This window comes from Pogoniulus pusillus, chromosome 16, assembly GCF_015220805.1.
Source record: "Pogoniulus pusillus isolate bPogPus1 chromosome 16, bPogPus1.pri, whole genome shotgun sequence".
NCBI classification, from domain to species: Eukaryota; Metazoa; Chordata; class Aves; order Piciformes; family Lybiidae; genus Pogoniulus; species Pogoniulus pusillus.
In genome coordinates this window covers 7345415-7467310 of record NC_087279.1, presented here as the reverse complement: position 1 = coordinate 7467310, position 121896 = coordinate 7345415, and the positions used below count along the sequence as shown (strand labels likewise).

General features: G+C 50.0%; 2 protein-coding genes and 3 long non-coding RNA genes across 8 annotated transcripts in view; 2 read left to right on the top strand and 3 right to left on the bottom strand.

Annotated features, from left to right (window-relative positions):
- Positions 1 to 16863: 16863 nt before the first annotated feature.
- On the bottom strand, positions 16864 to 28917 carry LOC135182321 (uncharacterized). The gene is made up of 4 exons (XR_010305168.1): positions 28730 to 28917; positions 20354 to 20409; positions 19349 to 19456; positions 16864 to 18259 (listed from the first exon to the last, which is right to left on the bottom strand). It is a non-coding gene; the product is annotated as an uncharacterized LOC135182321 (long non-coding RNA).
- Positions 28918 to 44499: 15582 nt separating this feature from the next.
- PTPDC1 (protein tyrosine phosphatase domain containing 1) lies at positions 44500 to 69884 on the bottom strand. Of its 4 annotated transcripts, none has more exons than XM_064156300.1 (10): positions 69861 to 69884; positions 61099 to 61191; positions 57248 to 57419; positions 55573 to 55653; positions 54782 to 54900; positions 53252 to 53389; positions 49449 to 50656; positions 48243 to 48428; positions 46976 to 47086; positions 44500 to 45107 (listed from the first exon to the last, which is right to left on the bottom strand). In XM_064156300.1, the coding sequence occupies exons 2-10, from the start codon at positions 61181 to 61183 to the stop codon at positions 44991 to 44993; spliced, it is 2217 nt and encodes a 738-aa protein (XP_064012370.1). In that variant the 5' UTR covers positions 61184 to 61191; positions 69861 to 69884; the 3' UTR covers positions 44500 to 44990. The 4 variants fall into 4 exon arrangements, 3 of the variants coding, with proteins under 3 accessions (XP_064012370.1, XP_064012369.1, XP_064012368.1); XM_064156299.1 differs by lacking the exon at positions 69861 to 69884 and adding an exon at positions 64870 to 64974; XM_064156298.1 differs by lacking the exons at positions 61099 to 61191; positions 69861 to 69884 and adding an exon at positions 59301 to 59639.
- Positions 69885 to 88376: 18492 nt separating this feature from the next.
- On the top strand, positions 88377 to 92180 carry BARX1 (BARX homeobox 1). Its single transcript, XM_064156037.1, has 4 exons — positions 88377 to 88794; positions 90523 to 90811; positions 90973 to 91057; positions 91424 to 92180. Exons 1-4 carry the CDS (start codon positions 88590 to 88592, stop codon positions 91586 to 91588), a joined length of 744 nt encoding a protein of 247 aa, XP_064012107.1. The 5' UTR covers positions 88377 to 88589; the 3' UTR covers positions 91589 to 92180.
- Positions 92181 to 102860: 10680 nt separating this feature from the next.
- LOC135182202 (uncharacterized) lies at positions 102861 to 104768 on the bottom strand. Its single transcript, XR_010305095.1, has 2 exons — positions 104695 to 104768; positions 102861 to 103352 (listed from the first exon to the last, which is right to left on the bottom strand). It is a non-coding gene; the product is annotated as an uncharacterized LOC135182202 (long non-coding RNA).
- Positions 104769 to 116013: 11245 nt separating this feature from the next.
- Positions 116014 to 121896, top strand: part of LOC135182201 (uncharacterized) — a 7096-nt gene continuing 1213 nt past the window's right edge. The window contains exons 1-2 of the long non-coding RNA XR_010305094.1: positions 116014 to 116050; positions 121185 to 121260. This is a non-coding gene — a long non-coding RNA (uncharacterized LOC135182201). The remainder of the gene's footprint in view (positions 116051 to 121184; positions 121261 to 121896) is intronic.

Sequence of the window (121896 nt, the reverse complement as noted above, 5' to 3'; positions counted from 1 at the left end):
TGAGATCATCAAGTCCAACTGCTCACCTAGAGCTCACAAGCCCACTGCTACCCCTAAACAACATCCCTCAGCATCATCTCCCTGGGCAGCCTACTCCAGTGCCTGAGAATCCTTTCTGGGAATAAATTGTTCCTAATAGCCAACCTGAACCTCCCCTGGTGCAACCTGAGGCCATCTCCTCTTGTTCTGTTGCTTGTTGCATGTGAGAAGAGACCAAGCCTCACTTTACTCCAACCTCCTTTGAGGTATTTGGTCTTCCCTCAGCCTTCTCTTTCCCAGACTAAACAAACCCCTCAACCATTCCTCACAAGACTGCTGTTCAAGACCCTTCAACAGCTTCATTGCTCTTCTCTGCATGCACTCCAGTACCTCAATGTCCTTCTTGGAGTGAGGGCCCCAAAACTGAACCCAGTACTCAAGATGTGACCTCACAAGTCCTGAGCAGATGGAGACAATTACATCCCTAGACCTGCTGTCTGCAGCATTCCTGATGCAAGCCAGGATGCCATTGGCCTTCTTGGCTACCTGAGAACACTGTTGCCTGAGAAACTTCTCAGGAGCCAGCAGTGCCCTCAAGCAGCCCAGAAGGCAGCCAAGTGCTGGGCTGCATCCAGAGGAGTGTGGCCAACAGGGTAGGAGAGACAGTTTTGCCCCTTGACTATGCTTTGATGAGACCTCACCTCCAATCTTGCCTCCAGTTCTGCTGTCCCCAGCAGAAGAAGGACACAGAACTGTTGGAGTGAGTCCAGAGGAGGCCACAAAGATGTTGCAAGGGCTTGAGCACCTCTGCTGTGAGGACAGGCTGAGGGAGCTGTGGGTGTTCAGCCTGGAGAAGAGAAGACACCAGGGGTCCTTAGAGCTGCCTTCCAGTACCAGAAGGGATCCTACAGGAATACTGCAGAGGGACTTTTCCTGAGGGTGTCTAGAGACAGGACAAGGAGGGATGGTTTTAAGCTGAGGGAGAGTAGGGTTAGACTGGATGTGAGGAAGAAGTTCTTCAGTATGGAGAGTAGGGTTAGACTGGATGTGAGGAAGAAGTTCTTCAGTATGAGGGTGGTGAGACTCTGGAACAGGCTGTGGATGTCTCCTCCCTGGAGATGTTTAAGGCCACGTTGGTTGAGATGTGGGGCAGCTGAGTCTACTTGTGAGGTGTCCCTGCCCATGGCAGGAGAGTTGGAGTGGATGATCTCTGATGTCCCTTCCAGCCTAAGCCATTCTGTGATTAGAACCTTACTTCACAGATATTAATCATTAGCTCCTTCTCCGGTATGTGCAGTAAGGGCAAGGTCCAAACTCAGGGATGGTACCCAGATGAAGCTGCAAGGAATTAACTCTAAGGTCCATCTGCCTGGCTTGGATGGGCTCCATCTGGAGCACACCTCAGTGGCACCTTGGGATCTGAGCTTCTCTCTCAAAGGGTGCAAACCTTCTCAGGATGTCCTGACCCTGCCAGGCAGGTGCTGCTTATCCAGGCTTGTTCTGGCTTTTTGCTTAATTTTTGCTTGTTTGTTTGTATTTATGTTGGGGTTTTTTGTTTGGTTTTGGTGGGGTTTAGGCTGATTTGGGTTTTTTTTTGTTTATGGAGAGTTTTGGGTTGGTTTGGTTTTGATGTGGTGGGCTTTTTTCCCCCCTGCACAAGCTCCCTTGGGAGACTTTTCTGATTCCATCCCATCACAAGTCCCTTTGCTCTGCGTTCCATGGGTGTGAAGTGTCACAAACACTCTGGGGAATAAACTGCCTTGCCAAAACCTGATATTCCTCAGCTATCCCAACGTGCACTTAGGCAAATCCTATTTTTGCCTTTTTAAAAAAGCACCAAACCCCTGACATTTCCTTTACACATTTGTTAACAGACACAGAGGTGAAGAGATGAACTGTCAAGGCAGATTATTTGTTGCCAAAGAAAGGTCTTAAACACCATGGATTGGATCCAGCAAACATGACACAGTCTTCCAGGCAGTGTAAGAGCCAGAGAGCAACAGATGCTGTTACAAGAAGGTACTTCCAAAGCTATCAGATTCTCCCCAAGCCTACAGAAACATCACAGAATAGGTTTGGTTGGGAGACCTCCAAGTTCATCCAGTCCAACCTTCAACCCAGCATGGAAGGGTCAGCACTGAACCATGTCCCTAAGCACCACCTTCACAGGCTGCTTAAACACCCTCAGGGATGGTGACTCCAGCACTGCCCTGGGCAGCCTGTTCCAATCTTTGAGAACCCTTCCAGTGCAGAAATACTTCCTAGCATCCAGCCTGAACCTGCCCTGGTGCAGCTTGGAACCATTTCCTCTGCTCCTGTGCTTGCCACCAAGAAGCAGAGGCTGCCCTCTCCTCACTCCAATCTCCCTTCAGGGAGAGGCAGCAACAGCCTGCGTGGAGAGAAGAGAGTTGGGTTGCAAAGCTGGTTGTGAAAGATGCATCTCTGCTAGCTGTGGCCCCTTTGGATGGAGAAGTCCTGCTGGTGCATCTTCTGGTGGCCAAGCCTGCTGGGTACGAGTGATGAACACAGTGAACTTTGGCAGCTGCTGACGGCAGCAGGGCAGTGAGTGAGGAGAAGGATGGAGCAGGACCATGCCTGGCACCAGGCGCTGCAGCTCTTTGCTGGCCAAAAGTGACTGTGAGCGTGGCGATGTCTAGGGCAGATAGTGTGTGAGGCTGGGTGGGGAGTGTGGACAACAAGGGTGTTGTCAACTCCCTGGCCGTGTGCAGGGCGGAGTCACAGCACTGTGTGTGGGAAGGGGTAACAAATAGCATGAGGAAATCATGTGGAGATCAGGGGAAGCAAGCTCGTGTTCACGGCAGGAAGGAGAGAAAGGGTGGAGAAAGTGGAATGATGGGGAGGAAGGCACAGGAAGAGACACAGGTCTACTTTTTGTCCTGGTGAGGATTGACCTTGGCCTGACAGATATTTACAAGCCTGATAATTAGCAGAAGGCATTTGGGGACTGCTACTGCTGCTGGTATTGACATCACTGCAGTTATAGCTGTAGTTAACAGGAGAGAACTCGGAACCTGCCTTTGCCCAAACGGAAGCTTCCCTTTCCCCCCCTCTTCTGCTCAGAGATTTGAGATGTGATTTTACAAGGCCGGTGTCAAGGTGTCACCAGAAATGCACGAGGCCACAGTGATGTCATGGGGAGAGAGAAAGAGAGAGAGCTGTGGGCCAGGCACATCAGCTTTATGCGATGTTGTCCTGTAGTTGGTTTTTTCCTTTCTGTTGGAGCCGTTGCCTGAACCATCCCCATAAAACTGGGCTGAAAATAGCACTGCAGCTTAAAAAAAAAAACAGCAAAAAAGGGAAAAGTACTGAACTCCACTTTCATTTTCCAGCCAGGTTTGTTCCATCAGCCTTTGCTAACAGGAGAGCTTTGGGGGCAGTCTCTGAGGGGGCTCTGCTGCAGGTATCAGGGCTCTTATCAATCACTACCTACCTCCATGTAAAGCCAGGAGCCTTCCCTGCTCTACCTACACAAAGATGTATTTTCATAGAACCACAGAATCAGTCAGGGTTGGAAGGGACCACAAGGATCATCTAGTTCCAACCCCTCTGCCTTGGGCAAGGACGCTTCACACTAGATCAGGATGTCTATAGCCTCATCCAGCCTGGCCTTAAACACCTCCAGGGATAAGGCTTCCACCACCTCCCTGGGAAACCTGTTCCAGGGTCTCACCACCCTCTTGGTGAAGAACTTCTTCCTAATATCCAGTCTGAACCTACCCATTTCTAGCTTTGTTCCATTCCCCCCTAGTCCTATCACTACCTGACATCCTAAAAAGTCCCTCCCCAGCTTTCTCGTGTCAAGGTTTATGGCAAAATAGGTTTGCATTCAACACTTGGTTTTGAGTTATGAAAATGAATGATAATTGATCTGTCAAAAACATGTTGATGGCAAACAGTTGACTGAACTAACTGTAGTGGTGTAAGGCCCTTGCTTGTGGAAGGGCTGCTTGTGCAGACACTGCAAGCCTGTTTGCCATGGTGATGTCTTCAGAGAGAGCCTTCCAGTGACACCTTCACAAACAGTAATGAACTGGGGAAGCCCAGAACTGGATACAGCAACCCAATGGATCACTGAGGTAAGCTGGCTGCTCTTAGAAACCCTCTGCAGAGAAACTGCTAGAGAATTCATCCCAGTTTGAAGGAGAGGCTTCAGCAGATGGGCAGCAGGTGAGAGCTGGCAGTTTCATGGAGACACTGGCAGGACACTTGCTTCAGCCAGGAAAAACCTGAGTTAAAAGTGGCTCTAAATAAAAGATGACTTTACAGAAATATCTTTATTTTGATTGTTTGGGGTTTTTTTGGTAGGAGGGGAAGCTCTAGAGCTCTTGGCAGTTGTCCAGCAGAAGCAACAAGTGCCTGTAGAAGACAAGGTCTTGGGTTCAGGCCCTCCTGATTTGTGGACTCACTTTCTCCCTGCACTACACAACACCTGCCCAAAATTTGCCTCTCTTACTAGAACAGGCTGAAGGGGTCAGGGGTTAGTTTTGTTCAGTCTGGAGAAGAGAAGGCTCTGGAGAGACCTTAGAGCAGCCTTCAGGACCTGAAGGGGGCTGCAGGAGAGCTGTGGAGGGACTTTTGACAAGGGCTGGGAGTGACAGGACAAGGGACAATGGCTTTGAGCTGGAACAGGGGAGATTGAGACTGAAAATTAGGAAGAAGTTCTTTCCAGAAAGGATGGTGAGACACTGAAACAACTTGTCCAGGGAGGTTGTGAATACTTCATCCCTGGAAGTGGTTAAGACTGGGTTGGATGAGGGCTTGAGCAATCTGGGCTAGTGGGAGGTGTCCCTGCCCATGGCAGGGGGGCTGGAACTGGGTGATCTGTAAGGTCCTTTCCAACCCAGCCCAGACTATGACTCTGTGAAAACAGGAGACATCCCTGCACGGGGGATGCATTTTGTTTGTGCAGAGAGTTTGGAGGTGTTTTTTTCTGCCAGGGGGTGTGGGGGTCAGGGATTGTCTGTCACATGGAAATGAGATGATAGGAGAAAAGAGACCAAGACCTATTCAAGGCTGGTGAAGAAGACTACTTAGTGATAGAAGTCAGAGGATGAGTGGCACTGCATCCAAAGACAAGATCTCAATAAGACTCTGGTCAACAGTGCTGAAAGCAAATGAAGGAAGATAAAAGAAAGTATCTGCCTGAAATCTTGGTAAGAAGATGTGAGAGACATCAACCAGAGACAGGTGTGAGGGGCAGAAACAGTTGGGGGAACACTAGGATACTGTAAACAGCAATGTGATTCCTTGTCTGCAAGGACAGGATGGAAATCAAGGAGCTTTTGGGTTGAAAGGAGGTGCTAAAGGATATTAGTGAAGAGGAAACTGCAGAATTCAAGGTTAAATGAGGACAGTTAGGGAAAAACAGAACTGAAAGGGATGAAAGAAATGGAGGTAGCATGGAGATGCCATTGAAACAAACCGGTGCCCTACCACAGAGATGACAAAGATCAACCAGCTCATATTTCCTGGGAGGACAGGGGACACAGGAGAAGAAGAGTGGTTGAGGAGTGAGGAGTTGCATCAGGTACACTCCTTGAGGTTCAGCTGGATATTACAGCTGGATATTACAGCTGCCTACTTGGGCAGGTGATGGTAAGGAGAGATGGAGAAAATGAATTTGCTGCTGTGCTGGGAGCCTCATGTGGGGGGTGTGGGGGGAGTGAAATAAAGCCAGTAGGGCAGCCTCTGGGAAGACAGTCTGGACTGGGCTGAAATGAAGCCTGAGAGCAAATGAACAATTTTCAGATTGGGAAAAAGACAGGGAGGAGAGGCCTGCAAACAGAGAAGGAAAGGAAAACTATTGGAATTATCTGGATGACCAGGGAGGGAATTTGTGCAGTGGAGAGGAGAGGAAGAGCAGTGCTAGGTGGAAAACAGCAGGTTAACCATTTCGGAGTGACTGTGAGAGCCAAATGAGCTGCAGATCAACTGAAGGCACAAGGTTACAGAGAAGCCAATGTAAGGAACTGGTTGGGTTGTCACACCAGAACCCAACATCCACCAGCAATGGATGTGGGAATCTGGAGGAGGAGAAAGAGTTATGAATTGAGAATGGAGGAGAAGGATAGAGAGAGGCTGGGCAAGATAAAGGCTTTCAAGCAGCAGGGACAGGAAGGAGCTCCAATCATTTGTACCATGTCTGCTCCTAATCCAGGAAGTTTAGAGATAGAAAGATCCCCAGAAGAGGGAAAGAGCACAGGTGAAGTCCTGTAAGCTGACAGAGCTTTGGGTACCTGAAGTGAGCATGCAGAGCCCAGAAACAACTGGAAAGGGAAAGAAGTGCCCTGAAATTGCACCAGGGGAGGTTTAGGCTGGAGAGCAGGAAAAGTTCCTTTGCTGCAAGAGTGGTCAGGGATTGCAACAGGCTGCCCAGGGAGGTGGTGGAGTCACCATGCCTGGAGGTGTTCAAGAAACGTGTGGACATGGCATCTGGGGACACGGTTTAGTGGTGTTGGGTCAGTGGCTGGACTCAGTGGTCTTAGAGGGCTTTTCCCACCCCAACAATTCTACGTTTCTAAATGCAGTGGTGGCACTGAAAAGCAGGTGGAGGTGAGGGGTCAGTGTAGTTGGGTGAAGAGGGCGGTGTGCCAGGAGATTCATAGCTGTCAAAGGAAGGGATGAGGAGCATGGTGGGAAGAGGATAGGCTTGGCATGGAAAATGGGAGGGCACAAGGAAGATAAGAGGGCCAGAGGCTGCTCCGAACAAAGGGTGAGGTCAGAGCAGTGGCTGGTGGCAGACGGAGGCACGTACAAAAGCAGAAAACAAGAGGCAGCTCCCGCCTGCGGTTTCTAGGTAGGGTGTTTGGCTGCCTGCAATCAGCAGTGATTGATTACAGAATTAGGCTGCTGCTATTTCTGCCCTGTGACTTCAGCCACTGTCATGCCAGCCCAGCCTGCTTCTCCTTGCAGCAAGGGTAAGGCCGCAGGAGCAGGGATGCTTTTTGGGGGAGCCGGGGCGGGGAGGCTCCGGGCAGCGCCGCTTGTGCCACTCCTCTCATCCATCACCCGGGCGGCACAGGGCTGGCAGCGCGCTTCCTGCTGCAGGCTTGTGCGCTTCCAAAGGCAAAGTGCACCATTGTTTAATAGCCAATTATTCACTGGCATTGATAAACAGGCTCTGCTCGCCATTACCGCCGCAATTACTCACCCTCCTAATTTAGACAGGAGGAAAAATTAATTGGAGCTTCCAGTTGATCATTTGTATCTCTGGCTGCTGCACCGCGCAGCACGGCCAGCTGAAAACAACCGCAGCGCAGAGGAAACTGACCTGTGCGAATTGATAGCGTGTCCTGCCGCCGAGGGAGGCACAGGGGAGCCCGGGCTGAAGGTGGGGACGGCAAAAGATCAAAATCGTTTTGTTCGGCCTTAAACTAAAACCAGAGGGGAGGGACGTTCCGCTGCTCAGAAGGGAACTCCCTGTCAGCTAAACGAGCAAAGAGAGCGGGAGGATGTTTTAGTTTGACCTCACCTTCTCCCCTAGATCACCCCGGTGCAGCCATGGCTCCCCCACTCCTGACCCCCTCCCCAGTTCCAGGTGTCCCCTAGCACCAGCCCAAACCCTCCAGCAATGCTATCTAGAAACCAACAGAGTTGGTTCCCCTGTACTCAGCACTGGTCAGGCCACACCTTGAGTGCTGTGTCCAGTTCTGGGCACCTCAATTCAAGAGAGATGCTGAGGTCCTGGAAGGTGTCCAGAGAAGGGCAATGAAGCTGGTGAGGGGCCTGGAGCACAGCCCTGTGAGGAGAGGCTGAGGGAGCTGGGGGTGTGCAGCCTGCAGAAGAGGAGGCTCAGGGCAGAGCTCTTTGCTGTCTACAACTATCTGAAGGGAGGCTGTAGCCAGGTGAGGGTTGGTCTCTTTTCTCAGGCAACCAGCAACAGCACAAGGGGACACAGTCTCAAGTTGTGCCGAGGGAGGTCTAGGCTGGATGTTAGGAAGAAGTTCTTCCAGAGAGTGATTGGCATTGGAATGGGCTGCCCAGGGAGGTGGTGGAGTCACTGTCCCTGGAGGTGTTCAAGCAAAGCCTGGATGAGGCACTTTGTGCCATGGTCTGGTTGACTGGACAGGGCTGGGTGCTAGGTTGGGCTGGATGAACTTGGAGGTCTCTTCCAATCTGTCTGATTCTGTGATTCTATGATTCTATGATTCCCAGGCTGAGGGACCCTGCTCCAAACAACAGATATGCAGGACCTTCAGGGAAGCCTTTCAGGAGGCAGTGAGGGGATGCTGGCTACCTAGCTCTGGGGGAAGTAGCCACAGAATCATCTAAAGCTGTTAACAGTTGTAGTGATGGCAAAGCTGCAGCCATCATGTTTGCATTGCCCATCACTCAGGAGCAGTGAGATAGAAAGGCACCCACAAACACACAGAACTGTAGAATTGTTCAGGTGGGAAAAGCTCTCTAAGATCACTGAGTCCAGCCACTGACACACCACCACTATGGCCACTAAACCATGTCCCCGAGTGCCATGTCCATACATTTCTTGAACACCTCCAGGGATGGTGATCCCTGGGCAGCCTGTTCCAATTCCTGAACACCTGAAATTTTCCCCTGATGCCCAGGCTAATCCACCTTTGGCACAACTTGAGGCCATTTCCTCTCCTTCTGTCACCTGATACCAGGGAGAAGAGACCAATCTCTAGTTCACTGCAACCTCCTTTCAGGGAGCTGTAGAGAGCAATGAGGTCTCCCCTCAGCCTTCTCCAGACTAAACACCCCCAGCTCCCTCAGATGCTTCTTCCCAGCCCTGTTCCCCAGACCATTCCCCAGCTTTGATATCCTCTCTGGACCTGCCCAGCCCCTCACAATGTCCTTCTTACAGTGAGGACTCAAAGCCAAGCCCAATGCTCAATATGTGGCCTCACCAGCGCCCAGTACAGGGGCACGATCACTTTCCTGGTGCTGCTGGCCACACCAATCCTGGTCTACATGACACCAGAGCAGGAAATGCTTTTATTGGTTTATGATTATTACACAAACTGCAAAGGCCACACAGGTGTTTTGGTAACTGTCAGCTCCAGCCCTCTGTATCTAAGTGAGGAAGCAGCCCCTGAGAAGCACCTTCCCCACGTTGCCTTCTCCCTGGGTGCTGTGGTTTCACTTTCTGTGGTTCTGGGTGTCTGCTGCTGGCAGCTGCTCAGCAGGGCTGGGAGAGGAGCGGGAGGAGGAGCAGGAGGAGCCTTCCCCCAGCGAGCAGCACGTTCCTCATGTGCACAGGTTGCGTGCGAGGTGGAAGCTCTGCTGCGCCTGCTGAGGAACGTGCACGGGCAGATGTGGCCTCACACTGCCTGCAGCAGCTTTTGCCTTTGGAGCCCTGCAGGGATTGCCCCACGTTTCACCTGCCAGATTCTGGTTTATTTACCTCAGATGATGGCACTGCAGCAGGTATTTCTGGTCAGGTGCAGCAGAGAGCTGAAGTGACCCCAGGTGGGTTTTGCAACCCAGCTCTGGCCCTGCCAAGCAGCCACCAGGCATCTTTCTGGCTCCCTACAACTGCCTGTAAGGAGGTTGGAGCCAGGTGGGGGTTGGTCTCTTCTCCCAAGGAACAAATACTGGGACAGGGGAACAGAGACAGAAATGGGTAGATTCAGACTGGATGTTAGGAAGAAGTTCTTCACCAGGAGGGTGGTGAGACCCTGGAATGGGTTGCCCAGGGAGGTGGTGGAAGCCTCATCCCAGGAGGTGTTCAAGGCCAGGCTGGATGAGGCTATAGATAGCCTGATCTAGTGTGAAGTGTCCTTGCCCATGGCAGGGGGGTTGGAACTAGATGATCCTTGTGGTCCCTTCCAACCCTGACTGATTCTGTGATTCTATGACAAGAGGAAATGGCCTCAAGTTGCCCCAGGGGAGTTTTAGCTTGGATATTAGGAAAATCTCCTTCCACAAAAGGATTGTTAAGGCCTGCAACAGGCTGTCAGGGCACTGGTGGAGTCGCCATTCCTGAAGGGTTTGAAGGCCATAGAGATGTGGTGCTGAGGGACATGGTTTAGTGGGTGTCTCACAGTTGGTAGTTGGACTCAATGATCTTGAAGGTCTTTTCCAACCCAAGTGATTCCATGATGCTATGATCTGTGCCAGTCAGCATTTGCAGATGTAAAGTCACCACTTTCTCCAGCCCTGGAGGTGGATGACGGTGAAGCAAAGGCCAGGCTGTGGCAGCTCTGATCCTCCAAGCTAAGTGCTTGAAAAACTGAAAGGCAACAAAATATTTCCTTCTCTCAAAGGTTCTCCTCCTCATCTACTCTGCCCTGGTTTCATCTGGAGAACTGTATTCAGTTCTGGGCTCCCTAGTTCAAGAAGGACCTCAGAGAACTTTTTGAGAGGGTACAGCAAAGGGCTACAAAGATGCTGGAGGGACTGGAACATCTCTCTTATGAAGAAAGGCTGAGGGACTTTGGGTGCCCCTGCTTTAGCAGCAGGGTTGGACTGGATGATCCTCAGAGGTCCCTTCCAACCCACACTATTCTGTGTTTTCCTGCAGGCAGAGCCTATACCAACATCTTCAATGCCCCTATGCCAAAGCCGAGCAGCAAGGTGGGCACATCAGCTGGTTTGCAAAGCTGTGCCTGCATATCACTGCTGTGTCTGCTGGAGCCGTGGGCAGTGCACAGCAGGGCCTGCAGTACCCTGGGGGTGGTGGCTGAGGTGTCTGCTGCAGGTGTGGAGCAGTGGCCAAGCACTGTGTTATCAGGGGGCTGATCGGAGCAGACAGCAAGGGGACTATTGCTTGGAGTTCCTCTTATCTGAGGCTGTCATGCATGCTCAGGAACTGTGTGATTCAGTTGCCCTGCTTGGCCAAAAGCTGAAGAGCTTCTAAAGTTTATTTCCTGCCTTTATAGCAACTGTCTGCCCCTTTATTTATTTTCCCTGAAAGCTGCTGCCCTGCTAAAAATAACTTTCGGGAGCAATTCTCGTGTGAGCTCACACAAGAATGGCAGGCTGGGGTCAGAGCCACCGGGAAGAGAAGGATGCCTGCTTGGCCTCTCTCTTCTTCTGGCCCTCCCTCAATGATTTCTCTGCGTGGCTGTGCTGTGCTGCAGCCTCCCGTCCCCCACTACCCGGCAGAGCTGGTGGCCCACGCTGCTGTCACCTTGAGAGGGCAGTTATCACGCTGCATCCACCCTCCAAGGTTTTTCCTCAGGATAATGATTGTCGCGGTGATTCATCTTGCAGACCCTGCCCTTCCTTGCTCGCACAGAATATCCTCCTGCCTGCACTGTTCCTGGGTCAGGCTCGTGCCACACATGTGATTTCCTGCTGGGCAGGCAGACAAGGCAGGATGGCAAAGGTCAAGCCGTGGCTGGGCCGGCCCAGCTCAGCGTGCGGGGCAGGCGGCTCCGCATCACACCTGCGGGGTGGCCCCAGGTGGGCGAAGGTTGGCTGGGTGGCAGGGTGCTGAGCCAGAGCTGATTTGTGCCTCATTCCTGGGGGGAATGGTGCCTCTGGTGTTGTGCTGGAAAATTTCAGTGCTCCTGTCTTCAGTGGAAAACATTATCACCAGCACATCCTGGCCTGCCATTGGACTCCATTTGTTATTGTCTAGCGCTGGCTTCGTGCTTATGGTGCATTTCTGAGCTGCTTAGAGAGGGTTGTGGTTTTTCAAGGAAACATAACTCATGGGGGACAGGGGAGGGAGAATCCTGAAAATTTTTGGCACCAATTGAGTCAAATTGTACTGAACATGAAAAATAGAACCCGTGCAGGCTTTGACATGAGTTGTGCGTGGCCTGCAGCTCCCAAACCATCACACCAGGGAAGGGAATATGCCCAGCAGGCAGGATTACCACTCAGGAGACCTGGCCCTGCTCTTCCTGCCAACCTGCTTGTCAGGGGCTGTTTGTACATCCTGTGCTTCCCACTCTGGGTGAATACCACCACATTCTGTAGCAGGCAGATGTTACTCAACACATGAAGTTGTCTAATACCAGGTTCCTTCTCAACATACAGCAGCCAGAAGAATCAGTCATAGAATGCTTTGGGTTGGAAGGGACCTTAAAGATTTACAACCCCCTGCCACAGGCAGGGACGCCTCCTATCAGATCAGGTTGGTCAAGGGTCCATCCAACCTGGCTCTGAACATCTGAAGGCTCCACAACTTCTCTGGGCAACCTGTTCCAGAGCCTCACCACCCTCACGGGTTCTCTTCCCACCCCTCAGTGCACAGCATTGTTCCATCTAAAGCAAATTAGCTGCAGTATTCTGGTGGGGTTTATTCTCCTGTCTCCCTGAGAAAGTTAACAAGGACCACAGTGATCTGGTTTGAAAATTGTGCCCCAAGCCTACCCTTCCATTCAGTTTCTCTGAATGTGTAACACTAATGGTTCAAAAGATACTGAGGTGCTGGAGTCTTGTGTCCAGTGAAGAACCTAAAACTCTGAGGGAAGGGAACTGGGAGCAGTTTATCACTCTTGCTTAGGCTCAGGCACCTGAGAACACAGAGTTTTGCTTGGTCTGCTTGGTCCCTCCTCTCATGGTAGGTAACACTTTGTAAAACACTTACTTGGAATCAACAAAGTTTTGATTAATCTCTCAAAGATGCCCAAAAGAAGCAGCCAGCTCTCAATTCTGGGGTCAGCTAGAGCCCTTTGAAAGCATTGTGTGCAACCCCTGCATGACTTCAGGGTGCCAATCCCTCCTGGGATTGTCACTGCAGTCCGTAAGCAGGAAGGTGGAATCTCAGTGAAGCACCTCTGGAAAATGGCATTTGTCTGTTTTATTGCCAGGGAACTAAAAATAGAGCTGTGCCTGTTTGTTTTGCTTTATGAAGTGGCCACCTGCAACACTCCCTCACCAACCCTGAGAAAGAATTTACATCAAAGATAGTGACGCAGAACCTTATCTCATCAGGCTGTCGCATGAGGTCACCCAGGGTGGTGAAGACATAGAACATTTGTCTTGTCCCCACCTTCCTGCATCAGGAACCAGTTTGAGGAAATATTTAGATTGAAAAACACTGAACTGTTGAAGCAGGTCCAGAGGAGGCCATGAAGATGACCAGAGGGCAGGAGCCCTTCGGGGACGAGTTGAGAGACTTGGGGCTGTTCAGCCCGGAGAAGAGAAGGCTCAGGGCAGACCTTCCAGAACATTCCAGCACCTGAAAGGGCTACAGGAGAGCTGAGGAGGGACTTTCAGAAAGGGCTGGGAGTGACAGGATGACAGATGATGGCTATGAGCTGGAAGAGGAGAGACTGAGACTGGAGATGAGGAAGGAATTCTTTAGAGTGAGGGTGGGGAGACACTGGCACAGGTTGCCCAGGGAGGTTGTGGATGCTCCCTCCCTGGAGGTGTCCAAGGCCAGGCTGCACAGAGTCACAGAATCATAGAATGGTTTAGGTTGGAAGGGACCTCAAAGATCATCCAGTTCCAGCCCCCTGCCATAGGCAGGGACATCTTCCACTAGAACAGGTCACTCAAGGCCTCATCCAACCTGGCCTTGAACACCTCCCTGTTGGACTTGGTGGTGTCAGTTTAACAGCTGGAGATCTTTCCAACTTGAGCAATTCTATGGTTATTTTCTGTTGCCAACTTTGATGGAGGAAGCTGTGGATTGAAGAATGATCAACCCAACACTGCTATCCACCAAGAGAAACACTCTGCTCTCTATTCATTTTTCTGAGCAGCACTTTAGACTCTTTAGTTCTTTTCATCAGTCAGCTGCTGAGCCCTGAGTCAGTCTAAGACTAATAAACACTACCCAAAAGCAGATGAGATTTGGCTGCTGGCACAGCTCCGTATCAATGCAGGCTTCAAATTCCTGGGACACCCATCCATGAGTCAGCAGGGAAGGTGGAAAGCTTTGTGTGCAGCTGTACCACACATGGATCCAGACCATGGGACCATGTTGCTGGTCCACAAGCTGCAGAAAGAGGGCATGGGAAGGGGATTTTAGCTTCTGTACTTTAAGGGAAGCTGACAGGCAAAGGCCAGCTCTGCCCCTGCTCAAAGTACCCCACTCTGCAGTCACTGGGGGAGATCTGAAGGGCAAGCAAGGCAGCAGAGATTTTTCCTGGTAGTCTCTGGAAGGAACTTGTTGGCTGGCTTCCAGAATTTCTGAAGCACAATGGAGTGTGCTGAGTCATGGCAGTCCAGCAGGGACACGACTCCAGCCAGGCTTGTGGATCAAATCAGAAACCAAGGATTTGAGCATGTCTTTGAGAATTTCAGATGGTCTGGTTCACTTCAGGAGGCACAGACTTGGAGGGAAGGAATCCCTCCAGAGATGGGCAGGCTGCAGAGGCTTCTAATGGGCAGGATTCTAATGCATCCTGGAAGGCGAGTGGCAAGGAGGTCGAGAGAGGTTCTCCTGCCCCTCTACTCTGCCCTGGTGAGGACACATCTGGAATATTGTGTCCAGTTCTGGGCACCTCAGGTCAAGGACCACAGGGAACTGCTTCATAGAGCCCAGCACAGAGCCGCCAAGCTGCTGCAGGCAGTGGAACTTCTTCCTGTGAGGACAGGCTGAGAGAGCTGGGGCTTGGAGCAGAGGAGCCTGAGGGCTGCCCTCATTGCTGCTGATAAATATGTTCAGGGCAGTGTCAGGAGGATGGAGTCAGGCTCTGCTCAGGGATGTCCAAGGACAGGACAAAGGGTCACAAAAGACAGCAAAAAGAGCTTTTTTGGCATTTTAAATGACCTCAGCATTGCCTCTGTGGGATGTTTAGGTTGGAGATTGGGAAAATTTTCTTTGCTGCGAGAGTGATCAGGGACTGGAACAGGCTTCCCAGGGAATTGGTGGAGTCACCATCCCTGGAGGTGTTCCAGAAGCATGGAGATGTGGAACTTCATGATACAGTTCAGTGGTCATGCAAGCTGGGTTATGGCTGGACTCAATGCTCTCAAAGGTATTTTCCAGCCTTCATCATTCTATCACTATGATCTAGAAACATGGCATGGAAATGTCCAGGTGCAGGCCGGTAACATCTCTCTATATACCTGACAGCTAAAGGTTAATTTCCTTGCATCTGTTCTCACAGGTTGGAAGGAGGTTGCATAGTAAAGCACAGAGTAAAACTAACGGTTAAGAATGCAAATCCTCCAACCAACCTGGGAACCTCCATCAGGAAAACAGGATTCAGAACCAGAGGAAAGCTCTGCTCTGGGCACTGATGCTGCCAGCTGCTCTCCAGGAGCTGCTAGCCCCTAACAGCAGCGACTCTTGACTGCCACAGTCACAGTCGCTGTCCCTTCCTTCCGGACCCCCAGCCCTCAAATATTGACAGACATTGATCAGATCCCCTCTCAGCCTTTTCCTCTCCAGACAACAGCCCCAGGCCTTGCTGTCAGCACAAGGCAGAGAAAGAAGCTAGAGGTTCCTACCCCATGAAGGTGGCACAAGCACCCCGAGCCCCTGCAGCAGCCTGGTTGCCAGTGGTGTTGTCTCTCACAGGAAAAGCTGAGCAGCTCTCGGGTTTCACACCACCAGGATGATTTCAGAGCACACCTTCCTGCATGGAAGGGCAGCAAACAGTAATAGTTCTCTTGGGATGTGGATCTGCAATGAAGCTTTACTCTATTTTTGGAGCTCTGCTGGAAAGTTTCCAAGACCACCATGACACAGTCAGTTCAGCATGGGTGGTAAACATGTCTCTACTGTTACTGTGAGCCTCTCTGCACTGTTTTCTGTGCACTCTTTAACCACTGCTGCTTTATTGGAAGGATTCTTGCTGTGCTGTCACCTCATCTTTAGACCCCTCTCTGAGTATACACCTGGGGGAAAAAAAAAGGAAACAAATCCAGCTTTGCTGAGCTGATACCACTTACTAGGAGAAGGCCACAGGTAGGGCAAGAAATGATCTGCCAAGGTCAGACTGCTGAACCGCAGCCCAATTCCTTATTGTTTGAGCAAGCTGTTGCCAATTAAAATCAGACCAATGCCTATACCTGAGAGAAGGAGAAGAATCAGAAGCAGAAAGATGGGTGTCAGTTGGATAAATCAACTGTTTCCAAACATTAACTCAGCAGCACTTCCTGCCTCAGTGCAGACCTCAGCAAGGCCACTTACAGATCGCAGAAGGGCTGGATCTGTTTTATCTACAGCAAAGGCAGAACCCCTACTGTAGGAGCTCTCTGCAATGATCACAACATGCTCAAAGTACTTGAGGACAGCAATCCTGCCAGAGCAGGGAAGGTTGAGAGAGCATCTACTAACCTTGCACTTCTCAGTTTTCCACCAAAACTCTTTAAGTCATTTAAGGATAGAATAATTTGGAATGAACACTGGAGGAACTGTTAACACTCAATGTAGTGAACACTGTGTTCGTACATTGGTCCCACTCTTGTAAGACCACACCAGGGTCCTGTGCCTAGCTCTGGAGCCCCCAACGCAAGGACACTGAAGTGTTAAGAGCATGGACACAAGCCTCACAAAAATCTGGAGGACCTCTCCTGAGAACAGCGTGAGAGATGGGGTTGTTGACTCAAAAAGGCACTGGGGAGACCTTAGAGCAGCCTTCCAGGATTTGAAGGGCCCTCCCAGAGATTTGGAGAGGGACTCCTGACAAAGGCATGGAGTGACAGGGCAAAGGGTAATGGCTTCAAACTGGAAGAAGCTGAATTGAGACTGGACATTAGGAAGCAATTCTTTCCCAAGAGGGTGACAAGGCACTGAAAAGCATTGTCCAGAGAAGCTGTGGATGCTTCAAGCCTGGAAGTGTTCAAAGCCACGTTGGATGGCATCTTAAGCAGCCTGGTCTAGTGCAGTGTGTCCCTGCTCAGGGCAGAAGGGTTGGAACTGGATGCTCTTTAAGGTGCCTTCCAACCCAAACCAGTCTGTGACTTTCTGACTTTACTCCAGGAACTCAGGCATTTTTTCTTTGAAACCCACTTCATTTGGAGAAAACAAAGAGCCACCCACTGCTGGAGTTGCACAAAATGCTCTGCTTTATTACCTAAAGCAAAGGTGTACAATGCAGCTCACAGGATGTTCAATACAAGCACACTTCAACACGCTCATGATTCTGTTTTGCTGTCCACAGTGTCAACAGTGGTTTGTGCAGGCACACAGATTAATGCTACAAGATGCTCAGCAGCTCAAGTCTGCATCCCACAGCACAGGATGTGCAGCTGAAGCGTGGCCACAACTACTGCTGCAGTGCACACAAGAAATCAGCCCACTATTTAACATTCACTTCCAAGAGAATATTAAAACATGCAATCATTCATTTTAAGGGAGTGAAAACTCCCTCCTGCAAATAACCCAGGGCTGAGAGCTGGTTTCAGTAGGAGTGCCTCTACCTGCTGAGAACACACCAGCTTTCAGGAGAGCTGCAAGTTGAGCCTTCTGGAGAAAAAATAACTTCAGTTTTTCCATTTGAAATGCATAAAGTCAAAGGAAGAGATGTTTCAGCTATCTGCTGAAGTACTCAGCACTTTGGCTGAACACTGCAAGTGCATCCTAATCACAGGGAACTCAACCTCACCCCTTGAGAAGTTGCCTTCCAAATGCAGCCTCTCACTTATCTCAAGCCAACACCACCAAAACAGCCAAGTGCCCCCTCAAATGCCACATTTCACCACCCTGAGTCCCAGCCCTAGGCTGGAGTTTGGTACCAAGCTTGCAGAGCCCCTGAGCGTGCTGAGGCAGAGCTTGTCACTTCTCTTCATGCCCCAGAGCTGCGGAGGTTAGGCTGGAGCCCAAACGGTGCCGGTGTCATAATAAAGCCCTAAGAAAGGCAGCAGGTTGTATAGTTACCTCCTTGTGAGCAAAATCCCTGCCCTAAAACTATGCAACCTACTACCTCTTCCTAGGAGCCCAACACTTCCTTTCTGCAGTTCTTCTCACTTAGCAGCTGCTCTGTGGAGTCAAGTTTAGCTTACAGCTGCTTTGGGTCTTCTTAGGCTTGGGCACATACTGCAAGCCTGCAGCTAGCACTGCTTGGTAAAGTGGTGGTCAACCAGCTTCAGTGTTCTGGCCTTAAATACTCACAAAATGGCTCCATTTTCACTCTGACCTACTCTGCTAAACTTTCAGTCCCAAAAAGCATTTTTGTTTGGTTACTTCAGTGAGCTGTTAGCTGGTCAGGCTAGTGCAGAAGTTGTTAAACTGGGTACACCTAGGATGTCAGGAGGGGAAAAAAAAGAATGCAGCAAGCTTCAAATGGCTTGTTGTGAAAACAGTTACCCATCTCAGGAGAAAAATTACAGTTATGAGTCTTGGATACTCAAAGTTCACAGCTTGATGTTTCCCAAAAAAAGGTGAGGAGTCACTTGTGGCTACTCAACAGATTAGTTTAGCATTAAGGCTCATGTGCTAGAAGAGCTGGGAGAAAAATAAACAGACTTATTAATAAAGTTTCATTTCCATTTTCCCTCCAATTTCTACTAAGCAGATGGAGTCATGGAATTTTAATACATCCAAAAAATCAGGGTCTCAGAGCAGTCTGAAGTCACAATGGACAAGCTTGAGCTACCTGGATTTTTACACTCAACCTCCACTCTGTGGAGCATTTCACTGTATCTAGGAACACAGAGATTTTCCAGCTCCAGCCACCACTGTGCCACTCACCTTGGAAGAGAAGTCACCAAAGTCACACAGATCATCTGAGGGTTGCACCACTCACACTGTCAGTCCCTGATGACTCTACTCTCACACATGCCAAGCCTGCCCCTGTACCAGGTCTGTTGGTGCTCAGTGCAGACAAGGCTGACTGCAGAGGCCCGCAGTTTAATTTACTCCTCAGGGAAGGCAATAGATTGTATAGTTATCTCCTGAACAGGGTAAAATAACTACCCTACAACTATACAATCTACTACCTCACTCTGACAGAGAAGCATATACTTCAGCAAAGAGCTTAAGGAGCTAACCACAGTTTCATTCTAAAGGATGTTTGGTACTTCAGTTAGCAATGGAACATCAGTAATCTGCATTTGATTACCAAACAGGAATCAATCTGGTTTTCACTTGTTAGAGGAGAAAAATGTATGCAGAATCACAGCCTAGGTTTGCCAAAGACCAGAAACATCTCATTACCATTACCCATAGGTGTCACAGAAACACTTCCTCCTGTGATGAGCATCACAAATACAGAAGTTCAGCAGAGTCTGACATTGAGCTTAAACCGAAGTTTTCCACTGCAGATCTGCTGCTGCTTTAGGAAAGACAGTAGATTGTATAGTTATCTCCCAGTTGTGGGTATGACCCTAAAACTATACAACCTACTACCTCATCCCACAGCGCAGCCATCTTCAGAGCTGATGGAGAAAGTGTCCACAAGCTGAGGCTAGCTGCAGAGCATAAACCCATGAGCACAGTAAAAACACTCTCCTTACTCCCCCCACCCCCGACTGCGCCCCAAGCATGCAATACAGTTACTTTACAGATCAAATACCCCCATTTCAGAGTCTTTACCAACTGCCTGGGTCTTTCTTTCACCTTTAGATGGTTAGTAAGTTGGTGTAGTCCTGGCAACTACAATCATGAAACTTCTCTGAAGGGACCTAGGTGTGGACCTCTCATCTGTAAGAAGAAAAGTCTGTCAGAAATATGCAGATGGGGATTTCTCTTTACACTTTAAAAGCTATAAACTCCAGAACCATAAATATGCAACTGACTGACATGGCTTGGCATAGGGCCCTAATATTTGTTAAGTCTGATGGGATAAATATTCCACAGAGTGACCTTTTTTTTTTCAGCCATCCTAACAGTTAATAGCTCAAAAAATGTCATGTCCTGTCAAATGGAGTATTTTGTGCTGCTTCCATGAGCCTCAAATTGGAATGGGCTGCCCAGAGAGGTGGTGGAGTCACCATCCCTGGAGGTGTTCAAAAAAGGACTGGATGAGGCACTTAGTGCCATGGTCTAGTTGATTGGACAGGGCTAGGTGCTAGGCTGGACTAGATGAGCTTGGAGGTCTCTTCCAATCTAGTTGATTCTATGATTGAAATTATAGCAAGTCCCACAAAGAAGGATTCTTTGATTACAAACAAAATTAAGTGAGGTCACCACCCATACTCTGACATTTGTTAAACTGCCTTAAAAAAGGCCCCTGAGAATAGACATTTAAGAGTTAAATTGCCTTTAAAAGGTCATTTAAAACGGACATTTCATAAACTGCCTTAAAAAGGCCACTTAAAACAGACATTTAAGAGTCACATTGCCTTAAAAAAGGCCACTTGAATTCTGCATTAGAAATCTACATTAATAAACCACCTTACCAAAAGGCCGCTTAAAATGGGACATTCTAAAGAGTTAAACTGCCTAAAAAAGGCCACTTAAAATACAGTTTTCAGACCAGAAACAAGCAAGTTACTCTAACTGCTCCTGATAGAACCTTAAAGCCCATTTCTATATTAACACAGCTCAACATGATCTTGAAGTTAAAAAGCCTAAGCATAGTGAAATCAAAATACTTGCCAGTTAGATGTATGCCTTGGAATCTCCTTCTCACCAAGCACATCTTGAGAACAAAGCTGGAAAGAGAAACCCATTGGTTTGTCAATGGAACTTTGGAGACAGCTGAAAATGCTTACAGAAACACTGGTCTGAAAACATTCAGCACTTCAGCCCAGTTGGGAGCTGCCAGCCCAATCCTGAGCTGCCATTTTTTCAGACCACACTCCAGACAAAGCCTTGACAGAACAAGCGTGTCCTAAGGCATGTTCCTGTCCTTGCCAAAACCCTCCTGCTGCACTGATGCACAAAGTGCTGACACGATTCCCTCAGAACACAACAAACTCCAAAGTACTTTCCAACCCCCTCCATGCTTTACTCCAGATTCACATTGGTGAATCAATGACAGGACAAGGGACAGCAGGTGCAAGCTGGAGCAGGAGGTTTCACATGAACACAAGGAAAAACTTTCATTGTGAGGGTGCTGGAGCTCTGGAACAGGATGCCAGAAGAGATTGTGGAGTCTCTTTCTCTGGAGACTTTCAAATCTGCCTGGATGCATTCCCATGTGACCTGTTCTGGGGGATTTTGCCCTGGCATAGGGGTTGGACTGGATGATCTTTTGAGGTCACTTCCAACCCCAAACATCCTGCGATTCTGTGATCACTCTGCCAGCAGAGATGGATATGAGCAGTTGGTCCTGCCCAAACCAGAAATCGACTCCAAGAGGAGCACTGGCACAACGTCAAACCATTAGGAAGCACTGGCACATGGCACATCCTTCTGAATGAGCTCAAGTAGAAGTCCTGTTGTGAAATGGTTATTTGGTAGGGAAGATGAAGGTCCTTCCAGCTCCCTGCTTCTGCAGCCAAACCTTCAGCAGCTGAGCTGAAGCAGGGACAAGCCCCATTTGTTAAGTGCAAGTCAGCTGCAGAGAGCCAGTTCAGTCCATTTGGTTGGTGAAATGGTGACTCCATGAAGTTCCTGATGTTCAGTTTCAGTAGAACTTCAGTGTGAAGCTGGCAATTCTGTCACATACTGAAAATGTCCCAAGCTTTATGAGCAGCTGGATAGGTACCACCATGCAAAAGCTTCTTGCAAAATTCAAAAGGTATAAAGCATTTAAGGCAACACAGAGAAACAACCACAGAATCATTTGGGTTGGGAAAGACCTACCATGATTATCCAGCCCAATCATTCTCCAAGGCTGGGGCTCAACCCTCAGCACCACAGCTCTGCCTCTTTGAAAAACCTCCAGGGATGGGGATTCAACCACCTCCATTGGCAGCATCTGCCTGTGCCTCTCACGAAAGAAGTTTCTTCTGACGTCCAACCTAAATCCCCCCTGGTGCAGCTTGAGGCCATATCCTCTCATCACCTATCACGAGCAAGAAGAGACCAATTCCCATCTCATTCCAAACTCCTGTCATGTAGTTTTAGATTGAGGTCCTCCCTCAGTCTCCTTTTCTCCAGAGATACTTCTGGATTTCCTTTCAAATGAAGCCTGAAGAACACAAGAGGTGTAATAAATCTAGAAACTGATCTGTTGCATCTCACCACCTTCAGGAAAAAGTTAGTTGAGATGTCTCAGGCAGCTCTTATTCCTATTTCCAAGCAGCCAGACTTCCCAGTCAAATTCTTTCTTTGGAAATTCTGCATAATTCTCTACTGCCACCACTAGAGATGGTCCTGGTCAGTACCTGCAGCTCTTCAATCCAAGGCAATTTGCCTCCTTTCACTCTCCTGACAAGAGCCTTTTATCTCATACATCTCTGCCTACAACTTTGTCCATCTAATACAGGACTTAAGGTTAAAAAATGACCTTGAAAGGACTTTGTTACTTCCATTTTTTGTAACTATTGGTTACACACAGTACTCTGGCTTGAGATCAAGTGCACAAAGTACATCAAGAAAACCTCATTCTGTACCAAAAACCCCTTATTGAAGACCAGCAGTTATGCTGTCTTCTATGTGCTGCAGAGATTTTATTGATGTTGCATCAGTCACTGCTCATTTCTTGTTCAGTTTAATAAGAGAGTGGTAGAGAATTAAAGTTCTTGTCAAACTTTTTGGAGGAAGTTCAGGTTCCCTTCTGCTTTTCTGTGGGTTTGGGTGTGTGCATCCATGCAAAGTCTGGCTAATCACTGTTCTATCATCTACTGATCACAGAATTTGCCTGGAAAATGCCTTTAAGATAATCAATATTTAATATCAACTGATCCTGCAGTTCAGGGAGTTCACAGAGAGGTTCAGGTTGGAAGGGACTTTAAATATCATCTAATTCCACCTCCTGCCTGCCATGGGCAGGGACACCTCTCACTAGACCAGGTTGTCCAAGGTCCTGTCCATCCTGGCATTGAACAGTTCCATGAAGGGGCCATCCACAATCTGTTCCAGTGTCTCACCATCCTCACTGGAAAGAATTTCTTCCTTATGTCCAGTCTTAGTCTCCCCTCTTTCAGCTCAAAGCCAGTACCCCTTGTCCTAGCATTGCAACCCCTTGCCAAAAGTCTCTTCTCAGCACTTCTGTAGCCCCTTCACATCCTAGAGGCCTGCTCTTAAGGTCTCCCTGGAGCCTTCTCCAGCCTACACAGCCTCAACTCTCTCACCCTTTCCCCATAAGGGAGGCACTCCAGCCCTCCAATCATCATGTTTTCCAATCTAATTTGTGTGCTATTTCAAATAGCTTTTAAAGTTGCAACATCTTTTTCCATAAGGAGCTCTGCCAGGTCTCCTCTGACAGCATACAAGAAGCATTTCTGACACACACAGAAGCAGAGCAGCACAATGGACAGCATGCCTGATAAATGACACTGCTGGTACAGCTTCCACTCATTTGCTATGTTCTCATCTTCAGGCAAATCCCTCCACTGATGATATCATGCCTTGGTACAGCACAAGAGTTTCAGGGCTCACTACCTGCAAATCCTCTCCTTTGGCAATGAACTCTTAGACTATGACCTGACTTTCAGATAAACACTGTTCTTTTGCCTTCCTTGCTGCAGTCTGAGCTCCAAGTGCTATTTTCTAGCTGCTGTGGGGTTTTCCTGTAAAAGCCCCAAAGCAACAGCAGGCAGAAAGCCAGGCTGCAATCATAGAGCTGTTTAAGGTACAGATGAAGGTGCTGAAACTGCCCATTAAGAGGCAGGGGCTGACTCTGCAGCCGGACCCCGCCATCACCACACGGTGGCGCTCCAGAGCTTGCAGCGCCAGCACCAGCACCGTGCCTCAGCGCAGAGATCCCAGAACGGGTTAGGTTGGAAGGGATCTTGACGATCCTTTCTCCCAATCCCTTGCCATGGGCAGACACACCTCCACCGAGCCCAGGTTGCTCAAAGCCTCGTCTAACCTGGCCTTGAACATCTCTGGTGAAGGGCAGCCACAAGCTCACTGGGCAAGCTATTCCGGTCTTCCCACCCTCACTGGAAAGAACTTCATCTCCAGTCTCAATCTGCCCTCTTCCAGCTCAAAGCCATTGTCCCTCCTCCTATCACAACAGGTCCTTGTCAAAGGTCCCTCCCCAGCTCTCCTGCTACTGGAAGACTCCTCTAAAGTCTCCCTGGAGCCTTTTCTCCTCCAAGATGAACAGCCCCAACTCTCCCAGCCCGGCCTCCTCTGTGCCCACTCCAGCAGCAATATGTCCCTCTCATGCTGCAGGCACCAGAACTGGATGCAGTGCTGCAGGTGGGGTCTAAACAGAGCAGTTCTAGCCCATGAATTCAGCTTGGAGCCACATTTCCCTACTCCCCCAGGTTTTCAGTGAGTGAACTCTGGCCATCTAATCTAGCCACGCTGCAGTACCTACACAGCCATGCAGACTTACAAACTCAAGTGGGTTTTTGGCAGGGACTGGTCAGGGTGAAATGGCTTCATTATCCTTCGCATTGCCTCCCTCCATTCACTCAGCTACCCCTGCACTGCCTGGCAGCACATGCCCTGGACACAACTCAACACCTCTTTCAGAAAAGCTCAGAAAAATCAAGAGTTTTATAGTGTGATTCAAAATGCTTTCCTCTTCTATACTCAGAGCGCTGGGTTCTACCTTCCTTGCTATGAATAATGCCTTCCTCCTCATTTGGGCCCAAGATAAGTGCCAGTGGTAGAATCTAAATGGGCTCTGGCCCACTGGGTTCCTTGAGCTACCTCCAAGTTTAAAAGCACTGCATAGGATGTCTCAAAGATTTAGATACTGAGTAGCAGTGGAACATAAGCACTCCTGTCTAACCTCTGAAAGGGAAAAAATAGCTCAAGTGAGTTAGGATTTTTATTCCTTCTCTGCTAAGGGCACAAAACGTTCTGCAGAAATAATACACAAGTTCTGTTTCCTCTTGGTGGGATCCCAAAAGACAAATGCTTTATCCTTCCAGTTTTGTACACTTTGCAACAGAGAAGAAATTACTTAGAGCTGAAAGTGAGTTTGTAGATGAAGCAGTTTCTGCTACACTCAACTGACACCTACTACAACCAACACTGGAACAGGCTGCCCAGGAATCCAGGAATGCTGTGGATGTCCTCTCCCTGGAGATGTTCAAGGACAGGTTGGATGAGGCCTTAAGCAACCTGGTCTAAAAGGTGTCCTGCCCATGGCAAGCAGTTGGAACTGGATGATCCTGAAGGTCCCTTCCAACCCAATCCACTCTATGATCCCATATGCAGCATGGAAATAAACAGATCACAGAATGACAATATTGTCACAGCAGGAAGAGACCTCAAGAATCATTCAGCTCTAACCCCTCTGCAATGGGCAGGAACATTCCCACTAGATCAGGCCACCCAGAGCCACATCCAGCCTGGCCTTAAAAACATCCAGGGATGAGGCTTCCACCACCTCCCTGGACAACCTGTTCCAGGGTCTTACCATAGTTACAATTAAATTCTTCCTAACATCCAAACTAAATCTGCCCTCCTCTAGCTTGGATCAATCCCCCGCAGTCTGATCACTACCTGACACCCTAAAAGATCCCTCACCAGCATTTTTTTCAGACTCCTTTCAGATACTGGATGCATTAACTCGAGGTAGGCAATGTTGTAGCACACCCTTCTGCCAAAATATCATCTGGCAATTGTAAGCAACCTGCTCCCTGAAAAGCCTGTTTCATTCTGCTGCTGCAAGTCAGCTTTACAAATTCAGTGGATCAAATCCAGGTTGGATCAGGCCTGGAGCAACCTGGGCTAGTGGGAGGTGTCCCTTCTTATGGCATGGGAGTTGGAGTATATAATCTCTGAGGTCCCTTCCAAACTGAGCCATTCTGTGATTCTACGAATACCTGTTTGAACTGGCAGGTTTGACAAGGAGAACAGGACTAAAGCAGCTCTAGCACACAACGGTATGCAAGTTTATTGATGTGCTTTAACTCTCAGCATGAGCAGTTACTGAAGTCCATACACCTGGAAAGAGATGTGTCCACTATGGTGTTTCTTGGATTTGATTCAGCCACTAGTCTCAGATTAAGAACACTGATGGTCACCAGTAATGTCTTTTTCTGGTGTCTCATATGGAAATGCCACTTTTTGGTTCAATTTTCAAAATCTTTTATCCTATTGAATTCCTTCAACACAAAGCAATTCTGCTATTACAAAACTGTAAGCTGCAATGCTGACTGTTTTGTCAGATTCTCAATTCATGTGCTTGATTTGGGCTTATTTTTCTAGCTGGAACACAAATAGTCAGAAACCGTGTCTTGAAAGAAATTCTAAGTCACTACTGCTCCCTCATGCACTGAGTGAAGCTTATCTCATGCAGGAGGAGCGTAAGATGATAATTAAAAATTTCTAATATAAACAAAGATCCTAATGTCACACAAATCTTCCTATCTTCCAGTGCAAAATCTACACATTAGTATTAAAACACCAAGTGTGTAAGTGGTGCACGTGGTGGTGCTGAGGCCAAAACCTCAGTGAAGCTAGGGAAGGAAAATGACTGCACTAAAATCTTAGCAGTTTTTCCTCAAATCCTTCTCAAATGTGCATCTGTCAATAGATTTAAGAGCACACCTGGGTTTAGCTTCAAACAAGTGCAAAGGTCTCAGTAAGCTCCTCAAAAGAAGCAACCAGCATTTTGGTTATTTGTTCCTCCTTCAAACTTACTTCTAAATATACAAATGTGTATTTCCTTAGCAGATTTGTCACTTGGGACATGCTACTGGTAAGCAGAGTCACTTTTTTTCTGCACAAAGTTTGCATGCTAACGTAACAAATTCAGCCAACAATGAAGTTGGTGCACAGGAATGTTTCCCAGAATGCTACATTATGATATTAACTGGCAGCACAGTTACACATCTTTTGCCCCTTTGGGAGTTCTAGGGAGCCTTTCCCTCTTTTGAAAATGAGGTGATGTTTTTTGTTGTTAAAAACAGGGGAAATATAGAAAGCAATTATCAAAAGGAAAGTGAAATAAGGGTATAGCTTGTTAGCAATAGCAGAAAAAACAAACCAAGTGCTTTGATGTTGTATCCAAGCTTCTTTTTGCCAAGCCTGAAGTCTTGCAATGCAAAATTACCTCCTAGGATGACGTGAGGTCACACTCTGTAAATGCCTCAATGGCATTTAGATCAGAAATGTCACTGAGGTGGCATTTAAGATACAAACAGTACATCTTGGTGAAAAGCCCAGCCAAAGAAAAATTTACAACTGACTGTTTTATATTTAAAATATCACAATGCACCTACTTAGTAATCTCCTCTTCAAGATCTAGCTATTATAGGGTAAAAAAATCCCATTATCGTCTGTTATATATGTTAAATCTATTCTAGTGTGTTGACCACACTGGAAAGACTACATCAAGTCTGAACAGACACTATAAAGTACTTCTTAGGTAGGTTCAGGCTGTTTAACACCTGGGTGTTGCTGTGAACAGAACATAGCAGGAGCCATGCCAGTAAATATCTCTTTTGGTAAAGCCCCCTGGCAGCTAAAGATGCTTACTTGTTGGAAAAATTAGGAAAAGGATACCCTCTTCCTTAAAGATGGCTTAAGGTAAAGAAACAGGATTGCTTTGGAAGGGAAATAGACTTTTTTTGTCCAAAATTCTGCCACAATGGATTTGGGCCCTTGTTACGATTAAGCATCATTCTGCAAGATTTTGACACGTTTTTAATGCAATCAGTTTTTTTCATGCCAGTTAAGACTTGCATGCCAGTCAGAGAGGTATCTGAACAATGCAGTACAGTCAAAGAGGCGCACACACAACGCAGAAATGGCAGATCCCTAAGTAAGGATTATGATAACCTTGAGCGTCTGGTTCAGTTTTCACTCCCACAAGAAATAAGTCATAAAAATATAATTTGCATACTGTCTTTGTCTAAGGCTGACTACTGTGCCGTGCCAGAATGAATTCACCAGAGTATGTTACTGTTACTCCACACCGTCCTAACAACAACGCTGAAATATAACGAGCTGTTTCGATGAGCACAGCATAAACAGAAGCGTAAAGTTTAGCTTTGTACAATCCCAGCCCTCGCCCTGCGCTTCACTGACAGCACGCTCCTGTGTCGAAGGAGGCACGTTTCAAACGCTATTTTCTTCAACTTCTGTCCCCTTGTGTTTTGAATTTAACTCTTCCTACGCCGTACTGCGTTCTGCCGGCTCATCCCATCTCCAATGCCCTCTTCCCCTTCCCGCAGCTGCCTGCGGCCCTGCCCGCCGTCTCTACCTGCTCTGCCCCGCCACAAGTTCCTCCGGCCACCGCTCCCCGCCGCAGATCAGCGCTCCCCGGTGCCCATGGTGTGGGCAAGCCCGGGGAGACCCGAGCAGGGAGCCGCAGTGGTCCCCCGGAGCCCCGTGTCGGGGAGCAGGGACGAAGGGGGGGACCCCTCTGCGGCCAAGGTCTCCCCTGCCCACACACTAAGCAGCGGAAGTGACGTAGCCAGGCGCTGACGGCATCTGCGGCCTATCCCCGGCTGGCGCCGCGGCCAAGCCGCCACTGCGGAGCGCCCGGGGGCGGCACTTCCGGGCCTGCAAGTCAGCCTGGAAGAGAGACGGGGGGCGGGGGGCGGCAAGGGGGTAAAAAGGCCTCAGTGGCAAAAAAAGCCAGGATTAGGGCACCTCAGCCACGCGGGAGCAGCGGAGAGGCCCACCCGTCAACGGCCACTGCACTCCACCTTCTCACCGGAACATGCAGCCGCACTCATAGCCTTCGCCCGCGGCCCGGGCCGCTCCCCGCTGCCAGAGACAACCCCCGTTCCTTGGAGCGGCGGCGCCGGCCACAGGGGCCGGACGCAAGTCTGCGCGCCCGCCCGCGGCTAGAAAAGGGCCGGGCCCGCCCGCCGCCCCGCCCGCGCCTCGACTCCTGCTCCCAGGCCCCGCTAACCGCTTCCCGCGGGCTAGCCTTAGCTCGCCGCCCACCGCGCAGCCGACAGAAGAACTCTGCGGGGACCGCGCCCGCTGCCGCGGCCCCATTACCTGCCGCAGGGTGACCCGGAGCCGCGCCGGGACCCGGATGGAGTCGCGGCCGCTCCTGCCGCCGCTCGCCGCGGGGCACCACGGGAAGGCGCGACGCGCCCCGCGGGTCTCTTCCCATTGGCCGACAGGCGCCAAGCCCAGCCCCTTGGGGCGGCCCGAAGGAGAGGGGGCATCTGTCTATCATCCGGCATGGCTCGCTCCCATTGGGCTTGGTGCCGAGCGGCACCGCCTCCACGGGGGTCTCTCCCGCCTGATTGGATGGCGCCGAGAAGGTCTCCGCCCCCCTCCGCCATTTATTTCGGGCGCCTGCAGGAACTGAGCTCCCGAAATGGCGCCCCCGGTGGCGGCCTGCTACTGCGCCGCGCCCGCTCCCGGCGCCGCCTCCCTGTGGCGGGGCCCAAAAGGCCCTTGTCTTGCACTAGCCTTGACCTCGCCTTGACCTCTCCCTGCGATGATCTCATCTTTAGCTAGGGCACCTCACAGGTTGCTTTACTCTGCTGAGAGATGTTTTACCGAAGGTAGCTGCTGTCCGGCCCCGGCAGTCTGTAATGGTGCACTGCACCCCTTGAATAAACCAACAGCAATCTGGTGCAGGCTTCTGAGGACGTAAAGGGCAGAGACGTGGAGTTGGGGCCAGAGCCCAGAAAGAAGCAGAGTGAGGCAGTGTGCATATGAGCTTGCAAAACCCGTGCTGTGGTTGCAAATAACAAGTGATGAACCAAGGAACAAAGAAAGCTCTGGCTGCAAGGAGACTCTGCATACTCTGCCTGTTGTATGTTTGGCTATGAGCCACCCCTTTGATCCTGTCAGTATGGCAGCCTGAGTCAGTCGTCTTGGACCTTCACCTGCATTGATCTGCCCTTGAGCTGGGACACCTCACAGGGCTGCTCCCAGAGGCTGAGAGGTAGCTCCTGGGGCAATTTGTTTCACCAGTGACAGATACTTGACTGAGTTTAATTTTGATCTTCCTGAACTGCAGCTGCACTGCATGGTGAATGACTTTTCCCTTGAGCAGGGAGATTGCTTACTTGAGGCAGAGAGACCATTCATTCAAAACAGAACTGTGATAAGTGGCTGGTAGCATGCTGAGATAATACCAATGATATCCCTGTAGCTAATTTATGACCATGAGACCATTTAGTTTTGTCCAAGTCTGAGACTAAAATTTTCAAGGGATCATAGAATCATAGAATCAACCAGGTTGATTCTCCAAGATCATCCAGGCCAACCTAGCACCCAGCCCTATCCAGTCAACCAGACCATGGCACCAAGTGCCTCATCCAGTCTCTTCTTGAAGACCTCAAGGGACGGTGCCTCCACCACCTCCCTGGGCAGCCCATTCCAATGCCAATCACTCTCTCTGTGAAGAATTTCCTCCTAACAATCCAGCCTATACTTTCTCCAGCACAACTTGAGACTGTGTCCCCTTGTTCTTTTGCTGGTTGCCTGGGAGAAGAGGCCACCCCCCACCCGGCTCCAGTGTCCTCTCCCCAGAGACGTTCAAGGTCAGACTTGATGTGTCCCTGGGCAGCCTGCTCTAGTTGGAGGTGTCCCTGCTGACTGCAGAGGAGTTGGACAAGATTACCATTTCCAACCCAATGCAATCTGTGAATCTGTGGACCTAGCTGCCCCTAATGCCCCTCAGATTTCAGAAAGCAAGGAGGGCAACTCTGAAGCTCATGACTCAGTAAGAAGGTTGTCCTTATCCTTTTGTGTCTCTGTAAGTCAACTCTTGCTCAATTCTGACTTGATTTTCCTTTGCATGTTTCTTCCATGTAGTAAGACATAGAGCGAACCCTGCCACTGAGCTTTGTTGAGTTGCACTTTGACAACAGCATATTAAAATCATGGTGACCATTTGCAGCAGCCTTGTGTTGGCTGCCTGGTGTGTGTGTGTCCTCCAGCCCATGGTCACTCTGGCATTGCTCTCTAGTCTTCAGACCAGGAGTGGCTTTGGTTTGCAGGACAGTCACTAACCCTGGTTCTCATTAGCACTGCTATGTGACTTGGGGGCTTTGGATCCCCTTTGGCCAACCACCCTCCTGGCTGCTGCCTGTTGTTTTCCCTAAGCCCTCTGAGATTGGAAATCGGTCAAAAGGTTTGAGACTAGTGATAATGCAAACAAAGAGTGGTCAGCCAACCTGCTGCAATGGTGCCAACTAGTGTGACACAGAGTCCCTCAGCACCAGCTGCAGCCATAATAGGACCAGTATGATCAACTGCAATCTTTAGCAAGCTCTTCTGAGGGATGAAGAGTAACAGCTCCAGATAAATACAGCATGGCTACCTGCACTTTCTCTCCAGTGCCCTTGGCAGCCTGTCAGCAGGGCAGCTACTGCTTTGCTCCTGGGTGTTGATAGCTTTTGGTTGATTGTGTTTTTGTAGTCTGTTTACATAGATGGTTGACTGAGCAATCATCTGGAGTTTAATCTGCTTTGCTGACAGCATTCTGCAAATGCTTTCTGAAACTCTTATTTCCTTAAGGACTGACCAGTAAAGCACTTTCTCTTCTTTATTCCTCCCGTGCAATCCTGATAAGTAATGAGTCTGTGCTGTTCCTTGCTGGAAAGAACAGTCTCTTTTCTACCAGAGTATCCTTGCCAGTCAGTCTTTCTTTGTAAATGTTTTTTTCTTTGCTTCTTTTGAGAAATTTTAGCAATAGTAAAATGTTGGTGAGTTTTTAACACATTTAAAATAAGTTTATAGAGTTTGAACAATGAGGTTCTTAGGTGTGTGGTGCTCTTGTCTTACTTTACAAGGAATGATTTTTATCCCAAAGGTGAGAAGGGAACATGGAGCCTTGGGTTTTTTGATGAGAGCAAAAAACTAGTTGAACAGTGAGCTGACACCTGTCTGGATAAGGCAGACTTTCTGCACAATCATGATGCCCCAGAAGCTCAAAGGTGAACCCAAATGCAAATGCAGTTTTCATCCTTGTGCAAGCAAAACTTTGCTAAATCAATTCAGCCGGCTGCTAAATTACTCTTTCCTCTTCACTTTGCGATGTAATTTGACTCATTTGACTCATTCTGATGAATACAGAAGCTACAGCCCGTGTCAGGCTGAGAAAGTGTTGTTGGGTGTCTGCCAGGTACAACTGAGAAGTGCTTCGGTAGCTGCTGCACTGCCGCTGTAGGTCAGCAGATGGGGTGGGAATACTTCAAAACTGCCTGAGCAATGCACTCTGCAGTGAAACTCCACTAACGCTTGAAGGCACACACGGATAATTTACTAGAAGTAGTAATTGTTCAGAAGACATTCGCAATGTTGTAAGTGATCTCTGCACTTTCAAGTAGACGTTTAATGATGATAGCTGGCGGGCTGGGTTTGCCAGAGGAGCAGAGCACTGTGCAGTCTCAGCTAACAAACAAGGAGCTATCCGAGAATCCCAGCAGGGTGGGGTTGGAAGGGACTTTTAGGCTAGGATCATCCAGTCCAACTCCCCTGCTAAAGCAGGGGCACTCACAGCAGTTTGCCTGGGATCACAGTGGCGAGCTGGGTTTGGAATCTCTCCAACTTCACAACTTCTCTGGGCAGGCTGCTCCAGGGTTCCAGCATTCTCTCACCAAGGAAGTTTTCAACAAAGGATTTGCTAGCTGCCAGGTTTATGCCCAGAGCAGAAAGCACTGGGTGCCAGTGCTGTCTTCAGCCTGTGCTTTCCCATTCACCTGCTGATGAATTGGTGGCCGTTGCTCATTTCAGCCATGACTGGGAGATGACACTGTTTTTCTCTGAGAGAACACAGTGTGTGCAGTCAGGCACCAGGAAGATATTTGTGTTACCAGTTCACACAGTCATGGAAATACAGAATGGTAAGGCTTGGAAGGGATCTCCAGAGTTAATCTTTATCAAATGAATCATTTCACAAAGAGGTACTGGAGCTTCTCTCCTATGAGAGCAGCCCAAGAGTTTGGGATTAGCAGGAGCCAGGTGAAAAGCAGCAGCAGCTTGGGCAACTCAATGCTGTAGTTAAATTAGACATTACTAAAGCTAATGAAATCACAGCAGTGTTCTGACTGACACTTCAGCCAAAAACCTCCATCAGCAGCTGAGGCTTCACTGCTCCTCTCCCCACGGGCAAGCAACAGCCTATGAAGCTGCTCAGCACAGGATGAGAGCCAGAAGCTGCTTCTTGCACGCCAGCAGCCAGAGCCAACACCAGGAGCTGCTGCCCCAGTCCTGCAAGAGATTTGGCCCTCCACATCAGCCCTGTGCCCACTGCTGCCATGCAGCCACTTCAGTGCTGCCTCCTCCCAGATTCTGAAACCAGCTGAAGCCCTGCTGGCACTGAGTGCTGCCCAAAGGGATGTGATCCCCTTCCCAGGAGAGCAGCTCCACAGGCTGGGCTCCACTGGCTCTGCTGAGATGAGCCCAGAGAGCTGCCCCCACTCAGCATTGCTCTGGCGGTGAGGTCACAGCTGTAGCTCTGACATCACAAGCACCACAGTACCTTGCTGGCCTTAACCAGCACTCACTCAGCCCCCAGGCTACTCTGCAGCAGCAGAAGCAGCGGCAGTGACCACGGTGGTGCGAGAGCAGGAGCCATGGTCCTCATCTGCCACTTCCTCCTCCTCCTCCTCTTCCTGGCCCTCCAAGCCAGGCCTCTCCACGCTGCTCCACTGCGAGCGTGGGGAACAGGTAAGCAAGCAGCACTGCTGCAGCCTTTCATGGCCAGCAGGCTCTGCTCCCCGAGAAGCCTGGGCTGGAGGCCTTTGCTCCCCTGCTTCAGCCAGGGTTTCTCCTCTGTGCCTGAGAGCTCTCCCAGGAAGAAGGTCCCTAGAGCCCATCTCTTGGGCCATCCACTGGCCCCCTACAGCTTTGGCAACCTCCACCTTCCTCTGGCTGACACCAGTGCCTGCTGTCCACTGAGGCAGGAGTGGATCCCCACATGCAATGAAACCTTTCTCATCTCTGCTTCCTTCTAGAGGAGAGTTGCAGATTCCCTGATCATCCCCCTTACCCACTGGGTTTTGGAGTGGAGGCACAGCCTTTGGGGCACCCTAAACTAGTTCCTTGAAAGGATAAACTCTGGCAACGTATCAAGAGCTTATTCATCTGCATTTGCCTTAAAATCCTCTCATGGTTGCTTCTCAACCTCTCAGCCTGTTCTTGCCCTCGAGTGAAGAACAGCCCCACAGGACAAATCCTTGGCAGGAAGGAGCATTTAGCTTTTCACCTTCTCTCCACATGGAATGCAGCTGCTCCTTCCATGGCTGCTTCCACGGCTGTGCCTTGAGAAGCTCTTGGTGGCCCCTTGGAGCAGCTGCTGCTGCTGGTGCTGGCAGGAGGCTTGTTGGGGCTGAGCTCAGAGCTTTGTTTGGTGCCAGCACGGTGCCACTGCAGGCAGGCTGTAACTCTTTGCAGCCTGCTCCTGATCGAGGGTGCCCGGCTCTGAGTGCCCCTCAGTGCCACTGCCCTCTGCAGAAGTGCCTGCAGCTGTGCCACTGCAGCTCTTCTCTCCTGTGCTTCTTTGCAGGCCTGCCTGTAGGCCAAGACGACTCAGCTTCCCTGCTGGCTTCCAGCACCGAAGCTCCGGCAGATGGCACAGGTAGGTCATGGCTTCATCATCCTGCCTTTGGCAGCTGCCAGCTCCAAGCCCAAGGGACACCCAGCTGGGCACCTCAGCAGGGTGTACATGCAGACCTGCCTGTGGTGCCCCCTGCTTGGGTGAGCCCCCGATGGGGGCTCCTCCTGTGGTTCAGTTGTGCCCAGGAGCTGACTGGAGCTTCTCTGGGTATTTAGTTTCATATGTGTCCCTTGAATGGACTTCTCCAGCTCAACATCTAGCCCCAGGGACATATGTGTGTCTAATTGCAGCAAGTCACTGACCATCTCCACCTCTATTTCTAGCTTATCCCCTGTATCGTCCAGTGTAGCCCAGCTGGCATGGCAGGGGTGAGTCAAGCACTGCTTTTCTGTGTTTTATTTGTGAGAATCTCACCTAAAACCTTTCTGTTTAGGTACTCCAACAGGTGAATACCCAGCTGAAGGAGCAAAGAAGTCTCCAGAGTCATTGGAAACCTTACAGAGAATGCTGGAAGAACTGGAGAGAGGCCAGGGTGGGTGCCCTTCACTCTGTCTTAGCAGTGAGCCTTGGCAGTGGCCAGGCTGCAGGCACAGGTCTACCCACACTGTGGCCTGCACAGGGGCAAGTGCTTGATGCCAACCTCCAGTAGCCATGCTGGGTTTCAGGCCTTGCTGCCTGGTTGCTGTCTCAAGCAGATGCTGTGTGATTGGCACGGCAGCAGTCCTGGGTTCTCTGCCACTGGCAAACGAGGGAGAGAAGGAGGGAGACGGAGGTGGCAGTCCCTGCTGCAGCCAGGCTTTGTGCCCATGTGCCCTGAACTATTCAAGCAGCTGAGCTCTGCCCTATCCTCTTCTTCTGGCTGCCTGAGTTTTGTTAGGTGGAATAGCCTGTCCCAGAGGCTGGGAGAGTGCTTGCAGGCACCAACACTGTGGGGGAAAGAGAACTTCCTGGCCACAGCAAACCTGCTGCAGTCTTGCCAGTGGTGCCCATCAGAGACTAATGTTGCCATTGCTCCTACAGATGTTGCATATGAGACAGCCACAAGCGATCCCAGCAGCCAGAGCACCGACAGTGACAAGTGTCCTCCCGACTACCGAGCCGCCTGCATGATTGCCATAGTCGTCATCCTGCTTGCACTGTTTTTCCTAGTGTTCTGTGTCTGTTACCCATGTTACTCACGTCTGAAGTTCTTATGGTAAGTCAGTGCTTTTTTCTCCTCCCCTGATTCCTTCTATGGCTGATCAAAGCTATAAAGCGTTTCTAGTCAGGATGCTGTGAAGCCGTGGGGTAGTGCTTGCCCCAAACCTGGCATTTGCAGCTGGGGCCTCAGTAGTCTCCTCTCTCCACAGGAAAGGACGATCCCTGCTAGCAAGTGCAGCTCAGGCGGGAGCCACTGGCGATGTGACGAAGCTGCTCAGGGCAAAGAATGCCAGCACCTTGATCAGCTTGTTTTCCTAGGCTTTAATAAAGCTGGTGGCAGCCTCCTTGTCACTCAGGCATGTTCGTTTTGCTGGAACAAACTGCCTGGACAGGGCTGATCACAGAATCACAGAACTGTCAGGGCTGGAAGACCAGATCATTCAGTTCCAATGCCCTGCTGTGGGCAGGGACACCTCACACTGGGCCAGACTGCCCAGAGCCTGATCCAACTGGACCTTAAAAACCTCCAGGGATGGAGCTTCCATCACCTCCCTGGGCAACCTGTTCCACTGTCTCACCACCATCATGGTAAAGAACTTCTTCCTAACATCCAGTTTAAATCTGCCCTCCCCTAGCTTGGATCCATTCTCCCCAGTCTTACCACTACCTGACACCCTAAAAAGTCTCTCACCAACTTTCTTGTAGGCCCTCTTCAGATACTGGGAGACCACAATAAGCTCACCTCGGAGCCTTCTTTCCTCCAAACCGAACACCCCCAACTCTCTCAGCCTGTCCTCATAGTACAGATGGGCTTTAATCACCATTTGGGAATGCTGTAATGTATCTCCACATCTGGGCACTGAGTGTCTTGAGGCTTTTACTGCCTTTGGAGTAACAAAGTGGTGACCACCTGTGGCAGGTGTTCTAACACTAGTAAAGGCTGAAACTTCTCAACCATTGGAAGGAAATGTTCAAACTGGAAGCTGCAGCTTGAGGATTGAGCCACCCAGCCACATGGTGACTGTGTCACCCATACCCTTCAGTCAGTGATGACCTTCACATACACTCCTTGGTGGAAGGATAGGAAAATCAACACCCTTTGGTTGACCGACAAGGCCCTTAGCCAATGCAACACCTCAAGCAAGAGAAGTTTCTAGGCCACTGGCCACAGATACCCACAGATCAGATTCAATAAAGTTATAAATGGAGCCCCACTGAAGGGCAAATGGAGTCAGTCCTCCTTGGAGCAGTGAGCCTGTGGTTGGGCAGTGTTCCCTTGGGCTGCTACACTGTGTAAGGAAACTCCCCAGGACTGAAAGCTTTAGCCAAGTGATTTGTGAGGCTTGGGTTACTGTTCACAGGATCACAGGATATTAGGGTTTTAAAGGTACCCAAGGAGATCATCGAGTCCAACCCCCCTGCCAGAGTAGACAATCCTATCTAACACAGATCACAGAGGAACACATCCAGACAGGCCTTGAAAGTCTCCAGAGGAGGAGACTCCACAACCTCTCTGGGCAGCCTGTTCCAGTGCTCTGGGACCCTTACAGTCGCAGAGCACTGGAATACTGTTCCTAAAGCTGAAGAATTCTTAGTTTGTTGTGCAGTAATTAACTCCCCTTCCCCCTGAACTGTGCTTTGCCAATGCTGTCGGAGTTCTAAAAGGCTGATAAAACATAACCCTTTGTACATGTTTCCCCCTGTCTCACTTGGTTGTGTCTGCCTGACTGACAGCACCCCAGGGTCTCAGAAGCCTCCTGCAAGGCTGGCTGAAGTGTCCCAAAAAGCTCAGCTGTGCCATTCAGGGAGTGCCACTGTTCACAGCACTCCAAACCAAACACTCATCATGCACAGCCAAAGTCAGCCATTGGGACGCTTTGGGGACACTACCAAGGAACATGGCTTTTGGACTCAGGAGGCTGCCTCTGTTGAGGCACATCCTTGCACACCTTGGCTTAGGTCACAGTGACTCTTCCCAGCAAGGTGCAAAAGTCTTGAAGGAGGGAGGGTTTGGACACTGCTCCCCAAGAAGCCTGGGCTGGTGGCTTTTGCTCCTGCTTCAACCGGGGGCTCCTCTGCATGCCTGAGAGCTCTCCCAGGAAGAAAGCCTCCAGGGGTCATCTCTTGGGCCATCCAGTGCTCCTCCAAGGGTTTGGGACATAGCCTGGAAATGTATTGGGAGAGGTGCCAGATGCCAGCCAAGGGGTACCCAGGTCCCTCTGCAGCTTTGGCAGAGCTGGCCACCTATGCCTGAGCCCCTGCCACCATCTGCAGTTCGCTGAGGCAAGAATGTTTCAGTTCTGCCTTTAGCTGGGATGGGGTTCATGTCTACATGATACACGTGTGAGGTTTGGCTGTCCTCTGTCCCGTCCCTGCCGCCACCGGGCCAAAGCTGCTGCTGCTGCTGCGCCGGCGCTCAGCGCCTCCGGCACTGCCTGGGGCTGGAGCAGCTTCCCCGACACCTTCTCTGTCTCTGCGCTTTCGCCTTCGGTTTTGCCGCTTTCGCAACGTTCCCTGAGGCGCGAAGCTCTGCTCCAGAGCCGGCCTGCCACCGCCAACCGCCTCAGGCCCTGCCTCGGAACGGCGGACAGTCGCTGGGCTCGGAAGCGCGGCCGGGCTGCCGCCTCCCCGCCGCCCTGTGCCTGTGGCGCCGCCTCCCCGCCGCGGCCGGCCCTGCCGCCTCCCCGCCGCCCTGTGCCTGTGGCGCCGCCTCCCCGCCGCCCTGTGCCTGTGGCGCCGCCTCCCCGCCGCCCTGTGCCTGTGGCGCCGCCTCCCCGCCGCCCTGTGCCTGTGGCGCCGCCTCCCCGCCGCCCTGTGCCTGTGGCGCCGCCTCTCCGCCGCGGCCGGGCTGCCGCTCCCCGCCGCCCTGTGCCTGCGGCGCCGCCTCCCCGCCGCCGTCCCTGCCGCCTCCCCGCCGCCCTGTGCCTGTGGCGCCGCCCGCGCCCCGGCTGCCCAAGGCTCCGCACCTCCTGCTCGGTGCAGGGGCCGGGGCCGGCGCTGTCCGCAGCCACAGCAGCAGCCGCTCCAGATTACAGAATCACAGACACACTCTGACTGGAAAAGAGCCTCAGGATCGCCCAGTCCAACCAAGAACCCTACTCTACAAGGTTCACTCCAAACCATATCCCCCAAGCACCACATCCAAACGAGCTTTAAACACGACTGGGGTTGGAGACTCAACCCCCTCACTGGGCAGCCCATTCCATTGCCTGACCACTCTCGCTGGGAAAGAAATGTTCCTGATGTCCAGTCTAAACCTCCCCAGCCACAGCTTGAGGCCATTCCTTCTTGTTCTATCACTATGTCCATGTGAGGAGGGACCAGCACCAGCCTCTACCACAATGTCCTTCCAGGTAGCTGTAGAGAGCCACAAGGTCTCCCCTCAGCCTCCTCTTTCAAACCAAGCAGCCTCAGCTCCCAAGAGATTTGGTCGGTCAGTCTCCTGAACAAGGCAACGTTTGCTTCTGGCAGTTCAAGGTGGCAGTTCTACTAACCCCTCTCCTTGTTTCCCCAAGGGCAGAGAACTCGATCCTCTTATGATGACTGAGACCCAGTTGGTCTCCAGCCTTTGCTTCCCTCGCAGGTTCTTCCCTGCTCACAAGAATTCCTGTAGGTCCAGGAGGGCCCTGCCCTGGTAGGCTCCCTCTGCCAGGAAGTTATCTTCTGCACACTCCAGGAACCTCTGGGACTGTTCTCTCCCTGCTGTATTGAATTTCCAGAAGACATCCAGGAAGGTGAAGTCTCCCACAAGAACAAGGGGGAGACATTGTGAGACCTCACTCAACTGCTTATAAAAAATGTCATCTACCTCTTCATCCTGGCTGGGTGGTCTAGAACAGAGTCCTACCATGGAAGCACTCCTGCTGGCCTTACTCCTGATTCTTACCCATAAAGACTCAGCCCTATCATCACCTGTCTTAGCAGGATAGAGGCGGCCACGAAGAGTAGCACTTTCCAAACAGCCCCATGACAACCACACTGCTCTGGCACAGTGGTCAGTGCCACTCCTGCATGGCCTGATCCTGCCGAAGCTACTCACTGAGGGCACTGCACCAAAACCATCCAACAGCTGAGGCAAGGACAATGTAGGAATTTTCCACTGGTTTCCTTTTAACTCTGAATAGGATTCACTTTCAGTACCAAACACAAGTATTTGTCAAAGGGCGCATTCTTGTTTCCCTCCTTACTCAGTGACAAAGGAGAAACTGCTGGTGCTGCACAGGGACACTCCAGCCCAGATCCTAAGGCTGTCAGCAAACACTGCAGGCCAGCTGGCAGCCCTCTGGTTTCTCTTACTTGATAAAAACACCTCTGCAGAGGTTGTTGCAGGCAGGGAGATTGTCTTTGACTGCATCTGCAGCCAGGGCCTCAGTTGTCTCCTCTGAGCACAGGGCAGCCCAAGAGTTTGGGATTAGCAGGAGCCAGGTGAAAAGCAGCAGCAGCTTGGACAACTCAATGATGTAGTTAAATTAGACATTACTAAAGCTAATGAAATCACAGCAGTGTTCTGACTGACACTTCAGCCAAAAGCCTCCATCAGCAGCTGAGGCTTCACTGCTCTTCTCCTCTCCCCACGGGCAAGCAACAGCCTATGAAGCTGCTCAGCACAGGATGAGAGCCAGAAGCTGCTTCTTGCACGCCAGCAGCCAGAGCCAACACCAGGAGCTGCTGCCCCAGTCCTGCAAGAGATTTGGCCCTCCACATCAGCCCTGTGCCCACTGCTGCCATGCAGCCACTTCAGCGCTGCCTCCTCCCAGATTCTGAAACCAGCTGAAGCCCTGCTGGGACTGAGTGCTGCCCAAAAAGATGTGATCCCCTTCCCAGGAGAGCAGCTCCACAGGCTGGGCTCCACTGGCTCTGCTGAGATGAGCACAGAGAGCTGCCCCCACTCAGCATTGCTCTGGCGGTGAGGTCACAGCTGTAGCTCTGACATCACAAGCACCACAGTACCTTGCTGGCCTTAACCAGCACTCACTCAGCCCCCAGGCTACTCTGCAGCAGCAGAAGCAGCGGCAGTGACCACGGTGGTGCGAGAGCAGGAGCCATGGTCCTGATCTGCCACTTCCTCCTCCTCCTCCTCTTCGTGGCCCTCCAAGCCAGGCCTCTCCATGCTGCTCCACTGCGAGCGTGGGGAACAGGTAAGCAAGCAGCACTGCTGCAGCCTTTCATGGCCAGCAGGCTCTGCTCCCCGAGAAGCCTGGGCTGGAGGCCTTTGCTCCCCTGCTTCAGCCAGGGTTTCTCCTCTGTGCCTGAGAGCTCTCCCAGGAAGAAGGTCCCTAGAGCCCATCTCTTGGGCCATCCACTGGCCCCCTACTGCTTTGGCAACCTCCACCTTCCTCTGGCTGACACCAGTGCCTGCCGTCCACTGAGGCAGGAGTGGATCCCCACATGCAAGAAACCTTTCTCATCTCTGCTTCCTTCTAGAGGAGAGTTGCAGATTCCCTCATCATCCCCCTTACCCACTGGGTTTTGGAGTGGAGGCACAGCCTTTGGGGCACCCTAAACTAATTCCTTGAAAGGATAAACTCTGGCAATGTATCAAGAGCTTATTCATCTGCATTTGCCTTAAAATCCTCTCATGGTCGCTTCTCAACCTCTCAGCCTGTTCTTGCCCTCGAGTGAAGAACAGCCCCACAGGATAAATCCTTGGCAGGAGGGAGCATTTAGCTTTTCACCTTCTCTCCACATGGAATGCAGTTGCTCCTTCCATGGCTGCTTCCATGGCTGTGCCTTGAGAAGCTCTTGGTGGCCCCTTGGAGCAGCTGCTGCTGCTGGTGCTGGCAGGAGGCTTGTTGGGGCTGAGCTCAGAGCTTTGTTTGGTGCCAGCACGGTGCCACTGCAGGCAGGCTGTAACTCTTTGCAGCCTGCTCCTGATCGAGGGTGCCCGGCGCTGAGTGGCCCTCAGTGCCACTGCCCTCTGCAGAAGTGTCTACAGCTGTGCCACTGCAGCTCTTCTCTCCTGTGCTTCTTTGCAGGCCTGCCTGTAGGCCAAGACGACTCAGCTTCCCTGCTGGCTTCCAGCACCGAAGCTCCGGCAGATGGCACAGGTAGGTCATGGCTTCATCATCCTGCCTTTGGCAGCTGCCAGCTCCAAGCCCAAGTGACACCCAGCTGGGCACCTCAGCAGGGTGTACATGCAGACCTGCCTGTGGTGCCTCCTGCTTGGGTGAGCCCCTGATGGCTCCTGTGGTTCAGTTGTGCCCAGGCAGATCACAGCTGACTGGAGCTCCTCTGGGTACTTAGTTTCAGATGTGTCCCATGAATGGACTTCTCCAGCTCAACACCTGCCTCTTCCTCTGACACCCGGATGGTATCCTGATGGTGAGTCTCTGTGCTAGGAGAGTACTTCCTGCAGCTCCCTCAGGACCTACACTGTGGCCTGCACAGGGGCAAGCGCTTGATGCCAGTCTCCAGTAGCCATGCTGGGTTTCAGGCCTTGCTGCCTGGTTGCTGTCTCAAGCAGACGCTGTGCGATTGGCACAGCAGTAGTCTTGGGTTCCCTGCCACTGGCAAACGAGGGAGAGAAGGAGGGAGATGGAAGTGGCAGTCCCTGCCGCAGCCAGGCTTTGTGCCCATGTGCCTTGAACTATTCAAGCAGCTGAGCTCTGCCCTATCCTCTTCTTCTGGCTGCCTGAGTTTTGTTAGGTGGGATAGCCTGTCCCAGAGGCTGGGAGTGTGCTTGCAGCACTGGGGGGAAAGAGAACTTCCTGGCCACAGCAAACCTGCTTGAAAGCTTTCCCGTGGTGCCCAGACTAATGTTGCCATTGCTCCTACAGATGCAGCCCGGAAGATGACCAGAAATGCAGCCAGCCAGAGTGCCAAGAGCCGCTGGTGTCCTGGCAGCGTGCGACAGAGCTGCATGATCACCGCTGCAGCCCTCGTGGTGTCCGTGCCCATTGCTATCCTTTTCTGCTATGCACTGGTGTGGTGTTTGAGGAACAGACAATAGTGAGTTGTTGCTTTTTGTTTCTACTGCTTCCTTCTATGGCTGCATGTGGCCATGAAGCAGTTCTGGTCCAGCTGCTGTGCAAAAAGCCTCCATCAGCAGTTGAAATTTTAGTGGTCTTCTCTCTCCACAGGCAAGCAAATACCAGTGGATACTCACAGGCCAACACCTGGGCCTATCACTAGAAGCCCCTGATGCAGTTTGGACACACCCTCTGCTCCCAGTGATCCCTCACAGCCCTTTCCCACTCCCTCAACCTCCCTACCCTTCCCACTGCTTCCACCTCCATCACCTCTCCTTCACCTCATGCCCTCACTACCTCTCTTCCCTCCTCCTTCCCTCCCCTGTTATGCAGCTTTCCTGTTCCTGCTGTAAATAAATCAGTGTTTCTGTGACATGGTTTGGAGAGGTACTTGAAGTGTTTGCTGAATGGTTGCATGTAATGACCCTTGCAAAAGTCTTCTCTAACCTAAAGCACTCTGTGATTCTGTTACCCTCAGAGTGATCTGCTCAACACAAATGTTACCAGCTTTGACCCTGGCATTCCCCTTGTGCCCACATAGCCAGACCTGCCACTTCAGCACCCCTGAAAGCTGGAGCCAATGCCAGCAGCCACTGCTCCTGCAGGGAAAACCAGAGCACCCAAGCACTGCCAGGGCCCCCAGCATCTCATACACCACCAGCCCATTACCCTCCAGATGCAACTGGTATGGAAGCAGCCCAGGCCCAAGCTTGCTGGTCCTCCAGCAAGGGCTACAAGGATAGCTCTGCCATGGTAGGTGTTGGGGGTGTGCTGACAGGACTCTGATCAACAGCATTGGGGATCAGCCATTTCTGTGCATACAGAGGGACAGAGCTGTCACAGAAGTGTCAGGCTGATACCAACAGCAAACCTGTGAGACACCAACACCGGCTCAGCTTGATGCCCAGGCACAGTCAGTGTAGGCAGGCAGGAGCTGGACATGGAGAGACTCCAATCAACAGTGGGCCCTGAAAGCCCACATCCATGACCAGGGAGCCTGAACTGGCCAGACCCATGGACTGGTGAGACTCTGTCCTGGGGTAAGGGAATGTTCACTGCAGGAAGCATGAACCTTCTCAAAGAGGACACTCAGGAAAAGAGGGAAGTCATCAAGCGCTGCTCCAGCAACACAATCCTGACAAGCAAATCTACTGCAGACAAAACTAAGGTCCTCACTAATTAATGGTCCTGTGATGAGCCCTAGGTGACGGGCCATCACCAACTGGCAGTCATGCAAAATCCACATCTGGGTGCTGAGCCTCCTCTTAAAATGTTTCAGGAGTGAGGCTTTTACTGCCTTGGGAGCAGTAAAGCGGTGAGCATCTGAAGTGCTGTGGCCTGAACAACAGGCCCTGAACCAAAGCTGACCTCTAGATGAACATCCCAACCAAGTGTGAGATATTAGCAATATCTGCTCACTAGTGAAGTGCTTAGCACCTGTTACCAGTTAACAAACCAGGGATGCTCAGTAGTGACAGATGGAGCTTTGCAGAACAGAACCACCAGTGAGGATGAAATGCCATTAGAATGGATTCATCTTTCCTTCTTTAGAGGCAGACCGTGAAGGCCATCCAGTCAGATGTCCAGCCTTGGTGTGGAGGTGTGATCAAAGCCAAAGAGATAAAAACACTCCCTTGCTTTCTCCCTGGAGCCTAGCTGGGCTCTGGGAAAATCCAAGAGGAGGGTGAAGTCGTGAAGTCAGAGGTTTCCATGTTTAGAATCAGGGAAACTTGTTCATTGATAATTGTGTAAGATCTATAAAAGTTTAGGTATTAGGGGAAAGTTTTCTTCAAAGCACTTCCTCTGCTAAAAAACACTTTAAAGCTTTTTCTTAGCCAAAAAAAAAAGTGTAAATGAAAGCCTTGGTAATGTAATACTAATTATATATGCTTAATACTCATTATATATACTTAATACTAACTAGATGTACATAATACTAATTATATATACACAACACTAATAATACATATTTCTCTACTACAACATCTTTTAGAAACACCTTGGTTTAAGGTCCAGGGTGATGGTTTGACTTGATGACCTTAGAGGTCTTTTCCAACCAAAACAACTCCATGGTTCTATGAATATCTGATGGGGAAAAACAATCATCTGCTGTCAATAGCAGAACTCAAGATCTGTTTAGGCTTAGTCTTGGTTTTATTGGTCTGTTTTATTCTTAGTCTTTTAAATTTTCTGAAAGGAAAATAGATGTAGTAAGTGCAGGCAGCATTTATTTTCTGCAAAGTGAAATCAAATCACATTAATGTAAACATATGCAACACATAATGTCAACTCAGTCCATTAAACCTTGCTGCACCGTGGCACTGAACTTATGGCAGTTGTGTGACCTGAAAACAATGTTGCTTGCCCATATCTAAATCCATAAATAGATCTGAAAACAAGGGTACAGTTCACAATATGAAAGCAGATGAAACCAAATGCTAGGGTACAGTCATACAGGCACTGTTCTTTAGAACAACTCTCTAAAAGGCCCTCTACAAAAATAAAAGCCTTTGTTAACAGCTACCATTACCTAGTGTTAGGTCAATCAAGCCAGACCAAAGAGAGGGCAGCAGCTGCAGGATAGCCTGGTAGGCTCACTCAGCTCTTCAGCACAGCTGGGCAGAAATCAAGAGGGATTCTCTGTTCCTTCCTTCAGCCTTTTTCTTTTCTCTTCCAGTGTTTGTTTAAATACTTTTTTCAAGGTACTGTAAACATATGGTCCATTTTCAGAATCCATGCTGGTCTAAACAAAAGGAAGAAGTTGAAGTTCAGTTGTTAAATAAAAGCAAAGGAGGTGACCAATGTATTACACAGAGCCTTGATTTCAGACGGATCAAAGATGGTATCTGTGTGCTGATGGAGCTGTGTCTCCTGATGGAGCACTCAATGCTAAGTGTTTCTGCTGACTACACATTACAACAAACTATAGTAGCAGGAGAAAAGCCATGATGGTTTTAAAAAGGTGTGTCTGTAGTAGACTTCGTGGCTAAGGAACATGGGATTGTTCAGCCTGCAGAAAAGGAGGCTGAGGGGAGACCTTCTCACTCTACAGCTCCCTGGAAGGAGGCTGAAGCCAGCTGGGGGTTGGTCTCTTCTTCCTAGTTGCAAGTGATAGGATGAGAGGAAATGACCTCAAGTCGCACCAGGGGAGGTTTAAGTTGGGACTTAGAAGAAACTTCTTCCCCGAAAGGGTTCTCAATTACTGGAACAGGGTCTCCAGGGAGGTGGTTGAATCCCCACCCCTGGAGATGTTTTAGAGAGGCAGAGCTGTGGTGCTGAGGACCACAGTTTAGCCCCAGCCTTGGTAGAGTTAGAGAATGGTTGAACTTTGTGATCTTAAAGGGCTTTTCCAACTGAAACATTTATGTGATTTACACGAGGTTAGGAAGCAGTAAGCTGAAGGTTCTGTTCATACCCCCTGCTGAACCTGAGAAAGAAGCAGCTGTGAGCTGAGCAACAGCAAGTGCAACCTGTCACTGCGATTAAACTATTCCAAAAGCAGAAGCTGTTCATAGACAGCCTGTATAAAAGACAAGCCTGAAACAGAACTGAATTGCAGTGCTCCCTCAGAAAATCACTTAATCTGATGGAAGAACTCCAAATGGTACAGAATCTATCTCAGCCTTTGGTAAGTTGCTCCCAGTGACTAATTCTCACCATGTACAAATTCTCATTTCCCTAATTTGAAGGAGTCCATGAATTGGCAGTGATCCAGAAAGAGAAAAATGAGAGTAAAGGATTGAGGCTGCAGTAGCAGAATGTCACTTGGCTGAGAATATGTGTTACCCTGATTATTATCAAATGTGAACTCTGAAAGAGATAAGCACAAGCATGCCAAGGGTGAAATGCTGGAAAGTGCCTCCATGGAGAAAGACCTTGGGGTCCAAGAGGACAGCAATGTGCCCTTGTGGCCAAGAGAGTCAATGGTCCTCTTGGAGCGCATCAAGAAAAGTGTGGCCAGCAGGTCTAGAGAGTTTCTTCTGCCTCTCTACTCTGCTTTGGTGAGACCACACTTGGAATACTATGTTCAGTTTTGGGCTTCCCAGTTCACGAGAGACAGGGAACTGCTGGAGAGAGTCCAACAGAGGCTATGAGGATGATTGGAGAACAACTCTACTATGAAGAAAAACTGAGAGTCCTGGGGCTGTTTAGTGTGGAGAGGAAAAGGCCAAGGAGACATTATCAGTGTCTATAAATACCTGAGGGGTGGGTGTCAAGATGAAAATGCCAGGCTCTGGTGCCCAGTGAAAGGACAAGGAATAATGGGTACAAGCTAGAACCCAGGAGGTTCTACCTCAACGTGAGGAGAAACTTCTTTACTCTGAGGGTGTTGGAGCCCTGGAGCAGGCTGCCCAGAGAGGTTGTGGAGTCTCCTCTGAAGAATATCCAAACTCAGCTGGATGTGTTCCCATATGACCTGCCCTGAGTCATCCTGCTTGGGCAGGGAGGTTGGACAGGATGATCTCTGCAGGTGCCTTCCAACCCCTACCATTCTATGATTCTGTGATCCCATGAATTGCTGCACTTTCTCAGCCAGAGGTTTGCTCTGCTGCTTCACCCTTCATGGTTTAAGACAAATAAACACAGTGCCACAGCCCAAAGGGTACTTGCCTTAGTGAAAGCTTTAATAGCACGAGCAAGTAAGGCCTCCTCCACATCAGCTGGCAGCATCTGCAAGTTCACCACACAGTGTAAAATGCAAAGGATGGTCTGACACTGTTCCTGGTGGGAAAAAAGAGAACAGCAGCTTGTTAGAAGAAATATTTTCATGAAAAACATTTCCCTTTCAAGTTTTGTCAATTGCTGTTTAAATACCAGGCTGTGCCTCTCTGTATTGAAACCTTCAGGTGTAGGAGTTGGGGAGGGAATTCTCAGAAGCCTGAAGAACCTCCAGATAATTATTTCAGTCAAGATGGGAGAAAGCCTTCTCTTGTAGTGCATCACAAGTTTTTAGGAGGTCAGGTGTACATCTGGAGATTCTCCACACAAACAGTAACAGTCATGTGAACTGGCATCAAAAAAAGTTAGATCTACTCTTTTCAGCCCTAAATGCTGTGCATGTTTGGGCTCCCCACTACAGGAAGAACGTTGAAGTGTGTTGAGCAAGCAAGCTGGGGAAGGGCCTTGAACACAAGTTTTATGTGAACAGCTGAGGGAACTGGGGTTGGTTAGTCTTCAGAAGAGGAGGCTGACCTCATCACCCTCTACAGCTACCTTAAAGGAGGGTGGAGTGAACAGGTTGTCCAGGGAGGCTGTGGATGTCCCCTCAGGGCCTGGTTGGATGAGGCCTTGAGCAAGCTGAGCTAGTGGGAGGTGCCCCGGCCCATAGCAGGCAGTTGGAACTCGATGATCTTTAAGTTCCCTTCCAATCCAAACCATTTTATTAATCTATGAACGTGATAACCATTAAGTACAGCTGCCAGATGTGACCCTAACCAAAGCCATACCTCCAGGCACAGAGAAAAGATTTCTCATTTTTGCCTTTGGATCTCAAACTGCAGAATTTGCAGGGAAATAAACTGAACTGGAGCTTCCACTAAATGGTGCTCAAAGGCAGGAGCTGGTATTTTTCTTATATATTGATTTTAACTTCATTGAGGCCTCGAGGAGCTGAGTCTAGCTGAGAGGTGCCCGTGGCAGGGGAGTTGGAGCAGATGATCTGTGAGGTCCCTTCCAAACTAAACCATTCAGTGATTCTACAGCTGCAATCTCATTGCAGAATGATTACAACTCTTATTATCCAGGACCAAAACAATCCTCTTTCTGATTTTTAGAGACTGAAGTTGCAATTCCATTGCCCAAAGGCCATAAATGACTGATAGACATTAACAAACTGTACTTGGCAGTGAAAGAATGCATTGACGTAGGCAATATCTACCTTTCTCAGTAAGTAAAGAGCATCCTGGGATTCTGTGCAATTTTTTGCCAGCAGATCAATATCATCTTTGGGTATAATAGGTTCCTTCAGCTGCTCTATCCAGGACCACATCAAGCTACAGAGGATAAAAGGATCTCTCTCAGTACAGATTTTATCCCAAGCTCCATCTCGAGAATTCAGTTCTTTCTTAAAACAAAAAACAAAACAGAACAAAACAAAACTGAAAACACATCAGCTATTTACAACATCCTCTTTGATTGCACCACTACTTGGATGCTCAAGTTCAAACAAAACATAAAAGGGCTTAAGAGTCACAATTAAAGAATTGCTCTTTTTTCCAATTCATCAGCATGAACCAGCAGTAATACAAATGAGGCTTTAATACAGAAGGGTGACATAAACTGTGCAGCTCAGAACCTCCCAGCTATCGACTAGAACAGATAAAGCAGCTTTGGATTCCAACTCCAAAGCAAATCGTGCTGTGAGGATTTGGTTTTAAGGATAAGCAGTTAAATTGCTGCTAAATTGTTGCACTTTAACACACAGAACCCTCTGATCTGTTCTGAGGAAGCGGTGATGAGAAACAACACAGCTCCACCTTACAATCTATGTGACTTGCTGCTACCCACAGCCAAATTATGACCACAGTTAATTGCAGTCATTTTCATTAGTTAGTAGAACAAAGGAACTCAAGGAGAAACAGTGTTCTAGCCTCCTGCTAGAGGCTAAAACCTGCAGGTGTGTTTTGCTTGCTTTTGAAAGAACTTTTTACACTTTCTGTAGTGCTAGGATGAGAGGGAATGGATTGGTGCTTGAGGAGGGGAGACTGAGACTGGAGATGAGGAAGGAATTCCTTCCAGTGAGACTATGGAGACACTGGAACAGGTTGCCCAGGGAGGTTGTGGATGCCCCCTCCTTGGAAGCATTCAAGGCCAGGTCGGATGAGGCCTTGAGCAAGCTGGGCTAGTGGGAGGTGTCCCTGCCCATGGCAGGGGGTTGGAGCCGGATGATGTTTAAGCCCCTTCCAACCCAACCCATTCTGTGAAGCCACGACTGAACAAACTGGCCCACAAAAACAATCATGTGCTGAAGCACAGTGTATATGGTGTCCCCATCTGCCATTTCAAAGGTCATGGTAGCATTCTGGCCTTGTAGGAACTAACCTAGGTGAAACATGCAGAGCTTGTAACATTGAATCCAATTTACCTGCCACATTTCTACCTTCTCCTTCACTTCATCCTCTCCCAGAAATTCATTTATGTCTGCAAGTGCTTTTGCTGCCAAAACTCTCCGGGCTTCCAAACTTAATTCTGATTGCAGAACAATGTGTGGAATTGTCTCTGACACATCTCTGCTACCTTGGCTTTCATATCCAATGGAAAAGTTTACTTTAGAAGAAGAAGAGGAGTCAGAGTCCTCGGAGGTAAACCCTCCTCTGCCATACCCATAAGTCTTGTGCTCTTTTCGGTGACCAATCTCATTGCTGAAGTGATACCTTGGGGTTCCAGGTTCCCTGGCCTTTGAGAGAGATGCTAGCCCTGAAGCAAAGGTCCTGCTGCGTTGTACTTCTTTGGTAGAGTTTCTCCTACAATAAAGGGAGGATTCACCTTTTCGGCCATCCAGGTTAAACCTCCCTTGGCTCCAGAACATGCAGGTGTTCCGCACCAACATCTCCTTGTTTAGCTCCACCCGGGGCTTTTGCTCTCCTGTGGCAGAACTTTCCTCACCACTGGTCTCCTTCAGCTTGTTGCACAGCAGTATGTGAGCAGGTACAGTCCATGCAGTTTCCCCTTGCTCTACAAGAAACTCAGTTCTCCTTAAGTCTGACTCACTGTAGCTTAGACGCCTTCTCAGATGAGTCAGAGGCTGAAGGCATTCCACATTCCTTCTTTTCCAAAGAGGATCACATTCGTGTCCCAGTGAATAAGGACTGTCTTGGGTCTCAAAAGTGGAGGAGTGGTTGTGGGAGGACTCAGAGGTATCGCTGTCCTGCCTTGCAAATTCTCTGTCCAGCTGCGTGGACACCAAGTGAGAAACAGTCTCTTCAATCTCAGCTGAGAGGTCTGGGATCTCCAACAGCTCTGCCTCCACCACCTGTCTGTTTTCAGCCAAGTCTAGCAGCAGTTTGCAGACGAGGTGGATGAGCTTTGGCACATGTTTGAGGTGCCTGCTCTCGTAACCGTGAAGCAGGTGCCTCTGCCGGGTCAGGTACTGGGCCAGCGTCACAGTGTGTGCCTTGGGCTCACAGCACGCAAAGACGTTTCTGAGAGGAACCAAGAACTGAGTGAATTCTCTGATGCACAGCAGCTGCCCTCGAGTCTGAATGGAATTAGGCCTTTTTGCTCTGACAAAGAGAATGGCTTGATCAGCACTCATTCTTGTTGCAAAAACCAGGTAGCAAGCTATGAGAACCCCTGGAAAAGAGACAAGCATTAGCTGGAGAACAATCAGAGCCAGACAAAGACTTGGTGCAACTATTGGATGAAATTAACCTAGGTAAAGATGCAGGCTTCTAGAAGTGCCTCTGTGAGTGCCTGCTGAGTGCATGAGAGAGAAGCTCTGGTTGTTGTTTAACTGGACTTTAGCCTTTGACCCTGTTTCCCACAGCAGGATACTGGAGAAACTGGCTGCTCTTGGCTTGGAAGAGTGGATGCTTGATTGGGTTAAAAACTGGCTGATGGCCAGGCCCTAGGAGTGGTGGGGAATGGACTTAGGTCCAGTTGGCAGCTGGTCACAAGTGGTGTTCCCCAGGACTCAGTGCTGGGCCAGTTCTCTTTAATGTCTTTAGGGATGATCTGGATGAGGGGATTGAGGACACCCTCAGGAAGTTTCAGATACTAAGCTGGGAGGGAGGATTGAGCTGCCCAGGACAGAAAGCCCTGGAGGCATTGATTGCCAGCCAGCTGAAGATGAGTCAGGGTGTGCCAAGCTGGCCAAGGCCACCAGCATCCTGGCCTGGATCAGCAATAGTGTGGCCAGAAGGGGTAGGGCAGTGATTGTGCCCCTGTACTGGACACTGGTGAGGCCACACCTTGAATCCTGGGTTTAGTTTTAGGCCTTTCACTCCAAGGACATTGAGGTGACGGAGCAGGAAACAAAGCTGGTGAAGGGTCTGGAGAACAGGGCTGGTGAGAGGTGTGCCAGCAGTGTGCCCAGGTGGCATCCTGGCCTGCATCAGGAACAGTGTGGCCAGTAGGACAAGGGAGGTTATTCTGGTCAGGCCACACCTTGAGTACTGTGTCCAGTTCTGGGCTCCTCAATTCGAGAGAGATGTTGAGGTACTGAAACGTGTCCAGAGAAGGGCAACGAAGCTGGTGAGGGGTCTGGAATACAGCCCTGTGAGAGGCTGAAGGAGCTGGGGGTGTGCAGCCTGCAGAAGAGGAGGCTCAGGGCAGACCTCATTGCTGTCTACAACTACCTGAAGGGAAGCTCTAGGCAGGTGGGGTTGGTCTCTTCCTCCAGGCACCCAGCAATAGAACAAGGGGCACAGTCTCAAGTTGTGCAAGAGGAGGTCTAGGCTGAATGTTAGGAGGAAGTTCTTGCCAGAGAGAGTGATTGGCATTGGAATGGGCTGCCCAGGGAAGTGGTGGAATCACCGTCCCTGGAGGTGTTCAAGACAAGACTGGATGAGGCACTTAGTGCCATAGTCTAGTTGATTGGATAGGGCTGGGTGCTAGGCTGGCCTGGATGATCTTGGAGGTCTCTTCCAACATGGTTGACTCTTATGATTCTAAGTGGCTGAGGGGGACTTAGGGTTGTTTGGTCTGGAGAAGACGAGGCTGAGGGGAGACCTCAGTGCATCGGCGATGTATGTTGCTTTGTTCTCCCTAGGAACAAGTGATAGAATGAGAGGAAATGGCCTCAAGTTGCACCAGGGGAGGTTTAGGTTAGACATTAGAATAAACTTCTTCCGCAAAAGGATTCTCAAAGCCTGGCACAGGCTGCCCAGGGAGGTGCTTGAAACCCCATCCCTGGAGGTGCTTCAGAGAGGCAGAGCTGTGGTGCTGAGGGCCATGGTTTAGCTCCAGACTTCAGGAAGAGTTACAGAATGGTTGGACTGAATGATCTCAGAGGGCTTTTCCAACTGAAGTATGGCATGATCCTGTTCCCTAAGTACAGTTGTATTTGCTGGATCCCAAGACAGTAAATCCACTCTCACCACACTCTTGGGGAGAACTACTTTCTCACTACAACATCTCTAGAAGTTCCATCCCTTGTGAGCATGTAGTATCCTTCTAGAGGAAGGAGATGGGCAAAAATGCCTTGAAAAAAGTGAAATTGGATCTGTTTCAGCAAACCTATCTGATCTCACAGGAGTGGCAGCTTTGGAAACATGTAATAAATATTGGACAGTCAAAGAGTATGGAGGGGATTTGGCCCATCTCAAAATGGAGTTGCCTCATTTGCATGTAACAGGGAATTATTAATTAACAAGGCATCTTATTAATGTCTATAAATATCTGAGGTGTGGATGTCAAAATGAAGGTGCCAGGCTCTTGTCAGTGGTACCCAGTGATAGGACAAGGAACACTGGGTACAAAATGGAACACAGGAGGTTTTACCTCAACATGAGGAGCAACTTCTTTGGTGTGAGAGTGCTACAGCCCTGGAGCAGGCTGCCTAGAGAAGTTCTGGAGTCTCCTTCTCTGGAGAGATTCCAAACCTGCCTGACTCTGTTCCTGTGTGACCTGGTCTAGGTGATCTTGCTTTGGCATGGGGTTAGGACTTGATCTCTGGAGGTCCTTCCCAGCCCCAACCATTCTGTGATTCTGTGTTTACTAGAGAGAGCCAAACATTTTCTAACCTTACAGGTTTCTGGGGTTACTACACTAAAAATGATCTCCTCATTTTCACAGGCATGCTTAGCATTGTTAATCATTTCACAGATGAAGAGAATTCCACACATGGCAGTGGCACAGAACCTAAACAAATTATTCATGACTGACAAGCAGAGGTTGGTTTGCATCTGCAGAGAACTACTCAAGATGAGCTTAGAGCAGAGCACTTACCTGTCCGACCGAGTCCCGCGTGGCAGTGCACAGCCACCCTCCCTTCCTGCAGGGCAAAGGCCATGACTTTTACCATGTCAAGTATGGTAGTGAGAGAGGCCACTCCATAATCCTTCCATCCAAAATTGTAAAAATAAACTAAAATAAAGAGAAAGAAAAGTTAATTTCTGCCACACCTTGTCTGACATCTGCACCGCTATATGCAGAGGCCAGGTGAGCAGTCATAAATGATGGTACTAAAACTGCACACTGGTGTTTGACCACCTGCTGAAAAGCAGCTCCACTGAGGAGGACCTGGGAGTGCTGGTGGACAAGTTCACTGTGAGCCACCAATAGGTTCATGTGGTCAAGAGGCCAATGGTCTTCTGGGGAGCATTAAGAAAAGTGGGGCCAGTAGGTCAAGGGAGGTTCTCCTCCCTCTCCACTGTGCCCTAGTGAGGCCACATCTGGAGTATTGTGCCCTGTCCTGGGCTCCCCAGTTCAAGAGAGACTGAAGAGAGTCCAGCAGAGCCTATCAAGATGATGGGGCCTGGAGCATCTCTGTTGTGAGGGGAGGCTCTTGTTTAGTCTGGAGAAGAGCAGCCTGAGAGGGGATCTGATCAATGCTAATGAATATCCAAAGGGGGATGGAGGCAAGAGGATGGGGCCAGACTCTTTGTCAGTTGTGCCCAGAGAGAGGACAAGAGGCAATGGACACAAACTGGAACCCAGTAGATTCCAGGACACAAACTGGAACCCAGAACAGGAGGAGAAACTTGTTTGGTGTGAGGGTGCTGGAGCCCTGGAGCAGACTGCACGGAGAGGTTCTGGAGTCTCCCTCTCTGGAGGGATTCCAAACCCAACTGGCTGTGATCCTGGGCAAGCTGCTGTGGGTGCCCCTGCTTTGGACTGGATGATCTCTAGAGATCCCTTCCAAGCCCACTATGTGGGATTCTGGGATGCTGTGAGATTGTTTTGGCCTTTCAGCTGTAGGCTTGTCCATTAAATACACAAAGCTAGCGAAGAGCTGTCAGCCTGAAGTTCAGCTGCAACGTAAAAGGTGCAACAAAACTGCATGATTCACACAAAAATTACCCAGCTATATATAGGTAGAAGGTATTTTTTTTCCTTTTAGAAATAAAAGCACTTCTCCAGTCAAAGCCTGCTGCTTACACAGAAGCACATTTTCTCCCTTCCTCACCAGAGTATCAAACCATTGTGAACACAAACATCCTCAAATGAAATAACCTCTTATGATCTAGCTAAAAGAACAGGAATGGCACCAGAATCTGAGCCACCACAATTCATGTTTTATAGATCTGTGAGCTCAGAAGAAAAAGAGAATTTTAGCTACCTCTTGTCCTTTCTCTGTCCTAAATGCTTTCAATAACCTGATCTTCGCTCTCTTCAATTTGCCAGGTTTCATGCTTACATCCCATTTTGTGCAGCGTTTCTCACACAGCTGCTGCTAACACACAAGAATTCAAGTTCCAGGATCTCTGAGTGCCAAAATCAATAATAAATGAGGAAGAGCAGCAGGAGGGAACTTACTTCCAGCCCCCATAAAAGCCTCAGGCAGGTAGGTGAAGCCGCTTTCCTGTTCCAGCGGGTTCCCGCAGCTCGCGTGCTCCCCAGGGCGCTGAAGGTTAATTACAGTCTTTATGCCACATCTGAAGGAAGGAACAGATGAGTCAGAGTATGATACACAGCCAACACCTCACAGCTTCACCCATTGCATCAGATTAGAAGGGACCCTCAAAGGTCACCTTGTCCAAGCCCCCTGCAGTCAGCAGGGACACCTCCAACTAGATCAGGCTGCCCATCAAGTCTGACCTTGAATGTCTCAGCCACATCCCTGGGCAACCTGTTCCAGTGTCTCACCGTCCATATTGTAAAGAGCTTCCTCTCAATGTCCAACCTAAATCTGCCCTGCTCCAGTTTCAAACCATTTCCCCTTGCCCTAACCCTCAGAGGCCCTTCTGAACAGTCCCTCTCCAGCCTTCCTGTAGATCCCCTTCAGATACTAAAATGCAGCTCTAAGGTCTCCTCAGAGCCTTCTCCAAGCTGAACAGCCCAAACTTCCCCAGCCTGCCCTCATTGGGAAGATGCTCCAGGTCTCTGATCATCTTCATGGCCCCCTCTGGACATGCTCCATCAGGTCCATGTCCTTTTTTGTGTTGGGGGTCCAAAATTACATTGATTTGTAGTAGAGAATAAGCTTTTACCTCTATCTTCTTAAAATGAAAGGATCTTTACCACTAATCCAAATCTCTGTTGAAAGAGCAAATGGGTCAGGAAATAGACTGGTACCACCCACCCTAATGAGTGACTACTTCTGTTACCTTTCAAACTGCTCAATAATGTTGTACTTCTCAATTAATTCTGTTGAGGGTCGAGCCATAGCCAGTATGTTATCTGTTATCCTGAGAAATTAGAAAAGGACAAAAGTTATGTTGTTATCAATTAGGTCCTGAGCTGGAATCTACCAAATCAAGATTATGTTGCATTCAAGACAAAAATACCTTGTTGATTAACTAGAAATCATTCCTCCAGTTCTCTACTGATGATCAATTTGGTTAAACTGACAGAGATGAGATCCAGCACACAGCCAGCCCTGGAGTTCCTTCAGTGCCAGCTCAGGGAACACACTAAATAATTTCTCTGAGAGAAACCTGCACTCAGATCTCCCTTTGGCCCTTTACAGTTTCTTTGCTTCTGAGAAGCATTTTCTGTTACAAAGCAATCAGTAAGAATATAAAGGTAATTTCATGTGGATATTGCTGCATATGAATCACTGGATCATTTGGGACTGAAAAGCCCTTTAAGATCATCCAGTCCAATCATTTTCTAACTCTGCCAAGGCTGGGGCTAAACCATGGCCCTCAGCACCACAGCTCTGATTCTTTGAAATGCCTCCAGGCATGGGGATTCAACCACCTCCCTGGGCAGCCTGTGCCAGTCTTTGAGAACCCTTTCAGGGAAAAAAATTGTTCCAATATCCAACCTAAACCTCCCCTGGTGCAACCTGAGGCCATTTCTTCTTATCACTGTGTTCCTTGTGAGAAGAAGCCAATCCCCAACTAGCTCCAACCTTCTTCCAGGGAGGTGTAGAGAGCCAGAAGTTTTAACCTGAGCCATCTTTTCTCCAGACTAAACAACCCTAGGTCCCTTTAGCTTACATTATGTATCCACTATACATTATTTAATTAATACATTATTTAAGCATTTTAGATGATAATAAAATTAACAGTCAACATTTTTACTTTTGACCTCTGCTCTGAACACATTCTAATTAATTCACAGTTTAAACCTTAGCAAGAACTGTCTAAACCCACAACTCTTTTTGTTACAACTCTCCACAGATATGTCTCTATTTGTTTGGACCTGAACCAAACTTATTTGAAGTCAACAGAAGTCTTTCAGCATCGTTCCTGGGCTCTGTACAATGGCTGCTATGGGCTACTGTTATGGTGTAATTCTGAATCAAGCTATTGTAGAATGGTAGGGGTTGGAAGGGACCTTCAGAGATCACTGAGTCCAATCCCCTGCCCAAGCAGGATCACCCAGGGCAGGTCACACAAGAACACATCCAGGCAGGTTTGGAAAGTCTCCAGAGAAGACTCCACAACCTCTCTGAGCAGCCTGCTCCAGGACTCCAGCACCCTCAAACCAAGAAAGTTTCTTCTCATGTTGAGGTGGATCCTCCTGGGTTCCAGCCTGTATCCATTGTTCCTTGTCCTATCACTGGGCACCACTGACAAGAGCCTGGCACCTTCATCTTGACACCCACCCCTCAGATATTTATAGACATTGATCAGATCCCCTCTCAGCCTTTTCTTCTCCAGACTAATGAGGCCCAGGTCTCTCAGTCTTTCTTCACAGCAGAGATGTTCCAGTCTTGTTGTACACTTAGCAGTAGCTGAATCAGGACAAACCCTCTGCTATTTCCCTTTGAATTCTCTCTTTTAACAAAAATGGATGCAGTTACATTTATGGAGAGTAAATGCTGCTTATTACCAAGATGAGTAGAGCCCTTTAATGGCTTGCTCCTGGTCACTCCATCGAGCTGGGTTCTCATACTTGCAGGCACGTCCACCACAGGCCATGGAGCACTGCATGTGCCCAGGAATCACATGGCGAAGGCGCTCCCCTACTTTGGTGTATTTTGCTGTCGGCCGCCTGGAGCCTCCTGCAAGACAGGCAATAAACAGCTTTAGCCAGGGAGCTTAGAAAGCCATCCTCACCTTAAAAGCAGCAGTTCAACCTTGAAAGCATCAGATCCACGTTGAAAGTATTGATTCAAGCTTAAAAGCATCAGATCCACATTGAAGGTATTGATTCAAGCTTAAAAGCATCAGATCAAGCTTAAAAGCATCAGATCCACTTTAAAAGCATGAGATCAACCTCGAAAGCATCAGATCAACCTCAAATGCACCAGATCAACCTTAAAAGCATCAGATCAACCTTAAAAGTACCAAATAAACCCTAAAATCATCAGATCAACCTTAGAAGTGTCAGATCAACCCTAAAAGTATCAGTTAAACCTTAAAAGCAGCAGTTCAGCCTTAACTTGATGCCACTGCAAACAGCATAAATCCATGGAATATGTACATTTAAGGCACATTTTCCAGCACAGACTTGAGGCAAGGATTGTGGGGGAGGGGGGAACTTGCTTGCATGGCTGCAGAAGTTGTTTCTTCTCACTGTCACTGTTTTTTCTGGTGAAGTCAGTGCTGTGTGGTCCCCTTTGCAACAGAAAAAAAAATGTCACCATCTTCTTCCACCTGCAGCTGAAAATAATATTTAGCCATGTTCTTGGTGTATGTGTAGACTTCTGTCTTATCTATTCATTGTATCTGAGCTGTTAGAGTGAAGAACATGAATTAATCCTTAAATAAGGAATCAGGGAACAAAATGAGCTGTCCAGAAAGACTCCAGCAGCCTGAAAAGCACAAAAATCTCAAGCAGTTATGTGTGGAATGGTTGGAGTTGATGAATAATGGTTGGACCCCACAATCTTAGAGGTCTTTTCCAAATGGAAACAACTCTATGAGCCTAACTATAAAATAAGGACAGAAAATTCATATTAATTAGATTTAATTAGATTAATTAGATTTTCCAAATGGAATCAATATTATGAGTCTAAATGTAAAATATGGGAAGAAAATTAACATCAATGAGATGTATATATACAGGCATAGACATTTATTTGATGGATGTGTCTAAAATAGAGTTAACAGAACAAAAGTATATTGATGTAATGCCAAGAACATCAATTTAATGCCAAGTAAAGGTATACCAATTTAATGCCAACTAAAGAAATATCAACTTAATGCCAGTTAAAAGAATCTCAATTTACTATCAAGTAAAGAAATACCAAGTTAATATCAAGTAAAGAAATATAATTTAATGCCTGTTAAAGGAATCTCAATTTATTATCAAGTAAAGGAGTCTCAATTTACCATCAAGTAAAGGAGACTCAATTTCATACCAAGAAACAGCAATTTACCATCAAGTAAAGGAGTCTCAATTTAATGCCAAGTAAAGAAATAGCAATTTACCATCAAGTAAAGGAATCTCAATTTAATATCAAGTAAAGGAATATCAATTTAATATCAAGTAATGGAATATCAATTTGATATAAAGTAAAGGAATATCAATACCAAGTAAAGAGAGAAATATCAAATTATCAGGAAATCTATTTAATATATCAAGTAAAGGAATATAAATTTGATAGCAAGTATAGGAATCTCAATTTGATAGCAAGAAAAGGAATCTCAGTTTGATAGCAAGTATAGAAATCTCAATTTGATAGCAAGAAAAGGAATCTCAATTTGATAACAAGTACAGGAATCTCAATTTGACAGCAAACAAAGGAATCTCAGGTTAATATCAAGTAAAAGAACCTCAATTTGATACCAATTAAAAGATTCTCAATTTGATAGCAATCAAAGGACTCTCAATTTGCTATCAGGCAAAGGAATTTCAGTTGAACACCAAGTAAAACTGCATCAGTTTAACACCAAGGAAATAGCCAGAGCTGCCAGCAGCCTTCGTGAGAATACTTTACTTTTTTTTTCAGGCAAACTTGCATCCAGCTCCTCGGGACTCAGGGACGACACCGCCACCATCACCCGGCGCGTCGAGGAGGAGAGGACCTCCACCACCGAGCTCCGGCGCCTCTGGATCATGCGGAGCAGGGGATCAGAGGAAGAATGCCTCCGACCCTGGAAAAAGTTGCTAAAAATGCTGACTGCTGAACGCCTTTGGGGTGAGCCCTGCATGGCTGAGCAGTCTCAGAAGCCTTGAGGAGGCACTGGTGGGAAATCCAAGTTGCTGAGCGCCGAAGTTGCGCTGAAGAGCTGTGCATCCTTCTGCGCGCTCCAGCAGCCAGGCAGCATGGGCTGAGCTGTCTCCATAGTAACTAACAATGAAGGAGCTGCTGCCAGCCAGCCTTGGGGCTGCTCCTTTCGATCTGAATCGAGTCTGTTTGGGACAAACTGTTCCGCTGCTTGATGAAAATAGTTGCATTGCAAGTAGATGGTTCTGAAAGCGGGCGGGGAAGAACCAAACCAGCTTCCCTCAACAATGCGAGTATTTAGCGCGTTGTAAATAACAGGCATTCACAACTCCCCCAAGACACACACCACCAGATTCAAAAGAACCATCCAAATGGAGCTGGAGGCTCTGCTTCCTGAGAAATCTCTTAAGTAGGTATATTATACTCCCCCATCTCTTGCTTCTGCGTTCCACAACCACCTCTCCTCCTCCACTTGGTTGCAACAAAACACATCATTAGCTGGGTAATGATTGGGATTAGTGTGTTCCTACTGGAATGGTTTGGGGTGTGATGAATTGTAGACTGTTCCCTCTGGACCGTTCCTGTCTCCTAACAAAACACAATTTGTTATTCAAAACAAAAGGCTTCTTTTATTTTCCCCCCAGCTCTTTTATTAAGCGAAGCAGTTAGCTCTGCAGACTGAGATAAAGCAGATTAGGGGGAGGAGGAGATGGATCAGTTGAATGCTTTTAGGCTCTTGAAGGTAGAATTAGGCAGCAAATTGCCTCCTACTTTGCTTCCAGCGTTCCAGGGAGGAGAATGAGCTGGCCAGGAAGACTGCAATACTCTCAAAAGCACAAAATTCTTATCTAACTATGGGTAGAACAAACTGGAGAACCTCTGCTACAAGGCCAGGCTGAGAGTTGGGGCAGTTCAGACTGGGGAAGAGAAGGCTCCAAGGAGACCTGAGAGCAGCCTTGCAGTACCTGAAGGGATCCTACAGGAGAGCTGGGGAGGAACCATGGTGACAGGACAAAAGGACAATGGTTTGAAAGTAGAGCAGGGTAGGCTGGACATTAGGAAGAAATTCTCTACTGTGAGGGTAGTGGAACACTGGGGCAGGTTGCCCGAAGAAGTGGTTGAGGCCCCACTCCTGGAGACATTCAAGGTCAGGCTTGATGGGGCCCTCAGAAACCTGATCTAGTTGGAGATGTCCCTCCTAACTTGCAGGAGGGTTGAACAATATGACCTAGAGAAGGAAGAAATGTTTGACACAGAGGATTGTGAGACCTTGGCCTGGGCTGCTCAGAGAGGTAGGAGATGCCCCATCCCTGGAACCATTGCAGGTCAGGTTGTTTGGGGTTCTGAGCAACCTGCTCTAGTTGCAGATGTCCTTGAAAGGTTTCTTCCAACCCAACCCACTCTATGACCCTCCATTAACACAGGGTGGTGATGACCAAGTAATGGTGTTTGGTTTTGTTACAGACACTTTATGTTTGTGATGTGGGCTAACATTTTGGGCGGGGGGTTACTTTTCCATGGACTGTGTGCACCTTCCATGAATGGCAGACCAGAGGAAAGTTGTTACCTGAACTCATTTCAGCAAGGTGCAGACTGCTCTCTAGCAACGAAGAATAGGGCAGTTCATTTTGCAGCAGAACTCCTGCAGCCATGGCAGTACCTGTTGGAACAGCAACATGATCACTGAAGATTGACCACAGAGGCTCCAAAATGCACAAAAAGCTGAGTACCTGGCACCTGCTCAGAGAGGAGTTCTCCAAGGCTTAAGATGTGAGCAGCCAGACATGGACTGTGCTTTCTTTTTGGGTGAGCTGTCATCTTACAACTGGACAGCTTCACTGCCTGCCCCAGCAATCACAAGTCAGTCAGTTGTGTGTATCAGGCTCTGGAGTTTGGCTGCTCTGCAGCCACATGTTTTGCATGGACAGCAGTCACTCAGTTAAAAGCATCTGACACTGGAGCAGGGTAGGTTTAGGTGTGACACAAGGAGGAAGCTACCTCTCTGGGTAACCTAGGTCAGGGTCTCATCACCCTCAGTGTCAAACGTTTCTTCCTTCTCTCCACTCTGAATCTCCCTCTTCCAGTTCAACTGGTGGGCAGGCTTAGGAAGGCAAAGCATAAAGGAGGCACAGCTCATTGCTTCACATCAGCAGGCTGCAGGATGGACTCAGCAAATAAGCAACTGGCTTGGGGCTCATTCTGACTTGGAACAAGGAAGAGCCTTTTTCAGTCTTTCAGGGTCTGGAAATCAGTGGCTTCCAGTCACTGTGATGAGTTTTTGCTCCAGAGTGAAAGCAAAGAGCAACGTCTAATGTTTCAGCAGCCATCAAACAATGACATAGACAAAAATGCTGGGCCAAGAGGCTGCTGGTCTGCCTTTGGTTAGGAATTCAGCTGGTTATTTAAAAATGCAGTTGCTGTCTTCTGCTTCAGGACGTGTCCTTAAAACAGACTGATGAGCTTGAACTGCAGACTGGAACCATTCCAATTGGGGCAGTTCAGCTGACAGCTCCAGCAGTAATCCCCCTGCAAAGCTCCTCACAGCATTGCTGTGCAACTCTCTGCTGACACTGAGGTCCCTTCTCTCCAGATCCTTGTGGTAAATAAGCACACATTTCAGAAGGGTTAGAAGAAATGGCTCAAGTTGCGTCGGGGCAGGTTTAGGTTGGACATTGGTAGAAGCTTCTTCACTGAAGGGGGTCCCAAACCCTGGAAGAGGCTGCCCAGGGAAATGGTTGAATCCCCATCCTTGCAGGTGTTTCAGAGGCAGAGATTGGTGCTGAGGGCCGTAGTTCAGCCCCAGCCTTGGCAGAGCTAGAGAATGGTTGGACTGGATGCTCTTAAAGGGCTTTTACAACTGAAATGCTTCTATGACTCTCTGAAAGATGACTTTGATGTATTGACATGAAAACCTCTTGGCTAAGCTTTCCATTTTAAAATATCAATGTCTAAGAAAATCTACTTGAAACTTCAAATATACTCCTTTCATCTAGGTAAATGCTGATGCTTTCTCCCTGTCACAGGTAATGTGGAAGTTGGTTTTACTATTTTCTTGTCTTTTAATGTGAAATTGTTCTCTTCCTGTTGTAGTCATGAGCAAGGAACTAGGCAGTAGCCAGATTTTAAAAGGAACACAGCCAAGGAGAGAGGCAAGCAGAGGGCAGCTCAGTACCTAAACACTCAGGTAGCACATCTACAATTCACTCCATGGCCTGATTCCACAGGTACTTATCCTCCTGAGAAGCTTTGCTTTTGTGAGCAGTCCTATAGAAGCCAAAAGAGTATTTGTCTAAATATAAGACCATACAGACTAAAGCATAAGCTGGAACCCAGGAGGTTCCACCACGATAAGAAGTGAAACTTCTTTGGTGTGAGGGTGCTGGAGCCCTGGAGCAGGCTGCCCAGAGAGGTTGTGGAATGTCCTTCTCTGGAGAGATTCCAAACCCACCTGGAATTCCTGTGTGACCTGCTCTAGGTATCCCTGCCATGGAAGGGGGGTTGGATCATCTTGGAGGAGAAGCTGAGGGAGCTGGGGTTGTTTAGCCGGGAGAAGAGGAGGCTCAGGGCAGACCTCATTGTTTTTTACAGCTACCTGAAAGGAGGCTGGAGACAGGTGGGGTTGGTCTCTTCTGCCAGGCAACCAGCAACAGAACAAGGGGACACAGTCTCAAGTTGTGCCAGGGGAGGTCTAGGCTGGATGTTAGGAGGAAGTGCTTCAGAGAGAGAGTGATTGGCATTGGAATGGGCTGCCCAGGAAGGTGGTGGAGTCCCCTTCCCTGGAGGTGTTGAAGCAAAGCCTGGATGAGGCACTTAGTGCTATGGTCTAGTTTATTGGACCGGGCTGGGTGCTAGGTTGGACTGGATGATCTTGGGAGGTCTCTTTCAACCTGGCTGATTCTATGATTACTCTATGATCTTTGTGGCCTCCTCTTATGCTGGACACCAGAACTGAGGTGGGGTCTCAGCAGAGCAGAGTAAAATTTCACAAGTACTTAAGCTACAACGAAGTCTAGAAGGCAGCTGGAGCACTGAGAGCACAGCTTTCAGCTGGCACACCTCAATTCCTTGGGCTTCTGTGAAATGTGAAGTTCCCTCTTAAAGAAACAGCAAATAACTGAAAAATAACCACAGAGAGAGGAGAAGGGAAGAATTTAAACCAATTTCCCTCTGTGATTTACAGAGCAGAACAATACCAGAGCTGTTGCAAAACTCCACTGGGACGACCACCAGCACTGGTTCGGTATTTCCAAATGTGGGTTTCTTCCTCACTTTGGGAAGAAAAGAAATGATTCCTCAGCTGGTTTAGGTGGTTGTTATTTAATCCTGAAGTGTGGTGTTTACAAAGGTCTGTCACTGCTACTGTCTCTTAGAAAAAGACAAAAGAAAGGCATTCAGCAGCAGATGAGGTAGGTGTTGCTCTGGTGACTCAGATCTGCTATTCAGAGATTTTTTTACAACATAAACAGCAAGAAGCTTGCAAGCTGAGTTGATGGAGGGGTCTAGCAGTTGACTTCATTCATGTTCTTGAAGTCAGGTCAGCTTGCTGTGGTTAGTGTTAAACCAACAGTTAACACAGATTAAATTACCTTGAACAGGCTGGCAGACAGTAAGTACTACTGAGAATTAAAACAGAGTCATAGAAACAGAGCAGCATCTGGGACTGAAAAGCCCTTTAAGATCCAACCATTTTCTAGCTCTACCAAGGCTGGGGCTAAACCATGGCACTCAGCACCACAGCTCTGCCTCTGAAACACTCCTACAGATGGAGATTCTACCACCTCCCTGAGCAGCCTGTGCCAAGGCTTGAGAATCCTTTCAGGGAAGAAGTTTCTTCTAACGTCTAACTTAAACTTCCCCTGGTGCAACCTGAGGCCATTTCCTCTCATCCTATCACTTACCTGGGAGAAGAGACCAACCTCTACCTGGCTCCAACCTCCTTTCAGGTAGCTGTAGAGAGCCTCCCCTCAGCCTCTTTCTCCAGGCTAAACAACCTCAGTTCCCTCAGCTGCTCCTCACCAGCCCTGCTCTCCAGACCCTCCACCAGCAAATTAAAAAAGAGATGATGCAAAATGAATCCATTAAGTGCTCCACAAACTAAAGTGGTGACTCAGATACTCTTGATCAGGAATATCATCTTCACTAAGAGACTACCAGACCTGTAAGACTGTGACTACAGCCAGAAGACTGAGATCTTGGCAGCTATCACTCTCAGAAGAGGAGTTCTTTCAAAAGAACTCTGCAAGCTAGAGGAGTTATTTTCAAGTCTCACCCAGTCAAAACTACAGTCAGTTTAGAGGAGTTTTACTAGAGGTGAAGGAATTTTGATCTATCAGCTTACCTGTTACACTGCAAACTGAGTAAGTGATTGCTGAGCCCTTCATTGTTGCAGTGTCAGCCTCAGGAGCCCTGCTGCAGGGATTCACGTTTGACAGCAGAGAAGCAGCACGACGTTGCCATGGAATTTCCTGTGCTTAATTGGATTGCTGAGGGTAAGCTGGGAGGAGTCTGGAAGTATCTTTTCTTAACTTAAGGAACTTAAGTCTGTATGAGGAGTGCCTGAGGGACTACGCAGCTAATCACCCCATAAACTGCTTGCTGCCCTTGCCCAGATTTTAAAGGGATTGAGGCAAACAGGCCACACCAACCTGATGTTTTAATAACTGAATCAATCATAGAATAGCTGTGGTTGGAAGGGACCTCAAAGATCATCTATTCCAAACCCCCTGCCATATCGAGTTGCTCGAAGTCTCATCCAAACTGGCCTTGAACAACCCCAGGGAGAAGGCATCCACAATCTCTCTGGGCAGCCTATTCGAGTCTCAGCAGCCTCATACTGAAGAACTTCTTCCTCAGATCCAGTCTAACTCTGCTCTCCTTCACCTTCAAACCATCCCCGCATGGCCTGTCTCTAGACACCCTCAGGAAAAGTCCCTTTGTAGCCTTCCTGTAGGACCCCTTCAGGTACTGGAAGGCAGCTCTAAGGGTTCTCCTGGAGTCTTCTTCTCTTCAGGCTGAACAACCTCAGCTCCCTCAGCCTGTCCTCATCGCAGAGATGCTCCTCTCATCATCTTTGCAGCCTGCTTTGGACTCTCTCCAGCAGTTCTGTGTCCTTCATATGCTGGGGACACAAAAACTGGAAGTGGTATTGGAGGTGGGGGTCTCAGCAGAGCAGGTCAAGGAGCAGAGAAGTACAACCTCTTGAATACCTCTCTGGAGATATTCAAGACCCACCTGGATGTGTTCCAGCGTGACCTGCTCCAGGTGATCCTGCTCAGGCAGGCCGATTGGACTGAACGATCTTTTGAGGTCCCCTCCAGCCCCTGACATTCTGTGATTCTGTGATACTTAGTGTTTGTTTCCTATGGATAATACAACACTGTTTGCCTGTTTGACTCCAGAACAGGGTTAACTCTTCTTGGGTGGTTGGGATTATCAGTGCAACAATCCTCCCTGGATGTCTTCAAAGCCAAGTTGGATAAGGCTTTGAGCAACCTGGTCTAGTGGGAGGTGTCCCTGCCTGTGGCAGAAGGGTTGGAACTGGATGATCTTTAAGGTCCCTTCCAACACAACCCACTCTATGAATCTGTGAGCCTGCTGCTTTGCTGTACCAAGCCGTAGGTGTTAGAGCTTTGCTGGGTTCCCACCTTTGTATTTTTCAGTATTAATAAATGCAATTTATTCAACTAAAGAACTCATTATTCCCCTAGTGATCTCCAAAGTTTAGCTAGCTGCAGGAATCAGTGCCAAACATGTTTGCTCAAGCAGGTTATGTCATCCTGTGTTTGTCAAGACAAGGCTTTGTGCTAAGTGAGGATGACTTTTTGGGGGAGTTAAGCATTAGGTTTGAAATCATTTGCCATTTTCAAGGAAAGAATACAGAGTAGGTGGGATGATAGTGACTAATCTTTCTCTCTCTAGGCTTGGCATTTGCCTGTTCACAGAATCACAGAACAGCTTCGGTTGGAAGGGACCTCAGAGATCATCTACTCCACCTTCCCCTGCCATGGGCAGGGCACCTCTCAACTAGACTCGATTGCCCAAGACCTCTGCCCTTAAACACCTCCAGGGAGGAGGCATGCACAACTACTCTGGGCAACCTATCCCAGAGTCTCACCACTCTTGTACGGAAGAAATTCCTGTCTAAACCAACAGGAGAATCCCAAATTCTCTGGAAGATTCTCTTGAGTGCTGACTGCCATGTGAAGACAGCAATGAGCTGTTGAGGTAAGCAGAACAAGCTCACCAGGCTGCTGGCAGCTTCTTTCTCTTATACAGCATGAGCTGCCTCACGGCTGCTTTACAGAGGACTTAGCAAATCCACCTGTCCCATGACCCTAGGAACTAACTCATCAGATTAGGCAGGTAGAACACTGTCTAAATTGTCTCCTAATGAGCTGGATGCAATTAAAACATTTGACCATTGCTTACACTGTACATTTCTTACTGGCATATAGATCCAAAACATCAAATAATGCTAAAACTTGTAAGTTTACTAAAACCTAATACACTTTGAGATTAGTTTCAAATAAGTACAAACTATATATTTTGATTTCTAGTTGGCTGTGGCCATTGCCAGCTTCACATTTTGTTCTTCTTGTAGTGTGGACCATAAAAATTGATTAATCATAGAATGGATCAGGTTGGAAATCACCTCAGAGGTCATCTACTCCAACCCAGCCTTGAACACCCCCAGGAAGGAGGCATCCACAGCCTCCCTGGGCAGCCTCTTCCAGAGTCTCACCACCCTCATACTGCAAGAGCTTCTTCCTCAGATCCAGTCTAACTCTGCTCTCCTTCGGTTTCAAACCATTCCCCCTTGGCCTATCTCTAGACACCCTCAGGAAAAGTCCCTCTGCAGCCTTCTTGTAAGATCCCTTCAGCTATTGGAAAGCAGCTCTAAGGTCCCCCTGCAGTATGGAGTCTTCTCCATACTGAAAAACCCCAGTTCTTTCAGCCTGTCCCCACAGCAGAGCAGCTCCAGCCCTCTGATCATCCTCATGGCCCTTCTTTGGACACATTCCAGCACCTCCAGATCTTGCCTGTAATAAGGGCTCCAGAACCAGATGCAGTGCTCCAGGTAGAGCCTCGCCTGAGCAGTGCAGAGGGCAGAACCACCTCCCTCGCTCTGCTGCCCACACTTCTCTTGATGCAGCCCAGGATCTGACCAGCCCTCTGGGCTGCAAGTGCACACTGCTGGCTCATGTTGAGCTTCTCATCCACCAGCACCTCCAAGTCCTTTTCTTCAGGGCTGCTCTCAAGCCGGCCACTGCCCATCCTGTATTGGTGCTTGGCATTGCCCCAACCCAGATGCAGAATCTAGCTATGCAGCCACATAGAGGGCAGCTCTGTTGACAAAGCAATTTTGTACCTTACCTGAGCACCTGCAATCCTTTCTTTATGTTATTTGCAGCACAGCAACTAGCTTCAGCCATGTCAGATTCCACAACCTCTACTCCCAACTCATCTCCTTTGTCATTTTAACTACTGTTATTAAAAAAATACTCACAATGGGATCACTGGGTTTATGCTGAAGTGAAATATTTACTCTGACGTGTGGGAGACACCTTGTTCAAATGGGGTTTGTGCTGCCACCCAAGCAATCACAGGAGTGAGGATTACAGTGCTAATTATATCTATGAGGTGGTGTTCTGGCAGCATCTAGCCCCAGGAAGTCTGTCTCTCTTAATTCATCTTTGTGTAACACACAGAATCATACACTCACAGAAAGGTCTGGGTTGGAAGGGACCTTAAAGACCACCTAGTCCCAGTGCCCTACCACGGACAGGAATGCCTCCCATGAGTACATGTTGCTCAAGGTCTCATCCCACTTGGCCTTGAACACCTGCAGGGAGGGGGAATTCACAACCTCCCTGGGCAACCTATTCCAACCCTCACTGTAAAGAACATCTTCCTAATCTCCAGTCTCAATCTGCCCTCTTCCAGCTCAAAGCCATTGTCCCTCGTCCTGTCACTACACATATCACACATACAGCTCCATGTCTATTTCACATGAAGTGATGAAAGCAAGAGATGGGATTTATTTTTTTCAAGCAACAGAACTGCAAATGCTTGAATTTATTTTGTACAAATTTCTTTGGGAATCATTACTTCACAGCTCTGATGCTCAGTTTTACTGAGGTGCAGGCCTCCTGAAAGCATGGCATTTCCTCAGAACAGAAAAGCAAGAGAGCTGTGCAAAGGGCAAGCAAAGCCAGATTACGGATACATCAGATAGCCTGAAGCTGCACCAGGGAAGGGTTGGATGTCAGGAAGAATTTCTTCCCTGAAGGACTGGTCAGGCGCTGGAATAGGCTGCCCAGGGAGGTGGTGGAGTCACCATCCCTGGAGGTGTTCCACGAAATGAGTAGATTTGGTGCTTCAGGACATGGTCTAGTTAGTGGCCATGGAGGTGTTGGGTAGAAGGTCGGACTTGCTTATCTTAGAAGTCTTTTCCAACCTCAATGATTCTATGATTTATCTTTATGTTAACCTACTGCAGAGTACAGCTGCAGTCTCTTGGCAGTAGCAGCAACAGCCACATGCACGTCCACAGCCGGCTGGCTGCGCTGCGGCCGCGAAGGGTGACCAAGCCTTGAGGTGGGGGAGGGTACAGCTGCTACCAAGCAGGAAAACGCTGCTGCTGCGAAGGGGGAAGCCTCTCTCCAGCATCTGCACCGCCTACAGATGCCCGGGTCTCCTTCATGGCCCTCTCCTGCCCAGACAGGTTGGCTGGGCCACAGTTAAGCTCTGCAGCATCAGTATCAAACGCTGCAGAGGGCTCACAGCCCCCAGCAGTCAGCTACACATGGCTCACAGCTCCGCCAACTGCCGGCGTTGGGCAAGTCCCCGCGAAAGGATCGGGGCAGCTGCGGCCCTTCGGCATGGCGGAGAGCCCAGGGACGGAGCCGCGGTGCCTGCGGGTGTTAACGGCGGGGCACCGACTCTGGCTGTCACCGAACGTCCAACTGCAGAACTCGATCGCTAGCCAAGGGCGCCTGTTTGGAGGCTTTTCTACCCGCGCTGAGCACAGCAGCTGCCTGCCTCAGTCCGGGAGCCCGGCAGGGCTGAAAGCCGCAGCCCTCTGGAGCCGGAGCCGCCGCTTGCCCCGATCCCACCGGAGCCCCGAAATGGCGGCTGCCCCGCGGAGGGGCCGCGCAGCGCCAGGCCCCTGCCGGGCGTGCCGCGCTGCCATGGCGACGGGGGCGGGCCCCGGCGGGAGCGGGGCGAGCCCGGCGGGCCGGGGGAGAAGGGGGCGAGCGGGGCGCGGGGCTGCCCGCGGCCGGCTGACCGCAGCTGCGACCAAGGGCACGGAGCGGGCGCCGGACCCACCTGGCTCCAGCCGCGTCCCTCCGCCGCCCTGCATGGGGAAAGGCGGCGCCGGGCAGCGGCGCATGCGCTGTGGGGCGGGCGGCGGCGGGACGCGGCTCGCCCCGCCGCTCCGGGCTGTTCCGGGCTGCTCCGGGCTGCTCCGGGCTGCGGCGGCTGAGGCGGGCGGGGAGAGCCCGGCAGGAGTAGCTGAGGGGGAGCCTGGGCTTAGCTGCTGGGCGCCTCCTAAAGCAGAGATGAGCAAGGGGCCTGTGTTCCGCTCAGTCACCCCGGCCCGGCCCGCAAAACGGCGGCGAAGGGACTGAGCGATGCAGTCTCTGCCTGTGGCAAGGGGTTCGGACCTCGTGGGTAATGTTTAATGTCCTTTCAAGCCAAACCACGCCGTGATTCTATGATTGTGTGATCTGGACTCTTCACCTGGTGTGCACAGGGCAGTCAACACAGAGTGAAGGCACTTGTTCGGTGTCAGTAGCACTTGGTTGAAGAAGGCCACGGGCAGCCAAGCCTAGTTGAGAGGAGTCCCTGACCATGGCAGGGAGGTTGGAGCAGATGATCTCCGAAGTCCCTTCCAACCTGAGCCATTCTGTGATTCTATTATTTTTACTTAGTCACAGCAATTCTGCAGCATCAGAGGTGACAGAGAGCAGAGCCCTTTTCCAGGAAGAAGACAAGCCCTATGAGGAGAGGCTGAGGGAGCTGGGATTGGTTAGCCTGGAGAAGAGGAGGCTCAGGGGAGACCTTATTGCTGTCTACAACTACCTGAGGGGTGGTTGTGGCCAGGAGGAGGTTGCTCTCTTCTCTCAGGTGGCCAGCACCAGAACGAGAGGACACAGCCTCAGGCTGCGCCAGGGGAGATTTAGGCTGGAGGTGAGGAGAAAGTTCTTCACTGAGAGAGTCACTGGACACTGGAATGGGCTGCCCGGGGAGGTGGTGGAGTTGCCGTCCCTGGGGCTGTTCAAGGCAGGATTGGACGTGGCACTTGGTGCCATGGTCTAGCCTTGAGCTCTGTGGTAAAGGGTTGGACTTGATGATCTGTGAGGTCTCTTCCAACCCTGATGATACTGTGATACTGTGATTTGCTAATAACGAGATGTACATAATGAGCTTCTCTAGGACAGACACTACAGAACCCAAGTTTGAACCTAACACGAGTGGAATAACTCCAGTGAAGCTGTCCCTGCCTCCCCCAGAGCAAGGCCTGAGTTTTGTTGCTGAGATCTAACAAATCTCACCCGCGCAGGTGTAGGAGCCCTGGAACAGGCTGCCTGGAGGGGTTGTGGAGTCTCCTTCTCGGGAGACTTTCAAAACCCACCTGGATGCATTCCTGCGTGGGCTGCCCTAGGTGATGCTGCTCTGGCAGAGGGGTTGGACTCGATGGTCTCTGAGGACCCTTCCAGCCTCTTAATGACGTTCTGTGATTGTGTGACTTATTTTAGATCGGCACCTGCCACCTTGTGGCACATTGCCACGGTGCAGCTGCTCCTCTGCCAGCTCTGGCAGCTGGAACTGCAGAGGCTGGAGCAGTTGCCGGGCAGAAGAGGTGGTGGTGTTGTTATAAAGCTGTCTGAACACGAGCCCACAGTGCTCAGGTGGACAAGAAGGCCAAGAACATCCTGACCTGGATCAGCAATAGTGCGGCCAGCAGGAGCTGGGAAGTGGTTTTACTCCTTTACTCACCACTGGTGGGGACACATCTTGAGCACTTGGTTCAGTTTTGGGGCCTGCATTCAGGGCCTGAAGTGTATCCAGAGAAGGGCAGTGAAGGTGACGAAGGGTCTGGAGAACAGGGCCAGTGAGGAGCAGCTGAGGGAGCTGGGGATGTTCAGTCTGGAGAAGAGGAGGCTGAGGCGAGACCTCATTGCTCTCTAAAGCTCCTGAACAGAGGTTGGGGTGAGGTAGGTGTTGGTTTCTTCTGTCTAGTGTCAGGTAGTAGAAGGAGAGGAAATGAGCTGAAGTTGTGCCAGGGGAAGATTAGGTTGGAGATTAGGAAAAAATTCTTAGCTGCAGGAGTGGTCAGGGATTGGAACAGGCTGCCCAGGGAGGTAGTGGACTCACCATCCCTGGAGGTGTTCCAGAAGCATAGAGATGTGGTACTTCAGGACATTAGTGGTCATGGGAGCTGGGTTATGGTTGGACTCAATGCTCTTAGAGGTCTTTTCCAGCCCTCTCAAGCACTGGAACAAGCTTGCTGTCCATTCTCCTCCCAGCCTGGATTTGTGCTTGGGATTGCCCTGACTCAGGTGCAGAACCTTGCACTTGGTCTTGTCGAACTTCATGAGGTTGGCATGGGACTGCCTCTTTAGCCTGTCCAAGGCCCTGTGGATGCCATCCTTTTCCTCCAGCCTGTCAACCACACCACACAGCAAGGGCTTGTAGCGATAGGATGACAGGGAAGGAACTGAAGCTTGAGAGGGGAGATTGAGACTGGAGATTAGAAAGAAATTCTTTACAGTGGGGAGACACTGGAACAGGTTGCCCAGGGAAGTTGTGTATGTCCCCTACCTGGAGGTGTTCCAGACCAGGCTGGATGAGGCCTTGAGCAACCTGGGCTAGTGGGAGATGTTCCTGCCTATGGCAGGGGATTGGAACTGGGTGATCTTTAAGGTCTTTTCCAACCCAAAGCATTCTGTGGTTCTGTGAAACCAGCAGATATTGCAGAAGTGACCTATTCAGATTTGGAAACCTATTTGGTTTGCCTGTGGCCTTGTGTCCCTCCTGTAAACATTTGTGCCAGTACAAACAGGATCACAGGATGTTAGGGGTTGAAAGGGACCTCTGGAGATCGAGTCCAACTCGCCTGCCAGAGCAGGACCAGAGAATCTAGTGCAGGTGGCACAGGAACACATCCAGACAGGGCTGGGAAGTCTCCAGAGGAGGAGACTCCACAACCTCTCTGGGCAGCCTGTTCCAGGGCTCCATAACCCTTACAGTATAGAAGTTCTTCCTCATGTTGAGGTAGAACTTCCTGTGCTGCACTTGACATCCACTGCCCCTTGTCTTACCCCAGGGCACAAGTGAGCAGAGGCTGTCTCTGTCCCTTCTTCCCTGACCTTCAGTCCTCAAATATTTATAGCCATTGATCAAATTCCCTCTCAGCCTTCTCCTTTCCAGACTAAGCAGCCCCAGGGCTCTCAGCCTTTCCTCACCAGGCAGTGCTCCAGTCCCTTCAGCATCCTTGTAGCCCTCCATTGGACTCTCTCCAGTAGATCCCTGTCCCTCTTGAACTGTGGAGCCCAGAACTGGATGCAGTATTTCAGGTGTGGCCTCACTAGGGCAGAGTAGAGGGGGAGGAGAACCTCCCTCAATCTGCTGGCCACACTCTTCCTAATGCACCCTAGGATACCATTTGCCTTCTTGGCCATGAGAGCACAAGAGCACAGACTTGGAAGCTGCCTGTCCAGAGGCATCTGCTTTCCTGTGGGAACAGCATGGACACTTGGCTCTTTGGGAACATAAAGCACTGGACCTGGTTTGTCACAGCTGCTCTATGAGTGGCTTTTCTGCTTCCCCCTGAGTTATTTTGGTTGTAGTTAAAATCAGAGTGCTTTAAAATGGGAGCTGAACTTCAGGAAACTGCATTCAGTGTTCAGACATATTATGGAAGCCATAAAAGGAGCTTAAAAAAAAATATGTATATATATAAAATCAAGATTTTTTCTGGGGATGATTTGCTCAGCTCTGCTCTTACTATTGTTTTGTTTGCCAGACTGTGATCAAAAACATTTGGCAGGCAAGACTTGGTGGGGAAAGTCAGCCAGTAAAGTTGAGCTGTCATCTAAGTACGTACAGCAAACCCTTCTCTTGGCATGAAAAACAGACTGTTTACAGAAATAATAAACATGCCCTCCAAAATGATGTGTCCTCTCTCTAAAATCAAGGAAGGTCACGAGACTCTGACCCTCCAGAAGAAGCATAACACTTTATGAGACTTCTGTCAAAGCAGATGATCAAAAATAAATAGACTGTAAGAAAGAAGTGTCAAGCTGAGGGCTCCAATGTGCCTTCCTAACGCCTCCTGTCTCCTCCCTTTAAGATGTGGTGTGCGTGCTGCCACGCAAAGGAAGCCCATCTGGAGGGGAAGGCAAGTCAATCCATTTTCCTGACGGATGGGTTGATGTAATTAGCTTTGTGTTTCATCTCCCCAGTAAATCTTGTAAACACTGAAATGTGTCAAAGCGAAACGGGATTTATTGAACAGTGTCGTTCGCGAAAGGCCTTACGGTGACTCAGCTGCTGGGTACAGCCCCAGATGCTGAGTAGCCATGAGGAATAAAAGCCTCATCTGGCCAAAGACTGGGTTTTGGGTTTGTTTTTTTCTTCTGAGCCCTGACGGTAGATGAGTGAGCTGTAAGCAAGAGGGAAGGTGGTGACTGGCTACCTCAGCAGCTGCCTGCAGCCAAAGGAGGAGTGTGTTCACCACCATACCCAGAAGGTGACACCTGGGCTGCTCCCTGCTGTCACAAGGTGTTTGATGGAGCTGGGTAAGCAAAGACATTCAGAAAGCTGCCAGCTCCATGTTTGGAGGGGAGTGCAGGCTTGTGGTCAGCGCTGCTGGGCTACCCCTGAATTTGATGGACTGGCATTGCCCAGTGTCCTACAACGAGCAGCCCTTCTACAGACATCCATCTAGTTCAGAGGAACCAGATGTGGTTCCCTGCTGCCTTCCTTGGTCACCAAGGTCTTCCTCTTGTGCACACTACAGATTCACAGATTGCATTGAGTTTGAAGGGACCCTCAAAGGTCATCTTGTTGAAACCCCTGCAGTCAGCAGGGATGCCTCCAACTAGAGCAGGCTGCCCAGGGACCCATCAAGTCTGATCTTGAATGTCTGCAGGGACAGGGCCTCCACCACATCCCTGGGCAGCCTTTTGCAGTGTTTCACCACCCTCATAGTAAAGAACTTCCTCCTAATGTACAACCTCTATCTTCCCTGCTCCAGTTTCAAACCACTGCCCTGTGCCCTATCACTACAAACCTTCCTAAACAGTCTCTCTCCAGCCTTCCTGTAGGTCCTCAGGTATTCAAATGTAGTTGTAAGGTCTCCCTGGAACCTTTGCTTCTCCAGGCTGAATAGCCCAAATTCTTTCAGCCTGTCCTCATAGAGGTTCAGCAGCCCTCTGCTCATCTTTTTGGCCCTCCTCTGGACTCAGGTGATCACCCCTGTTTTGGATCACCAGCACTATACCTTATGCATGTGTAGAACATTTAAATGCATAAATCTTGAGCTCTTAGCTTGCTGGAGAGTGAGTGTGTGAGTGTGTGCAAATAAATGCTTGGATTTTTGGATCTATCACCACTCTGCTCTGCAAAATAGTTTAATCCAGGGGGAGGAAAAATGAAGGAAAAACCCCAAAGCAATCTTCACTTGCTGAATGTTTAGATTCTGTTTAGTTATAACCCACAAGCACAAAACGTTAGAGTTACATTGAATAGTTCATCAGTTGTGCACCAGGCAGCACATGCTGTTGCAATCTGGACTGCACATAAGCTGTGTGAAGAATTAACACTCATGTCTAAACAAAATACAGAGTCACTATGGGCAATCTTCAGCCTCAGCTGTGCAGTTTTTCTGAACTCTTTTGGCCACAGACGTGGTTTTTCACCCCTCTCTCCCCCATATGGTATTAATTCAATTGTTTTAGATGTTAGACATGCAAAAGAACTAGAAGGGATTTCCTTAACCAACAAACACTGAGGATAAAAAGGTTGGTGTTTATAAAAACGTCACTCTCAAAGGCTCTTCCATAACTTGTTAGAGGATTGCTATCCTTTCAGACTCCAAAGGCAGTCATTCAAGAGGTCCTCCGGAGAGAAATGCTGATCCTGACTTTCCACTCCTCTGTTCCTCCTCTGATGCCTCAGCAGAGCAGCAGCAGCAAGCACGCTGAAAGAAGACCAGAGCAATTTGGACACAGTTTAAAAGATCTGCAGAGGGCTGTAGGATGAGTCAGTCCTACAGCTCACAGCTCTTCATCACTCTCATGTTTGGTTTGCACTGGGAAGCTCAGCATGAAGCAGCTCCAAGTGCAGTAGAGTTGACATTCATGCAATCATCTGTTGCTGTAAGGTGTTGAAAAGTTAAATTCTCCATGGCAGCTGATCTGTAGGTACAGGTCTAAGTCTGTGCTGGAAGGCAATGCTCAGTCATGGGGTGAGGTGGAAGAGCTTATCAAGATGTTAGGCACAATCCTAGCAATGACTCACTGCCTTCCTCCCCTCTAATCAACATATCAGCAATAAATAAATACATTTAGGAGAAAGGAGCTTCAGATAACAAAAGGCTTGGAAAAGGGCTGCCTCAAAAACGAGATCTCCTTGGAGAGCCTGTTGTACAGAGATCTCCCAGCCTTTGGAGGCAGCAGGAAGGAGAACCAAATATACTTGTCACAGGTGATGGTGGGGAGGAATCCAAAAGAGAGTGCTGTGGTCATCTGCAAGCTTCATGGAGGTGAGGTGATCAGGGAATCACAGAGTCACGGAATGGTTTGGGTTGAAAGGGGCCTTAAAGATCATCTAGTTCCAACACCCCAGCCCTGGGAAGGGGACAGCTCCTACTAGGCCAGGTTGCTCAAGGCTCCATCCAGACTGCCTTTCAACACTTCCAGCCTTGGACATCTCTTGGCAGCCTGTGATAGGACAGCATGAAATGGCCTCAAGTTGTGCCAGAGGAGGTTTGGGTTGGACAATAGGTAAAAATTCTTTATTGAAGGAGTGGTCAGGCATTGGAACAGGCTGCCCAGGGAGGGGGTGGGGTCAGCATCCCTGGAGATGTTCAAGAAAGGTGTGACCATGGCATCTGGGGACGTGGTTTAGTGGCCATGGTGGTGTTGGGTCGATTTGGTGATCTTAGAGAGCTTTTACAATCAAAGCCATTCTATGATTTGATGCTTTGAATCTGCTCTGCTGTCAATCTCCTGCCCTGTGGCACGGGTTAGCACTCTGTAATTCGACATTAAGTCTTCCTCTCTTTTCCTTCCCACTACTGTCGATTCTGTGCCGCGTTTGCCGTTCTCTCAGCCGCCTGCCCAGCAGCTGCGCTCCGCTGGTTTTGAAGAGGAAAGAGCCGAACCCGGTGCCCGAACACCTCCCCGCGCTCCCGCAGGGGCTGTCGGGGCAGGAATGCGGTGTGAGCAGGGATGGACAAACCCCCAGCTCTTCGTCCTCCCGGGACGCGGCGGAGCAGGGCCAGCGGGCGGCACGACTCGTCCCCGGGTGCGGCTCGTCCCCGGTGCCGCCAGAGGGCGCCCGCGCCCCGGGTTGCGTTCCTGGCGCCGCCGCCTGCCCTGCGCTTTCCCGCTCCTCCGGGCCGGGCGCCGGGAGGAGATGTCGGGGAGAGCTGGGAGGGCCCCGCTGCGCAAGGCTGAGCGCTGCCTTCAAGGCTACAGAAAAGAGAACCGAATTCAGCCAACCCATCCCTCGTTCAGAGCCATCAGGGCCCTCTGGGAACTGCAAATGACGAGTCCCAAAATCTGCAAGTGTCAAAACACCTCTAGGGAAAGCAAAGCTCTTTAAAATGCTTAAGCAGTCACAGCCATATAGGGGATTGGAGTTCACTTCTGGACACTGTAACCAGAATTCTGCTCCATCAAATGTGAGGACTGAGAGCCAAGTAACCAGTGACAGGAGAAGAGAAAATGGGCTCAAGCTGTGCCAGGGCAGGGTTCGGCTGGAGATTAGGAACAGTTTGTTTGCTGCAAGAATGGTCAGGCATTGGCACAGGCTGCCCAGGGTGGTGTTGAAGTAAGCAGGGAGATGTGGTGCTTGGGGATAGAGTTTAGTGGTCATGGGAGCTGGGTTACAGTTGGAGTCAATCATCTTCAAGGTTCTTTTCCGGCCTTAATGATTCTGTGATTCTGTGCTAACTGCAGCGTGGGCAATGTGGCAGTCATTCTTAGAATCATAGAGTCATAGAATCAACCAGGTTGGAAGAGACCTCGAAGATCACCCAGTCCAGTTTTGCCTGAAGAGGACTGCAAGGCTACTTCTGGCAGCTTTGAGCAAGGCTTTCTGGCAGTGGAATTCAGAATACCTGCTGCATCATTAGGGGTCTTAAAGCCTTTTGAGGATTGGCTTGTGCAAGAAGTAAAGACCTAAAGCACACTCCAGGTGTTGCCTGTAGGATCAGACTGGAAGTCAGAGAGCATTACTCTTTGTTTAATCTTAGAGTATTGGTCTTTCTTAAGGCTAAGTTACCAAGCCCTATAACTGTCATTAATCATTGCTTTGAAAGGAGAGGAAGCCTCTTCTTGCAGTGTTCTCAGCTCATTGTACCTTTCAGGTGGTTGTAAGGCCTGTGTGTGGACCCAGGGTTTCCCCTGAAGGTAACACTTGTACTGCCACTTTCCTTTGTATGAGAATCATAGAACTGTTGAGGTTGGAAGAGACCTTTGAGGTCACTGAGTCCAACCACTCCCCTAGAGCTTGCAATCCCATCACTAAGCCACTACCACTAAACTATGTCCCTCAGCACCACGTCCATACATCTTTTAAACACCTCCAGGGATGGAGACTCCACCACCTCCCTGGGCAGCCTGTTCCAATGCTTGTGGAGTTTTTTCCTAATATCCAGCCTGAACCTCCCTTGGCACAACTTGAGCCCATTTCCTCTTGAACCTGAAGGAGAATGTCTGTGTACAGACTGACCTTTACTAACATTGCTTCTTTTAAAGTGTTGCATTAAAACATAACCTTCCTGATTCCCTGTTTTGTTCTGAATCAGACTGGTCCACTGAACAGCCCTTGTGGCCAAGAAGCCAAATGGCAACCTGGGGTGGAATAGAAGGGAAGTGGTGAGTAGGTCAAAAGAGGTTCTGCTTCCCCTCTGTCTTGGTGAGGCCACATCTGGAATACTGTCTCCAGTCCAGGGCACCTCAGTTCAAGAAGGACCTCAGAAAGATGCCCATCCATAAGTCAGCAGGGAAGGTGGAAAGCTTTGTGTGCAGCTGTACCACACGTGGATCCAGACCATGGGACCATGTTGCTGGTCCAGAAGCTGCAGAAAGAGGGCATGGGAAGGGGATTTTAGCTTCTGTACTTTAAGGGAAGCTGACAGGCAAAGGCCAGCTCTGCCCCTGCTCAAAGTACCCCACTCTGCAGTCACTGGGGGAGATCTGAAGGGCAAGCAAGGCAGCAGAGATTTTTCCTGGTAGTCTCTGGAAGGAACTTGTTGGCTGGCTTCCAGAATTTCTGAAGCACAATGGAGTGTGCTGAGTCATGGCAGTCCAGCAGGGACACGACTCCAGCCAGGCTTGTGGATCGAATCAGAAACCAAGGATTTGAGCATGTCTTTGAGAATTTCAGATGGTCTGGTTCACTTCAGGAGGCACAGACTTGGAGGGAAGGAATCCCTCCAGAGATGGGCAGGCTGCAGAGGCTTCTAATGGGCAGGATTCTAATGCATCCTGGAAGGCAAGTGGTGAGGAGGTCGAGAGAGGTTCTCCTGCCCCTCTACTCTGCCCTGGTGAGGACACATCTGGAATATTGTGTCCAGTTCTGGGCACCTCAGGTCAAGAAGGACCACAGGGAACTGTTTGATAGAGCCCAGCAAAGATCCACCAAGCTGCTGCAGGCAGTGGAACATCTACCTGTGAGGACAGGTTGAGGGAGATGGTCCTTGGAGCTTGGAGCAGAGGAGCCTGAGGGCTGCCCTCATTGCTTTTAATAGAGATGTGCAGGGCAGTGTCAGGAGGATGGAGTCAGGCTCTGCTCAGGGACGTTCAGTGACAGGACAAAGGGCATTGGGGGCAAGCTGGAGCAGAGGAGGTGCCACAGGAAGAGAAGGGAAAACTCTTTCCCTGTGAGGGTGCTGGATCCCTGGAGCAGGCTGCCCAGAGAGGTTGTGGAGTTTCCTTCTCTAGAGACATTCCAAACCCACCTGGATGTGTTGCTGTGTGATCTGCCCTGGGTGATCCTGCTCTGGTGATTATGGCCAAGATTCCTACAAAAGTTTTCTAAGAATCCCTTAACCCTCAACCAAACTGTGGGGATTAAAACAAGACTCTTAGGAACGTAACCAACATCCAGCAATCCTAACCTGCTCGGCACATTTTGATTCCAACATACAGAAGCTCTGGCCCGTGGTGGGAAATCATGCTCAGTGTCTGATGTCTGGGAACCCATGGATCTTGAACTGCCCTCAGTCATCAGCACTGCTGGCAGCAGATTTTAACCGAGTCCACAGGAGCTGATGTTTCCATTATGGCAGGTCTCAGCCGTGGCAGATTGCTTGGCCTGTCAAGTGCAATATCTGCAGCAGCCTGCACTGCAAAGGGAAATGTCTAAAGATAGAAGCCACGTAGGAGATTTCAGACACCTGCTTGTTCGTTTGCAGAGCATTTTTCTGAGGTGTTTCTGATTAGTGTGATTTTCTTTTTGCTGAGCCCAGGCTGCAGAGGCTTCTCTGGTGTCAGGGCCACTAATTTCTACAGAAATGAGAAGAGATTGCACATCTCATTTCTACAGAAATGAGAAGAGATTCTATTCCTAATCCCTGTTGTTAGGGGCACTGCAGTGTTTTTCTGTTCTAGTGTTTTAAAACAAGTTAGATGAGCAAATCAGCAGCGTGTGTAAGAAATAAACAAACAGAAAGGAACCCTTCATTGTTTCATTGCTTTACCCTGTTTGCTTCAACAAGGCCAAGTGCAGAGTCCTGCATCTGGGTTGGAGCAATCTCAGGCACTAATACAGGCTGGGCAGTGGCTGGCTTGAGAGCAGCCCCAAAGAAAAGGACTTGGGGAGCTGGTGGATGAGAAGCTCAACATGAGCTGCCAGTGTGCACTTGCAGCCCAGAGAGCAAACCAGACCCTGGCTGCATCAAGAGAAGTGTGGCCAGCAGGGTGAGGGAGGTGATTCTGCCCTCTGTACTGCCCTGGTGAGACCCCACCTGAGGCACTGTGTCCAGTTCTGGAGCCCTTGTTACAGGGAAGATCTGGAGGTGCTGTAACATGTCCAGAGAAGGGCCACAAGGATGATCAGAGGGCTGGAGCTGCTCTACTATGGGGACAGGCTGAGAGTGTTGAGGTTATTCAGTCTGGAGTGGAGAAGGCTGTGAGGACACCTTATTGTTGCCTTGCAGTATCTGAAGGGGGCTACAAGAAAGGTGGTGAGGGATTTTTTTAAGGTGTCAGGTAGTGATGGGACTGAGGAGGGGGGAATGGATCCAAGCTAGAGGAAGGTAGATTTAAATTGGTGCTAGGAAGTTCTTTCCCATAAGGGTGGTGAGACCCTGGAACAGGTTGCCCAGGGAGGTGGTAGAAACCTCATCCCTGAAAGTTTTTAAGGCCAGCCTGGATGTGGCTCTGGGAAGCTGATCTAATGTGAGGTGTCCCTGCCAATGGCAGGGGGGTTGGAACTGGATGATCCTTGAGGTCCTTCCAACCTTGATAATTTTGTGATTTAATGGAAGCTATTTTCTGTGATTGACTCTCTAGCTTTGGGGGCATTTCAGTAGCTGTAATGGTGCTTGTGAAAGAATGGGAAAGCAGAGTTTAATATGATTTTTATATGTGTAAACCATCTTTCAATTAGCCATTATTGAGTTAAATGATTCGGACATCTCCCTGGTGATCTATAAACCCAAACCAGCGAGATCTGATGTAGTGATCAAGAACTAGGAACCAAAACTAATAGGAGGTGAACCATAAAACCAAAGAAAGGGGGGTTTTATTCTGTTCCTTCACTCCACTGCTAAAATCTGAAGGCCCCAGCAGATGTAGCCATTAACCTAATTTTGTGAACTATAAACACTCTTGGTCCAAGCAGTCAGCTGTGTACAGAGTGAACAATGTAAGCATGCACTGAAGGGTTTGCAGCACAGGGGCTCATGTCATTAAGGACCTTTTTTATTTCACAGCAGATGCCAAGTTTGCTTGGATTGCAGCTAGTACAAGAGGAGGACCAAGAAAGTGATTGTCCCCCCTGGAACTCAGCACTGATGAGGCCATATCTTGAATACTGGGCTAAATTTTGGGGCCTTCATTACTTGAAAGACATTTAGGTGCTGGAGCAAGTCCAGAGAAGGGCAACAAAGATGGAGGAGGATCTGGAGAACAGGGCTGGTGAGGAGCAGCTGAGGAAGCTGGGGTTGTTTAGTCTGGAGAAGAGGAGGCTAAGAGGAAACCTCATTGCTCTCTGCAACTCCCTGAAGGTGCTGGTGAGGAAACTTCCAAGCCCACAAATCTCTTCCCAGCCTCCCAGTATGATGGGAGTTGAAAGGGACCTGCAGAGATCATCTCATGCAACCCCTCTGCTAAAGCAGGGTCACCCACAGCAGCTTTCTCAGGATCACAGTGTCCAGGGAGGTTGGAATCTCTCCAGAGAAGGAGACTCCACAACCTCTCTGGGCAGCCTGCTCCAGGGCTCCAACACTCTCACACAAAGAAGTTTTCCTCTGTTCAGGTGGAACCTCCTGCATTCCTGTTTGTGCCTGTTGCTTCTTGTGCTGTCACTGGGCACCACTGAAAAGAGTCTAGCTCCATCCTTTTGCCCCCTACCCTTTAGCTCTGAGCATTGATCAGATTCCCTCTGGGGTTACACTTCTCCAGGCTCAACAGCCCCAGGGGTCTCAGCCGCTACTCATAAGAGATGCTCTAGTCACTTCAGCATCTTCATGGCTGTCCTTTGGACTTTGTCCAGCTATGCCCTCTTTCTCTTCAACTGAGGAAGCCAGAACTGGATCCAGTACCTGAGATGAGCCTCGCTAGGACAGAGTGAAAGAGGCGGAGAACCTCCCTTGACGCACTGACCACAAGGTCATGACTAGAAACCAGTTCACAGAGGAGAGGCTCTCACGAGAAATACTGCCCAGCCTGAAATCTAATCCTCATTGTGGCTCGTTTCTGGTTTGTATTTCCAGGCATTGCAACCCTTGTCTGTAAGCTTAGGGAAACATTAGAACTAATTAAAGCAAGCAAACAAACAACCCTCAAACAAACAAAAAAAACGAACAACTCCCCAAACAATAAACTACTTTTAAAATAATACGGGGCGGGGGGCGGGGGAGGGAGGGAAGGGGGGGTAAGATTGAGAGAGAGAGAGAGAGAGAGAGAGAGAGAGAGGCTGTCACAGGATGTCTCACTGTGCTTTTTTGGTGTTCTACAAAACAAAATGCAGTTGCAGTGGAATGGGTGGGTACGTGATTGCAGATGGCAGAGGAGAAGTGTGACCCTCAAGCGTGTGATGTCCTCGGTGCCGGTGGTGGGGAGAGTGACTTGGCATACGGGGAGTGATTTTGCCAGATGCTCTATTGAATGTAAATCAAATCTATTCAGACACAAGCAGTTCTAGGGATGGCTCCTCACGCTTGTAGAGCCCTGAAAGAAGTGACGGACATCTAGTTTGTGAGAGCTGTTCGAGCGGGTAAGGGTAGCAAGGACGACGGCTAAAGTACCTCCTATGGTAGGACAACAACGGGGCTGACTCGAGTCTAATTGCATCCCCTAAATATGTCTTTCCAAGGTAATTAAGGAACCAAACAGCCTGATGAGGCCAGGTGTTCGCAGAAAATCGTTTTGGAGTGGTGCATGTTTCGTTGCTGATGCAGCCTTACTCGGCCGTTACAACAGAGCGGATTACTCAGGACGGAGCTATTCCCTCAGCCCAATTAGGCTGTGATGTCACAGTTTCCACTCTTCCCACCACTTTGTGGATTTCCTGAATATGAAGTGCCGTAAGGAGAGAGCGAGTCGGAGGTTCTGGGACCGTTTCCCCTCCTCAGACACCCTGCAGCCCTGGCGATAATGTTCTCGCAACGACATGGGAGTCACCCCCGCTTCCCTGCATCCGGGGACGGGGAGACGGCGGCAGGCAGAGCCCTGCAGCTCGGGGAGCTCCTGGCTGGAACGGGCGCTGGGGACCGGGTCCCGCCGGCTGCGGCCGCGCAAACACGAACGGAACTGGAGGGGGTGAGGGTGTACCGATATTTTAGTATATTCTTTTTTTAAGGTGATATTAGAAAAAACCGGAGAAGTCTTTCGGTTTGAAATGCATCAGGAGCTCTGATACAAAACCAGGTCATTAATTAATCGAATTGATCTTCAGGGAGGGATGCGCAGCTTGTGTGAGAGCAGGGCTGCAGGGTGGCCCCGCCGCCTCTCGGCCCGGCAGAGTGGAGCGCGGACCGGGCTCCGGGAATCTCCCTGGTCCCAGAAAAAACAGGACTTCGATTTGGGAGCACTTGCAGGGAACTCTCCGAGGCGTCCGAGCCGTCAGCCGGGGCCGTGCGCTGTCTGAATGCGGCAGCGCTGCGGGCTCGGACCGCGCAGCCTTCTGTGCTGCCCTCCGGGAGTGGAAAAGTTTCCCCGGTTGGGATGTTCCCTGAGGCATTTGGGAGTCAAAGACCTTCAATGCCACTGCATTTTGCCACACAGTTCGAATTTAGCAGAATGTTCCGAGAACTTTACTGAGGAGCTGTGCAAAATCCAGCAGGACTCCTCCACATCGAAACATCAGCGCAAAAAAACCCCTTCAGCCAAGCCAAAGTTCTCCCAGCCCAGCAGACAATTGGAACCCCTGGCTGAATTTGTGCCCTTCCTCATAGCACAGTTGGTACTCGTTGAGCTCTCATCCGTTTCTGAATTGCTCAGTCAAAATCGAAACTTCCATCGAGATGTCTGAAGTGGGAGGGGGAAAAAAAAAATAAACCCTTTTAAAAAAATGCGTTATGCTTTTACATAAAGTGAAAATTAGAAGAGCCTCTGAACGGGGCAGATTTGTCCGTAGTTCCTGAAACCAGTTACATACATTTGTTTAAAATTATTTAGAAATAGATAAATGTTATGTTTCGAGCAGTTATATAAAGTCTGACCCTGGTTCAAGAAAACAAACCAACCAAATTAAAAAAAAAAACCACAAAACAAACAAAAAACCCCCAAACAAACAAGAACAAATCCAATCAAAGAAACCAAGAAACACAGAGAGAAAGAGGGTGGGGGGGGGGTGGGGGAAGAGAGGAGGAAAAAGGACCAAAACCAGAAAGAAAAAACCCACGGCCTTCAAAGAAAAAAAAACAAAACAAACCAAACTCCAAACAAACAGACAATCAAAACCAAAACCCCCGCAACAGAACAACAACAGCAAAAAAACAAAACAATAACAAAAAATAGTAAACGAGGAGCAGTTTTACAGAGAATGGTGATTCGCTTTTCGGAGCCGGGAAAAAAGCCGGTCTAAAATGTGAGGCACGCAGCTCGTGGGTCCTGTTCCTCCCTACAGCTCCCCGGGTTCTGCAGAATGTTCCCTCCTAAATGATGCTCTTGTAAAAGGAGCGGGTGTGGGATTCGCTCAAGACCGTGTCCGTCGGACAGATCGATGCAAAATAAAAGTGAAATTCGACACATGGAATTAGATAGCTTCAGGAACTGAGAGGGTCACAATTACAAGAAAAAAATTAGTCTATGGACTGATGGACTTTTAGCTGTAAAATTTTACTGTGCAACGAGTTTAAATTACCGACTGCGGTTGCAGCCGGCTGGTGAAGTTCGTTCTGCACCATCCTACTGCATCATCTAATCATTACAATAGCAGCGTTTCCCATGGCGTTAATTACTTTTAACGGGCTTGCGAGCTGCAGACCTGCTCCCAGAGTTTCTGTTCGCCTGCCTGGCTGCGACCGCGCCCGGGGCAGATGCTTCCGAACCTCTATTAAGGTTTATAAAACCTTAAATTATGAAAGGTAATTCCTTGTGCTGGGAAATGACACCAGCTCCGTACTGCACTGAAGCCAAGCGGCTCGGAGGTGGGGATGGGGAGGGGATGGTGGTATTTAAATATTTAAATATTTACAGTTATTCATGAGTTTTGTTTTAATTTGGAGAGGGGAAAAATCAAAAAGGGGAGATGGTGATTTATTTTATGCGTACTATTTGTTTAGGAGTGCGCTAGTCTCGGAGGTGAGGTTATTTAAACAATCCGATGGGGATTTGTCTGCTAGCTTGAATGTTGCCCAAATTCTTCTCACTTTACTCATAATTATTCTCCTTGTTATTTATTACAATAGCTCCAAAGGCCTCTTTTGACTCGATCGTTAGGAATCAGTCCCTTGGCTTGAAAGCACCTTGTGATCTAAACAGAGAAGATGGACAAAAGATGGGCCGACAAGAAAAGACACGTGAAGAAAGGGGGAGGATTTCTGTTCTGATCTTGGGGGCCGCGTTCCACTAGGCTGGGGCTCCCCGAAGGTCTGGGCAGGTGCTCACAGGAACGCTGTCCCGGAGTTTTGCAGAGGGGACCAGAAAGCGCGGGACAGAGATGGAGTCGTTCGGAGCTCTAGCGGCCCCCGCCTCTGCCCGTGTTCGCAGGGACCGGGGTGGGGGAACCACTGCCCCCTTGGTGTGACCGCTGCTCTGTCGTGTCTCATGAACTCGTTGGCGGCGCAGACCCTCGGGGTGATGTCGAAATAGATGACAAGTCTTGAACAGGAAACAGGGCAGCAAGAGGGCGGCGGCGAGGTGGGGAGGGGCTGGTAAGGTGAGTGTCAGCTCTTTGGTGGTTCACAGACCAAGGGGTATCGTTTTAAACTGAAGCAACGTGGAGAGAGCAGAGGAATCCGTGCGGAACTGCTCGGTGCAAGCGGCAGTGAACATGTGGAGCAGGTTATCTGGGAAAACACCAGAAATTAATTCCAGAAACACCTCGTTGTGGTCCAGGTTGGGTCGTGCAGTGGAAACACAGGACAGTGGCATCTAAACGACGTTTACACAAACAAGCGGCTCGACCTCGCCTCCTCGGTAGCTCCTGAAACATGTCCGTGTCTCCATCATTTAACTCAAATTACTGACCCAGGGGTCTCCTGATCTTGCGAGGGTCCCGATACTCTGAAAGTCCCTGCGGTGAGACCTGCGCCTATGCCCACGGGTGCCAAGGCTGTTCGCTAGCTTGTGGTTTCCCCCACTCGTGTTGCTGGACGGGACCCGTGGAACGAAGCCCAACGAGAAGTGCTGAAGCTGAGACAATGCAGGGGACCCCGAGACCGGGGCAGCGGGTTGACCCTGGGGCTGGTGGAGCGGGGGGAACTGGCCGGATCGCTGTCGGCGGTACCGAGCTGCCGGTACCAAGGCTGTGACACGGCCCTCGTGGACTGCGCTCACGGAGAGCATCTGTGGATGATCCCCGTGGCGGTCCCTTCCTGCTTACGGAGCGAGGCCCGACGATATCAGCTCTCCAGCCGAAATCCTACGTTTTTAGGGCGAGATGGGGTTTCAAAACCCGTAAAGACTGAGCTTCCCTTCCCCCGGGGATTATCCCGACGCCATCCCCTGTGCCTGGGACAGCTCCGTTTGAGGGGCTGAGTTCACGGGATGCTTCCTCTAGCAAAATCATCACCGCCTGGCTCCGCATGTCCGGTACTGCTGCCACCTTGGAGAGGTCTCCGAGACAGGCCAAAAGTCACCCCGCGGCCCTTGACAGCATTGTCGCTGAAACTGTCCCCCCTGCCCAGAATCCCCTGGTGCTTGCCTTTTCTGCTGAGGATTGAGAGCGCTGGGACTCCGGCAAATAAATGTGGCACGAAGTGATAAGCAGGGATAGCTCATTGATTATCTGCTGTCTTGTGTGACACGGGATAAAGGGGAATTAAACGAGTCCCGTTGCACAGAGCAAAAAGTTCGTGGAAGTGCTCTAAAAGCCACGGGAACCGTTCAGTGTTGTGGTTTGTTCCGTTCCCCGACCAGCAACTCTCAGTTGTTACAGTGATTTGGCGAAGCCCGCAGGGAGCCCGTAACTGAGGGGTTCGGGCATGGCCCCCTCGACTACCATCCCCGAGCCCGGACCCCGCAGCGCGGCCCCCTCTTGCTCTCTGCCCTCCCGGCGTTGGCTACTAGCCCCAAGGGCTCGGGGCCGCCGGCGGGGCGGCGGGGTACGTCCCACCGAGGGAAACCAGCCCCGAGGACGGGAGGCCCAGGCAGGTGTCAGGGAGGTGCCCCGGCTGCCTCTCCCGGGGCCGCGGCTGCCTCGACAGCTTTGGGGATGGAAACTAAAATAGGGATGAAAATGGGAAAGCAATGGGAATGGGACAGGAATGGTATGGAGATGGAGATGGGAGTGTGAAAGCAATGAGGAAGGGACAGGGAGATGGGGGTAGGGATGCAGTGGGGTTTGAGATTGAGATGGAGATAGAGATGGGGATGGGAGTTGGGACTACATAAGGACGTGGGTAGGGATGTGGATGTGGATCGGGATAGGGACGAGGATGGGGACAGAGATAAGGATGGGGATGGGGATTGGGTTGGGACTGGGAATGCCCACCGAAGGGATCCGCACTTGTTTGGGTGCCTGCTCTCCCGTCGCGGGCAGAGGCTTAATTTGCTTTATATGGCAGAGGATCAAATGTGCTGCTGTAACCTCTCGCTTCCAGGTACTAGCCCGCCCTGGCCCCTTCCTTCCTCTGCAGCCCCTCCCGCGCCCTCCCCCGCAGCGCTGACAGCCCCGGCGGGGCCGGCGGTATAATAGGCCGCTGCCCGCCATCCCGGGGCGGAGACACGCTCCCCGGTGCCGCGCCCCGTGTGCATGCGGCGGTAACGGCTCTGGGCCACTCGTGCTGGGGGGGCCGCGCCAGGCCCGGCCCGGCAGGGCAGGGTGACGGGCAGCGGAGCAATGGGCAGAGCCCCTGCTGGGACCCCCGCGGCCCGGCTGCCAGCAGCGCCGGCCGGGGGGCTGCGCTAGGGCGGCCTGGTGGCCGCGGCGGCCGGGGGTACCACACACACACACACACACGGTCCTGCCCGGGCGGCAGCGAGGATGCAGCACCCTCTGGATCTGGGGGCCGCGCACTACTTCCCGGCCGAAGCCTTCCCCGACCACCGCTCTCATCGCTACCGCAGCTTCATGATCGAGGAGATCCTCACCGACCCCCCGGACGCCAAGGGGGCCGCGCCGGCCGGGGAGCTACTCAAATTCGGGGTGCAAGCGCTGCTCTCCGCCCGCCCCTACCACAACCACCTCGGTAGGTCCCCAGGGTGAGGGGGAGGCGGGGAGGGGAGACGAAGGGAACCTCTGTATCCTCCGAGCCCCGAAGGCTCCCGCGGCTGGGGAGGAGGTGACAGGGGGGAGGGGGAGCCGAGGCATTTTCCACTGCTGTACCGGATCGCGTTTGGAATCTGGTCCCCTTGAAGAAAAGCTGGTGAATTTGGCCTAAAAAAGCCTCTGCCAGGCTTTGCCTGCCGAGCGCATCCCAGAGGACTGCTGTCTCTGCCGCGGAAGGTTTGAGTCTCGGGGCCTGGCCAATTTTTTTTTATCTAAAATGAAGAAAAAGGCTTTTCGGCTGCGACGGTGCTGCCACAAAACGGCCATTGAGTCCCACGCGGTGCCCGCTCTAGTTTTGCCGTTCCCCCCCTCCCACCCCGTTGTTTTAGATTAGGTGCGAACCGCTGATGCCTCCACGCTTGGGTTGTGCTATCCCGGCTGCGGAGGTGACCAGAGAGACGTGGATTTAGCGGGAAACTCCACGTATACATATAAGAAACGTATTAATTTCTATAGATAAATACATGTATAATATATACATATTTATTTAAAGCGGGACCCAGCATGCTCTCTCCAGTCTAAGACAGTATTTAATGACAAACGCAGTATATTAACGACGTAGTTATACCGAATGCTGCCGTTTAAAAAACCATCTATTCCAAAGGCCAGGATTTAACGTATGATGGCAAAAGCTTCCATTTAATTTTCCAAAGCATCTTCGCCTGTGAAGACGTCGTGGAAACGAAAGGAATCTCCACTTCTTCATTTCGTTTTAGAAGACAAAGAGGAATGACTCAAAGCTCATAGCAAGGCAGCAACGTGTGTTAGAATATCTGGAGATGAGTGTTGTCTGCGTGATGGGCAGAGCTGTTTGAAATGCTGGGCCAGCTAAAAAAAGCTTTTTCAACCCTCACAGAGTAGCTGCCGCCGGGTTCCGCGGAAGCAGAATCAGGCCCTGTGAAGGGATTTCGCTCAGGCCGAGGCGGGGAAACCCGGAGACACCGCTCTAAAAGTGTTTTTTTCCCGCCCGTCGGACTCGCTCCCGCTGTGCCCGCGGGGCAGAACGGACCGAGCACAGCACCGGGCACCACTAGGTCCAGACTGGGGCGCCCTCGGGGAGTGGAAAGCGGCGGCGGGGTCGGGCCGGGGCAGCGCAGGCCCGCCTGGGGAAGGCCCGAGAGAGTCTGCCGCAGCATCCTCGGGGATGGGCTTCCTCCCTTTGGAAGCTCTCCCTGTCCTAGCCCCGGGCGCGCCTTCATAGGAAGATCGTGGGTCTGCGCTTCACGGACAGGGACACAAATTCTTCCCTGGTCCAAAACGTCCTGAAAACAGCTCTGGAGGGAAACTGCGACCATGGCTGGGCTTACTCCTGGGGCTCGGCCGGCTGCAGAGGTCCCGGCGGCTGTTGGGTGGCACTGGAGGAGAACGCTTTTATTTTATTTCAAATGTTTCCATTTGTAACCTCCCAAGTCATTCAGTAATTAGCCAGTCGAAGGGTAAAACTTGACCCTGTGTCGCGGAGGCGGTGGAGCCAGGCACCGACGTCCTCCCCGGCTGTCCCGCACCCCGCCAGCTCCGCTCCTCGTTGCGTCCTTGTCGAAAAAGGAGGAGAGCCAAACAGAGGCTGACTCCCGGGGAAACTGAGGCACCCTGCAGCCGCGGGGGTCCCCGCAGGCTGCCCGGCACTGACAGCTCTTATCTCTCGTAGCGGTGCTGAAGGCGGAACCGGCCGCCGTGTTCAAGTTCCCGCTGGCTCCCTTGGGCTGCTCGGGGCTGGGCTCGGCGCTGCTGGCCGCCGGCTCAGGCCTACAGGGCGGCTCCGCCTCGCCCCATCTCCCGCTGGAGCTGCACCTCCGCGGCAAGCTGGAGCCGGGTCCCCCGGAGCCGGGCAGCAAGGCTAAAAAGGGCCGCCGCAGCCGCACTGTCTTCACCGAGCTGCAGCTCATGGGGCTGGAGAAGCGCTTCGAGAAGCAGAAATACCTCTCCACGCCCGACAGGTAAGCGATGCCGGGCCCAGCCGAGCAGAGGCAGGATGTACAGAACGGGATGGTAGGGGAGGGCATAGGAATGTGCGGGACTGATGGTACGGGATGTGGGGTCATTTTTCCAGGCGAGACGAAGGCCGCGGGGCCTTACCGCCTGTCTCTCTCACCCGCAGAATAGACCTGGCCGAATCGCTGGGGCTCAGCCAGCTCCAGGTGAAAACCTGGTACCAGAACAGGCGCATGAAGTGGAAGAAAATAGTAAGTGCCCGAGTGCGAGGCTTCTGCATGCCTCTGCGCCTGTCCTTGCCCTGCCGGGGTATCGAGTGCTGCCCCTTCTGCATACCGGCTCTGCCCAAAAAATAACAATCATTTTGCACATAAATAAATATGTATCTCCGGTCTTCAAGGCCAGCCTCGCCTGGGCCACCGCCGGACCTCTCCGATCGGAGCCTGCCCGGCTTTTTGCACCTCGGCCCCGGGCGTGCAGAGGGCGGTGAGCGCGGGTCGGGAGGAGCCCGCGGTGCTTTGCTTCAGGGGATGGGAGGGAGGTTCGTCGCTTCCCAGGCTGATGGCAGTACGGTTTCACCGGTGTTCCGCCTTCTCTGTCCCCTCCCCGCCTCGCAGGTGTTGCAAGGAGGCGGCCTGGAGTCCCCAACCAAGCCCAAGGGCCGCCCAAAGAAGAATTCCATCCCCAGCAGCGAGCAGCTCTCGGAGCAGGAGAGAGCCCGGGACTCTGAGAAGCCACCCGAGAGCCTGGGCTCGCCGGCCGAAGTCAGTCAGGAGGAGTGAGGGGGTCCCCGCCCGGCCCCAGTGCCGCTGGCCCCGGCCGCTCCCCTGGGCGCTGCCCACCGAGCCTGCTGCCGGCCCGGCACCTCCCCGCCCGGCTGGAGGAGGAAGAGGCGCAGCACGGTTAGTGGCTACGGTCGCTCTCGGTCTTCGGTGAACCGGGCAGTTTGGTCGGTCGCGTCCCTATCGCCCCCCAGCCCGACTCTCGCTCCGCGGAGAGCTGCGCCATGGACACTAGCGACGGCCCCGGGGGGCCAGGAGGACACTGGATCCCAAATTCCACATCTGCTCCTCTCTGTCTACAAAAAAACCCTGTGGTGCCCCTAGTTATTCGAAAACTGCATTTTATGATCGGTTTTATTATTGCGAAGATATTTACTTTATTTCAATAAAGTATTTTATGAACTATTGCTCGGAGTAATGTAACAATTTTTCGCTTTAAAACAAACATTTTTTCCCTCTTTTTCTCCTTTTGTGGAGACAAAGGTTGTATTCAAATCCGAATTCGTGGGGACATGATAGAGACAGAACCAAGAGCAGTGCTGTCCCGGACTCTCCCGTTGTTTGCTTTTTCCCCTGATTTTGCCCGCCCGTGACGGGAAGAAGCAAGACCCGCAGTTGCTGGAGTGAATCCGGATGCTCTCGCGTTTTAAAGATGCGCTAGTTGCTTTCGGACAAATTAACTAGACTCCCCGCTGTGCATCCTAAGTGATGCTGCATTAAACCCGCGGCTGAGGCAGACCGTGACAGATCAGCTGACGGCACCCGAACCTGGGCGGCCAGAGCAAGCAATCTCCAACTCGTCGCATCCCTGAGCCTGCCACAGCCATCGGCGGGGGCTCCCGGTCCCGCACCGAGACGGAACGGGGAAGGGGGAAAGCCCCGGCTCGGCCTCGCCGCTCCGCTCCCGTCCGCCACCGGCTGGGACACTTTGGGAACTGCTGCGACGTAGCATGAAATCGTGGCACTTTGGTTTTCTTTCCTTATTTTTTTCCCCTCTTGTTTTCCCTGAGTTCCTGCTGTGTTTTTTTTCATCGAGATAGCAAATTACAGAGCATCTACCGAGACGTGCAATTACCGCCGTCCTGCTAAAAAACCCAGAAACACTGCAGAAAAGGACGAAAAGCGGCGAGTAAGGGAAGGGGAACGGGACCGGGGGCAGTGCGGGTACGGTTGCACGGTGCTGCGCGGTTGGGAGGCGGCTGGAGCAGCCTTGAGGGCCCAGACTGACACCTCCCCCTCTTCGCTGCAAGGATGGACCTTTCAGTTAAAGGTGGTAACTAGCAGACAGAGTTTGGGGGTTTGTCGGTGTTTCTCGACCCTCGCTCGCAGCGACAGCCGTAGGATGGCTCCGAATCCACGCACCAAGGCACTCCTTCGGTGACGTTTCCACCTCTCGCTTCGACGCGAACGCACAATCCCAGCGGGAAAGGAGCCACACAGAGAATATTTACAGGCTTGAAGTCCAAATTGCTCCGAGCCTGCCCCGCTTCTAGCCCGTCGCCGGGGTGAATCTGCGCTGGCTACCCTATATACTCCCCACACGGTTCTTCTCAGTTTTCCTCTTCTCGCCACGTTCCAGGGAGCCCAGACTCGCTGCAGCGAGGTAGAGGTGAGCGGAGGGTACTCATTGCCCTGGCCCAGGGCGATGCCTCGGGATGCCTTTCCTCCATCCCAGCCGGCATGAGCGGTAGGGTGTTGGTAAGCACAGGACACGGCCATGGCTGAGCACACAAGAAGTCACCTCAAGTTCTCACTTTGAGATGATTTTTGCATCTAAAAAACCAACTCGTTAAAAACATTTTATTCAACCTGGCCGTGGAGATTCACGTTGAGAAGGCGGAAAGCGGCGGCTGGAGGGGGCCGGGCAGAGCCAGGGGTGGGGGCTGCCGTGCGCGGGTAGAGTTCAGTGGCTGTTTGATTTTTGTCACTTAATTTAATGTCGGGGCTGTTGTTTCTGGTTTGATTACGGGCTGGCGGCTTCCGAGCGCGATAAATAGCGGCCGGTTTTAATTAGGAGGGAGATTCAGCAGCACATTAACAGAAATTAAGGGGCTGAGCCGCGTCCATCATCGAGGTGAGGCAGGTTTGGGAGCAGCCGCACCGCAGCTATTGCTGTCGCACTGACGATTTGGTGTTAGTTATATTTTCTTTTCAGATCTAAGTAAGTGGCGGACAAGTGATTATTTTTCGCAGACCGTAAAGGCATTAAATAAGGAAAGTTATTTTATTGTGTATGTTTTTCCTTTCTGGACAGAGAGAGTGAAGCGAGCGGGACTTAATGTGGGCGAAGGAGGGGGGTTTGGTGGCCTTTTAGTTGGCCGCAGGGGGGGTTAGTCGGGAGCAGGAGAGGAGTTTAGGTGGCAGAGGCGTTTAGACGAGCTCGGGAAAGCTCGGTTCTTCCGCGGAGCAGCCGGGACAGGCCATGCCCGGGGTTCTGGGCTGAAGCTCCCAGCTCCGCCTTCCCTCACTCGCTTCAGTTCGCACCGACTCGCTGCGGTTCCCGGCAGCGCTGCGCAGGTTACGCTCGGGCCCTGCCAGGCTGTGCAGCGCGGGCAATCAAAGGCATCTCCCGGGGGCTGCGCAGCTCCTCTTCCCCTCAGGATTCCACGGGATATTTTTTTCTCTCTGCTGGACAAAAGGCACGAAAAGCGCCGGGGAGCCGCTACGGCGAGGCTGCCCGCGGGGGTCGCCAAGCCTCTCTGCGCTCTCCAGCCCCATCCCTGCCGTCTGCTGCTCCGCCAGAATAAACCCAGGTGGAAGAGCCCCGGCCGCGGGCAGAGCCGGGCGGCCGTGGGCAGAGCCGGGCTGCCGCGCTCCGAGCGGGCTGCGCGCAGACGGGAGCGGGCGAAGGCTCCGCGCTGCCCCGTGAGGCTCGGACGAGCCAGGCGAGCCCGGGGTCGCCCCGCGGTTTGGAGGCTAAGAGGGACGTTGGGTGGGCGAACAGGACACTGCGGTGCCTCCAGCAGCCGCCGGAACTTCCTCGTTAACGAGCTCCGGGATCTTGACTGGAAACGGGTTTTGGTAGAAACAACTTTAATGGCAAATTTTCGCTTTGGAAGGAGATGTTTAGAGCAGGGAGGACATGAGCGCTGGGCTGAAGAAGCCCTTCATGTTCCATGACCTCGATCCTAATAAAACCAGGAGTTCTCTCAATCACATGAAAAACGTGTTCCAAGTCAATACTACACTTGGGCAAGGGGGTTGGGGTGGGTTTTGGTTTTTCTTTTCTTGTATATGTATTTTTTTAAACGTATACATATATATTTAAAGGTAAATTCTTTCATTTAGAGAGTTTCCATATTATTTTCCATTGATTTTTCTATTGCCTCTTGTCACAGTGTGGACTGGGCTGGCTCCTTCCCTGGAGGCTTTCAAAACCCACTTGGATACATTGCGATTGTAACCTGCCCTGTAGGTGAGCCTGATTAGACAGGGGGGTTGAACTCGATGATCTTTCATAGGACCCTTTCAACCCCTAACATTCTGAGATTCTATTTGGCATTGCACCTCCGTAACAGCAACTCGAAGCCAGGAACGGAGCCCTCCAGTTTGAAAGCACAGACAGGTGCCACCAGCTGGTTGGCGAGAGCTCTTCCCAATGCGTTTTAGAATCACAGAAGCATTTTGGTTGAAAAAGACCTTTAAGATCATTAAGGCAAACCGTTTCCTGATTCTGCCAAGTCTGATGCTAAAGTCTGAGGATATCTGAGTGCATTTACACAAGGAGCTTCCAGGCACTCTTTAACAGGTATCAGCCACCTTCACTGTCTGATGGGCCATCACAAGGACACTCCACCAACACAGCTTTGATGATAGTGGATAAGTTTTGTTAGTGCAGCATATTTGTTTCATGATTTAATCACCTTTTACAGCACTAACAAACCGGTGTGGATGTTGTTAGGCTGCTATACCCAGATACCCACAGTCACACCACTTCATCAGTAGAGCTGTGTCAGCTCAAAGACGTCCAACAGGAGTCCTAAGGAAGATCTGGATTACTGGGTTCAGTGCTGTGGTTTCACCTCACAGTCTTGTTCTGCCTGCTGGGATGATGTCCTTCTGCAGCACCCCAAAGCAGGGCTGACAGAAAAGCTGCACAGTCCCCTCAATAATGTATAATTTAGGGACAGTAAAGTGTCCTTGTAGCTAAAAGATCTGTTGGGCATTCTTTCTTTGGTGTAAAACCAAGCTATTTTGGTGTGACATGTGGATTCTGGCTAAAGTGCATCCATGCTGGGGAACTCTCTCATTGTAATTACATCAGTGCTGGTAAAACAAATGTGTAAGCAGAGCAGAAAGGTTAGGTTGAAGGCTGGAAAAGCAGCACCCACAGCGAGTCCTTCCCATGCTTGAGAGCTCACAGGATCACAGTGAGTCCAATGTGAAGACCATTTCCTTAACAGAGCCCCAGTTAGGTGAGTTGTGATGGTTTGGGTGTTACCCACCCCCCACTTTTATGAAATCACCCAGACTAGACTCAGATGAGCTGGGAATTAAGAATGAAGCTTTATATTGACAGCTAGCACAATATATTTACAATATATACAGCTGTAGACAGAAATATACAAGTTAAAAAGTCATACAGAAACACAACAGCCCTCCCAGAAACCAGGAGGGGCTCCCAACCACCCTTCCACCTCCTTTCCACCCCTCTACCTTATCCCAGACTTTGTCTTACATTCATGGTGAGTTTGGAAGATCGGCCAGGGGGGTTAGAAAGCAGAAGGGTTAGTTACACAGACAGCAGGTTAGACAGCCAAAGACACACAACAACTGTATTATTTATGTTTGTGTTCATCTCAGCAAGCCTATGAGTGAAGTAGACATCACCATTATTTCCTTCTCACAGCCTGTAATCTAATTTCTCTCACTAAAATGTCCTATTTAGCCTCAAAGTAGCACTTGAGTTTCCAGTTCAAATGTCCAATTTTTCCTTTTTATAGAATTGTTTCAGTTGGGAGAAACCCTTTAGGATCATCCTGTCCAACCAGTCTTTACCTGAAACAAAGCTCAGGGCAAGTTCACATGAAACAGGCTAGCACAAATCTTGGGGCTGTCATCTCTACTTGGCTAAACTTTTCCATGAAATCTATAGGAAGTCTGCCAGAACTGAGGCTCTGGGATGTGGATGGTTACCTTTAGCAAAAATGGGTGCTGACCACTGCATCAGGAGGCAGTGGGTTTCACAGCATGATGAGATTGAACAAGGCCAAGTGCAGGGTTCCACACTTTGGCCACAACAATCCCAAGCAGTGCTACAGGCTGGGGACAGAGTGGCTGGAGAGCAGCCAGGAAGAAAGGGACCTGAGGGTACTGGTGGATAGTAGCTGAACATGAGCCAGCAGTGTGCCCAGGTGGCCAAGAGAACCAATGGCATCCTGGCCTGGATCAGGAACAGTGTGGCCAGTAGGACAAGGGAGGTTATTCTGCCCCTGTGCTCAGCACTGCTCAGGCCACACCTTGAGTGCTGTGTCCAGTTCTGGGCCCCTCAATTCAAGAGAGATGTTGAGGTGCTGGAAGGTGTCCAGAGAAGGGCAACAAAGCTGGTGAAGGGCCTGGAACACAAACCCTATGAGGAGAGGCTGAGGAAGCTGGGGGTGTGCAGCCTGGAGAAGAGGAGGCTCAGGGGTGACCTCATTGCTGTCTACAACTACCTGAAGGGAGGTTGTAGCCAGGTGGGGGTTGGTCTCTTCTGCCAGGCAACCAGCAACAGCACAAGGGGACACAGTCTCAAGGTCTAGGCTGGATGTTAGGAGGAAGTTCTTTCCAGAGAGAGTGATTGGCATTGGAATGGGCTGCCCAGGGAGGTGGTGGAGGCACCGTCCCTGGAGGTGTTCAAGCAAAGCCTGGCTGAGGCACTTAGTGCCATGGTCTGGTTGACTGGATAGGGCTGGGTGCTAGGTTGGACTGGATGAGCTTGGAGGTCTCTTCCAACCTGGCTGATTCTGTGATTCTGTGATTCTTTACAAATACAGGCTGTTGTCCCTGCAGCTCTTTGTTGATGGGAAAAAGTCCCAGTCCCAGCCTTGTATGGGCTCATCAGTTTACAAACTGAATCCATTAAAAACCTGATAATGTATAAAATGGGTTCTTTCTCTGCAGGACCTCAAAGCCACTGTTTACCCTGCATCTAGATTAACAAACCACAAAATAAGCTGAAAACCTTTCAAAAACCATTTTTTTTAAAAGGATGGGAATGTGGAAACTTTCCAAAACTGAAACAAACCAAACCAAAACCATAAAGGGGAGAGTAATAAAATAAGATTGATTTTTGTCTGAGTTTTGAGTGTTAGCTGGAATGAGAAGATTTCATTTCTTTTTTCAACACCATTCCCCTCCCTGCCCCTCCCAGTTAAAGAGTGTTAGGCAGTGTGCATTTATTCCCTGAGCAGATATTCAAGAGCCATAGAATGGTTTGGGAGAGACCTTAAAGGTCATCCAGTTCCAACCTCCTGCCATAGGCAGAGATACCTCCCACTAGCCCAGCTTGCTCAAGGTCCCATCCAGTCTGGTCTTGAACACCTGTAGGGAAAGGGCATCCACAACCTCCCTGGGCAACCTGTGCCAGCGTCTCACCACCCTCACTGGAAAGAATTTCTTCCTAATCTCCAGTCTCAATATCCTCTCTTTCAGCTCAAAGCCATTGTCCTTCCTCCTGTCACTCCCAGCCCCTGTCAAAAATCCCTCCTCAGGTCTTCCTTCCTTCGGGTCCTGGAAGGCTGCTCTAAGGTCTCCCCAGAGCCTCCTTTTTTCAGGATGAAATTTCACAGCACACCACAACATTCAAAACATCTTCCAATGCCTTTAAACCATACCCAAGGCAGCACTAAGCCTCAAAGAGTTCAAATATCTCCAGGAGTGGAACCCCAACCACCTGCCTGGGCAACCTGTTGCAGTGTTCCACCGTGCTCATGGTGCAGAACTTGTTCCTAACATCCAATCTAAACCTGCTTTTCTCTAGTTTGAAGCCATTGCCCCTCATCCTGTCACTGCAGGCCTTGGAGTCTCTGAAGTATTTCACAGAAGCACAGAATGGAATGGTTTAGGTTGGAAGGGACCTTAAAGGCTGCCTGCTGATTTGAAGCACAGGTGTGCCTGAAGGGTGATGCCCTTTTCATTCGTGCTCAAAAGCTACTCAGGCAAGACTTGCAGGCAAAAATCATGGCAGCCCTATTCATTCATGGCATGTGTTTCCAGCCTGACATTTCGTAAGTGCAGGGTCCCCAGACCTCAGTGCCATTCCATGGGGATGAAGAAGCTGCAGTGTAAACAGAGGCCAGAGGAGAACAGGCAGACGTGCAGTGGGCTCTCACACGCTGCAAACCGCCTGTGCTGGGAGCGCTGACGTCCTTCTGAAACACAGCATTGCAACAGCTGGCAGGAGAGACCTCTGGGCTGGGCCACAGCACAGCACTTCAGCTCCCAGCTCCAGCTCCCAGCTCCCACTTTGTGTGGTATGGATGTTGTGTGCCCGGAAAGTGTTCTGGGTGAAGATCTACACGTGGCACAGCACCTTGTCAAAGTGGATGTCTGACTGGGGCTGGCAAGGAAGGTGCTCCCCAAATATTCACAGCATCACAGAATACTGAGGCTGGAATAGGCTGAGATCAAGTCCAGCCTGTGACCTAACTCCACCATATCGACCAGACCATGCTGCAAAGTGACACATCCAAGCTTTCCTGAAACACCTCTAGGGGTGGTTACTCCATCACTTCCCTGGGCAGTCCAATCCAGTGTCTATTTACCCTTTCCATCAGGAAGTGCTTCCTAACCTCCCCTGGCACAGCTTCAGGCTATGCCCTCTCACCATAGTGAAAAGGTTTGTGAGGGAGAAATACCTCCTAACATCTACTCTAAATCTCCCCTCTGCCAGTTTAAACCCATTACTCCTCATCCTGTCATTACAAGACCTTGTCAATAGTCCCTCCCTAGCATTCCTGTAGGCCCCCTTCAGATACTGGAAGGCCACTATAAGGTCTCCTCAAATCTTTCTCTTCTCCAGGCTGCAGAGAAGCTACTCTTGCAGCCTGTCCTCATAGCAGAGCTGCTGCAGCCCTCTGAGCATGTGGCCCTCCTCTGGACTCGCCCAACAGTTCCATGTCCCTCTTGTGTTGGGAGCTCCAGAACTGCACACAGTGCTCCAGGTGGGGTCTGACAAGAGCAGAGTAAAGGGGGAGAATCCCCTCCCTTGCTCTGCTGGCCACACTTTTCTTGCTGCAGGCCCAGCACAGGGTTGTGTCTGGGCTGCACTCACACTGCAGGCTCCTGTTGAGCCCAGACTCCCAGGTCCTTTTCCTCAGCCATTCCCCACCCAGCCTGTATCTGTGCCTGGGATTGTGCCCACCCAGGTGCAGGATCTTACAGTTGGCCTTGTTGAATGTCATGAGGTTGGCCTGGGCCCACCTCTCCAGGTCCCTCTGGATGGATCCCTGCCCTCTAGCAAGTCAGTTGTGCCACACAGCTTGGTGTCATCTGCAGACTTGCTGAGGGTGCACTGATTGCTGTCTCCATATCACTGACAAAGATGTTACACAGCACTGGTGCCAGCACTGACCCCTGAGAGACACCACTTGGTGCTGGTCTCCAGGTGGACATTGTGCCACTGATCACTGCTCTCTGCATGTGACCATCCAGCCAATTCCTTATCCAGTGAGTGCTCCACCCATCAAGTCTGTGCTTTTCCAGTTTGGTGACCAGGATGCCATGCTTTTATAAACTGGAAGTTACAAAAGGCTCACAGCAAATGACGAAGATCTCTTCCTTACCTTCATGACAACCAAAGAATCATAATCATAGAGTGGCTCAGGTTGGAAAAGACCTCAAAGATCATCTGCTCCAACCTCCCTGCCATGGGCAGAGAGACCTCTCAACTAGACTTGGCTGCTCAAGGCCTCATCCAACCCATCCCTGTACATGGCCAGGAATCCACAACCTCCCTGGGCAGCCTGTTCCACCACCCTCATGCTGAAGAGCTTTGTTTCATGGAGCTCTGTCCTCATTTCCCTCCGGGTTTTTTTCTGCCTTCCCAGCACCTCAGCCATACCTGGTGGACTGTTCTCAAACTGAACACAGCTTTTGGTCTACCACATGGTGCGTTTAACCTCTAACTGAAGAGCATCAGTGGCTATGCAGTGCTGCTCAGAGCAAGACCCAGCAGAGAGCATTCTGGCTTGTGCCCCCCCCCCACCAGGTATTTCGTCAAGAGGGTTTTTTCAGCGTTGTGACTGTAAATCCAGGTCCATCCACGCTATCTGAAATGCCCTGACTCAGTGTTTTAGGGAGGGAAAGCCTGTCCTTGTGCTGCAGTAATCCCTGCTCATGTAATCAGGTTGCCCTCTAATGGTTGGCTTTGATTCAGGGAGCTCTCAGGCTTGCTGATGGCAGAGGAGCACTCCTCTTGGTTGCTGTGAAGGAGACCTCAATGCTTTACTCTGCGAGTCAATAGCTCAGGTGCTGGAGCTCTGCTTTGCAGGGGAGATGGTGTAAGCCTCTTCAGAGGCTGTGGCTGTGTGCTTATAAAGCTGGGATTCCTTTCTTTTAATTAACAGCTACTGTATGGCAGTGTTGATCTACTTGAGGGTAGGAAGGCTCTGCAGAAGGGCCTGGCCAGGCCAGATAGATGGCACAAAGTCAGTTGCATGAGGTTCAACAAAGCCAAATGCCAGCTCCTACACCTGGGCCAAACCAACCCAAAGCAATGCTACAGGCTTGAGGCAGTGTGGCTGGAAAGCTGCCTGGCAGAAAGGGATCTGAGGGTTACAAGCAACAAGCAGCTCAACAGGAGCCAGCAGTGTGGCCAAGAAAGCCAGTGGCATCCTGGCTAGGATTAGAAATGCTGTGTCCAGCAGGAGCAGGGAGGTGATTGTCCTCTTGTACTCAGCTCTGGTACAAGTGCTGTGTTCAGTTTTGGGCACCTCAACACAAGAGAGATGTGGAGGTGCTGGAGTGAGTGCAGAGGAGGCCAGGGAAGCTGTGAAGGGTCTGGAGAATAAATCTTGTGAGGAGTGACTGAAGGAGCTGAGGCTGTTTGGTCTGAAAAAGAGGAGGCTGAGGGCAGACCTCATGGCTGTCTACAGCTCCCCTGAAAGGAAGTTGTGGAGAGACTGCTGCTGGTCTCCTCCTGCAGGTAAATAGTGATAGAAAAAGAGGGGATGGCATCAAGCTGTGACAAAGTAGGTTTAGACTAGACATAGGAAACATTTTCTCATGGGAAGAGTGGTCAGGTGTTGGAATGGGCTGCCCAGAGAGGTGGTTGAGTCACCAACCCTGGATGTGTTTAAAGGTTGTTTGGATGTGGTGCCAGCCATGAATCTGCTTGGAGACTGGTTTTGGAGCAGATGAGGCATGGAACCTGTTCAAACAAGCACACTGCCTGTCCTTGGTGTCTAAGCCATGCCAGACAGCACATACTTGGAGAAGTCAGAGCTGGAATCCTTTTGTATTAGGGCAAAGACATCTGGAATTTTGTTCCTCAGCACTTGTCTCATTAATATCTAACACAGGAATGGCCCCTCAAAAAGAAAAAAAAAAAATCAGAGTTTATTTGATTAGTGCAGGTGCTAAACTCAAAACAGTTCCAGTGTTGTACCTGAAGATTTTGATCTGCAGGAGGGATGGACTAGATCACCCTTAAAGGTCTCTTCCCACCCAAACAACGAGAACCATCAGCATGCACTTGCAGTCCAGAGAACTGACCAGACCCTGGGCTGCTTCAAGAGAAATGTGGCCAGCAGGGTGAGGGAGGTGATTCTGTCCTCTACACTTCTCTAGTGAGAGCCCATCTGGAGCACTGTGTCCAGGTCTGGAGCCCCTATTACAGGAAAGATCTGGGGGTGCTGGAACATGTCCAGAGAAGGGCCATAAGGATGATCAGACAGCTGGAGCTGCTCTGCTATGGGGACAGGCTGAGCTGAGGTTGTGCAGTCTGGAGAGAAGGCTCTGAGGAGACCTCATTGTGGCCTTGCAGTATCTGAAGGGGCCTACAAGAAAGCTGGGGAGGGACTCATTAGGGTGTCAGGCAGTGATAGGACTTGGGGGAAAGGAGCAAAACTGGGAGTGGGGAGATTTAGAATGGATGTTAGGAAGAAATTCTCTCCCATCAGGGTGGCGAGACACTGGAACAGGTTGCCCAGGAAGGTGGTGGAGGAATCCCCATCCCTGGGCATTTTCAAAGCCATGCTGGATATGCCTCTAGGCAACTTAATTCAGTTGAAAGGACCAAAACCAGAAGTGTCCTCAAGCCCTTAAACAGACAAGTCAGAAACACTTGAAATGTGTTTGCCTTCCTGGTGAGTTTAATGTTTCCAACCTCGGCACAAGTTACAATTACAATAAATATCACCAAAGGGGGGGGGACACAAAAAATATTAATGTGGCCACTTCAAATCCAAAAGGAAAGGCAAAGTGCAATCTGAGCAAGTTTTATCAACATGCAATTTCCTCCACCAAAACACCAATGTATCACTGCAGCCTGCCCAGAGATATTTATCTTTCGGGACGGCAAAATCATTTGCAGAGCGTTTTAACTGCTAAATAAATATTTTACTGGCAACTTCTGAGGCATCATAAATGCAGTCAATATAAACAAAGCAATGTGGAAACCAGCTCCAGCCTCTCTTCAGATGGTTGTTGGCTTGTTCGTGGCAGCACAGGAGTCTGGGATGCCTTTGGCTGAGCCTCAGCCTTTTTCTTCCTGCTATTATAAGCAAGTTCGCTCAGTTTATTTGGAGGTGCTGGCAGCCAGAGACACAGAGGGCTTTTGGTCCTAGTGATGCAACAAGCCCACAGTTAATTGAAACCTGGCACTTAATGGTTAAGTTTAGAGTTTTTTTTTTTTCCCCTAATTAAATCCAGAGCTTATGAAAAATATGGGATTTGCAACCTTGGAGGCAGAAGTTGTCTGCTTGGTTGCGGAACACGAACGTCGAGGCCGTGGTGGACTGAACTTCCTTGTGGGTCCTAGGCAGCATGCTTCACCCCTGACCCTGTTGTCCTGATATCACAGAATTGTCAGCGTTGGAAAGGACCTCAAGAATCATCCAGTTCCAAACCCCTTGCCCCAGGCAAGGACACCTCACGCTGGATCAGGCTGCCCAGAGCTGCATCCAGCATGGCAACAAAAAACAACCAGGGATGAGGCTTCCATCACCTCCCCGGGCAACCTGTTCCAGAGCCCCAGCACCCTCAAGGGGAAGAACTTCTTCCTAAGCTCTAATCTAAATCTAACCTCCTCTAGCTTGAATTCATTCCCCCCAGTCCTATCACTACCTGACACCCTACAAAGGCCCTCCACAGCTTTCTTGCAGTCCTCTTCAGACACTGCAAGGCCACAACAAGCTCTCCTCACAGCCTTCTCCTTTCAGGATAGGACAACCCCAGCTCTCTCAGCCTGTCCACATAGCAGAGCAGCTCCAGCCCTCTGATCATCCTCGTGGCCCTTCTCTGGACACATCCCAGCACATCCAGAAGGGAAGGAAGCACAGGAGGAGCCTGGCAGCTGCTGGAAGGTCCCCACTTGGTGCAGCTCAGCCTGGATTTGCATCCCCTTGCTCTAGGGATGATGATGGAGCTACTGAAGGAGACAGTGGAATGCCAAACACACAGAGATGAGACTCTGTTCCCACCAAACCAAGGAATGAATTTGGAGTCACTGTGACTTCAAGGAGGTCTCCACACCATACCAGAACTTGGGATGTGTGTTCAGGAGGTCAGAATGAACTCCAGTCCTGCTACAGAAAAATATCATCTCACACAGAAAATCAGCAACAGGAGAAAGGGTTGGTCTGGATGATCCTTCAGCTCTCTTCCAACCCACAAAATCCCATGACAAGGGGGAATGGTTTGAAGCTGAAGGAGAGCAGAGTTAGAGCTCATTAGTCAAATAATTGTGTACCTTTTGTCCATGGCCAGGTTGGGGCAGATGATCTCTGAGGTCCCTTCCAACCTGAGCCCTAGAGAAGCTCAGCCTGAGGAAGAAGGATCAGCCAGCACCCAGGAGTGATATCAGAAGGATCATGGAGCCTATTCCTACCGAGCTGGGGGGCCAACCAGGCCCCCCAGCCTTTAGAACCCACTCCCATTCACCAGTGCACACCACAGGGACTCACCAGTGATGACAGGAGGAGGATCCCTCTGCCCAGTTGGGCAAGCTTAGGGCCCCTGCCTTTCCTGGGGCTGCTTATAAAGGGGAGTGGGCAGGGAGGGCAAAGTGGTCACACCTGGGGTGGGAGGAGACTCCAACATCACCCAGGTGCTCCGGGTTTGGGGGTAAAAAGGTGCAAATGCAGTGTGGGATGGGAATGGAGCAGCTGTGCTGGAAAAGGAGAGGTGGTGCTGAAAGGAGGGAGATGGAGAGGAAAAGGATGAAGATGGAGAGGAAATGGAGGGAGATACAGGGGAAAAGCAGGCAAATGGGCAAAAGGGAAGGAGATGGAGAGGGAAGGAGGCAGATGGGGGAAAGAGGCATTGAAGGGAAAGGAGTGAGATGAGACATTATAAAAAATATGAAAGCTGTACTGCAGTGTTTGCACTGAAAGAGCCTTTGCATGGGCAACCCTTTGTCATTCCCACTTGGAGTAGTGACCAGACATCTTCACCAGCTCACTGTGTTGGCTGAAGAAGAGCAAGTCACACCCACCAGAGGCACTCCAACCTTTGAGGGTCCCTTCCAACCCAATGCAAGCTGTGAGCCTGTGAACAATGTCCTTAATGGTCAACAGTGACAACAGGAAGAGCCCACATGAACTGTCCTGTAGCACTTTGTGCATTTCATAGAAGCACAGGACCATGCAATGGCAGTGGTTGGAATTGACCTCTGAAGATCATGCAGTCCAACCCCTCTGCCAGAACAGGGTCACCTAGGGGAGGTCGCATGGGAACACAGGTGGATTTGGAATCTCTCCAGAGGAGGAGGCTCCACCACCTCTCTGGGCAGCCTGTTCCAGGGCTCTGTCATCCTCACAGTAAAGAAGTTTCTCCTCCTGTTGATGTGGAACCTCCTGTGCTGCAGCTTGTACCCACACAGAGGTCTCTATGATCATCACGGAGAACACATTTGTCTGCCATCTGAACAAACACCTAGAGCTTTGAGAGCTGTGAGTGGGCTGGGGTGATCTTACCTCATGTATGGAACATCATCTAATTAATGAGGTGTTAACCACCTACCAGAGCCTCTTGTGATTTAGATATTTCTGGATTTTGGGGTTTTTTTTTTGAGTAGTGTACTGGAAGGAGAGAAAACTCCCTCTCTTGTAGCAGCACACAGTCTGTGGAGGCAGCAGTTCTTAGTCTGTGGAGGCAGCAGTTCTTAGTCTGTGGAGGCAGCAGTTCTTAGTCTATGGAGGCAGCAGTTCTTAGTCTGTGGAGGCAGCAGTTCTTAGTCTGTGGAGGCAGCAGTTCTTAGTCTATGGAGGCAGCAGTTCTTAGTCTGTGGAGGCAGCAGTTCTTAGTCTGTGGAGGCAGCAGTTCTTAGTCTATGGAGGCAGCAGTTCTTAGTCTGTGGAGGCAGCAGTTCTTAGTCTATGGAGGCAGCAGTTCTTAGTCTGTGGAGGCAGCAGTTCTTAGTCTATGGAGGCAGCAGTTCTTAGTCTGTGGAGGCAGCAGTTCTTAGTCTATGGAGGCAGCAGTTCTTAGTCTGTGGAGGCAGCAGTTCTTAGTCTATGGAGGCAGCAGTTCTTAGTCTGTGGAGGCAGCAGTTCTTAGTCTGTGGAGGCAGCAGTTCTTAGTCTATGGAGGCAGCAGTTCTTAGTCTGTGGAGGCAGCAGTTCTTAGTCTATGGAGGCAGCAGTTCTTAGTCTGTGGAGGCAGCAGTTCTTAGTCTATGGAGGCAGCAGTTCTTAGTCTGTGGAGGCAGCAGTTCTTAGTCTATGGAGGCAGCAGTTCTTAGTCTGTGGAGGCAGCAGTTCTTAGTCTATGGAGGCAGCAGTTCTTAGTCTGTGGAGGCAGCAGTTCTTAGTCTGTGGAGGCAGCAGTTCTTAGTCTGTGGAGGCAGCAGTTCTTAGTCTGTGGAGGCAGCAGTTCTTAGTCTATGGAGGCAGCAGTTCTTAGTCTGTGGAGGCAGCAGTTCTTAGTCTATGGAGGCAGCAGTTCTTAGTCTGTGGAGGCAGCAGTTCTTAGTCTATGGAGGCAGCAGTTCTTAGTCTGTGGAGGCAGCAGTTCTTAGTCTATGGAGGCAGCAGTTCTTAGTCTGTGGAGGCAGCAGTTCTTAGTCTATGGAGGCAGCAGTTCTTAGTCTGTGGAGGCAGCAGTTCTTAGTCTGTGGAGGCAGCAGTTCTTAGTCTATGGAGGCAGCAGTTCTTAGTCTATGGAGGCAGCAGTTCTTAGTCTATGGAGGCAGCAGTTCTTAGTCTGTGGAGGCAGCAGTTCTTAGTCTATGGAGGCAGCAGTTCTTAGTCTGTGGAGGCAGCAGTTCTTAGTCTATGGAGGCAGCAGTTCTTAGTCTGTGGAGGCAGCAGTTCTTAGTCTATGGAGGCAGCAGTTCTTAGTCTGTGGAGGCAGCAGTTCTTAGTCTATGGAGGCAGCAGTTCTTAGTCTGTGGAGGCAGCAGTTCTTAGTCTATGGAGGCAGCAGTTCTTAGTCTGTGGAGGCAGCAGTTCTTAGTCTGTGGAGGCAGCAGTTCTTAGTCTGTGGAGGCAGCAGTTCTTAGTCTGTGGAGGCAGCAGTTCTTAGTCTGTGGAGGCAGCAGTTCTTAGTCTATGGAGGCAGCAGTTCTTAGTCTGTGGAGGCAGCAGTTCTTAGTCTATGGAGGCAGCAGTTCTTAGTCTGTGGAGGCAGCAGTTCTTAGTCTATGGAGGCAGCAGTTCTTAGTCTGTGGAGGCAGCAGTTCTTAGTCTGTGGAGGCAGCAGTTCTTAGTCTGTGGAGGCAGCAGTTCTTAGTCTATGGAGGCAGCAGTTCTTAGTCTGTGGAGGCAGCAGTTCCCCCCCCTCCCCAGTGTTCGAAGCATGATTAAAACCATCAGAAGAATGCTGCATCACACAGGAAAAGCTGAACATGCACCCACTTCACTTCAGCTGTGGCTGGGAAATACATTCTTGTGCTGATAATTGGGTCTAAAAACAGAGGGAAGAGTTTATTCGCTCCAAAACTCCATTTAAATGGAGCCTGTTGCTCAAGCCTCCTGGTGGTAACTGCAATTTAATCCTTGCTTGAAAGGATTTTTTTGTTTTTGATGAATTGAACACACAGGAAGAAGCTGACAATACAGTTCCTCACAGGAGAAACAGCTATTTTTAGTCATTTGCTTAAATTTTTGGGTTGCTTTGTTCCTGTCCAATCTCAGTCTTTACTTTGGCCAAAATCCCGGTTGGAAAGCAGGCTCAAAGTGCTGGGAGTGCAGCAGGGCTGAGGGTTCTGCACGTGCTGAAGGCCTTGGCTGAATGAGTTGTCAGGATGGCTTGTACAGAGCTGGGGCCAGCAGTGGCTGCTAGAAGATGGTGGAGCTTTTCTTGCCTTTCCTGTTGTGTGTTTCAGAGAGCTGCAGAATTGGCTCAGTTGGCAAAGCTCTCTACGATTGTCGAGTCCGAGCATTGACCCAAGCATGGCCACTAAACCATGCCATGGCCACACCTTTCTCAAACACCTCCAGGAATGGTGACTCCACCATCTCTCTGGGCAGCCTGTGCCAATGCCTGAGCATGAAATCACTCTGGCAAATAATCTGGGAAGGATTGAGCACCCTTGGCTCTTCCCCACTTGTGGTGACCCAAGGAGAGCTCAAGGGGTAGCTCCTGCTCTGCACAAAGCCTGGCAAGCACCCCAGTGGGACTGGGGCTGGGAGGGTACTTAGGATTTTACTTTACAGGCTTTAGGATGAGGATGAGGAGAGGTTCAGGCTGGATGCTTCTTCACTGAAAGGGCTCTCAAACATTGGTATGGGCTGCCCAGGACAGTGCTGGAGTCACCATTCCTGGGGATGTTTCAGTGGTGTGTGGACCTGGCACTTAGAGATATGGTTTAGTGTTGGCCTTGCAGAGCTGGAGATTAGGGAGAAATTCTTTCCAGTGAGGGTGGGGAGACACTGGAACAGGTTGCCCTGGGAGGTTATGGATGTCCCCTCACTGGAGGTGTTCAAGGCCAGGGTGGACGAGGCCTCGAGCAACCTGGGCTAGCAGAAGGTGTCCCCACCCATGGCAGGGGGAATTGGTGATCTTTAAGGCAGCTTCCAATCCAAACCATTCCATGATTCTATGAAGTATGCAGAATCACAGAATTTTTAAGGCTGGAAAAGGTCTTTAAGACTGGCTCCAGCCATTAGCCCAGCACTGCCAGGTCACCACTAAACGATGCCTTCCAGCACCACATCTACATGGCTTTAGATCAGGTCCAGGAATGGTAACACTACCACTGCCCTGTGCAGCCTGCTCCAGGGCTTGACAACCTTTTTGACGAAGAAATTTGTCCTGATATTCAACCTCAACCTGCCCTGATTCAACTTGAGGCTCTTTCTTACAGAATCATGGAATAGAATCATAGAATGGTTTAGGTTGGACTGGAGCTCAAAGATCATCCAGTTCCTGCCTATGACAGGGGCACTTCCCACTAGAACAGGTCACTCAAGGCTTCATCCCACCTGGCCTTGAACACCTCCAGGGAGGGAGCATCCACAACCTCCCTGGGCAACCTGTGCCACTGTCTCATCACCTTTACTGTAAAGAACTTCTTCCTAATACCCAGTTTAAATCTCCCCTCTGCCAGTTCAAACCCATTACTCCTCATCCTGTCATTACAAGACCTTGTCAATAGTCCCTCCTCAGCCTTCCTGTAGGCTCCCTTCAGATAGTGGAAGGCCACTATAAGGTCTCCTCGAAGCCTTCTCCTCTCCAGGTGGCAGAGCCCCAACTCTTGTAGCCTGTCCTCATAGCAGAGCTGCTGCAGCCCTCTGAGCATCTTTGTATCCTCCTCTGGACTGCCTAAAACAGTTCCATGCCTTTGTTGTGTTGGGAGCTCCAGAACTGCACACAGTGCTTCCAGGTGGGGTCTCACGAGGGCAAAGATCAGATTGACTTGCCGGCGGTAGAAACCTAACATCCTTCCCACCTCAATAAGCTTGCAGAAGAATTAGTCCACATTACAGGCTGTATTTTTCTGCATAAATAACCTGTTTTTTTTTTTTTTTTGGTTAAAGAAATGCTGTTAACCTGCACCTGCATCACACTGCCAAGGAGTGCTGAAGCGGGAGGGAAGCAGCTGACGGCTCGGTTTGCGCAGGGATTAATTCACGACGCCTTTTCTGGCTTGACAGGTTGGGTAACACAGAGAGTTTCCTGGCTGACACATCCCAACCCTCACACTTTAAACATTCTATTTATCAGCCCTTTATTAAATATACAAAACAAGACCGCGCTGGCCGAAGCCTGCCACAGCCCATTTTGTTGTCACAGTGCGTTCAGCTCCGCGCTGAGGAATGAGAGTCCAAGCCGCAATGTCGGAGCCTTTTAGCCTCAATGGCTTTTAAAAAGGCTCACAGCTTAAAATAATATGTTATTAAGGTATTCAGGCTTGTCAAAATTAATAATTAATATCACATTTCTGTTCCACACACATACACAGAGCCTTTCATTCCCTTCGGTTGTTTGTACTCCAGCCAAAGAGGGCTGCGAGTTGGGACCTTCTCCTGGGGCAGAAGCTTGCCCAGGAGGCTCAGGACTGCTGGCTCCTGGCTCTTTGACATTAGCTTTGAGCTGTTACACTGAGTTTCTCTACTATCTGCCCCCTTCAGGTGCTGGAAGGCTTCTATGAGGTCTTCCTGGAGCTTCTTCCCTGGAAGGGTTCTCAAAGACTGGCACAGGCTGCCCAAGGAGGTGGCTGAATCCCCATCCCTGGAAGTGTTTCAAAGAGGCAGAGCTGTGGTGCTGAAGGATGTGGTTTAGCCCCAGCCTTGGTAGAGTTAGAGAGTGGTCGGACTGGATGATCCTGAAGGTCTTTGCCAAACCTAATGATTCTGTGATTGCTTCCTTTCTCCAGTGTGAACAGCCCCAACTCTCCCAGCCTGCCCCCACGTCCCTCTTCAGTCTTCACTACTGATTGACCTTAACTCTAACTGAAACTCACCTCTGTTACATTTAGACACAAGCATGATGCCACACTGCTCTTTTCCTGCTGCATAAAACCTAACACTTCTACAAAGAAATCCTTCTGTAGTATCTGTATTCTGTGGTAATGTTAAGGTGTTAAAAGGAGGGGGGGGGGGGGGGGGTGCTACTGTGAGAAGGCTTTGTTTTGCCATGGCTATGTTTCTGATGGTCCTTCTTAGCACCCGGAGTGAAGGTGCTCCCCAACACTGAACAGGAGCCCAAGTTATCAACATTCAGAATGGTCTGCCCAGGGCAGTGGTAGAGTCACCTCTGGAGGTGTTCAAGCAGCCTGTGACCTGGCACTTGGGGCCGTGGTTTAGTGTTGACCCTTCAGTGCTGGGTCGAGGGTTGGAGTGGGTAAGCTACCATCCAGGTGTATCCTGTGATCCTGTTTTGTCACTTGGAGCCCTAGATTTGGGAGAACATTATTTAGAGTTTTGTGTCCTGCATTGCAGAAGGAAAAAGATGTCAAAGTTCCAGATTTGCCATTTCTTTTGTCCCCAGACTAGACACAGATTAGCAAGGCAGACTACAATTCACTACTCTGGGCTTTCTCAAAGGCAGAACCTCATGAGTGCCAAGCTGAGGAGAATGCTCTGAGAGACCTCTACAGGCTTCTGCATGCATCATTGGCTGGGCTACTGAAAACTGAGTCAACAGGATGTGTACTGCATAAGTAAACAAGAAAGAGAGTAGATGCAGCAGTAGGGCTTCTCTTCCAGCATCCTGCTTTCCTATGTCAGGAGCCCTCCTTGGGGATTTCAGCAGCTGTTGCCATCTTTAGAGCTGATCATGCCTGATATTTTTAGTTGATTGGACAAGGCTGGGTGCAAGGTTGGACTGGATGATCTTGGAGGTCTCTTCCAAGCTGAATGATTCAATTATTCTATTCTATGATTCCCCTGGTTTGTGTCTTTGGAAGTTGCTCAGATCAGAAAGCGCAGCTTGTCCCACAAGCCCACGGGTGACTTTACCACAGGACTGCTTCACACAGCATATATTTGCTGCTGATATGCACACTAGATTTTATGCAAGCTTGTGGATGCCTCCTCTCCTCCCTGGGGGTGCTCAGGGCCGAGTTGGATGAGGTCTTGAGCAACCAAGTCTAGTTGAAAGGTGTCCCTGCCCATGGCGGGGAGGTTGGAGTGGATGATCTCTGAGCTCCCTTCCAACCTGAGCCATTCTATGACTCTACATCTACACTACACATTAGGCTGTTTACAACAACCAGAAAAGCCAACTGATAAATCTGACACGAAAAAATGTGCAATATCTGGATGAAAAAAGTGGAATGGGAAAGGCATTTCCTAACTCTGGGGCTTTTGACTGCTCTAAAGCCTGCGAGATCCATTTGGATGTCAAAGTGGCTGTGAGTGTTCCAGGTGAACTCTTGTGCAGCTGGTGATAAAATCAAAGCCCGGAAGGCTGCTCGCAAAGAGCTCTTCGTTCCCTCCAATCCATCTGTCCCACGTTGGCCACTTCAAAGAGGTGTTGGAGAAAAGATGCAACATTTCTGTCACTTTTGCAAATTTATTTAAATCAGCTGTGGCTTTGAGAAGCTTTTTCCTTTTCTTTTTTTCCTTTTCTCCTCCAGCTGGGTCAGAAGCAAATGCACAGCAAGAGTCAGGCTCTCTCTGCTGCTTGGTGACATGCCAGAGATGATAAGATAAAATAAATACAACTAAATAACTTAGAAGAGAAGGATTGAGATTTATTTTTTAGATGCTGAAATACAGTGAGGTTGTGGCTATTTAATATAATGGGAAATAAGAATCATAGAATCAACCATTTTGGAAGGGACTTCCAAGATCATCCAGTCCAACCCAGCACCCAGCCCTGTCCAATCAACATAGAATCACAGAGCTGACAAGGTTGGAAGAGACCTCCAAGATCATCCAGGCCAACCTAGCACCAAGCCCTGTCCAATCAATTAGTCCATGACACTAAGTGCCTCATCCTGGTTTTTCTTCAACACCTCCAGGGACAGCAACTCCACCACCTCCCTGGGCAGCCCATTCCAATGCCAATCACTCTCTCTACCAACAACTTCCTCCTAACATCCAGCCTAGACCTCCCCTGGCACAGCTTGAGACTGTATCCCCTTGTGTTGTTGCTGCTTGCCTGGCAGAAGAGCCCAACCCTACCTGGCTACAGCCTCCCTTCAAGTAGTTGTAGACAGCAATGAGGTTCCCCCTGAGCCTCTTCTTCTGCAGGCTGCACACCCCCAGCTCCCTCAGCCTCTCCCCACAGGGCAGTTCCATGTCATGATCCTGTGATTCTACGAAGTGCATAGACTGCTACAGGACAGCTCACATGGGCTGTTGCTGTCATCAGTGTTGACCACCAAGGTGTTTGGAACAGACTCCTTTTTTACATCATTTGGAACCTGAGAGAGCTTGGTTTTGTTCTCTCTCAAACTTCGTGCTGTTGTGGTTAAGTGCACAGATGTCCATTGGTAGAATCAGAACTGCAGAGGATGCTTTGTAGGCTGATGAGATGAGGTTCAATAAGGCCAAATGCCACTTTCTGCTCTTGGGTCACAACAATTCCATAAATGCTCCAGGCTTGGGGTACAGTGGCTGGGAACTGCCTGGCAGAAAAGGGCTTGGGGGTGTTGATCAACAGACAGCTGAAGATGAGCCAGTGTGTGCCCAAGTGGCCAAAGCCACCAGCATCCTGACCTAGATCAGCAATGGTGTGTGGCCAGCAGGGCCAGAGAAGTGATTGTGCTCCTGTAATGGGCTCTGCTGAGGCCACACTTCAAGTACTGGGTTCAGTTTTGTGCCCTTCACTCCAAGAAGGTCACTGAGAGGATGGAGCAGGTCCAGAAAAGGGCAATAAAGCTGGGCAAGGGTCTGGAGAGCAGGGCTGGTGAGGAGTGGCTGAAGGTACTGAGAGGCTGTTTAGACTGGAAAAGAGGAGACTGAGGGGAGACCTCATTGCTCTCTACAGCTCCCTGAAAGTTGGGGTGAAGTGAGGCTCTTCTCCCAACTACCAAGTGATAAGACAAGAGGGGAAATAGCCTCAAGTTGCACCAAGAGAGGTTTGGGTTTGATACTTGGAACAACTTCTTCCCCAAAAGGATTGGCCAACCCTGGCCCAGATTGCCCAGGGCAGTGGTGGATTCCCTGTCCCTGGAGGGGTTTGAAAGCTGTGTAGATGGAGTGCTGAAGGACATGGTTTACCAGTGACTTGGCAGTGCTGGGTTTACAGTTGGCCTCAATGATCTTAAAGGTCTCTTGCCATCCAAACTATTCCATGCTTTTAGGTACCACTTCACTTTGTGTTCCTCTTGCTCTTTGCCTGAAAACAGACAATAGATTCCCACGCATCTACTCTGAGGTCAAAGATGCTTCCCCAACTCTTGCAAAAAGACCCATTTAGTATCTTACACATGCCCTTGTTTGAGGAGAGAGTTAAGAAAGATGGAGCTGGGAAAATCCTGAAGGAAGATCAGATTTAAATGTAAACATCTTTGCTACTTTTTGAAAGGGAATTAAGGGGAAAAGGATATAGAAAATTAGAGGCTTTGGTAAAACTGTGTCTCAGGGTAATGTTTGCTTTCTAAAGCCTTGCAGACTGTGCCAGCACGTTTTCAAAGAGACATATCCTGAAACATGAGAAAATAATCACCACTTTATTAAGCAAAATGCTGCTACTTCTATCAAATAATGGAAGTGTGGTAGCAAAGTCAGTTGGCCTCAGTGGGATGGCTAGGCTGTGCTTTAGCAGGACCTGTTCTAGTGGGAGCTGTCCCTGCCTATGGCAGGGGGTTGGAACTGGATGAGCTTTGAGGTCCCTTCAAACCTAAAGCATTCTATGATCAGTGGTGGTAAGGAAGATGTGATTCCCAAAGGTCTGTCCAAAAAAGCCCTTTCATGAAAAGGAGAAAATCTGAAATGCAACCAGCAGTGGCACCCTGCAAAGTGCCACTGCTGCAAAGGGATGCAGCACAATGCTGTAGTGATAGGACAAGGGGCAATGGCTTCAAACTAGAGCAGAGCAGATTTAGATTGGTTCTGCACCATTAGGGTGGTGGAATGCTGCAACAGGTTGCCCAGGGAAGTGATTGAGGCCCCATCCCTGGATGTACTCAAGGTGAGGCTGGACAGGGCTCTGGTCAACCCAATCTAGTTGATGTCCCTGCTGACTGCAGAGGGGGTTGGACTCGATGAGCTTTGGAGGTCCCTTCCCACCCAGATCATTTTATGATTCTACAGTTCTTAGCTAATTTAATTCCTAAGCCTGATTTGATGTCAGTACTGGAAGCACAATAAATAGACCTAAAAAATCAGAGCTCTGTATGAAAAACTGACTGAAGGAGGTCTGCCTGTGAGCTAACCAATTCATTCCCAGTCGAGGATGGACTTGGATTTTAAAGGTAGCAAAACACACCTCTGCCTTCCACAAGTGCAGCTCTAGGCTGAAAGCTTTCAGCACTCTCCCAAACCAGGATGTGCTGACCCAAGCAGGTTCTAGTGCAAGAAGCTGGTCCTCAGAGGAGAATTTGCAGCCACTGTGCTGGATGATTTGGTGGCAGTTATCAGTAGCCCATGAAGAGACATTTCCTCCTAGGACTGCTATAGCTCAGCATCTCTCTGACAATCAAGACTACAAGACATCATTACCATAAACTCAAAACTGGTTCTTGTAACTCTGCCTGGTAGGGGTTAGGAACTCTTGGCCACAGGGGCACATTGCTGTGCCATGCAGAACTTGCTGAAAGACCTGGCACTTTCTCTATCTATATTTATTGTTTGTATTTGGTTTTCTTTTGCACTTTTATTTCTTACTTTTCCTTTTATTTCCTCTTTTTTACCCTCTTAGGCAGCTCTTCTTCAGCCAACACAGTGAACCAGTGAAGATGCCTGGTCTCTACTCCAAGCAGAAACAACACAGGGTTGCCCATGAAAAGGCTGTTTCAGTGCAAACACTGCAGCACAGCTTTCATACTTTTTTGATCTCCCTTCTCCCCCATCTCCCTCCTTTCCCCTCCATCACCTGTTTCCACCATCTCCATCCATTTCTTTCCATCTCCTTCCTTTCCTTGCCATCTCCTATTTTTGACCTTCTTCTGCCTTTCCTCTCCATCTCCTTCCCTTTCCCCCATCTTCCTCTTTTCGTTTCCATCTCCATCCTTTTCCTCTCCATCTCCCTCCTTTCAGCACCACCTCTCCTTTTCCACCACAGCTGCTCCATTCCCATCCCACACTGCATTTGCACCTTTTTACCCCCAAACCCAGAGCACCTGGGTGATGTTGGAGTCTCCTCCCACCCCAGGTGTGACCACTTTGCCCTCCCTGCCCACTCCCCTTTATAAGCAGCCCCAGGAAAGGCAGGGGCCCTAAGCTTGCCCAACTGGGCAGAGGGATCCTCCTCCTGTCATCACTGGTGAGTCCCTGTGGTGTGCACTGGTGAATGGGAGTGGGTTCTAAAGGCTGGGGGGCCTGGTTGGCCCCCCAGCTCGGTAGGAATAGGCTCCATGATCCTTCTGATATCACTCCTGGGTGCTGGCTGATCCTTCTTCCTCAGGCTGAGCTTCTCTATAGCTCCGGTTGGAAGGGACCTCAGAGATCATCTGCCCCAACCTGGCCTTGGACAAAAGGTACACAATTATTTGATTAATGAGCTCTAACTCTGCTCTCCTTCAGCTTCAAACCATTCCCCCTTGTCATGGGATTTTGTGGGTTGGAAGAGAGCTGAAGGATCATCCAGAGCAACCCTTTCTCCTGTTGCTGATTTTCTGTGTGAGATGATATTTTTCTGTAGCAGGACTGGAGTTCATTCTGACCTCCTGAACACACATCCCAAGTTCTGGTATGGTGTGGAGACCTCCTTGAAGTCACAGTGACTCCAAATTCATTCCTTGGTTTGGTGGGAACAGAGTCTCATCTCTGTGTGTTTGGCGTTCCTCTGTCTCCTTCAGTAGCTCCATCATCATCCCTAGAGCAAGGGGATGCAAATCCAGGCTGAGCTGCACCAAGTGGGGACCTTCCAGCAGCTGCCAGGCTCCTCCTGTGCTTCCTTCCCTTCTGGATGTGCTGGGATGTGTCCAGAGAAGGGCCACGAGGATGATCAGAGGGCTGGAGCTGCTCTGCTATGTGGACAGGCTGAGAGAGCTGGGGTTGTCCTATCCTGGAAGGGGAAGGCTGTGAGGAGAGCTTGTTGTGGCCTTGCAGTGTCTGAAGAGGGCTGCAAGAAAGCTGTGGAGGGACTTTGTAGGGTGTCAGGTAGTGATAGGACTGGGGGGAATGGATTCAAGCTAGAGGAGGTTAGATTTAGATTAGAGCTTAGGAAGAAGTTCTTCCCCTTGAGGGTGGTGAGACACTGGAAGAGGTTGCCTGGGAGGTGATGGAAGCCTTATCCCTGTTTTTTTTTTAATGCCATGCTGGATGCAGCTCTGGGCAGCCTGATCCAGCGTGAGGTGTCCTTGCCTGGGGCAAGGGGTTTGGAGCTGGATGATCCTTGAGATCCCTTCCAACCCTGTCAAGTCTGTGGTACTGGTGTATCATTAGTTACTTGTCCTCCCTGTTCTATCCTGTGTTGGCTGCAAGAACTGTATTTGTGTTGTTTACTCCTTCTGGCCTAGCACTGGGCAGTAGTACAACAGTAGAATAGAAGTTGTGTTCCAGAAAATGCTGGATGAGACACTTAGTGCCATCATCAAGTTGTTTGGGTAGGGCTGGGTGCTGGGTTAGACTGGATGAGCTTGAAGGTCTCTTCCAACCTGCTTGATTCTATGTTCAGCGCAGTCATTTGGTTTCCTACTGTAGCTGTTGGATCATCTTCCCTGGGTCTCATCTGTTGTGTACTTCTCTGAAAGGCAGACTTGGGTGAAGGCTATGTGGAGCACCAGTGCTAATCACTCCAAACAGTCACTTCTTTGGAATCTGCACACTTTTATTTCTATAGGAGATCATAGAAGCATAGAATCAACCAGGTTGGAAGAGACCTCCAAGATCATCCAGTCCAGCCTAGCACCCAGCCCTAGTCAGTGAACTAGACCATGGCACTAAGTGCCTCAGTTAGGCTTTGCTTGAACACCTCCAGGGATAATGACTCCACCACCTCCCTGGGCAGCCCATTCCAATGCCAATCACTCTCTCTGTGAAGAACTTCCTCCTAACATCCAGCCCAGACCTCCTCTGGCACAACTTGAGACTGTGTCCCCTTGTTCTGTTGCTGCTTGCCTGGCAGAAGAGACCAACCCCCACCCGGCCACAACTTCCCTTCAGGTAGTTGTAGACAGCAATGAGCTCTGCCCTGAGCTTCCTCTTCTCCAGGCTAAACACCCCCAGCTCCCTCAGCCTCTCCTCACAGGGCTGTGCTCCAGACCCTTCACCAGCCTTGTTGCCCTTCTCTGGACACATTCCAGCACCTCAACATCTCTCTTGACTTGAGGGGCCCAGAACTGGACTCAGCACTCAAGGTGTGGCCTGACCAGTGCTGAGTACAGGGGAAGAATAACCTCCCTTGTCCTGCTGCAATTTAATCATTAAGGGAATATTTTCTTTTAGTGCCAGTGTGGCAATACCTTCATAGGAGGAAGCTGACCCCAATTTTGTAAGCGGGTGTTTATGAAGTCAAAGGTGGACTCTTGCACAGACTTAGAAGCTGGGGCCAGCAGCAAAATGCCCAATCTGGCACACACAGGAGAAATTATCCACGATTAAAGACTTTCTGATTAATATGGCTTATGTGCCAAAACTGCACATGCAGCGTATGATCTCAATTAGAGTGAAACCCAATTCTTCAAGGCTAAGCTCCAGATTCATTCTGTAATTTCTTCTTTGTTTAACTTGGACATTTTTTTTGACATCAGGATCTAAATGACATGTTGGGGCTGGGAGGGGGCAGACACCCACCCCCCCCCTTACACCACTATAAATTGCAGCCCTGTAGAAAATACCTTTTTGGTGGTGCTGGGCTGAATACCTTGAGTCTTGAATTTTTGGGGAGGGTTGTTGTGCATTCCTCCAAGGCACTGCCATTTAGTGTTGCTAATGGAGCTGTAACAGTTTTTTTTTGGGAGGGGGGGAAAGAATGAATACCCATGTGCAGGTTGTCTGCTTTAAAAAGTGGCTCTTGCCAAAGAAAACTTGGTGAAGGTGGGAAGGAATAAGTATATAATCACGCCACTGTCATTACCTCTGATATTAAGAAAGTAGGAAATGTCCAAGGCCTGTAAGAAAAATAAGTTCAGGTTTAATGAGTCTGCTGGAGAGGAATTATCAACATGAATCATTTAGCTGGTGGACTAACAGAGCTGGCATCAATAGGATAACTTTTTCCATCCTGTTCTAATATACAACAGTTGCTTTAGCTTCTGAGCCCTTTTTTTTTCCACCACTAATCCCAAAACATCCTGGGAACACAAACTCTAATGAATGAGTATCATCGCATCTGAAGTGCCCTTCCAAACCAACATTAGCGCCACTCGGAGAGAGCTGAGCAGTTAGGCTGCTTGTGTGTGGGAAGTGAGGGGTTTCAGGCCCAGGGGATCCTGTGCCTGGAGGCTTTTGAAAGCTGCAGAGTGGAGCAGGGCAGGCCCTGCTTTGCAGTGGGGACCAGAGACACAAGATGCTGGTTAATCTCTGTGCCCACATGGAACGTTCTTCAGGAGCAGAGCCAAATACAGAGCTGATGCTGTAGCCTGGCATGAAGTGGCCCTAGGGCCTTTTTACAAATGAAATGCTCATGTTTGGTCTGGAAATCTTGAGGGGAGGGGAAAAACAGATCCTTTTTGAAGGAAAAGGGAGATGAACATCATAGCATTGTCAAGTGTCAGAGTTTGCTCTGCTTGCTGCTGTCAAACCAACACCTCAGGGCAGCTTATCCTCAGGAGTGGTTCCTGGCACACATCTCCCATTTCCCACCAGCTCTGCCACCAGTGGGACCACCTTGCTCTGTGTAATGGCTTACAGCAGGGGCTAACACTACCCAAAAGTGAAGGGAAAAGTAACACTCTCAACTCAGGGCTGAGATAAAGGATAAGAGTTTAATATAACATTAAGATATCATAACCACAATATATGGTGACCCTATCCAGTCAGCCAGACCATGGCACCAAGTGCCTCAGCCAGGCTTTGCTTGAACACCTCCAGGGACAGTGACTCCACCACCTCCCTGGGCAGCCCATTCCAATGCCAGTCACTCTCTCTGTGGAGAACTTCCTCCTAACATCCAGCCTAGACCTCCCCTGGCACAACTTGAGACTGTGTCCCCTTGTTCTGTTGCTGGTTGCCTGGCAGAAGAGACCAACCCCACCTGGCTGCAGCCTCCCTTCAGGTAGTTGTAGACTGGATGTGGCACTGAGAGTCATTGTCTGGTTGATGTGGTGATGTTAGGTCATAGGCTGGACTTGATGATCTCAGAGGTCTACTCCAGCCTCAGTAATTCTGTGATTGAGGGTATGACCTTTAAAGGCCCCTTCCAACCCAAAACATTCTATTTGTGTGGCTGCAGAACACCCACCTGTTCTTTTCCTGTAATGTAGGTGAAGGAAAGCTGTGTTTTAATTGATAAAGTGTGAAAATGCACTGACTCATCATCTTGGTACTCCAAAGTGCAGCCAGGCAATAGATCATAAAATCATCACAGAATGGGTTGGGTTGGAAGGCAACTGAAAGATCATCCAGCTCCAAACTCACTGCCATGTGCAGAGACACATCCTACTAGCCCAGCTTGCTGAAGGCTTCATCCAATCTGGCCTTGAACACCTCCAGGGAGGGGCCATCAGCAGTCTCCCTGGGCAACCAGTTCCAGTGCCTTGCCACACTCCCTGGAAAGAATTTCTTCCTAATCTCCCCTCCTCAAGCTTCAAGCCAGTCCCTCTCATCCTACCACTCCAAGCCCTTATGAAAAAATCCCAGCAATGCCCAGTACTCTTTCCTACAAGCAGAAGGAATCAGTTGTCACTCCCAAAGCAATGTCCCATCCCCAAACGGTTCCTTTCTCTTCCCCTGGTGGGCAGTGGCTCCAGTGGATGGCTTTCCACTGACATCAGAGAGCAAGCATTTGCACATGCTCCTTCTCCTGCTGTGGTGCAAAATCAGATGCACTCCCAATTCCCTGGTAACAGAATAACCTTTGTGGCTTCTGCAGGGCTTTGGCAGATATTTTCTGTGAAATGGAATCCATATGCCAGGGTGACCCTTAATGAAACCCTTTCTCTAATTGCTGTATTAAACTCCCTATTTCCCTGTCATTGTTTACCCTTTCAAATCTATCATATATTCCAAATTAAGTATGTTTGAGTGGCAGCATTCTGACTTAATTAGAGGCTTTATCATTGATTAGGCCAGACAGCCTAAACAGTGCAGGAGTTCTGCTCAAACAGCTTCATGAATAAAGCCAGGCAGCGAGGAGGACCTTCTTCTGATGAAGTAAAACTAAATAGAAGTATTGCATTAACCAAGTCAGAACTCCTGACTCTGGTAGTTTGCAAAATAGTAGCAGTGTTTTCGAGACCATCCTCAGCTAAATATTTTCCCTGGCTGGCTTTTTTTGTCTTTTGTTTGCTGAGGACACTGAGCTGTGTGGTGTGGCAGATGGGCTGGAGGGAAGGGCTCCATCCACAGGGACCTTGACAGGCTGCAGAGGTGAGTCCAAGACAACTTCATAGAATCAGTCAGGGCTGGAAGGGACCACAAGGATCATCTAGTTCCAACCCCTCTGCCATGGGCAGAGACACCTCACACTAAATCAGGCTGTCTACAGCCTCATCCAACCTGGCCTTAAACACCTCCAGGGATGAGGCTTCCACCACCTCCCTGGCCAACCCATTCCAGGCTCTCATCATCCTCATGGGGAACAACTTCTTCCTAACATCCAGTCTGAATCTACCTATTTCCAGCTTTGTTCCATTCCCCCTAGTCCTGTCACTACCTGTCATCCTAAAAAGTCCCCCCCAGATTTCTTGTAGGCCCCCTTCAGATACTGAAAGGCCACAATATGGTCACCTCAGAGCCTTCCCTCCAGACTGAACAGCTCCAACTCCCTCAGTCTCTCCTCACAGGAGAGGTGCTCTAGGCCTCTAGACACATTTCAGGACATCCATATCCCTCATGAGGTCCAACAAGACCAAGTGCAGGGTCCTGTATCTGGGTTGAGGCAGTCTCAGGCACCAATACAGGCTGAGCAGTGACTGGCTTGAGAGTGGCCCTGAAGAAAAGAAATAAGGGATGCTGGTGGATGAGAAGCTCAGTGTGAGTCACCAGTATGCACTTGCAGCCCAG

Bases quoted from the DNA above. Each gene is read 5' to 3' on its own strand.
- PTPDC1 (XM_064156298.1), bottom strand. From the start codon at position 59,514: ATGCAGGGCTCACCCCAAAGGCGTTCAGCAGTCAGCATTTTTAGCAAC. The intron at 57,420-59,300 runs GTAAAGTATTCT...CCTGTCTTGCAG, and splicing joins AAGTTTGCCTGAAAAAAAAA to GAGGCTCCAGGCGGCCGACA. The intron at 54,901-55,572 runs GTAACAGAAGTA...TCCTTCCTTCAG, and splicing joins ATTATTGAGCAGTTTGAAAG to ATGTGGCATAAAGACTGTAA.
- BARX1 (XM_064156037.1), top strand. From the start codon at position 88,590: ATGCAGCACCCTCTGGATCTGGGGGCCGCGCACTACTTCCCGGCCGAA. The intron at 90,812-90,972 runs GTAAGCGATGCC...TCTCACCCGCAG, and splicing joins TACCTCTCCACGCCCGACAG to AATAGACCTGGCCGAATCGC. The intron at 91,058-91,423 runs GTAAGTGCCCGA...CCCGCCTCGCAG, and splicing joins GCATGAAGTGGAAGAAAATA to GTGTTGCAAGGAGGCGGCCT.